The sequence below is a fragment of the Gobius niger genome (assembly GCF_951799975.1).
Source record: "Gobius niger genome assembly, chromosome: 1".
In the NCBI taxonomy this organism is placed as follows: Eukaryota; Metazoa; Chordata; class Actinopteri; order Gobiiformes; family Gobiidae; genus Gobius; species Gobius niger.
In genome coordinates this window covers 35,596,490-35,740,668 of record NC_136852.1, presented here as the reverse complement: position 1 = coordinate 35,740,668, position 144,179 = coordinate 35,596,490, and the positions used below count along the sequence as shown (strand labels likewise).

The 144,179-nt window shown below is 43.5% G+C and overlaps 5 protein-coding genes and 2 long non-coding RNA genes across 8 annotated transcripts; 6 read left to right on the top strand and 1 right to left on the bottom strand.

Annotated features, from left to right (window-relative positions):
* Positions 1–38,616: 38,616 nt before the first annotated feature.
* LOC306972986 (uncharacterized protein) lies at positions 38,617–50,170 on the top strand (the record flags this gene model as incomplete). Its single annotated transcript, XM_079569764.1, has 7 exons — positions 38,617–38,625; positions 47,293–47,439; positions 48,409–49,219; positions 49,301–49,363; positions 49,431–49,517; positions 49,606–49,685; positions 50,061–50,170. 6 exons carry the CDS (start codon positions 38,617–38,619, stop codon positions 49,647–49,649), a joined length of 1,161 nt encoding a protein of 386 aa, XP_079425890.1. The 3' UTR covers positions 49,650–49,685; positions 50,061–50,170.
* A 3,189-nt stretch (positions 50,171–53,359) lies between these two features.
* On the top strand, positions 53,360–54,661 carry LOC306972977 (uncharacterized protein; the record flags this gene model as incomplete). Its single annotated transcript, XM_079569751.1, has 2 exons — positions 53,360–53,916; positions 53,995–54,661. Exons 1-2 carry the CDS (start codon positions 53,732–53,734, stop codon positions 54,659–54,661), a joined length of 852 nt encoding a protein of 283 aa, XP_079425877.1. The 5' UTR covers positions 53,360–53,731.
* Positions 54,662–57,262: 2,601 nt separating this feature from the next.
* On the top strand, positions 57,263–84,632 carry LOC306968359 (uncharacterized protein). Of its 2 annotated transcripts, XM_079563702.1 has the most exons (12): positions 57,263–57,433; positions 65,750–65,855; positions 67,303–67,391; positions 68,004–68,126; positions 71,691–71,810; positions 74,516–74,668; positions 77,751–77,939; positions 80,035–80,194; positions 81,910–81,968; positions 82,042–82,097; positions 82,868–82,985; positions 84,448–84,632. In XM_079563702.1, the coding sequence occupies exons 2-12, from the start codon at positions 65,750–65,752 to the stop codon at positions 84,529–84,531; spliced, it is 1,257 nt and encodes a 418-aa protein (XP_079419828.1). In that variant the 5' UTR covers positions 57,263–57,433; the 3' UTR covers positions 84,532–84,632. The 2 variants fall into 2 exon arrangements, with proteins under 2 accessions (XP_079419828.1, XP_079419829.1); XM_079563703.1 differs by lacking the exon at positions 67,303–67,391.
* An 886-nt stretch (positions 84,633–85,518) lies between these two features.
* LOC306972970 (uncharacterized protein) lies at positions 85,519–93,742 on the top strand (the record flags this gene model as incomplete). The annotated part of the gene is made up of 10 exons (XM_079569738.1): positions 85,519–85,554; positions 86,074–86,142; positions 86,209–86,320; positions 86,570–86,997; positions 89,458–89,552; positions 91,395–91,510; positions 92,967–93,040; positions 93,113–93,263; positions 93,340–93,497; positions 93,707–93,742. 10 exons carry the CDS (start codon positions 85,519–85,521, stop codon positions 93,740–93,742), a joined length of 1,275 nt encoding a protein of 424 aa, XP_079425864.1.
* Positions 93,743–93,756: 14 nt separating this feature from the next.
* On the top strand, positions 93,757–96,313 carry LOC306968153. Its single transcript, XR_013793236.1, has 3 exons — positions 93,757–93,819; positions 93,917–93,979; positions 96,110–96,313. It is a non-coding gene; the product is annotated as an uncharacterized lncRNA (long non-coding RNA).
* A 6,023-nt stretch (positions 96,314–102,336) lies between these two features.
* Positions 102,337–117,121, bottom strand: LOC306980419 (ras-related protein Rab-14-like). Its single transcript, XM_079579785.1, has 8 exons — positions 116,987–117,121; positions 116,477–116,537; positions 115,654–115,707; positions 113,091–113,268; positions 109,240–109,306; positions 109,019–109,106; positions 105,969–105,999; positions 102,337–102,646 (listed from the first exon to the last, which is right to left on the bottom strand). The coding sequence occupies exons 2-8, from the start codon at positions 116,526–116,528 to the stop codon at positions 102,475–102,477; spliced, it is 642 nt and encodes a 213-aa protein (XP_079435911.1). The 5' UTR covers positions 116,529–116,537; positions 116,987–117,121; the 3' UTR covers positions 102,337–102,474.
* Positions 117,122–126,901: 9,780 nt separating this feature from the next.
* On the top strand, positions 126,902–141,248 carry LOC306969786. Its single transcript, XR_013793355.1, has 3 exons — positions 126,902–126,965; positions 140,213–140,265; positions 141,167–141,248. It is a non-coding gene; the product is annotated as an uncharacterized lncRNA (long non-coding RNA).
* The last annotated feature ends 2,931 nt before the right edge of the window (positions 141,249–144,179 follow it).

The window sequence follows — 144,179 nt, the reverse complement described above, 5'->3', positions numbered from 1 at the left end:
TTATTGTAATGTTTTCCTTTAATAATAAAAAAAGGCAAACCTTCTTGCTGGGGCTCGGAGGAGGGATGGCCAATTTGTGCTGCTTTCCCGTCAGCTTGGACATTGGCCATCGGCGGACTTTGTGACGGAATCCTGTTCCTTTCGCTAATAAGAAAAGAAAACAAATAATTCAATTATTAATCTTTATATTGTACATGTATTTATTTTATATGACTGCACAGTTTAAACTTAAGATAGTGACACAAATGAGTAACACTTACGGTAAAGTTCCGCATCATCAGCTGTGGGAGGCTGCACAGGAGCGGGGGGCCGCTCTGCCAACCTCTCCCGAGCTGCCTGGGAACGACGGAAAGACTTTCCACGAGGCATCTGAAATATGACAAAACATTTAACATGTTATAGAAAAATGTAAGCAAAGATATAATCTATGTAAATGACCAAATCAATGTTTTTGGGCTGATAAACTGTATAAATGAGTGTTTAATAGTACTGTATAAATGAGTGTTTAATAGTACTGTGTACAATGAGTGTTTAATAGTACTGTGTACAATGAGTGTTTAATAGTACTGTGTACAATGAGTGTTTAATAGTACTGTGTAAATGAGTGTTTAATAGTACTGTGTACAATGAGTGTTTAATAGTACTGTGTACAATGAGTGTTTAATAGTACTGTGTACAGTGAGTGTTTAATAGTACTGTGTACATGTGTCATTATTTTGGCACTTGAGTATTTGTCTTAACCTGAAACTCCCTCTTGGGGTTAAAAATATACCTTGAATTTTGAATCATTGGCTCTGCTGTGACATCAGCCTCATACACACATAAACCTCCCCCTCCCCCGCCTGTCCCAGCTCCTCTAGGAAACGCCTCCTCAGGTGCATTTTTCAAATATTTTTCCTGCTCCTACAGTCTATACTCGTCACCACGGCAACAGAACTTCAAATGTGGCTGCTGGACAGAGGAACAAGTTCATTGGCTGACTCCACCCTCAGCTCCTCTCTGATTGGCTCTAAGCTCTCACTCTACACGGACATGGCAACTGTGCTGCACATGCAATGGCCACTTCTACCAGAAACAAGTCATAATTAGCTTTAACAAGTTAGAACCAGAACCAAACCAGGACAACATGAGGTCTAACAGTGAAAGATTTGGTCTAACCCAGAACTCCAACAGAAAAGTCCTGCCTTACACAGTATACTGCTCCTCTGAGTCTCTCCCCCTGCTCTGAGCAACAGCATGGCAACGGCATAGCAACGGCATAGCAACGGCATAGCAACGGAGCCACTCATTGGCTGTCCCCCAAGCTTCCCGCGCACACACAGCCAATGAGCGCGCGGCACCATCTCCCGCACACACTCTCCGGGACTTTTCAGTATTTAGCTTTCTTTTTAACAATAAAAAACAATTCAAATGAAACGAATAATCACCTTATGTGACTAACACACCACAGGCACACACATCTAAACACATGCTCTCAAGCCACGGACTTAAATAACACGAGCAGCTCAAAGAAACCATTTAATTTCCACCATTTCAGACATTACATCAGCCTGGCTGTGGCAGCAGCGCACAAAACCAAGCTTTCCCCACAGTCACCACGATAGAGCTCAATATGTACGCTTAATAACGCTCGAATATACAGAAAATATACTTATTACAGCCCCGGGCAGAGCATACATGTGTGGCTACTGCTTTAATGCAGCGTTTAGCTTAAACCAGAGCTATCACAGAGAAGAAAAAACAGTTCTTACCTTAAGACGTTTTCAGAGATGAATCCAAAAAAAGAATCAACTCAGAATAGTCCAAATGATCCAAAGAGAAAAGGCTGAAAAAGGCTGAAAAGGGCTTCTCTTGCTTGGTCCAAAAAGGATTCGGCTCAGAGACGCAGAGGGAGAAAGTTATCGGCTCTTGAAGAACTGAAAACTTCCAAAGAGGGGCGGGTCCGCGGAGTTTATATACCGGTCCAACGCGTGACGTCACTCACGTTTCATAGTGCTGATAGGCTGAAAGGTCAAACCATATAAAAACATACGTAATCACGCTTGATTCTCTCTCTCTCTCTCTCTCTCTCTCTCCGCGTGCAGAGCTCTGTTCGTGACGCGTCTCCTCCTGGCCCGCTTGTTTACACCGCGGTGCCTTAAAGCCACAGTACCCAATATTTTTTACAATAATGGAAGAGGAGGCCACTATATGTGGTTCATATTTAATAACATATTAAACACATAACATATTTGTAGCATCCTGATTCTTCACAGGGGTGAGTTCACAGCTGCATTTCACTGCAGGGTCACTTATCAGAGTCACTTTCACAGAAATGGTGTAACTCAGCTGTGAGTCCAACAAACTGATACAAAGACTTAGTAATTAGTGTCAGTGGAGCAAATATCTGACTTTACACAAAAATAAATGGGTGTGGCCTCTGGCCCTGATGCATGTGCTCAGTTACTTTCTGTAACTATGGGTCTATGAGTGAATGGTTTGAAACGGAAATGCCATCAAGCTGGGAAAAAACAGTAGCATTAGGACTAAAAATAAAAAAGTGGCTTAAAACTCCAAGAAGGCGCGACATTTTATTAGCGACAAATTTACACAATATCTGTTTTGTACTTGCTTTGATCAGAAGTTCAGTGGGCAAAAAGCAAAAGCAAAAAGTTAACTTGAATTATTAGTTGCTACAGTCCCCGACCCCGGATGTTTTGATATAGGAATTTTGGAAAATGCGCCCCCTGCAGAGCACCGAATAAAAATGAAATGAGAAAAAAAGTAAACTTTGTCGTAGACCAAAAAAATTTGGCACAGACATCCGTCACGGGACCCCGATCAAAAAGTAAATTATGGCCACGCCCATTTTCCCACCGTGTTGCCATGGCAACGACCCGAAATAAAGTTTGGCGTAGCCAAGCCAAAATTGGTACACACCTTCGTCGTGACTGTTCGAACAAAAAAGTACATTACGTGGTTGCTAGGCAACCCACACAAAGTCGGCCATTTTGGGAAACATCGCGTGATCTGGCGCCAAAGGCGCATTTCTTACCTTTGCTCTTTTATAAACTCAACGGAGGGTGGTAGCGTCATTTTAACCACGTACGGCGCGGCAGCGCCCCCCGGTTATTGCGGTGGCGTGCGACGGCGTGCGCCAACCGGCCAACGCCGCTCGCGAGGGCCTCTAAATGCCGCTTGCGGCTTTAATTCTTATTATTTTTCCTCTCCCCCCCCGGAGGCCGTTTCGGCCACTTCCCACTGATGAAAAGTCCTGAATTTTTGCCCAAAATTCAATTAGGTGAAAAAAAAAACTTTCACATCTCCAAATTTCAAAAATTCAAAAAAATGGCGCGTCAGCGCCCCCTGGAAAAACGACGTTAACATTGCGGCCTATGGCCAGACCCCCCAAAATCCCGAAAACCCCGGAAATTTTAGTTCGTCGGAGACGAAAAAAATTCGGCACAGTGATTGGTCACGTGAAGCCAAACAAAAAAACATATTACGCGGTTGCTAGGCAACCATCTGTATGGCGGCCATATTGGCCAGAAGAGCGACCTGGCGCCGAAGGCGCCTTTTGGTGCCCTCGCATTTGAACGAACTCGTCCTAGGGCGTTGAACGCAGCGACTCCCCGGTCGCTCCAGATCATCTACACATGTGGGGCATTAAAAGTTATTAAAAACTTTCTAATAGGATTTCCGGTTTTGTCATGGCAACGCCATGAATTTGGCGTTCGTTTTTGGCGTTCGCCGTCGCCTTCGAAGAGTCATAACTCGCACAAACTTTGGCCGATTTTACTGTAACTTGAATCGTTGGTCGAGTCGTCGGCCCCGGATGTTTTGATATGGGAATTTTGAAAATGGCCGCAATAGCGCCCCCTGCAGAGCACCGAATAAAAATGAATGGGGAAAAAAAGTAAACTTTGTCTTAGACAAAAAAAATTTGGCACACACATCCGTCACGTGACCTCGATCAAAAAGTAAATTATGGCCACGCCCATTTTCCCACCGTGTTGCCATGGCAACGACCCGAAATAAAGTTTGGCGTAGCCAAACCAAAATTGGTACACACCTTTGTCGTGACGTTCCGAACGAAAAAGTACATTACGTGGTTGCTAGGCAACCCACACAAAGTCTGCCATTTTGGGAAATATCGCGTGATCTGGCGCCGAAGGCGCATTTCTTGCCTTTGCTCTTTTATAAACTCGACCAAGGGTGGCAGCGACAGCTGGATCATGTAGGGCGCGGCAGCGCCCCCCGGTTGTTGCGGTGGCGTGCGACGGCGTGCGCCAACCGGCCAACGCTGCTCGCGAGGGCCTCTAAATGCCGCTTGCGGCTTTAATTATTAGGCCCGAGCGGCCTGGCAGGGCTCGGGCCTATTGTAATTGTACGGCAGTGCGCGGAGCGCACTGATGAAAGACGTGCGCGTAGCGCACGTCCCGAAAAGAGCGCGCAGCGCTCAAGAAACAGAGCGCGGAGCGCTCCCCATGCATTAGACAGTAATAGGGGGACTCCCGGCACCACGCCCTGTCCGGTGAAATAGGCGTGTGCCGCGAAAGCGGCACATTTGTAACTGCTCGTGTGAAAAAAGGTGAAAAATCCAATGAAGGCGCAACATTGACAAGAAAGTAGTCGATGACGAGCGCAACGCGCTCGTCATCGACCATGGCCACTTCCCAATGCCCAAAACACTACTAGAGTGACTCAGGGCATTAAGGCCTATCTGGTAATATAGGTATTTGCCGCGAAAGCGGCATATTTGTTGTTGCTCGCACAAAAATCTGAAAAAAAAACGCATTAAGAAATATTGACAAAGAAGAGGTAAAATACGAGCGCAACGCGCTCGTATTTGACAATGAACCTCACGGGTGGGTTACTGGACGTGAGACCTTTCCGATGATATAAATATGGGCCGCCGCAGGCGGCGCTATATTGTTATTGTAAGGGTTTTTCTTATTCTTATTAGGCCCGAGCGGCCTGGCAGGGCTCGGGCCTATTGTAATTGTACGGCAGTGCGCGGAGCGCACTGAAGAAAGACGTGCGCGTAGCGCACGTCCCGAAAAGAGCGCGCAGCGCTCAAGAAACAGAGCGCGGAGCGCTCCCCATGCATGAGACAGTAATAGGGGGGACCCCGGCACCACGCCCTGTCCGGTGAAATAGGCGTGTGCCGCGAAAGCGGCACATTTGTAACTGCTCGTGTGAAAAAAGGTGAAAAATCCAGTGAAGGCGCACCATTGACAAGAAAGTAGTCGATGACGAGCGCAACGCGCTCGTCATCGACCATGGCCACTCCCCAGTGCCCAAAACACTACTTGAGTGACTCAGGGCATTAAGGCCTATCCAATGATATAGGTGTTTGCCGCGAAAGCGGCATATTTGTTGTTGCTCGCACAAAAATCTGAAAAAAAAACGCATTAAGAAATATTGACAAAGAAGTGGTAAAATACGAGCGCAACGCGCTCGTATTTGACAATGAACCTCACGGGTGGGTTACTGGACGTGAGACCTTTCCGACGATATAAATATGGGCCGCCGCAGGCGGCGCTATATTGTTATTGTAAGAGTTTTTCTTATTATTATTATTATTTTTCATCTATCCGTGTTTTTTTGGAATAACTCGACGAGTCGTCGACGAAAACTCACCATTTTTTGCCCAAAATTAAAAATCCCGGCGATACACAGTGTCAATAAATCCCATTAAAAAATAACGAAAAATGGCGCGTTAGCGCCCCCTGGAAAATCAGGATTACATTGCGCCTATGGAGAGACTCGAAAATTTAAGATCGGCGTTTTTGCCCAAAATTCAATTAGGTGAAAAAAAAAACTTTCACATCTCCAAATTTCAAAAATTCCCAAAAATGGCGCGTTAGCGCCCCCTGGAAAAACGACGTTAACATTGCGGCCTATGGCCAGACCCCCCAAAATCCCGAAAAACACGAAAATTTTAGTTCGTCGTAGACGAAAATAATTCGGCACAGTGATTGGTCACATTAAGCCAAAAAAAAAAAGATATTACGCGGTTGCTAGGCAACCATCTGTATGGCGGCCATATTGGCCAGAAGAGCGACCTGGCGCCAAAGGCGCCTTTTCGTGCCCTCGCATTTGAACGAACTCGTCCTAGGGCGTTGAACGCAGCGACTCCCCGGTCGCTCCAGATCATCTACACATGTGGGGCATTAAAAGTTATTAAAAACTTTCTAATAGGATTTCCGGTTTTGTCATGGCAACGCCATGAATTTGGCGTTCGTTTCGGCGTTCGCCGTCGCTTTCGAAGAGTCATAACTCGCACATGCTTTGGCCGATTTTACTGTAACTTGAATCGTTGGTCGAGTCCTCGGCCTCGGATGTTTTGATATGGGAATTTTGAAAATGGGCGCGATAGCGCCCCCTGCAGAGCACCGAATAAAAATGAATGGGCAAAAAAAGTAAACTTTGTCGTAGACAAACGAAATTTGGCACAGACATCCGTCACGTGACCTCGATCAAAAAGTAAATTATGGCCACGCCCATTTTCCCACCGTGTTGCCATGGCAACGACCCAAAATAAAGTTTGGCGTAGCCAAACCAAAATTGGTACACACCTTCGTCATGACTGTCCGAACAAAAAAGTACATTACGTGGTTGCTAGGCAACCCACACAAAGTCGACCATTTTGGGAAATATCGCGTAATCTGGCGCTGAAGGCGCATTTCTTGCCTTTGCTCCTTTATAAACTCAACCGAGGGTGGCAGGGACGGCAAAACAACGTACGGCGCGGCAGCGCCCCCCGGTTATTGCGGTGGCGTGCGACGGCGTGCGCCAACCGGCCAACGCTGCTCGCGAGGGCCTCTAAATGCCGCTTGCGGCTTTAATTATTATTATTATTTTTCCTCTCCCCCAGAAATCCACTTTCCCACCGACGAAAAGTCCTGAATTTTTGCCCAAAATTCAATTTGGTGAAAAGAAAAAACTTCACATCTCCAAATTTCAAAAATTCAAAAAAATGGCGCGTCAGCGCCCCCTGGAAAAACGGCGTTAACATTGCGGCCTATGGCCAGACCCCCCAAAATCCCGAAAACCCCGAAAATTTTTGTTCGTCGTAGACGAAAAAAATTCGGCACAGTGATTGGTCACATGGAACCAAAAAAAAAAAGATATTGCGCGGTTGCTAGGCAACCAACAGTATGGCGGCCATCTTGGCCAGAAGAGCGACCTGGCGCCGAAGGCGCCTTTTCGTGCCCTCGCATTTGAACGAACTCGTCCTAGGGCGTTGAACGCAGCGACTCCCCGGTCGCTCCAGATCATCTACACATGTGGGGCATTAAAAGTTATTAAAAACTTTCTAATAGGATTTCCGGTTTTGTCATGGCAACGCCATGAATTTGGCGTTCGTTTTCGGCGTTCGCCGTCGCCTTCGAAGAGTCATAACTCGCACATACTTTGGCCGATTTTGGCAAAACTTGAATCGTTGGTCGAGTCGTCGGCCCCGGATGTTTTGACATAGGAATTTTTAAAATGGGCGCGATAGCGCCCCCTGCAGAGCACCAAATAAAAATGAATAGAGAAAAAAAGTAAACTTTGTCGTAGACAAACAAAATTTGGCACACACATCCGTCACGTGACCCCGATCAAAAAGTAAATTATGGCCACGCCCATTTTCCCACCGTGTTGCCATGGCAACGACCCGAAATAAAGTTTGGCGTAACCAAACCAAAATTGGTACACACCTTCGTCATGACCGTCCGAACAAAAAAGTACATTACGCGGTTGCTAGGCAACCCACACAAAGTCGACCATTTTGGGAAATATCGCGTGATCTGGCGCCGAAGGCGCATTTCTTGCCTTTGCTCTTTTACAAACTCGACCAAGGGTGGCGGCGTCATTTTAACCACGTACGGCGCGGCAGCGCCCCCCGGTTGTTGCGGTGGCGTGCGACGGCGTGCGCCAACCGGCCAACGCTGCTCGCGAGGGCCTCTAAATGCCGCTTGCGGCTTTAATTATTATTATTATTATTATTTAACATTGTTTTGCTCTAATTTTGTCTTTTCAATCAATTCTTTGTTTGTCTTCATTGATAGTGGTTTGTCTCTTTTTTTTCAAAATCTGCAAAATCACTGTCACTTGGAGGTAGGGCTGGGCGATATGGCAAAAAAAAAAAAAATCACAATTATTTGTTTCTTATTGAGCAATCTTGATTTTAAATTTAATTTGTCATTGTAAAAACAAATACATTTTAGCTGATTCAAGAACATGACAAACCTTTTATATCTTCCATTGTTCTCATTCAAACTCCAAAACTATGTGCCACCTCCGGAAGAGCTTCACCCAGATTCCGAAGGTGGCTGTGGACATGGAGTCCGAGTGGACCATGTTCTCCTCCTCCATTGTCGATGCGGCGGCTCGTAGTTGTGGTGGTGGCGCTCAGCAGTAAGGGGTGCTGTCAAGCTGAAGAAGGAGTCCTACCTGGCCTTGTTGGCTTGTGGGACTCCGGAGGCAGCTGAGAGGTACCGGCAGGCCAAGCGTGCTGCAGCTCATGCGGTCACAGAGGCAAAAAGTGTCTGTCAGGAGTTTGGAGAAGCCATGGAGGAGGACTATCGGTCGGCCTCGAAGAGATTCTGGCAAACCATCCGGCGCCTCAGGAGAGGGAAGCAGTGCTTCACCAGCACTGTTTACAGTGCGGGTGGGGGGCTGCTGACCTCGACTTGGCGTGGCGGTCGGGGACAGTGCCCCTGGATTGGCAGACCGGGGTGGTGGTCCCTCTCTTTAAGAAGGGGGATCGGAGGGTGTGCTTCAATTACAGAGGAATCACCCTCCTTAGCCTCCCCGGTAAGGTCTACTCCAGGGTGCTGGAGAGGAGGATCCGGCTGATAGTCGATCCTTAGATCCAGGAGGAACAATGTGGTTTTCGTCCTGGTCGTGGCACACTGGACCAGCTCTATACCCTTCATCGGGTGCTCGAGGGTTCGTGGGAGTCCGCCCAACCAGTCCACAAGCGCGTCCCTCGTGGTGCCCTGTGGGGGGTGCTCCGGGAGTATGTGGTCCGGGGCCCTCGTGGTGCCCTGTAGGGGGTGCTCCGGGAGTATGGGGTCCGGGGCCCTCGTGGTGCCCTGTAGGGGGTGCTCCGGGAGTATGGGGTCCGGGGCCCTCGTGGTGCCTTGTGGGGGGTGCTCCGGGAGTATGGGGTCCGGGGCCCTCGTGGTGCCTTGTGGGGGGTGCTCCGGGAGTATGGGGTCCGGGGCCCTCGTGGTGCCCTGTAGGGGGTGCTCCGGGAGTATGGGGTCCGGGGCCCTCTGTTAAGGGCTGTCCGTTCCCTGTATGAGCAGCAGGAGCTTGGTTCGCATTGCCGGCAGTAAGTCAGACCTGTTCCCGGTGCGTGTTGGTCTCCGCCAGGGCTGCCCTTTGTCACCGGTTCTGTTCATTACCTTTATGGACTTAATTTCTAGCCGCAGCCAGGGGCCGGGATGAGGATCAGCACCTCCAAATCCGAGGCCATGGTTCTCCACCGGAAAAAGGTGGTTTCCCCTCTTCAGGTCGGTGGGGAGTCCTTGCCTCAAGTGGAGGAGTTCAAGTATCTCGGGGTCTTGTTCTCAGTGAGGGACGGATGGAGCGTGAGATGGACAGACGGATCGGTGCGGCATCAGCAGTGATGCGGTCACTGTATCGGTCTGTCGTGGTGAAGAGGGAGCTGAGTCGGGGCAAAGCTCTCGATTTACCGATCGATCTACGTTCCCACCCTCACCTATGGTCATGAGATTTGGGTCATGACCGAAAGGGCAAGATCGCGAATACAAGCGGCCGAAATGAGTTTCCTTCGCAGGGTGGCTGGGCGCAACCTTCGAGATCCGGTGAGGAGCTCAGTTACCCGGGAGGAGCTCGGAGTAGAGTCGCTGCTCCTTCACGTGGAAAGGAGCAGCTGAGGTGGCTCGGGCATCTGTTCCGGATGCCTCCTGGTCGCCTCCCGCGGGAGGTGTTCCAGGCATGTCCGAGTGGGACAAGGCCTCGTGGAAGACCCAGGACACGCTGGTGGGACTATGTCTCCGAGCTGGCCTGGTGTGGCCTCGGGGTCCCCCCAGAACAGCTGGAGGAGGTGTGTGTGGATCGGGAAGTCTGAGCATCTCTGCTGAGACTGCTGCCCCCGCGACCCGGCCCCGGATAAAGCGGAAGCAAATGGATGGATGGACAAACGTTGAGATTGCGATTTCGATTAATTGTCCAGCCCTACTTGTAGAATATTCTCTTGGAAAATTATATTTTACTGCCAAGTAATTTATTTATTTGTTAATTTGATTGGGACAGTACACGTTAGTGAACATACATGGGACTCGTGCATGTAATCATAATTTCAGTTGTCGTGGTGCATTATTATATTTTATTATAAGTAACTATAACATAGATATTGTTATATATCTGCTCATTGCCTAAAACAAACAAGCCTAAATAAAATACTGGAGCGGAATCTGCTGCTGTGGCTGAAAGGGAGAGCGGGTCATAACTCTGACAGCAGCTGCTGCTGTTAGCTCTTTGCTACAAGCCACTCTCTGACTGCAAGGAAATCAGAGCGAACTCAGGTAGGAACATACATCGCTAAACTCTTTTCAGCTCCTGCTCCTCCTCCTCCCGAGTCGCTCCACTGTGGCTCCTTTGGTGCGCGTGCCTCTCTCTGACCCGCACTCGTGAGCTCGCCGCCCAGGCTGCTGCGGTACTACTGCACAAAGCCAAAATAGATACTTCTGTGAGGGAATAATCTGTTGGACAGGGCGTATTGGTAGAAAATAATAGAAGATTAATTCATGTCGGGACATGTGGCTTCTGTTGCTGTCTGTATTTTTTACTTGTCCCTTGGACAAACAGGGAGATCAGGACACTTTCCCGGACAAAGCGTTTTGCCTATAATACCAGATTACTTCATCAATAATATTAGAAGCGCTCCTGTTTATAATGTTGTTTGTAGCAGTCCTAATATATATATAATATATATTTACTCATACATTCTCTAAAAATAGTCGCATATGAGACAAGGAGCCCTGTAATATATATGATATACTAATAAATATATCAGTAATAATAAATGATATCCCTTCTTATGACAGAAGTTACACCAACTTCGCAGTCTACTATAGGCCTTTTATATTAACAGTTAATGTTGGAAATATTAAAGGAATGGGCCACTGTTTTTAAAACTGATATGTTCTTACCTGAGCTTAGACGAGTTGATATGTAGCTGTCTGGTCTTTACGCGTGCCCTCAGTCATGTAAACACAGCACAGACGGCTTTAGCATATTCACCTTATTTCGCCCCGCCCACTTTTGCCACTTTTTGCTTTGTCTCGACACTTCCGTTGTCCTGACACTTCCGGTCGAGCGTGAAGCCCGTTCATTTAAAGGAATAGGCCACCGTTTACTGAGATATGTTCTTACCTGAGCTTTGAAGACTTCTTTAGGACCTGTCTGGTCTTCCCCCGTGCCTTCAGTCACGTAAACACAGCGCAGACGGTGTTAGCATTTAGCCTCTCCCTCTCTCCTCTATAGCTCCAAAACAGGTGAAGTTAGAAGCTACCAAGCTCTTCCACGTTTTTCCTATTTAAACATGGTTACATGAGCCTTTTTACACGATCCAAGTATAGTCACCCAAAACTAAACATGTCGATTTTCTACGTGCATAAAAAGGGGAACTATATTGCAAGGCCTTGCAATTCCATGACTGAGGGCACGCGTAAAGACCAGACAACTACATATCAACTCGTCTAAGCTAAGGTAAGAACATATCTCAGTATTTCAAGACGGCATTTTACATAAGAACAAAAAAGCTTATAAATGCAGCATTTTAAGCCCTTTCACAAAAACACAGCAAAGCAGCAGATATTATAGTTTCAGCTCATTTCATTGGATTACAGAGCTGACACTAAATAAAGGTGTGGGGCACAGCACACTGCTAAAGGCACCCAATTGAACTTCACTGTAAAGATCAATGGCCTCTACACTCTAACTCTTTAACTTGATGATACAAGTTTCACTTCACTGGTTTATATTGTCTGAAGCGTCTGTAAGGTTCTGCTGTCCAAAAGGAGCTGGAGGATGCGGGCATCGATCCCGCTACCTCTCGCATGCTAAGCGAGCGCTCTACCATTTGAGCTAATCCCCCTCCTTTTGTAGGAGCCTGTGCGTCTTAGCTCTGCTTCTCAGCAAGACTCAGAGACATGAGGTCTCCGTCAGTAGCACTTGAGCCCACATTCCTGTCCTCACGTATGTCCAGCCTGTCTTTACTCGGCTCCAGTGAGTCTCCACAAAAGGCGTCTTTCCACTGAACACGGCTCTACCGTGCACACCACGCTTTATGTACTCACCTTGTCATCGCGTGTTTCCACTACACGACACAACCGCAGTTGTTGTGGGTAGCGCCCCCACATATGTGCACGGGACGTTTTTGAAGGAGTTTCTGAAGTGAATTGGTTCCAAAACAAACATTTCCATAAACGGCCTAATAATGTTGTTGTATGCACACTGTGTCGAGCGGAAATGACCTATCACAGCTATGAACGAACATTTGAAACCAAAACACCCGACAGCGTTCTTGCCATCCCCGTCAACCAGTCAATCGGCCACGTGAGTACAAGTTTTGTTTTTCATTACACAAAAATATGTATCATATGTATCATATGTATCATATGTATCTGCATTGTAAATTCTTAAACTAAAGCATTGTTTTGCTCTGAGAGGCTCGTTTGGCGTGCCTGTTTAGTGTTTACAAAGACTATAACGTTAATTAGTTGTGGAACTACCTTGTACAACATTAACAGTTATATATATGTACAAATGAACAAATAACTTTAACTTTAATCATACAATAAATGACAATGACAATGTCATTAAATCAATTTAACACTATAATGTATGTAGTTTAATTCACCTTTTGTTATAAAGTAAGCTGTACTTAGGTATATTTCAAATGAAAATTAAATATGGTCTCTTATGTTGCAGCAAACAACAAAGCAGTGTCCAGAATTTTTTCCCCGAATAGGCATGGGACTGATGGGACTGAATGCACACCCTAAATGGCTGCTGACCTGATGGTGTCCTGGAGATGACTGTCATGGACATGAGGCCATTAAATATGGCGGAGCAAGCCACATCGACCCCTTCTGAGTGCCTATTTTCAGGTGCTGGGAATATTGTAAACAAAAAAAGAACCAGAGCATTTAGACATGCTAACCTTTCTTCATTACAACTGTTTGTCACTCACTGGCCTGAGTGGAATTGATTATTGTGTGTTGGATTGGATGTTTATTTTGCACATTATAAAAGCAATACTTTTACTTTGTTGACATGTTTGCAATGTTCCAGAATATTTTGATATAATGAATAACCGCACCCGCGGTGTCGGCACGGTGAGCCTCACCAGCCACTGTCTCATCTGCTGCAGTTTCCGCGCATGCGCACTTTGTTATTTGCAACCCCAACAAAACTTTCTTGAAGCTGGAATCATGTCCGACACGACAGCGCAGGATTTATCAGCCTCAGAATTCAGTTTGCGGAACGTGCAGGAAAAAGTGTCAGCAAATGCAGCAAGACTTCGAACCATTGACTCTCCTGCTTGACCGTCTCAGCTCTATAGCAGTAAGTTAACGTTAGCGCTTTAGCTGAAATGCTGATGTGGGACTTTGGGTTGAAGGAGAATGTAACGAGTCGCCTCATAGTGCGGCTGCAGCGCCACCGCCAGTACATAAGCCGTGTCCGGATACCTCCGCACGATGGCACAATGCGTTACGGGGCTCCCGGTGGCAGATTGCAATAGATTCACTCTCGCCGCAGTTTTATGAATTTGATAATGATGCTATTTTCCAAATCTGCAAAGCGAAAGCTCACTGGAAGGACAACAACAATGTTCCTGATACAGACGGTTTATCTTCGTTTCTGACGCTATAAATAGTTCATGTAAAACCCTCGAAACGATCAACAACACATCGTTATAGTTCCTTTACTTTGATGGGAAAAGGCTTTGTCTGTAGCCTATTCTTTTATGTAACACGCACTGTCAAACTTTTTTGAAACTATTTCAGTTTGTGTAGGACTATCAATGCTTTCTGAACATATTAACACACATTTAAAAAAATACCGCGATAAAACCGAAAACCGTGATAATTTTGGTCACAATAACCGTGAGGTAAAATTTTCATACTGTGATAGCCCTAGTACAGACCGGGGAACAATTGTCCGTGTAAGATGGGAAAGAGTTTCGGGGGAGGAGAGTAGAAAAACCACAGATTTCCGTGTTCGATCCCCACCAAGAACATGCGTTTTCTTGCTGGGTTTCAGGATTTATTTAGTGTAATATAAGCAATGCTGTTCATCTTGCAGGCAATTTAACATGTATTTAATTATCAACACTTTGCATCAAAGGTTTTATGACCTGCAATAAAAGGTTGCTGACCCCTAATCCACCTTGGTTCTGTTACAGTACAGAACTCAAAGAAGGTGGAATGGAAAAACATATAGTGTACTGAAATGTGACTTGATTTACAGTTTCTAATCATGATTAAACTACCTATTACTGTGATCTTGACTAAAATAAAGAAATAAATTAGCACTCTGCATGTATCTTTTCTTTTATGTAATTTGACTTTGAACACTCCACCTAAGCCTGCTATATCACATCACTGTCACTATTAGCCCTTAACAAAACAATAAACATATAACAGATCAGTTAAATCTCTACTCGGTGCAGTGGTCTGGGGTGGCGGCACAAGCAGAATTCTACCTGCTGTAGTGGTTGGTGGCATTAGGAGGGGCATGTGAAAAACTGCTGGCTGAGCTGTATGTTGTTTTGGCTGAATGGTTCTCAGCTCACCTCTATCTTTGACAGCTAGCTTGGTTTTCGCCTGCCCAGCTGTATCAGGTGTCAGGTTGTAAGTGTGTCCCTGCATGTGTGGTGTGACTTGAGTGGGCCTAGTGTTTACTGGGAGTTGCGGTTCACTGGACAGGGGGCGTTCAACAGGCAGTACCAACCCTTGCATCAGAATTGCAACTTCTTGTGCCTTGAATCTTTTGTTATGCCACTGTATCATTGTGGTCTGATTTACAGTAACAACAAGAGTTGTATCTTTCATAATAATGCCACTGGTCAAGATGAGCTGTCGAATCTTTTTTTTAAAATCATTTAGAATTAGTGACCATCTTGAATGATGATCTTTGGTGTCCTATTTTCTTAGGGCTATTATGAATGTTGCACAATATGATAAATATTGTTTCTACAAGATGGCAGCAGTTTGGCCACTGAGCAGCTGAACTAGTAGAACCAAGTACACACCTTTTTGTGCTTTCAACTCCGACAAATACAGCCTTCTTTTTCGGAGATTGAAACCTTTCCTGATGTTGAGCAGCATAACAAATCCGGGTCCTGATCGTGTTGCTTCAACAAGTTCTGCCAAAGACCCACAATGGCCTTTTTCATTTCTTAGCTCTACCAAGTATTCTATAAGCTCATCAACACTATCCATACCTGCCAAACTCTGTTCATCCAAGAATTTTTTGGATAGAAGGTCAAACATCAAATCAAAAGGTTTTTTTAAGTTTTTTTTAAAGGCAAATAATTGTTTGAATAATCTTGATTTCAACTATTACTAAAATAATCATTAATATTTTTTCTATTATCGACCAGCCCTAGCTGGGATTGTTGCCTTTTCCTTTTTATGTTCCTGTAGTAGTTTGCTGGATTTGTTGTTGTACTGGAATTGTTCATAATTAACTGTTGGATAATGAAGTCTGTCTTTATGCTTAGAATGCTTTTTATTTTAGTTTCAGCTTGTTTTAGTTCCTGTAGTGTCTGTTAAAACAGGAACTAATTGATTGGTAAATTGCTTAATTTTAAAGGGGGGGTATTATGCAAAATCGACTTTTTCAAGCTTTACATCATGTTATTAAGTCATTCCCTCATTAAAAACATGCCTGAATTGTTGCCTTGGCACATTCACGTATTTTCGAGTAATCTGTAGAAACTCTGATGGCGGCCATTTTAGGGATAAAACGCCTGATTCCTTCAGGAAACGCCGTCGACCTCCAGGATACGCCTCCGACCTTTCGTCACCAGCCGAGTAACCAACCACTGCTCCTCAGCAGAACCCCCTCCCCGCAGTGTCTAGCCCTAAGATGTAAACAGAGTCATCATGGAGGATTAGCTTCATGTGTTGTGAACCGGAGCCACAGCAGACTTTTACAAAAACACACATCAGTGTTTGTTACCTAAACACCCAGGATTAAAACCGGTGACAAGAACACTTATTTCAGTGTCTGGTTCTGCGCTGGGCCTTGATGATGCACAGAGCCTCCGGAGAAAGCTAATGCTAAGCTAAACCTCGAGTCATCACGTGGAAACGAGAAATATGCACAAATAAAGTCAATAAAACCACCACACACATAAAGAACCGTTTAACAATGATCACACACGGAGCCTGGCTTGTTGATTTGGAAGTTTATTGCTCACATTTCATCTACAATGGGTCATAGCCAAGTGGTTTTCTCCCGGAGCTAACAAGCTAGCCGCGATAAGCTAACGGGAAAATTCACTGAATACAAGCAGCATATTATGCATTGAAAACGTCACTAAAACAGGCAACTGCTTGAAGCAGCCTTTATGATGATCACACACGGAGCCGGGCTTGTTGATTGTGTAGTTTATTGCTCACATTTCATCTACAGTGAGTCGTAGCCGAGTGGTTTTCTCCCGGAGCTAAGGCACTATTAGCCGCGACAAGCTAACAACCTTCACCTTCACAACATTCATTGAAAACAGGCAGCATATTATGCACAAATAACGTCAATAAAGCAGGCAACTACTCGAAGCAGCCTTTACGATGATCACACAATGAGCCTGGCTTTACACATGTGTGGTTTATTACAGACTTTTCATGGCAGATGCAAAGAGATAGCCTCCAAACAGCAGTTATTTTTCAGGCAAGAGCCCCTTCCAAGCGTCCGGTGTGGAAGGTTCGTCTCCAAATAATATCCTGTGTGGCCATTTTTCACAAAGTGATAAACAGTAGCTCCTTTCCAACAATAAAAATTAAAATGCACCGATCGTAGTTTCAATACTGTTGAGACAACGAGCGCAGTGTTGTTGTGATGCCACAGACAGCGTGTGGAGGGGGCGTGTCGGAAAGGGTCAGAGGTTCTTAAAGAGACAGAGGCCTATTTCAAGTCATTTGCTACCACCATTTTGAAAGAGCAATTTTATACAAGGAAGTTATTCTAATTTACTGCATTGACAGACCAACAGAAGGTTTCGTCATCATTGTAGTGTGCTAGAGACTGGTGCTATGTGGCTGAAAAAAGCATAATACCCCCTCTTTAAGCTCCAGATTGTTTTCCAGTTCTTTCTGTTTTCTTTTCTTATGTGATGAGTAGGATTTGATTGTGCCTCTGATGACAGCTTTGCCTGTTTCCCTAAGAAGTGATGGGCATCCCATTCTCTCCATATAAGTGTTTGAAGTCTGTGTCCTCTAGAACATGGGTCCCCAAACTGTGGTACACGTACCCCCGGGGGTACGCAGGACGCTAGAGGTCTGCGCGGTACCGATTTTTCAGTCCCGCGCCCGCCCGCCCCTGCATGGTGCAGTACCGCTCCCGCCCGCATCCCGCAAAGGATTGTAATTTTTATTCCCGCTCCCGCCCGCAAAAATCCCGCAATATGCAATATGGGGACGTTTGCACTGCAGGAGTCATGACCAGTGCAGGAAGACGTGTGGACAGACCTCGGGCCGCGCACACGGGGCAGAGCAGAGACGTCTCGCTCCGCCCTGCTCTCCCCTGACTCATTGGGCTCTTGCCAAATCGGGTTACACAAAAAGCAACTAGACCAGCTCAGGCCTGTCCATATAGCCTTGTGTATAACATAGGTTTGTCACGGTGTATGGGACAGTCACACCAGTTCAACCCCAAACTAAGCTATGCTCCTGTCACTGTGTAGCATCAGACACAGACTGAATCTATCAAGACAAACACATCAACAAACGCACGCGCTTCATGTCAGATAAGTCCGTGTAACAGCCGCACATTAAGGGCTGACTTTACTCCACAGAATAAGCATAAAAACACTACACTCACTGTGCACTCGATCTTCTGGGTCAGTCCTCAGCTCCAGTTGGAAAAACTTTATAATCCACAAAACAGGCCTGTCTTCACCTGCCCCGCACCCATCGCCGCTTGTTTCACATGTAATAAGCCTTCACTTATCCATGGTGTAGCTACTGTAGCCACGCGCTGTTGTTTTGGTCAGTGGAGGCAGCGTGGAAGATGCATTCAGGGACCGTGAGAAGTGCGGGAAAGGCGCACTTCTTACTGTCCTTTTTATCCACAAACATGAGGAAAATGTGGACAAATATATAACAGTGGGGTTCTCCAGCGGGGGGGCAATAGGGGTGGCAGGGACTGGCTCCCAAACATCAGGAGGAACGACCGCAGGAGGAGGAAAAGCCGGCGGAACAACTTCAGCACCGGAGGAGCGGCGGCAGAAGTGCGCACTTCTTACGGTCCCTGAATGCATCTCTCACGCTGCCTCGCACAACAACAGTAGCCACACCATGGATAATAAGGCTTATTTACAACTTTTGACATGTAAAACAAGTGGCGATGGGCGCGGGGCAGGTGAAGACAGGCCTGTTGTTGTGGATTATGCGTAAGAAGTTTTTCCAAATGGCGCTAATGACGACACGACGAGAGAGAATCATTGGATAAAGAGGCAAAGAGCAGCAAGTTCTTCGACGGATCCCCAGAAGATTGAGTGCACAGTGAGTGTAGTGTTTTTTATGCTTACTGTGTGGAGTAAAGTCTGGCTGAATGCCATGTTGCACTAACTCATTGCGCGTGCGTTTGTTGTTATGTGTTTGACTTGATAGATCCAGTCTGCGTATGTCCGTGTTACGCAGTGACTGGAGCCAATAACTGTATCAATTTTGAGCATGAGCACAGTGATTCTGCGGTATTAATGCTCTCGTTATCAAAATAGAATGAACAAATGAAATGAAAATGAAAAATTATTTAGTTTGCGGGACAGCAGTTTATCGTCCCACCCGCCCGCTCCCACACTCCCACACAAAATGTGTCCCGCGCCGCACTGTTTTGCGTTGAGTCCCGCGAGTCCCGCGGGACTCCCGCGGGAGTGCAGGGCTCTACAGGACGCCTCCAGGGTTATGCAAAGACATTTTGGAGAAAAAAAAATGTTTATCACAATCTGATCTATATTGACTCGTGCGGGATCACGGCTGAGGCTGCGTCAGCCCTCGCTAGAACAGCAGCGCCTTTAACGTGAACAGCACCAAAGTTTGATCAAGTAGCAATTTCTGTAATATCTGTCATAAAGAGAGAGGAGCCTGATGGTGACTTCCATTTTCAACTGGAGTTTTCTTCTCCCTCTGATCCGAGGAGCGAGGGGAGCAGGAGAAGCATCTGTGGCTGTTCCCTCCTCTGCTAAACCCTTTGTATCTGATCATACATTTACATTTATGAGCTGATCTACGGTGGCACGTGCATAGATGGTTATGTCCTGCGTATATCTCCGCTTTAACAAAAGCTTAAACAAGCACATTTGAGTCTGTTCCGGTGGTTTGACTGTACGACTGAGAGGGCGGGGCCAGAGCGCAAATCAGAGTCTGATGCTCAGAATGAGTGACAAAAGTTGTAGAATCCTCGCAAAAAACTCAGCTTTATCCATTCACACCAACAGCCCTTTTTCCTAAATAATCAAACACTGGCATTTTCATTTTTATTTTATTTTTTTATTTACATTTTCTTAATAGCATGTGAATGTGGAATGCGGAAAAATTGCTTGAGTTCACTGTCGCGTCAAAGTTAAGGGGTACGCAACTCTTCACCCAAAGCTTCAGGGGGTACACGGCTCCAAAAAGTTTGGGAACCACTGCTCTCTAAGAGATGTGTTGAGTCGCAATCTTGAGTGGGGTGTGATTACACTGCATTCCAAATTGTTATGCAGATTGTATTTCAATGTCAAAAAGGTAAAAAAAAAAAAAAAAAAGTTTTTCAATGAAACACATGGATGGTATTGTGTCTCAGGGAGACTTTGAATAATTACATTAATAAAACAGCAGCAGGCAGTTATTTGAAGCTGCTGGTGCTTCTGGAGTCTCCCGAACATCAAGGTGTAGGACCCTCCAGAGGCTCTGTGCATAAACCTTCTATCCCGCCTCCCCTAAACTGTTTATTGAATGCTCATGAACAGAAATGGCTGCAGTGGCTCAGAAATACATGAAGACTCATTTTTAAACAAGTCTTGTTCACTGATGATGCCGTGTGACCCTGGATGGTCAGATGGATGGAGTAGTGGATGGTTGGTGAACGGTCACCATGTCCCAACAAGGCTGTGACGTCAGCAAAGAGTCTCCAATTTCAGCTCTTCCAATTTTGTCGTGCGTAACTGGCTATACGTTTACAAAATGCACATTGTAGTTTTTTTAGGGGATAATCCATTTCTTTTGTCTTCCTTCTTTACTCTTAGCTTGTAGTTACTGTTTGTGGGGCACCACCATGTTGTGTCACTCCACTAGTGCTCGGTTGCTGCAATTTCCAAGCTATCACAGCTGCTTTCGTCTCTCACCACCCTCCAAACTCCATCTTAAGCTGTTCCGAGAGTTTTTATAAGGAGGTCATGTTCATGTTCATAGATTGACTGCTCTGTGAAAGTTAAAAGGTATAATTGAAGAAAAAGGGGGCATCTGGATTTGAACCAGAGACCTCTTGATCTGCAGTCAAATGCTCTACCACTGAGCTATACCCCCACCACAAAGGACAGTCAATGTGAAACTGGCCCATCGGCTGTTAGAGTGTGCCTCAGGGGTTAAAAACATGTTTCCTCCCCGTCGGGGAATTGAACCCCGGTCTCCCGCGTGACAGGCGGGGATACTCACCACTATACTAACGAGGAAGGTGGCTGTAAATTAAAGGAACTGGGCTGTGAGTTCCAAACGTATATCTAATGACTAACTCCTTCAGACCTGGACTGATAACATAGTTCTCTCTGTTCATATGCAGGTGTTTGACAAGTCCTCATGTTGCATTACATTCTCTCTCTGAAAAACCCTCCTTTTCTCCCTCTCTCCCAACAGGGTGTTCAGCTGGAAAGAGGCTCCTCTGACACAGCAGTTTATACATGTGAACATATCGTCCTTTCAAACGCAAAAAGCTAAAATGCTCTTATCTTAAACCTCTGTTTCTATCAGAGCATGGACTGACTGAGGTCTGCCTGTCTAAACGGTCTGGAGGATGCGGCATCGATACTGCTACCATTTGAGCTAATCCCCTCCTCTCCCTCCACTCAGGAGGACTTTAGAATCCAGTCTAGTCGATGATTTAGCTTCACTACGAGAGCTTTAGAAGCTCTGAGGTCAAAACAGTTCTCACTTTTGCCGTCCTCCCAATATAGCCTTTCCATAGCACCTTGTGGCTGTCCTCACATCCGCAATTGTTTTGCTGGACACAGCTGAGTCTTAAAATGTCGGCCATTCAGAAGAATTATACACGCCATCAAAAATTTTAGGAATGTGTAATTTTATCAATAACAATGCACAAGGCGAGAAATTCAAGTTTGTGGGCTGTGTAGCAGCTCTCACTCTGAGAAAGTCCACGGCTGGCGTAGGCTATTACTCGGAGGTTGCCCTCTTGTTCCTGGTATAGTGCAGCTCCGAGTCCCGTCATGCTGGCATCAGTGTGGGGATGTACGGACAAGAGGGATCTGCCAACCCGAGCACTGGAGCAGTTGTTAGCTTCCCTTTCAGTGTCTCGAAGGCAAGCTGGCAGTTGGGACTCCATCTTTCTCCAAATAGTTGGTTTGGACTGTTAACTGGTGTTCTTTGACTTGCAGGCAAGCGCATATCCTCGAGTCAGGTCATTAAGTGGCTTGGCTATGAGTAGTCTTTGATGAATCGGCAGTAATATCACGCAAAGCCCAGGAAGGATTTCAGTTTCAAAGTTGCTGAAATCGGCCAGGTTTTTATTGTTTTGATCTAGGTCAGTTTGAACACCGCTATGTGTTCACTATGCTAACAAACAGATTTCCGGAAAAGTCAATTTTTCAGGTGACAACTGCAGCCTGTATTCCTTGGGTTGGTTCTGTACTTTCAGAAGCTGGGGCTCATGCTCCTCCAAGGTATCAGAAAATATGATCAAATCATCCAAGAATGCCAGTACTTCTCTAGCACTAAGATGAAGTTTGAATGCTTGCAGCATTAGTGACACCTTGAGGGATCCGGTTAAACTCCCAAAATCTGAGGGGAGTGACAAAGGCGGTTTTCGGCCTGAGATTACCCCCTTGATTCCTGAATTTATTTCCAATTATAAAAATTGTAGGTTTAGGTTTAGCTTTAGGTTCATCAAGCATTGACATAGCAGGAAAGAAAAACATTTTCAACCTGAAATGTGTCAATTATAATAGAATAAAAACAGCAATAGAATAAAAATAAAAAAATCAATAAAACAGATTTATAAAACAAAGAAAAGATATTTCATGTTTTTTTTTTGTGTTGCTCTTCTTGGCTGCATGGTCTTCGGTGCCTGAGCTGGTCTCCATTGGAGGGTTCTGAGTTATGAAGGTGTGCAGAGGAGAGGAACTGTCCTTCAGGATATTCTGGAAGGTCTGCAGTGTGGCCATGTCCCGCACATCACTGGTTGATGGCTGATGCTAAATTCTTGGGCGGCACAGTAGCGCAGCGGTTAGAGCCTCCGCTTCACAGCTAGACGGGGCCTTTCTGTGTGGAGTTTGCATGTGCTCCCCCTGTCTGCGTAGGTTTCCTCCGGGTACTCCGGTTTCCCCTACCACTAAAAACATGTGCAATAGGTGAATCCTCCAGCCAGGTGATTCTGACCATCAGCCTGGCTCATGGAGATGTGTCCCCGGGCGCGGCACTGCCGTCGACCACTGCTCCTTACGGGTTGCCCCAGCGGCATCAAAGGATGGGTTAAATGCAGAGGACGAATTTCCCTACGGGGACAAGAAAGTAAAACAAACAAACAAAATCTTGCAGAAAGAGGTATGTCGTAAAGTAGCGACACATGGTGTTAAGGGGTTAAGAATCTCTTTAGAGCGGAACCTATTGTACACGTTTTAGTGGTGGGGAAACCCGAGTACCCGGAGGAAACCTACACAGCCACAGGGAGAACATGCACACTCCACACAGAAAGGCCCCGTCCTGGTGGGATTTGAACCCGAGACCTTTGAGTAAAGCACAAGCACTAGCTGCAGTTAACACCACAGTTAGGCCTGTGTTACGCCAATTTTCCAGCGATTGAAATTGTCCAAATCATAGCTCTCCTTAATTCTTTTCGCTATGTGTGAGTAGCATTGTTTGGTAGCCAAACGTTTAAATTACCCAGAATTGCCCGAGGTGGGCACTTCCCTTTTTACTATATCGACTTATTGTTCTGTAAATGACAGATAAAACGTTTTTTTGCACTCAATATTCTTCGTCAGTTCTTTTATTAAAGTTTTTTTCTTTATTTCCATATCCTATTTTTGTATTATATTTGATCAGGTCTTTCTGAGGTCCTGTTCAAAAGGAACTGGAGGATGCGGGCATCGATCCCGCTACCTCTCGCATGCTAAGCGAGCGCTCTACCATTTGAGCTAATCCCCCTCTGTTTTTGCAAATTTGTGAGTCTGTTCGTTGCTCCTTATGCACAACTCAACTGAACTTGCAAACACCCTGCACGATTTTGCGATTGTAATTAAACATGATTGCGATATTGATGTAAATGTGATTCGTTTGCCACTCTCGTTTTTATATCAAAATAACTGTCTGGTTTGAGTGACTGGTTGGTGGTCGCTGGAGGGTCCTGTCAGTCTATCCCTTTGGGTGCTTTTCATTAATGTGTCTGTGACTGTGGTGTTTTATGGTGATAATGTAACTTTGAACGGAAAACAGACTCTTGGAAACCTAGTAATGAAACCAGCTGAACTGGGGATGCACGTGTTCTAGTATTTCTATAGTTGGGAGTCATTAGCGATCAGTAATAACTGTTATGGATGAAACCAGACGGGGTATTTAAAACCTGATCTACTCCATAACGGGTGTCACTCGTAGATCAGGGACACGGGCATCACTGTGATTATCACGCTCATCTCTTAGAAATCTTTTGTTAGCAATGCTACACAAACGAAGCCGAGGGGAAACTAAACACAGCAGCTCATGTTAAACTTGTGTCATAGTCGTGCAGTGGTGAGACACAAGTTTAACATGAGCTGCTGTGTTAAGTTTTCCCTCGGCTTCGTTTAATTCCATAATAAAATGCTATAAAGCTAAATCCATGCTACGAAGCTAAATCCTCTCCGAACGCAGAGGTGACACACTCCGCAACATCTGCACAAAGCTGGAGGCTCTCGTAATAATCCAGGTCTCTGTCTTTGCTGTAAAAGCCAAAGTGAGGCCAAATTTAAAGTTTTAAAAGAGCCCCAAAGCGTCTCAGACTCTTTCTTTTCCATGGTAGAACTCTTCCTGTGTTTCTCTAACTCTCACTAGATTCTAGTGTTACTCAAGCGGGACGCTGCCATCTAGCAGGCGGAAGTAAAAGTGCAGGACCAAAGCGAGACGCTGCAATCAATATTTCCCCCAAAAATAGATGTTTAAATATTGATACTTTTTGGAAAGATGCGATAATCGTGCGACGTAATATTGCGATGTATTGGCGGATCAATATTTTATTTCAACACCCCTAACATCGTTATATCGGGATATTTCAAATTGAGATAAGCTATTAAGTTAACATAAAGAAACAGGTAATTTAAAGCTGATTTAAAATAAAGTTTATCTTATTCTTAGGCAGCATTTATATATAAAGAGATAACAACATAAAGCTATTTTTATTTAAGATTTGGGGTAGAATGATTTTGTTGTAAAGTTGATAATGGAAACTAGCCTGGCTAACTCCAGACTAAAATCACAAGTGAAATTTAGTCTGGGGACCACCAATCATTTTCTCGTAGGAGAGGTGTGGTTTACGGGGCGCTACGAATGTGTATCATATCCGTCTGCACGTAGCCACAGCCCATCGTATCCGATGACGTATGACGTACCCGCTGCAAACCTTCGAGCTAAACTATTTAGAACACGGCCTAAAGCTTGATCGAAAAATAGCGTCGTGTCTGCTGCTGTCATGTTTGATCCGTAAATAAACTTTTTTTTTTTAATCCGTAGATAAACTACAAGCTTCCGTATATCGAATAGCGCGTCATCATCTTGCCGTCCCTTCTCGTTCTGTGATTGGTTCCCAAATCCATGCGAAAATTTCGGCCATGGTCCTCAGGCACACAACAGCATGGCGTTAGCCAGGTTAAATGGAAACCGATAATCAGAGCCACCTTAACCAATGGGCTAGCAGGGGCTGGAGCCCAGGGGCCTACCATAGTCAAGGGCCTATCAGAATTAAGGGATAAAAAAGAAAAGGTGATTTGTTGATTTTCATGTCAATCACTTCACTTTGCGGCATGACTGATGATTGTGCTAAGCTCCTATGTGTGTACCTGGAGTAGGCCCACCCTACACCCCCAGAGGGTTACATTTAGGAGCAGCAGGGTTAGGTTTTTTGTGAGATTTAGGGTTAGGGTTAAAGGTTAGCAATAGGGTGAGGGTTTGCGCTGAGGGGGGGTGGGGGCCTACAATTCTTTTTAAGCCCTGGGGCCTATGGGTCCATTAAGGTGGGCCTGCAGATAATATAAGATTAATCTTCCCTCTGTTCCTTTTTGTTAATGTATGGATGGAAAAAAATATTGTGTAGCAGCATAACATGACATGAACAAATAAATAATTAAAGAAAGAAATAAATAAATACAATTTTTAATTTTATTTAAATGTGCATCTTACGGAGTGTTGTTGAGTTTTCAATAAAACTACTCGTATTTGACTGACTTAGCATTTCATTTCACATCTCTCACGTTGCGGAAAAAATATTGGGATACATATATATCGATATTTAACCAAAATGATAGATATGACTTTTGGTCCATATCGCCCAGCCCTAGATGATACTATTTACTGCTAGTTTAATAATTCCACAATTAAATTCTCAAAAAATAACATTTGATTAAGTGACCAAGCTGAATTTATGGTTCCAAATATTTCAATGTTTCCTAAAAGCAGCAAAGCACCTTCAGTATGTCTGTACAAAGGTTTGGACTCCCCAAGTCTACCCTCATGGCAGTTGTGGTTAGTTACATAAGTAATTAACATCCATCAAGTATGAAAGAAAAAAATCTCTTTCCACCAAAGCACTTAAGATCAAAGTGTTAAGAGCTTTGGATGACTTGTCAAGGATGAAAAGGGCTTTACAAATAACACTCTCTTCCCTTCCTGTGATTTCTTTATTAAGAATATTCCAGTTTTGAAATCAAGAGGAGCTGGAGGCAGGCTTCGTGATAGTTAATGCCGGATTCACTCTAAAATGTACCCGACGAGGATGGGATTCGAACCCACGCGTGCAGAGCACAATGGATTAGCAGTCCATCGCCTTAACCACTCGGCCACCTCGTCCACTGCTGTCCACTGTTGTGTAAATGAGTCTCTCACTGACCTTTCCTTTGAAACGGCCACAAACTACTGAGCTCTGAATGATTCAAAGATCAACACGGCTTTGTTTCTGTACATCCAGTTTCAAGAGTCGCAACTAGGGCTTGGCATCTTCTCTGAAGGTTCTTTAGTAATCTTCTGTACTCTGTAGCTTAAGTGTCGAACGTTTCGCCTCTCATCCAAAAGGCTTCGTCAGTGTGCTCTGGTTCCAGTTCAGCCCGTAGCCCAAATAAACACCACAGGGAGGAGTTCAGCTTGGCGCAGTCCCTCCCCTCTGTTAACAGCTGCTCTCACCTGTAGGTAAACATATTTGTAACGACCAAACTCACACCTGAGTTTTACAGAATTGGACAGCCCGAATCTGATAATAAAAAATGATACATTTTATTTGTAATGCACTTTACATTTGACACTAAATCTCAAAGTGCTACATGTGGACAACAGAATAATAATAATAATAATAATAATAATAATAATAATAATAATAATAATAATAATATAAAGACAGGGCTAAAAAAACAGGCATTAGCTGTTTAAGTAAGCTTGCAAAAAGGTGGGTTTTAAGTCCTTTTTTAACTCTGTCCAGTTAAAAAAAAGTGGTCAGACAGACGGCTGCTGTAGCTGCTGGTGGGACAGAGTCGGCTGCTGTAGCTGCTGGTGGGACAGAGTCGGCTGTTGTAGCTGCTGGTGGGACAGAGTCGGCTGTTGTAGCTGCTGGTGGGACAGAGTCGGCTGTTGTAGCTGCTGGTGGGACAGAGTCGGCTGCTGTAGCTGCTGGTGGGACAGAGTAGCTGCTGGTGGGACAGAGTCGGCTGCTGTAGCTGCTGGTGGGACAGAGTCGGCTGCTGTAGCTGCTGGTGGGACAGAGTCGGCTGCTGTAGCTGCTGGTGGGACAGAGTCGGCTGTTGTAGCTGCTGGTGGGACAGAGTCGGCTGTTGTAGCTGCTGGTGGGACAGAGTGTTGTAGCTGCTGGTGGGACAGAGTCGGCTGTTGTAGCTGCTGGTGGGACAGAGTCGGCTGTTGTAGCTGCTGGTGGGACAGAGTCGGCTGCTGTAGCTGCTGGTGGGACAGAGTCGGCTGCTGTAGCTGCTGGTGGGACAGAGTCGGCTGTTGTAGCTGCTGGTGGGACAGAGTCGGCTGTTGTAGCTGCTGGTGGGACAGTGTCGGCTGCTGTAGCTGCTGGTGGGACAGTAGGCTGTTGGAGATGCGGCTGTTGAAGCTGTGGCACTTTTCTTTTCAGCTTTGCGTGGCCCACAGTTCTGTCTGGTAGATGATATTGATGAAGCTGGCCTGGTGGAGACGGCAAGGATGATGGTGTGACTTTTGCTGATGAAAGAGGATCAGGTGTTGCAGACAAGCGACTGGGCAAATCGACATCCTGAATCAGGACTGCAGTGTCCTGCCTCTTACCCCAGGCTCACATTAACTATGGTTTGGTCCTCACAGTGAGTCCGGCTGACACTGTGGCCAGCTCCGCTGGCTCCGGCGCCAGACACTGTGCCAAGCACAGAAACGGCACTCACGGGAACAGAGGTGCACGCGGGTTGCCCTCTTGGTGCGAGTTCATGTGATGATTAGCCCCGTATATAGGTAGTTTTTGTAAACAAAAGCCGTATTTGACAGTACAACGACTCTCCCCAGTGGATGCTTTGCAACACATTAGTGCCCCCATATCACTGCTAATGGAGAAATGTTAACATTTCTGATGTTACGCTCATGTACAGGTGGTAGAAGAGACCAGATAAGCAGTGAGCAGACAGATTTTATTTTGAAATACACCGGATCTTTTTTTCTCACGAGAACTGACTTCCTGCTTGGTTCGTGTTTTTCTGTCAGCTTGATCAAAAATAGACTTCTTGCGGATTCTTGAATAGCACAGAGCCTAATAAAGATGAATTCCATCAGGCGACAGCAATCTGGCCACTGAGCAAGTGGGGCAGTAGTGGTGAGAGCATGCCTCTTTAAACTGTCCACACGTGGAGTGAACTCTTGCCTCTTCTTAGAAGATTTAAACCATCCTGTTGTCTGTTCTGATGTCTGGTAGCAAACACAATCCTCTGTTTGCCATAGTCCATTAGGTGGTCCCTCCCTCAAAGCAAAATGTTGCTAACCTGAACAGAGATTATACTGCCATGCAAGTGAGCAAAAATGTTCCAGTTGAAATGTTATGGATTCATACATAATTTATTAATAATTATCTGATTTAAAGGGTCTAAAAGTATTGTCCCTCAAATACAACATTATAATATAATGATGGAGGTGTCTAAATATGACAATGATATAGCCCCCCCGATGGCTGAGTTTTTATTCTTTTGCCGTTTTGTTGGTTATGAGTTTTAATATTTTTTATATTGCGCTCAATAGTCATCGTCAGGATACAGAAATAAAGTAAAAGTGTAAATAAATGAAGTGTTTTTGTATTTGAACAATTTCAGATCTCTCTGTGAGGTCCTATTCAAAAGTAGTTGGAGGATGCGGGCATCGATCCCGCTACCTCTCGCATGCTAAGCGAGCGCTCTACCATTTGAGCTAATCCCCCTCCCTCTTTGTGAATCTGTGGGTCATTTCGCTGCTCCCTAGGCACATGTAGTTCTCAACCAACCTTACAAAAAAGAGCTCCTTGGCTCCATCCGAAACCTCAAATACATGGTTTCTATGTCCTGATCCTTCACTTTTCATGAGGTCAACTGTTAGATCTCTGTGCAGCTAGTAAACGAGAACCTCAAGCAGCACTTGCCCAATATGAGCGATCGCTGTTATTGTTTACTTCCGTATTTTCTGGCACATGCGCAGTATCCAGTAGGCAAGATCTGCTGGGCTGACATGTGGCGCACCATTTGTATTGCACAATTTGTGTTCGAGTAGATGCTGGTGTCAGTATAATGGCTGGTAAAACATACGGTTTTCAAGATTCAAGATTTTTTATATGTCAAACCATGTGAATGGTTAGAAATTATGTTTCTCTCATCCTTGATTGTGGAGCGAGGGGAGGGGGAGGGGAAGAGGGGTGGGATGGAGGTCAGAGAGTTCAGCTTCCTGATGGCCCTGTGTGTGAAACTGTTCCTCAGTCGACTGGAACTGACCCGTAGATTCCGCAGTCTCCTCCCTGACGGCATAACCTTGAAGGGACTGTGTGATGGGTGCGACTTCCACTCTAAAATGTTTCCGACGAGGATGGGATTCGAACCCACGCGTGCAGAGCACAATGGATTAGCAGTCCATCGCCTTAACCACTCGGCCACCTCGTCCACTGCTGTCCACTGTTGTGTAAATGAGTCTCTCACTGACCTTTCCTTTGAAACGGCCACAAACTACTGAGCTCTGAATGATTCAAAGATCAACACGGCTTTGTTTCTGTACATCCAGTTTCAAGAGTCGCAGCTAGGGCTTCTTCAATGAAGGTACTTTAGTCATCTTCTGTACTCTGAGCGTTTCGCCTCTCATCCAAAAGCCTTTCGTCAGTGCACCTCAGCCCATTTCCCAGATAAAGATCACAGTCCCTCCCCTCCATTAACTGCTACTCTCACCTGTAGGAAACATCTTTGTAGTTCTAAGTCCTGGTCCTGTCAGTCTTTGTAGTTCTAAGTCCTAACGACCTAACTAACGCCTGCGTTTCGGTCTGAACTAGGGGTGGGCGATATGACAAAATTAGAATCTCACAATTTTTGTTTTTTTAAATATATTTTATTCAAATTTTTAAAGTTAAAAACAAAACCACACACAAGAACTAAAAACAAAAAAACAAACAAAAAAAACAAAACAAAAACTATAAACAATGAGCAGTCTGAGTTACAGATACTTTAGGAAGTAAAATGTATATAAAATATTCACTTAAAAGAACCTGCTCCTCTCTGCAGAATATCCCTGAGATCAGAAGGTAAGTATTCCACTAGTGGGCGCCATAAATCCAAAAAGAGATCATCATTGCCTTTCAACTTTGCACTCAACCTTTCCATTGGTAATACTTTGAAAATTTCTTTATACCACTGAGTTACCGTTGGTGGCATATCTTTAATCCAATTAATTAATTAAAGGTCCTATATCATGCAAAATCGACTTTTTAGAGCTTTTAGCCATGTTGTTATGCTATTTCCTTATCAAAAACACCCCCAGAGTGGTTTGTGGCTTCATTCACGCAGCTCTCAGTAATCCTCCTGAATCCTACTCTCTGAGCAGCTGCTCCTCCCTCTCCTGGTGAACGACTGAAAGCAAGCCAAATAGAAAAGAAATGGCAGGCACCACAGGAAAAAAAGGGGAAAAAAGCAACGCAGTGCAGACCATATGCTCGTTAAGCGGTAGTTTCATTTTCGCTTTCCGCACACGGAGGCTAAAGCACTCGGAGCAGCGCGTTTCATTTGAAGCTTGGTTGGGCCTGTTGTTGGGCAACTTTCTTCGTGTACTTTTTCTCGGAGACAAAACTTTGGAGACGGAATACGGCCAGGATTGGATCTTACGCATTTGTCTGCACCTCTGACATTACGCAGGATCTATAATGAACCACAGCCTCGGTCCTGCAGGAGAGACTTAAACAAAGACACGCAGATGTGTTTTGGAGGATGTAACTGTACCGGTGCGGAGTGTCTACAGCTGCAGTTTAGCGGTGAGTGACGATGACACACATCGCCCTGTTTGGATACGCACACACGGCAGTCAGATCTCGTGCACGTTGTTGTGACGCCGCGTTGTCCTCGGACAGCAGCACTGCGGTCCATATGGATGATATGGACCCGTGGCCAATGCCCGCGGCCGGTGGGACGGTCACGTGGTGGCCCCTGGCCAATGCCCGTGAGGGGTGGGACCGTCACGTGGGGGCCTGGGAAATAAACATGGCGATTGCGTTTTATATTATAGATACTACCCTTCAATATAGCCCTGATTTCCTTGGTTATACATGACCAATATTTCAATATTTTTGGACAACTCCATAAACAATGTAAATATGTCCCATTTGCCACTTTACATTTAAGGCACAACAGTGATCTGCTTGGGTCTGTTTTATATTAAAAAAACGGTGTCCTGTGCTGTCTATGTAGTATTTTATGCTGAATTTCTTTATAATTGTTACTAAGGAATAATGAGTGTGTAGATTGAATACAGTCTTTCCAGTCTTGTTCACTGTAATGGCATTGAAGATCTTCCTCCCATCGTTCAATAGTCTTTTCAATATTATGTCCATTGTGGTCTTGCAAGCTGGCACAACACTGCTTAATCATAGATTTCTTAACATTAAGATCCAACACAAACTTCTCAATGGAACTTGGTAACATTAAATCTTGAGTGATCTTAAAATTTGCCTGAGCAAAGTGCCGAACTTGTAAATACGCAAAAAAAATCCTTCTGTGGAATACCAAATTTACCCTGAATTTGTGAAAATGACATAAGGACATTACCTTCAAAATAAATTACCAGTTACTCTTAATCCTGCATCGTGCCATGAAATATTGGACTTTTTAACCCAGGGGGGAAATCAGGATTGTTGATTAGAGGTTTCAAAAAATACAGACTAGTAACATGGGATGTGTATTTGTTCATATCACGCCAAGCTTTTATAGTGTTGCCAATCAGTAAATTGGTACAGTATGTTTTATTTTTTTCTTTCTTGTAAGTTCACTCATCAATGAATAAGGTGCGCACCCCCATGATTCAAGTGGTTTGTTTTGTCCTTTCATGTGTGAATGTATCCACTCATGAATGATTCTGCACTGACACGACCAGTTGTAAAATATAATATTGGGGAGAGCAAGTCCCCCTTCATCTTTGGGTAGTTGTAAAGTTTTAAAACTTAACCGGGGCTTCTCTCCTCTCCAAATAAATTTAGATAGATCTCTCTCAATATCTCTTGCCATTTTCTTAGTGAAACATATTGGAAGCATTTGTAAAGGATAAAGAAGGCGTGGTAATATATTCATTTTGATTAAGCTCACTCTTCCCATCCAGGACACCGGTAAATCCATCCATCTCGTGAGATCCCCTTTAACATTCTTATGGATCTTAAAAACGTTCCCAATATTTTGCGAGACATGAATACCTAAGTATGTGAATCCAGATTCAGACCAAGTAAATGGAAAATTATCCAACATGATACAATTTGCCAGTGGCATGGCCATTGTCTTATCAAAGTTAACCTTGTAACCTGATATAGAACCAAATGTTTTTATAACAGACATTACAGTCGGAATCGACATCTCAGGATTAGTAATAAACAGCAAAACATCATCTGCATATAGCACAATTTTGTATTCAGATCGTCCAATCTTATATCCGGAAATACAGTTGTTACTCCTAATAGCCTCAGCCAGTGGCTCAATTGCCAGTGCAAAAATTTGTGGAGAAATTGGATCGCCCTGGCGAGTTGGTCTTCCAAGTCTAAACTCTGCCGATCGGATGCCATTCACAATTACACTTGCTTTAGGCGAATTATATAATAATTTAATAAGGTCAATAAAGCCTCTGCCAAGACCAAACCTTTCCATGACTGCAAATAAGTATGCCCACTCCACACGGTCAAACGCTTTTTCAGCATCAAGCGAAATGACAAGACCCTGTGTTTTAGTGACATCAGAGTGTTTCGATGACATTCAATAGTTTTCACATATTACTAAAAGAGAGTCTATTTTTAATAAATCCTGTTTGATCTGGTATAATAAGAATTGGCAAATAGTTTTCTAATCTTCTTGATAGTATTTCTGAAAAGATCTTGCTATCTACATTTATCAAACTAATTGGGCGATAAGAGCTACACTGGTCTGCAGGTTTATCTTTCTTTAGTATCAGGGAGATATTTGCTGAATATAACGTAGAAGGGAGAGTGCCCGTTTCCGATGAGTGCCAGTACATATTTAATAACGGCCTAACTAATTGCTCTTGAAATATTTTATAAAACTCCGGCCCATAACCGTCAGGCCCACCCACTTTACCACTCTGGAGAGATTTAATTGCAAATAGCACCTCATCTTTTGTTTTTGGCCCTCCAAGGGCTGCTTGGTCATGCTCTGACAAAAATGGCAAATTAAGTTTTTCCAGGAAACTAGAAACAACATTTTGTGGTACTGAGGTCTCTGATGAATATATCTTTTGATAAAAGCTTTCCATTATTATTTACTAACTTTCTGTTTTCATAGTGGTTTTGGCCATTTTCATCTTTTAATGAAGGTATAGCTCGGGTATCTTGTTTACCAGCTACCAGCCTCGCTAATAATCTCCCTGGTTTATCTCCCATTTCGAAAAATCTATGTCCACCATAAAAAACACTAGCCTTGGCCTTCTGAGTTAACAGTTGGTTCAAAGCTGAACGGGTGGCTTCTGCCTTTTTGTGCAAATCTGGTGTAAAATTGGTTTTAAGTTGATTCTCAAAATGGACCAACTCATGCTCTAGTTCAATTTGTTGTTTAGTAGCCTCCTTTTTCCTAGCTGTACTATAAGAAATGATGGTCCCTCTTAAAAAGGCCTTCAGCGCCTCCCAAAGAATAGATGGGTTAGTATTTTCATTATCATTGGTTGACATTTGGTCAAAAATAAGGGGTTGTTTAAAAGTGAGTGATTAAATTGCCAATTACGTGACATTTGTTGTGGTTGAGGCGGCAACACAACCATGTGGACATCTGCATGGTCAGATAGTACCCGTGTGCCAATGCCACACGACTGAACTCTGTCCACCACTGATCTAGAGGCAAAAAAGTAGTCTATACGAGAAAAACTGTGGTGAGGATTTGAGTAAAACGTATAATCTTTTTCAAGAGGATGAATGGTTCTCCATATATCAAACACTTGTAAATCAGAACATGGTTCCTTTGTTGCCTCTCTCATTGATTGACTGCGGAATTCTTCCGCAGTCAATTATTGGTTTTCATGTTCTTTATTATTATTCCTCTTCCATCTTTTTCCCGATTTTCTAGAGCTTTCAGCACCTTCATGCTTTGTGCAATTTATGCAAGTTATGCATCAAAATGTTCCGCATGTTGAGGAGAAGGGTGCTATTACTTTTGGGACTTCTGCAATTTATGTTTTTTCCGCAATCGGCCAAAATGTCGGAGATTTTTCCCATTGACTTATAATGGGGCTGCCGCAAATCCATGCTTTTCTGCACTTTTTTCTGCATTTTATGCAATTTCTGCACTTTGTGCATGTTCAGCTTCTGCAACTTGTGGGTTTTGAGAAAAAAATGTCCTTCTGCAGTTTTCCAGTTTTTTTATACGAGAGTTTGAAATTTTTGCATTGGTGTGTATGGGGGAATCCAGCCAATGGGGAGACTCCTGGCCTTTCAGCCATTTGTGCAGCTTCTGCCAATCAAGCACTGAGGCCATTTCAACAGTTTGACCAGTTTATGGAATATAAAAGTTTATGCAATATTAACAATTTATGCAAATTAACCACTTTATGCATTTTAAACCGTTTATGCAACTTAAGAGTTTATGCCATTTAGGATTTATGAATTTTAAAGAGTTTATGCAATTTACATAATTTATGCAAATTAACCCATTCATGCATTTTACCACTTTATGCAGTTTATGCAACATGACATTTTATGCATTTTTACCAGTTTTATGCAAATTAGATTATGCAAATTAACCACTTTATGGAATTTGAACAGTTTATGCAATTTCTGCATTCGCTTCCCGCAATTCCGCAGTCAATCGCAATGGCGCAGCCATTGCATTTCTAGTTTAGAAGTTATATTTTTAGCTGGCAGGTTTTGGTCTAGCTCTGGATCCATGGTACAATTAAAATCACCGGCAAGCATAATAAATGTTACCTGGTTTGAAGAACTATCAGCAAGAAGTTTAGAGTAAAAATCTTTCAAAAATACATTTGGAGCATAGACACAACCCAGCAAGATAATTTCCCCATATAAATAGCCCTTGATGATAACATATCTGCCTTGATCGTCTTTAATACATTTTTATATGGTACATGGAGTATTTTTATTGACTAAAATTGCTACACCTCTTTTACTGGATGAAAAGGGTGAATAATACACTTGTCCCACCCATTCTCTTTTTAGTTTTTTGTGCTCTTCATCAGTTAAGTGGGTTTCCTGCAAAAAAGCTCTTACACTTCTCTTTCTTAAGCATAGTTAGGATTTTTTTACGCTTATCTGCATTATTTATTCCTTTAACATGAAATGAAATATACTTAGTTGCACTCATCACAGACCCAAAAATGTCTATATTGTGTTAGAGAAAAAAGGCACATACAAAACTGATAACATAAAAGATTATGAGGATGCTCAGACTTGCTCAAACAATACAATAAAAGAACAAAAATAACAATAACAAGGGCGATAAAAACATGTCAGTCCAGTTGAACATGTTAAAATGCCCAAAGAACAGAGGTAGAACAGTCCTCAAAAAAAATCAGTTCAGGCTTCTCAGTCCTGGGAGGAAAAAACACCTGTTGTGAGCCGACGTACAAGAGCGTGCTCCCATATACCGCCCTCATAACGGCACCCACACACTCCCGAAAAAACATTCAGTCCAACAAAAATAAAAATTACCGTACCTTTCAAATAAGAAATAAACATAACAAAACAAGAGTCGCTGATGCGTTGTATGTCTAGAAAAGTTGGTAAGAAGAAGAAAACCACGCCATGTGGACATCCCTTTTTAGCCACTGTTCAATTACTCGCATGGCTCATCCAGTGCCTCAACAAAACATGTTGCTTCTTCAGCAGAGTCAAAAGTGAAATTCTTGCCATTGTGGGAGAAGCGAAGGGTTGCTGGGTACTGCATTCTGAATCTGATGCCTTTGGTGATCAATTTTTGGCAAACAGGTTTATATTTTCTTCGCTGTTGAAGCACGGTCTGCGGAAGATGTTGGCGGATGGAAATCGCAGCTCCTTCAAACTGAGGTTTCAACTTCTTGCTAAGCGTCATCACCATCATAGCATCTGTCGAATAATGAGGCTTCATGATGATAGCCCTGGGTGCTCCTGAATTTGGCTTGCCACAAGCTTCGGTGGCAGCGGTCCAGCCGAATCCTGCCCTTCCTGGTCTCCATGTTGAGTAGTCTCGGCAGCATTCTTTCCTTCTTTCCTTCAACACCTTCTTTCACCCCAAAGATTCTAAGCTGGTCTCTGCGCATCCGTGATTCTTGTTCATCCAATCTTTTTGTGAGTTCTGCAAGCCTTGACTCCGCCTCCATCATTCTTGTATCCATATTAGCAATGATGTCCTCCGCATCAGAAATGCATCCTTCTGCCTCTCCCAGGCGTTTTGTATTGCCATCCAGAGTATTTTGAATTGTGTCCAGCTTGTCAGTGATAACCATCTTCTCTTCAACAACAGTGGCAACTGTGTCTCTAATATCCGCTGTTAAAGCCGAGAAGTCGAAGGGATAGCCCGAATTAGCTTGGCTAGTTTCAACTATGATGCGCTCTTCAATAGCTACATCATTAGCCTCGGTGCTAGCTTGATTTCGTGTGGTCATCCCGGGCCTCCTTTCAGCACTCTCAGCTCCTTTTCTGCCAGTGCCAGACCTGTCTAGTATCACCAGCATCTTCGTGACTATCAAATGGCAACCAAATAGGCTTAAATGTTCAAAGTTAGGAAAGTTTCATCGGGAGCTCTGCAGCGCTGATCCTCTCAGTGTGACGTCATACCGGAAGCTGAAATCTCACCATTTTTGAATTCTAAACTCCCGATTTCATCACGATTTAACAAAAATAACTTAAATTACACACTGAAGAAAAAAAGATTGAATGAATATACTCATTTATTCTACTTTGTGATAATAAGAACAGCAAAAAAAATGCTTAGAACTATCTCTATACATTAAAAAACACAAAAAAAATCTAGACAATTACAGTAAAATAGTAACACTAAGTTTAGTAAAGTTAATGTCTGTTGCTTTTCTGAGATGTCTCTCTTATGACGTCAAGCTGCTGTGATGTGACGCTCTGTCGCTGTCTGACCCTTTCACAATAAAGAGTCTTAGTAAAGCGCTCTCATGCAGTGACTTTTATTGTGTAGAAGGCAAGCAGTACGTTACCATAAGTTATTACTTGACCAAGTAATTCACCAAAGTTGGAAAAGTCTTATTTTCAAAGACATGGATAAACAGCGCATTTGTGAACCGGGTCCAGGATTTTAATTAAACAAATGGCACGGATGCAGCGCCTCACAGACTAAGGACACACTGGCTTCTTCGCACATGTGCCAGGTAAATAAAGAAACACACGCTGCGATCTATGCAGAGCAGCGACGTTAGGGGGGAAAGACACTGACATAAATACAACTGAAATAGAGACAGAACTCTCCAGATTGAGGAGCCTGGACGTGTATGTGATTGTAGAGGAGCAGCTCGCTGCTAAACGCTCGCATTAGCGTCCGTCATTGTGTAGCAGAAAGTTAGCAGCTTGGGTTTGCTTCACTGACCGTGAAAAGAGTCAACTGTGCTGAAGTCACACTCATTAAAACTCTCTGCTTTTCGTCTCTAGCTGAGAATCACGACCGTAGTTTGGCGATTAGACGAGAGTACAAAGCTGTTCTCCGTGGAGTTGAATCCACACGGTTCTCATGAGCACAGTAACTTACAGTAACTCTGGTTCTCTGAATGTGCACAGTCTATAATTGGGCCACTTACCAGCTATAAGACAGAAATAACCATCAAGTGCAGGTTTCAGTTAGTTTTAAATCAGCGATTCCCAAACTGTGGTTCAGGGACCAGAGGTGAGAGAAGGGGACCATTTGCCATTTACCATTTTAAAAAGTGGGGGATATAGACTATGGTAGTCCTAAATCCCAGTTTGACAGTGGCTTAGTGGTTCTCACACAGAGGGGCAGGGCCTGGATTGAGATCATTATGTTCCACTTTTGCCCTGCACTACTGTACTGGGTACAGTAGGGCCCCCGTCTGGCTTTTTGCTTAGGGCCCCAGAAGGGCCAGCGCTGGCTCTGCTTCTCCCCTTGCTGCAGGAAATGGCTGAACTACGGGACACTCCTCTATTTTCTAATAAGGATATAGCCCCCCAGCTGAATGAATCGCGTACAAGTGGATGTGTTCTTTCCGTTTATTCTTCCATGTTGCACATTACCACCGTAAAAGCTAAAAACATGTACAATGAATTAGTTATCAGTCACAATACAAAACCAAAACAACCGTCATGAGCACCGTAAGGCATACCTTTTTTCCCCATTTCAGCTACGTAGACACTAGACCATCTTTCACCCGCGCCATGACACATTTGAACATTTCCCCCTCACCAAAACAGGAAATGACGTCACATAACGGAAGTGCAATAATGAAATCAAAGCAGGTCTATCTGGCCCTTACAAAGGATAATCACATTTTGTATCCAGTACACTAAGCCTATAGCATATATTTTTATTACAAATGATAATAATTATATTATAAATAATAAGACACAAAAATCTTGAAGCCCGACCCAAACCCAACTGTCACGCGCGACATCTCTGTTAGACCTGGGCTCACTTGGTTGTTTCAGCTCAAATAAATTATACAAATGTAAAATAAATCGTCTTTTATGGAATAATTTAACATTATTGTTCTGTTTTATGGTTCTAGAAGAACAATATTGTAGTATAGGTATGGAAGAAAATATATTGCTCAGGTATCAGTATCGGAAGAAATTTAACGGTTCTCAGCCCACCTCAGCAGATCATTTTTCCAACTCAGACAAAAAGCCCTGGCTCTGTGTTCAGCAGGAGGTGCTAGTTTATGAAGCTGAAGTCATTCTCCGGCAGATGACGATGAGATCCATCCAGATCTATAAACTGTATGTCAGAGACTGCTGTTTCAGTTTTCATTCGACCCGTTCCTTAAGTTTGGAAATCAGGAGGAACTGAAAAGATACCACAGTCAGTCTGTATGTGAGCTGTAAACAAAGGTTGATCCCTCCACAACTCAAAAAATAATTTATTTAAACCTCCCACTGAGCTTTAAAGTTTTTGATTGCCAGAATCATTTATTTACTTATTTACCTGTAATGACTGATATGAGACTCCGTAGTGCTAAAAACACTCGATCACATGAAAATCAAGATCCAAGCTCAAACAGAAAGAATGTTTAAGGTATAAATTCTTTATCAAGTTTGAAAGAAATGTATTTATTTTATTTATAAAGAAGCATTGGGTAAGTACCATTTTACTACAGGTTTTGCACTTAGTTTTGCACCGTAGTTAGACATGTGGTTTTATTTATTCATTTATTTTTTTTTAAAAAGGAATGTGTATTAATAAACATTGACTGTTTTGCTAATGAGCACAATAATACAGTTAATTTTCATTGGCATTAATTTAGCTTGAAGTAGTAAAGGCAGACTAAACACATTCAGCTATGTATCCTGTTAGCTAGCAAATATCATTTGACCAATCCTGTTAGTTGTGATATTAAATAATAATAAAGGGATGTAGCTAGAACTGTATTAAACCAAACATTGTGTAGTGCTGCCACTTTGTGATATTGCGACCAGTCTCGCCTTTGCTAATTTACCCGAGAAACCTGTCATTGTCTGTGCCAAAGCATTTTGCTAAAAAATCCTGCTTTGATCGTCTTTTTCTTTTTTAGCAGTAAAAGCAGTCCTTCGGTCCTGGCCTTGAAAGTTCCTGATAAAAAGCCTAAGGTACAAATCAGATATAGGATGGAATTCGAACCCATGCGTGCAGATTGGCTTCCTGCTAAAACCAAATACTTTACTACCCTAACAGGTTCCACTTTATTTTACACTACCTTGATACATTGTACCAGACTAAATTTAGTATGATATAAACTGCTCCGTAACAATGTGTAATAATTTGTACCTATGTAGTCCATACACGATGGAATAATGTGTATTAGTACTTTGGAGGTATATAATGTAATAGGACACAGTGTTTCCCACAGAATTCAAGGAGACTGTAGTGGGCGAAGCGGGGAGTCCGGGGGCCCTCCCCCGGGAGATTTGTTTTTTATTTAGATGAGAAAGAAGAAAGAAAGAGACTATAATATGTTCCAGCTATGTCCTTATGTGTAGAATGAGCTCAGACCTTCTCACCACAACTGCCTCTAAAACCCTGCACTGTCCCTCAAAAAGTTGTTACTATGGGTCCGAATTGCAGTCATGCACGAGCTTAATATAGAAGGTGCAGTTATGCATATGACCAGAGGTGGCAGTAGTGAGTATAAAATGTATATAATGTAATGGATGAGTTTTCTTTCAGGGGGCGCAGGCCCTTGATTATTCTCTCAGCTCCGCCTCTGCAGCGCCCAGATACAGACTCTGAACCTCAGCCTGAGGCTGCAGAGAGAAAACACTGACCAACAGCTCTCACGTCTCTCTCGTGTAGGGAAAGAGTGAGAGAGAGAGGGAGGGGAGAGAACTAAAGTTTAGAACAGGGGTCCTGGATTTCATTTCACTGTGATCCAAAAAAATAAAAAAATATGATTATCATGCAAATGTCTGGAACATAATTTACAGTAATAATAATTTGTGTGCTTTGACAACAATCAAATTAAAAACAAAACAATTCATTTTAGTTTTGTTTTTACTCTAAAATTACATTTTGAGGTTCTAAATAACAGAATATGTAGATACACAATGTACCAATGTAGTGCTGTGTTTCTCCTCTTCGCTCAGCTCAGCAATGAGCCCTGTTTAGTCCAAGTTTAATCCTGGTTTTGTCCTGGTTTGGTCTTGGTTTAGTACAGGTTTGGTCCAAGTTTAATCCTGTTTTAGTCCTGGTATGGGCCAGGTTTGGCCCAAGTTTAATCCTGGTTTAGTCCTGGTTTTCATCCAGGTTTGGTCCAAATTTAATTCTGGTTTAGTCCTGGCTTAATCCAGGTTTGGTCCTAGTTTAGTCCTGGTTTCTTCCAGGTTTAGTCCAGGTTTAGTCCAGGTCCTGCTCGCTGCTCCTTTGTTTTAAACGATGAGAAAGAGCCGTGCTGTTTGTGCGTAATGATCGTGCATGCATATTTAATTAGATAATTAGCGTGTTCTCAGTTTTAAATCTTTAGCGAGCCGTACTAAAATATGTTAAGGAGCTCAGAGGCTGCAGTTTCTCTTTCTGTTTTGTTCTTTCTGTTCACCGGGCCGGGCGGCGCGTGGAGCGGCTTCAAAAACGTAAGCTACAACACAAACTTGTAAATATTGTCCCGTTCACCCACTGTTTCTTATTACGTTTCTTATAACATTACGTTAAAACTGAGCAAATGCAAATAAGAAGCTCCGATTTACATTTGTATTAGTGTGATACGACCACTGGCATTGAGGAGGAGTTGACTCTGAATAAGTCGTTCTCCTCTCAGACTTTATGCACGAGTTTTAACACATTTCTTTTGCAAAATTTGTGTTCTGTGACTCTGTTCAGATCATGTGGATCTGTTTAGATCCATTTATCCTGCAATCTCACATTTTCCTAACATAAATAACATGCAGCTTCTATATGGGCTATGTAAATGTCTTTAAAAATGCTTATATCATCGTTCATCACGATGGTTCACTGTAAACATTGTCAATGGCCAAATAAGGGAACATCGCCCAACCCTAATCCACACTCGTCTTCATGTTATTTAAAGTGTATTTTTATTTACCAAGAACCGAGTTGAAAGCGTTTTTTGTGTAGCATCTTAAAGTGTAAACAATGTAAATTTAGCCAATGAAGCATAATAAGGTTAGTTTCATTGTTTGTCCATTTGTCGATAATGTCAGCTTGATAAATTAGTCAGACCAATCCTGTTTGTTCTCAAACATTTAATGATAATGACCCTTTGCCATATATTCTGTACATGTTGTGTCATGGTCTAGTATTTTACTAATATCTGAATTAAGCTGTCTGCTCTCTGCTTTCACAGCCACTTACTTTTTCAGCAGAAACAAAAGAACTGTCCTTCGAGCCGGATTTGAACCAGCGACCTAAGGATTACAGGCATGACCTCTACAGTCCTCCGCTCTACCAACTGAGCTATCGAAGGTTATAGCTCTTAATCCAGTTGTAAAAATCCCCTGGACTCAGCACAGATTAGGTCTCACATGTTCTGATATGCATGTTGATATATTTCTGTGCAGAGCTCATCCTGTTTGAGACTCAAGTACCTTTGATACTAAAAGTTTACAATGAAAAACAAACAGGGAGCATTGAATTTGAGCATCTATAGAGAGAGAGAAAAAGCTCTAATTTTTGTTTTCTATCATAGCATGGACTGAGATGTCTCTGAGGTTCTGCTGTCCAAAAAGGAACTGGAGGATGCGGGCATCGATCCCGCTACCTCTCGCATGCTAAGCGAGCGCTCTACCATTTGAGCTAATCCCCCTCCAGCTCCAGGAGTCTGTGAGTCTAAGGGTGTATTCAGACCTGCACTGTTTGGTCCACTTTAAATGGACCAGGGTTCGTTTTGAACGCTGTTCCGTATTTTTTATTCAGGTGTGATCAAAGAACCAGACCGAGACCCACTTTTTCAGGTGGTCTCGGTCCGCTTCTAAACGGACTCTGGTCCAGTTCGCTCCAGGAGTGAATATAAACCACGGTTGATCCGAAATAACTGCGGGATACATGCGCCTTTTTGAGCTTAACAAGCTACTGGATGGATACTACAACCAATGAGCCGTGGACAGACCTGGGGCAACGAAGAGACACTGAGCTCCTGGATATTTAGGCAGATGCACTAACTCAACAGCTGGAAAAGACACACAAAAATGTGTTTAAGGAGAAAATGAAATGATAAATACTAGGGGTGTAACGGTTCACAGGGATGTATTGAACCGTTCGGTTCGGCCTGTTCGGTTCGGTCCACTTGCGTACCGTTTCGGTGTATTATTTTCATTAAATAATGTAAATTTATTATTAGCGTCATATTAAGTGCCGCGGAACAAAGTTCCTACGCGAGTTTCCGCACGGACGCTATTGAGTGACGTACATTGAAGCTGCATGAGTAGCCGAGAGAAACTACAGGCGCTGGCTTTAAGTATTTGATTAAAAGTCTTGAGCCTCGCTACAATATCCCGTCACGTCCGCACTTCAGCCAAAAAGTTACACCAGCGCTCAGAGCCGGTTCTTCCTATACGCAAACTACGCAAGGTGCGTAGTGTTGTTTCACTGATTAATCAACGCGTTGTTACGACACAGGCTCTTCCAGCGCGCACTCACTCTCCGCCTACTTCGCCACATATAACACCAAAACGGAGTAGTCTGGTGAAGTGAATGAGCAGGAGAGACCGACCGCCTTCCCCCTGTCTCTTCCAAAGCGCGAGTGCTTCTCCGCTCGTGTCCCCGCTCGGCCGTCTGTCTCCCGGTGCTCGCTTCGCCTCATGCGCGGCTCCTCCGCGGTTGCATCATGTCACCTGTGTCCCGGGCGCAGCTCTCATGTTTTCTCTGCGCAGACTCTGGGCCTCACTCACATTTAAACCCTCTTCTTACTGTGTCTGGTGAGTCTAGAGTATCAGGACAGTAGTTTGGCGAGTAGACGAGAGTAAAAAGCCGTTCACTGTGGCCTTTTTGTTGAGTTGAATCCACATGGTTCTCATGAGTTACAGTAACTCTCATTATAAGAGTGCAATTTATTTAAAATATCACCCAAATGGGTCACTTTTATTTATTTTATGCAAGAATTCTATTGTGTATTGGCAGCTTTTCAAAAGAAAAATTTTGTTGGTTCTTATTTATTTGTACCGAAAATTAACCGAACCGAGCCCTCCAAAACCGTGAACCGAACCGAATACAATTTTAGCGTACCGTTACACCCCTAATAAATACCAACAGTTTGTCCCGTGGACATAATAGAAACAAAATGCTCAGCAGACGACACTACGTCCGCACAAAACACCTCTTCCTCCAGCTGCTCCGGTGAAGCTGAGGTTAATGGTAAGTGGTTCAGCCTCTTACATTTCTTTTATTATAATGGTAAGCGTCATATTTTCATTTTTATTTTAGTTTGTTGTGGTCATTGCCGTCCAATGGGAGCCTCGATCATCACACACGCGTATGTGTTTACAAAATATAGTTCTCTTGCAAAAAGTACAGTCTGAGTACGAACAGCACCAAACGAAATAAAGTCCGCTTCTGATCCGGAACAAACAAGCAGAGCAAAGGATTTTTCTGGTCTGAATACACCGTAAGCTCTGCTTCTCAGCAGGGCTCAGAGGCATGAGGTCTCCGTCATTTGCACTTCTAAAGCCCACATCCCTGTATGTCCAGCCTGTCTTTACTCGGCTCCAGGGATTCTCTACTAAAGGTGTCCTTCCACGGCATATGGCTCTACCGTGCAGGCCACGATCTATGTACTCGCCTTGTCACGTACAATATTGTTGGTTTGAACATTCTCATTGGATGTAACATTATTTAAAAAATATAGCACCAGTCGGTTTCATTTGTGTCCTCACTTTAGAGCTCAAGTGTGCTGCTTTTCAGTGTCGTAGAACTGGTGACTTCGGTGAGGATCAGCAGAATAAGGGAAGGCTCGTAGACGGGGAGCACTGAGCATGTTTTTGCCTTTTTCATTGCCAAAGTAAAATCTAGTCGGGCGACTATAGGCATTTCATAATGGCAATAATTAATAGCGATTAATCGTGATTGTTTTAAATTTAGATTTGCAATTAATCACTTAATTTGTTTTTTATAAATTGGACCTAGAATTAACACATTACTACCAGATATGTAGTTAATTCTAGGTCAGGTAAGGTCATTAACTTAAACATATATTCTGTTTTGTTGTGGTCTTTTACACAGAATATATTTGAATTCAGCAGAATGAAAATAAAGCCAAAAAACTCCTTCGAGCCGGATTTGAACCAGCGACCTAAGGATTACAGTCCTGACATCTACAGTCCTCCGCTCTACCAACTGAGCTATCGAAGGTGATGGCCTAGAAAAATCTGCAAATTATAAAATTCTTCTCTGTGTTGTTTAAATGAGATCTGGTTGGTTGCCAAGTTTTTCAGAATCAGAATAGTATTCATTGCCATGGTTATGAACAGGTTCACAACCAGGATTTTTTTATTTTTCAGGCAATCGTGAAACATAAAACATGTAACACATAACTTAGAGATATAATAAGATATAAATAATGTTAAGACTGTAAGGGCATGCTTAAGACGATTAAACTATGGTCAAGACAACAAAAATTGCCATAGAACAACAGTGAGTGTATTTAGAGATGTTAAGTGATAGCAGATATGAGTGTGGACATACCACATAGTGCAATAGAGCAGTGCAAAACCCCCGGCGGGGGTTGTATGGATTCCCCACCTTGACTCAGTATTAGGCTTTATAGACGTTCTTTTTATTGAGGATTAACATTTCATGGCATTTCCAAATCGCAGAGGCACATGATTTTGGCCCCAGCTGAAGTGAATGTAGCGGCGAGAGACGGCGGCCCGCTTTTCTTTACTCAGCCTAGTTAAGGTTTGGGAATGTTTTGGATAAAGATAGAAACTTATCTCATAAGCACTGACTAAAACACAATTAAGATGCTAATTTAAGATGCTAATAGCAAGAAATTATTTAGGCTATTTACAAGAGAAATACAGTATTACAGTATGCAAATGTATAAATGTGGAATATTTTGAATTATATTTAAAATCAAACTCGCAATATTGATTTTTGGCTAAATCGTTCAGCCCTAACTTAAAGCAATTTCATAAGGAATTAAATACCGTTTTGGTATGAACACAGAAAGCATGATGATAAACGAATGTGCAGGCTGCGCTGTTGGAAAAGCCTTGTGTGATTTTCGCCATATGTTTTGGTGAATGTTCGGGAACAGCTGATGCATCCATGTCTTTAACGCTGTTTTATAAAATTATTATCTGTTACAGCGCAGTTTTTACAGGTCCTGAATTTGTTCATTCATCCATTTTATCCCCCTGCTTTTATGGTCCTCTTAAATCAGCACAAAAACACACTCCTTCGAGCCGGATTTGAACCAGCGACCTAAGGATTTCAATCATGAATTCTACAGTCCTCCGCTCTACCAACTGAGCTATCGAAGGTGACAGGAGAAACCGGTATGTTTACCAACAAAGGGGTGCTATATTTAGGAGGCACTTTGACATCCATAGTAAAGTCATGTAACTGCTCACGTAACCGAAATGTATTAGGGAAAACGTGGAAGAGCTTGGTCGCATCTATCTTCGTCCCCATTTGGGTCCATGAGGAGAGGAGAAGAGGCTAAATGCTAGCAACATGTTTGGTGTTTTTGCATGAGTGGCCCTTAATTTTGCGCCCTTTCAAGGACCTAATGTCAAAAAATGTACACTCCAAAAAAGAACCTTAAAATAACCATACATTCATATTTTTTTCTGCTTCTTTTTACACAAATCTTCAGGTCAAAATGACCAAAGGCCACACGAGGGTTTAAGACCAGACAGGTAAAGATCAACTCATTTAAGCTAAGGTAAGCTACGGTGGCCTATTTCTTTAAGTCACATGTTAAACCCCTTGCAGCTTGTCACTGTTGTGGATATAGCTGTAACATCTGTTGTCAAAAAGAAATATGTCCAGACTCTCGAGGTCAACTACATTTGGCTTTACTGTTCATTGTTCTATTAATATGTCCTAATATTGAATTAAAGTAATGAATCTGTATTATAAACACATAAACCATATCTATAAACCGTTTATATGACATTATTTAACAATCACTGAGGGGGGCCTCAGAGACATCTGAGCTGAGCAAAGAGACTTCATCACTGCAGGTGGTCGTCTCTTATACTGAAATAGACGAGGGAGTTTTGCGGAGTGGCAGGGGCTTAGTAGCCAACAACATGACTGGAAGAGGAAAAAGAATTGGAGGATGCGGGCATCGATCCCGCTACCTCTCGCTTGCGCCTGCTGCATTCTGATTTTAGAGCAAAGTAAGCCCAAGTAAGCCCACAGGCAACCAATCAGCGCACGGCCTCATGCTCCCCTCGGGCCAATCACGTCGCGAGCTGGTGGGCTTACTTTCGACCAATCACGCTGCACCTCCCGGCTCCTTCATAAAGTCACGGAGGAAAGTGCGGAGATGTCATTCATCTGTCTGGACACCTTTAGCGATCGGTAAGTTTAAACATATTTACTTTTTTAACAGCTAAGTGTGTTAGACACGAAGGGTATCTTGTTGTTAGCAGCACATTAATGGTTGTTAGCAGCATGACATAGTTTTTGCGGAGAAAAACATCTATATTAACGATGCGTGGCGTCACTTCAATGCTTCCTAACGAGCTTTTTTATTACAAATATTGTGTTCATCACAAAGACAGTACATAATACTGACATTATCTGAGGTGTACATCCATGTTTTACCTGTTGGATGTGTGTTTTTAGCGCGCCTGAAGCGCCTAACGTAGCTACATGTATGCTGTAGTAATAATATTAATATGCATTATTTTCGTAATGTAATCTAGCACATTTAGCCTTCACGTTATATTGTGTGCGTTCCTGTAATCTCTGCTACAATTGCTAGACACAACAAAACGATTCATGCATGGCATTTGTTTAATGATTGTTAATAGTGTCATTAAATGATGTTACAGAATAATACAGTTACATCCCGCCTAAAAAAATGCGGGTGTATTTTGGGCGGGCTGGATGCTGTCAAGATGCTGATGGTGGTACAACGTAGCTAAATATGATAAGTCTGTACGGTATTTTAATATGAATTAATACTACTACAATTACTTAGTGACTCCAGGGCAGCAGTGGGTGACATTTGTAAATGAATAAAACCCATTTGTAAGTTATTTCAATGATGACAGGTTTTATAAATCCAGTGTTTCAATTATTAAATGTTTTACAGTCATGTACAGGCAGGGCTAGTCAAGACAGGTTTATTTGTAGAGCACAATTTGTAAACAAGGCCATTAAAAGGGATTCACAGTGGTATAAAATAACAATAATGTAGTAGTGCAGTACAGTGTAGTAAAATGCTTTCAGCTCTAATATGACAGCTATGTAACGTTCTGTTTATGCCTGTGTCCTTTCAGATTATGCATGCATATCCAGTTTTCCGCAAAACCTCGGAAGGTCGACTCCTCATGGGGCCAACTGAGGAGGCCAATAGGAGTGAGATCGTGGTGGCAGGGAGAGCCAGGTGTAAGGAGGAGGTCCTGGCTGAGGCCACTGCCTTTGTGAGGCAGAATCGAGGGAATCCTGGAGACGAGTTCTTGGTTCTGGCTCATTGCAAGATCCAGTTTGGGAAACACCAGGGCCAGCGGTTCCTGTGGCTGCTGGAGAACTCACTGGGGTATGCAGTGTATCTGGTCAGCAGCATCATGGGGGAGGAGGAGAGGGACAACCCGCTGTCGGCCAATAAACACCTGTTCCTTAGATACACCTCACAGATCAGGGAGATAGGGGAGGCTGTGGAGGTGCACCAGAGAAAACAGGCCATGCTGCAGGAGGCCCAGAGGACGGGAGACTCTGGTTGTCTGATGGTGGAGTTTGGTGACTTCAAGGGTAGGTCAATGAAGGAGGTGTATGAGGACCCAAGCAAGGAAGCCCGGGCTCTCATCAACTACCTCAAGAAGGCAAAGGCCAGGCCTAACACCAACATGGCCCTCTTCAAAGCATACGTGCTGAAGAGGCAGGCTCCAGCCCACCTGCCCACCACTCCTGTGCCCGCTGCATCTGCCCCCTCTGCTGCTGTGCCCACTGCCACTGTGTCTGTTCCTCCTCCACCTGCTGCCACTCAGAGCAGGCCGCTGCTGGCTGCCAATGTGAAGGCCCTGTTGGCGCGGGGGAAGCATTTGTCTGCTTCACAGCTGGCACAAAAGCTTTTGTCGCCAGCCAAACCCTGTAAGTGATTTGTAAGCTTTAAAATTATTACAGTGTATATGCAGTATGTATGTCTCACAACAAGACGTGTTTTGTTAACAGCTGTAGGACCACGTTGCCCTCCTGTGTCTGAGTCCGCAGCCCGGAGACGGCTCTTTACATCTGGTGAGTATCAGTTGACGCATACAGGTGAGTTTGTGACATGTGCTCAGTGTTTTATGTTATTTTACAGACTCTCCTGCTGGGGATTTTTTTGAGGAGGAAGATGACGAGGAGATGGCAACTGTAGCCTCACAAGCTGAGGGGCAACTTGCTCAAGGTATGTAAATCTCAAACAATATTTTACAAACAATTCTGTGACAACAGTATTTTTTAAATGACATATGTTCTTTTATTTTGCAACACAGAGGAATGGCACTTCTCAGGTGTCAATCTACATTCACTCGTTTGAGTGAACATCTTCAAAGCAAAAAGAGAATTTAAAGGTGTATGTAAAAGGTTTTAACTTAATTTTTTGTCATAACCACTTACTAAAGCTCATTCTTGTCATCTCACACATTCCCCACTCCCCTTAGAATAGGTGGCTGTTGTAGTTAGCGGCGCTTACAGTGCTTGGGCTGCTTTGCTTCACCTTTGGCTGATCCCATCTCCTTTTTCTTCTTGTATTTGTCCTAATGGTGCTTGGGTGAAAAACTTTTCACTGCTTCCTCCCATCGTTTCATCATCATGTCGCCTGTCTACTAATCATACATGCTTTGTACGAAACCATGTAATCGCAGTAGCTGTCCAGCAGAGCTGAAAAAGTCATCTAATGAAAGTCTAATCCAATAAGATAATTATGTTGTGTCTTTTTACGCTCCAGTCACTGCGGCTTCGAGAGGCCCTGCCCTGGCCCCTGCTCCTGTCCCAGCTTGTGCTCCTGCCCTGGCCCCTGCCCCAGCCCCTCCTGCTGCTCCTGCCCCAGCCCCTGCTGCTGCTCCTGCTCCAGCCCCTGCTGCTGCTCCTGCTCCAGCATTGTGGACCCCTGGCCAGGTGTCCCATCCGCCCGCAGAGCTTCCAGTGCACTGGAACGAGCAGCTCCCATCTTTCCAGCAGGACTGGATCAGGAAGACTCTGTTCAGGGCCAACACCAGAACAGGGAAGCCAGAGCTGACGCCACACCCCAATTTCTGGTGGTACCCTCCCCAGCCCCCAACCGTCTTCACCCAGCCCCCTGCCTCTCCTGATGTCTTCTTCTGCCGCCCTTTGTTCCTCTGGATGCCGCTGAAGATGTGGTCCATTCCACTCGTCTGTGTCCAGCCAGCCTGCAATAGCCACAAGCTGACAGCTGCAGGTATTTACCGCACTGTGCGCAAGGTCCTGGACATAGACGGGTGGTATGACATGGCCACAGAGTATCTGGAGTGCAAATGGTGCAAGAAGAAGTATCCAGCCTGGTCTGAAGACATCCTGGGACAGCTGGACATGGGACACCGCAGGAAATTCCCCGCCATTCTGACCTACAGGTAGAACACATTCATAATTAGACCAATGAACTGTAATGTGTTGTACTGCATACAATTAAATACATTGTTTTACTGACAGTAACATTGAAATAACAAGATGTGGCATTGAACAGAATTATTTGACTGTCTGTAGGTACTCGTGTGACTACCGTGTGGTCATTATGATGCGGGAGAGGACCCAGGGCAACAGCGTCACACAGCTTCACAAGAAGCTACAGGAGCAGCACACAGCAGCGTGGTCACAGCGGACACTGGAGTACCTCACTGTCTGTGAGCCCTTCACAGACTCCTCCATCATTGAGCCTCCAGTGTTCTCTGCGCCCCCGCCCCTCCCACCCATCCCCAAACCCAAGTGGCTGCTGTCTGTGTACGCCAGGGACGTCCTCTCGCGGCTACCTGAGGTCAAGGCCAAAATTACATCGGCCTTTGGCTCTGTCCTCAAGATGGACTCCACTAAAAAGGTATAAAAAGTCAAGTTTGAATAATAATCATTTTTATTATCTTACATTATCTTACATTTGTTTTTCTACTGTTTTTTACATAGGTCACCAAAAAGCTGGCTGGCGCTGCTGCCAACACTGCTGGTTGGTGCACCAATGTGGGTAATGAGCACGGCCAGGTGTTGGTGTCAGTGCTCACAGCGGCAGAGGGACATGGATTGTGGCCCATGGCGGCGGGGCTCATGAAGAGGTACAGGGAGGCGGGAGTGGCACCGCCTGCCATCATGTATGTGGACAGAGACTGCTGCAGCCCACACGGACAGTCGCAGGTCAGAGCCATGTTCGCAGAGTGGGATGAGCTCCAAGTGCGCCTGGACATCTGGCACTTCATGCGGCGCTTTGCGGCAGGTGTCATCACGGAGGCTCATCCGCTCTACGGCGCCTACATGACTCGGCTCTCCAGGTGCATCTTTGAGCTGGATCCACATGACGTCGCTGCTCTTCGGCTGGCCAAGCAGGGGGAGCTACAGGCCAGAGGAGCTGGTCCAGTCTCAGAGAAGGCCCTGGACAAGCTGATCACCAGGAAGGAGTTGGCCCTGCACTGTCGTAAGCGGACCAGAGGAGTGGAGGAGACCACCAGGAGGATAAAGGCGCTCATTACGGAGATGGACAGTGAGAAGGGGAGGGACACTCTGGGCGTACCACTGCTGGACCACGAGCGCATCCAACAGGTCTGGATAGACCAGCAGAGGCACATCGCCTGTATTCAGGACCCAGAGGGCTTCCCTCTGTACCAGAAAACAGGCACCCTGAAGAAGGGTGGTGTGGAGCTCAGCTGCTACCGGTGCGCTCGTGGCTCCACCTCTTTGGAGTCTTTTCACCTCCATTTGAACCGCTTCATCCCAGGTAGGTTATAACTTAAAGGAAAATTTCAGTTTTAAATGATATTTGTTCTAAATACATCGCATGCATATATTTGACTTTATTTCACCTCTAGGGACCAGTGCCAGTGACGCGCATTTCCAGGCCTATCTCCTGGAAGGCCTGATGCGCTGGAACCAGGACCGTATGGATGAAGCGGTGGGGGGAAAGACTGACCTGAGGACCTACAGCAGTGCTGAGCGGGAGGCATTGGACCGGCTCAGCCGAAAAGTGCTGAAGGTGTCCCTGGATGAGCGCTATCAGCCTCCAGGGGCTTACACAGGTGAGAATTATTCATGTTAATTCAAACAAAAGATTATACGTTATACAGGTGTTTGAGTGTACATTTTTATACTTTATTTCAAATACTTCAACTATTGTTGGGAGTTATTTGTACTTTGTACAAGGCTTAATATTAGCCTTTATAGCCTAATTTCTTTCCTTTCTTTTACTAAAGTGAATTTGCTTTTTTTTGCATTTACACTTATTATTTTCTTCTTCAAATTTAGATGGTTATTTACGTTATTGTTTATTGGTCACTGGTAGGGGCTAATTGAAACATTAATGCCTTTTTGATCTGATAAACTGTAGCCTCAGTGGCCCTTTGAAAAGTTGGATTTTTTTTTTTTTTTTTCAGTTTGTTATGGACAAATAGCCACTACAGCTATTATAATGTGATTGTGCTTTGCATGTGTTCTTTCGCAGGGGAGCTGCTCGGTATGGAGTATCTATACAGTCAGTCTGGGAAATCCCTGACTGTTATGGATAACCCGGAGGAGGAGGATCGGCTGGTGGAGCAGATGGACGATGAGGTGGTTCAGGATGAAGGCTTCGTTGAGGAGGAACCAGAGGACCTCACAGTGCCTGTCCTCTTTGACCCCACTGAGACTGTCCCAGTCCACAGCAGAGGGCCGCAGGTCTTCAACCCCTGTCCCTCCGCACCAGGACCATCCTCACTGCAGCCACCCACATCCAGCCAAGGACTGCAGCGCCCTGCTCAGCCTCCTCAGCAGCGCCCTGCTCTGCCTCCTCTACACCCTCCTCCGCAGTCTCCTCAGCAGCGCCCTGCTCTGCCTCCTCTACATCCACCTCTGCAGCGCCCTGTTCACCTTCCTCAGCAGTCTCCGCAGCTGCGCCCAGCCCAGTCTCCTCTACAACCTCCTCTGCAGTCTCCGCCACAGCAGTCTTCTGTCCAGCCAAGTATTGCCTCTGGTCCTGCAACATCAACTGGGTCCAGTGTTGCAGACCAGGCTCCTGTAAGTAAGCTGCTCATTATTAGTTCATTTTTGCTTTTACACTCTGACATCTAACATGCTGTGCATTGTTATTGTAATACTTCCCTGCAGGCTCCTGTTCTTGGACCCGATGGCCTCGCGGGCTGGGATAAGGTGCAGGATCTGGCTGAGTACCTGGTGTCCCTCCGTCAGGCACTCTACCTGGACGAGCAGCAGGTCACAGAGGTCATCCGCCTGTGGACTGCTCTTCCTGATGGGGACAAGAAGAGGATCCACTATCAGCCCAGACACCAGCCCAAGCTGACCCATGGACGCTTCAAGCCGCCAAAAAACACAGGAGTGACACCGGGTGTGGAGAGTGTGAAGAGATGTCTGATCGGTCATCCTGGGGGGCCGGCTCAGTGGCCCAGCACCAGTCGCTTAGTTGAAGCCATGTGCATCAAACTTTGTGCACTGCACAAGTCCCCAACTAAAAAGGATGGAGTCCGTCTTCCTCGTTGGACCAAGGTGCTCAATGACTACCACCACATCCGAGACCTGGTGCTGAACTGCCACACTCTGATGGAGGCCACGTCACTTCAGCTGTTTGTGCTGAATCAAAGGACTCTCACTCAGTGGTAAGCACAATAGTTTTACATTGTCATTTGAAAGAAAGCTTGCAGTTATTTATAATAAATATTTTGTTTTTATTGCAGGTTTAATCGAAGGGAGAACACCCAGGAAGTGACTGTCCTCACCCAGGGTCTTGCTGCAGAAGACCGCTTCACTGTGGCCAGCTCACAGCTTCCTGCTCCACGGGAAAGGCTGGATGAGGCTCCGTCCACATCAGGGGCCCGGCACGAGTTTGTCCTTCCTCCAAACAGAGCGGGACAGGCTCCTAAGCTGCGGCCGGGCAGACGACCCGCCAGTGCTACAATTGTGCGGCCCATCACCCCAGCAGCCCCTTCTCTTCCATCAGTCCCTGCGCCAATGCCCCAGTTTGTTTTATTGAACCCTGTGCCCGCACTGGTAGCAGCAGCTGCAGGTGGCCCTTCAGCTGCTCCTCTCCTGGCTCCAACTCCAGTGTTTCCTGCCGCACCAGTTACTCCTGCTCCCACTGCCCCAGTGTCTGTGTCCCGCTTCACACAGAGAAACAGGCGACGCAGGGCAGAAGAGGAGGCCAGTGGAGCACACAAAAGAAAATATGTCCGTGAAGCGGCATATAACCAGTGCTCCAAGTGTGGCCAGCCCAAAACGAAGGAGTTTGGCCACAGCCGCTTTGGCAGTGCTACTTTTTGCCCCAGCGTCTCTGGTGGCAAATCTTTGGAGGAGTGGCTGGTTGAACAACGCCAGCAGAAACAACATGGACAGCCACCACCATAAAAATAATAATCTTGTAAATACTGTAAATATGTTAACATGTAAATATATCTTGATACTTACCTCAGCTGCAACTAATTAATGTCAAAATGTAAATACTCCTACTTGTTTAAAGATCGTTTGTAAATACTTGTAAATACATATCTATGTGTAAATACAGTTAATGTTTATTTTTTTTTACATCTTTGTGTTATGTCTTGTTTGTTACATTTATATTACAGAATGTTCTAGTGGTTTATTGTTGTTTATCAATGTCTTGTACTTAGTTTGAGTAAATAAATTTTTGTTCACCCTCCTATTCATTGTGCTGCTTAATTGCCTTGGGACAGGAATGTGCAATGTTTACTTAACTGAGGTCAGCTGCACTGTAATCACAGCAGCTTTTCTTTGAACACAAGTGTCACAGTGGGGGGTCAGTGCAGGTGCACATCACATGAACTTCAATGACCCCAGTACTTTTATGACTCCTGATTGCTATCAAGTTCAGTCTCAAATGCAGTTACACATTTGGTACATTAATAATAATAACAATAATAATAATAAACAGAAACAGCCTTAATAGTTTTGTTACAAAAATATATATTTATACTTTTATTTGACCAAACTGTACAAATAAATCATTTAAAATGAGCATTATACACAGTAAACAGTGTGTACAGTTACTTCACAATGCCTGTAACACATTATGCAGAATATGTATTTACATAAAAGCTATATTATTTATTTATAATATTAATATACAGTTATTAATTCCCAAATAAATAATAATACATGACATAAACAGTGTAATAGTATCCAAGAACTAAATATATTGAACGTAACAACGAATGGATGAAAGAATCTGCTCTCCTGCGGGACTATATAACAGGTAGGATGTGGCGGAAGGAAGACGCACGCGTCTGCTTTAACTCCAGGGTTGTGAGATCGCGGCAGCCCGGGTCTGCCATTGATATTTACAGAGTTTTTAATCTCAAAACCACGACATGCCAAAATGTTCTTCGAGGGTCCTCCTTTCATCACTCCGTGCAAACTCTCCTCCTTACGCGTCATTGGCACCGCCTTCGCGTGTGCGGGGGGGCGAGAAGATTGGGCCCCAGCTTATGCTAAGCGAGCGCTCTACCATTTGAGCTAATCCCCCAATGACTCACTGTAGGAGGAGTTTCCTGTCTCGTGTCTGCTGTTCGGAGAGGTGGGGGATGGGCGAACATGGAAAAGCTTGTGGCTACTTCCCCCGATTGTAAGGCTGAACTGAAAGCTCACGTCATAGATCTCACAATGGACAAATTCACATACAACTTCAGCCCTCTCAAACACTCAGACGCAAATAGTCAGACGATGTGCAAGTAATAGTAAATAGTATCTTATATACAATGAGTAACACAAATCATTAGAAAAGTAGGAGAAAGAATATAAATAGTAATGATAAATACTTTCATGTAGCAGCTACTGAAATGAGCTTTATGGAAGGACAGGATTAAGGGCTAGTGCATTACAAGCCTGAGAGCTAAGTATTCAGCCAATATTGACCACACAAATCCTTCTCTAGAGCATATCCCTCTCCTCTTGCAGTGGCTGTGTAGTTGACACACAGGTTTATGACAAGAAATGGTGTGAGTATATGAATGTCGTGCTTTATGACAGATGAAATGACACATGCCTCCGGCCATCTCTCAGAGGGGGATTAGCTCAAATGGTAGAGCGCTCGCTTAGCATGCGAGAGGTAGCGGGATCGATGCCCGCATCCTCCAGCTCCTTTTGACTCTCTTGTCTTTGCTCTCTCAACAGCTGCGGACTCATATTCCTTAACAACAAGCATTCTGCACAAAGTATACTTCATAACTGTAGATCAAGTGTTTATAATTTGTGTCACAAACCAGTGCCCTTTGGAAAGCTGATAAAAACAGAGGTTCAAAGGAAATACATAGATCCAAAAATACAAACTACAAATACATATTTTTCCATTGTGTATATAACCCATAGGTACAAGTTATTACACATTGTTACAGAGCTCATTACATTGTACTAAATTTAGTTAGGTACAATGTATCAAGGGTAGTGTAAATGTTACCAAATGTATTAATTTTTATTTTTGTATTTATTTTTAAATTTTTATTTCCCATAATATGTGCTTAAAAAAATGTTTATTAACACCTAACAGCGGTTTATTAAGGTTTGTTAAAGACTAACTCAGCATCAATTGTGTGTGTTACAAACTTTTATCTCAGGTTCAGGTTTCTAACGTCGGTTAAGATAAAACCTTAAGCCTTAATCAATAGCTATTTGCTGTTTAATAGTTTTGGTATGTCGCTGCTAATCAACTAATCTGGAACATGGAATTTATCTGCATTTCTGAGGTATGAAAATGTCTTGTATCAAGCTGTTTACTTCGCACCCAAAGTTAATTATTAGAATGAGGACAGTCTGAACAATGATTTTTACTAAACTAAAATATCTTCCACACAGGACCTCTTTGTAGAATCCGATAGGTCTGTCTCTTTAAGGACTTTTGACCTCCCCTCTGGGATATCTCTCAAAGCTCTGCAGGCCTCTCATTGGTTGAAGAATAAAATCAGGACATTATGATTGGTTGACGCAGAGATTTCCTTTGCTGTTCAAAGACAGACGGAGTATGGCAGGAGGAGAGCTCTAAATGGTCTGGAGATAAACATGAAGACAATGAAAACAAAATTCAAAGGAGAGGCTTTTGTTGTGGACTTACATGGTGCTACGGGGGAGGAGCGTTTCCTGTAACAAGCCCTTTGTGCGCCTGAAACTGTGAGTACAAAGCTTAAGTTTTGCTAAAACCACTGCAAACACGAAGCCAAACACACTAGAGTTGACTACAGAAACTTGTTCTCTTAGCAAACCCAACGTTCCTCTGCTTTCCGTGTCTCTAAAAGTCTAAAACTGAACTCCTCCCTTCAAAGCTTATTATCAGTTGAAGCCCTGCCCACATTACCCAGCATGCATCTGTCTCCTGCAGGCTGCACCGTGACTGAGGCAGCTCTGCTGCAGCAGCCCTTTATAAAGGAGACAGCAGCATGTTACCATTGTGTTAGTTCGCTAACACATATACTAAAATTGGAACGATACAGAGAAGATTAGCATGGCCCCTGCGCAAGGATGACACGCAAATTCGTGAAGCGTTCCTCATTTTAGGATTTGCTGTGACGTTTTCATATTTTACAGAAACATTGGCAGTTCGACACGATATAAAACCTCATGGGAATTTGTTGGGCTACTAAAATAATCATTTAAACTGTCTTACAAATCAAAGTAAATACTAATGGAATGGTAAAAATATGATTAAAATAATAAAGACAGATCATATTTTACCAGCAAGCTCCTTAACATGCAATCCCTAAAACACAAATAGATAAAAATATAAACAAGTATCAATGAAAAGATGAGCATAAGGACACATTTGTAAAAATAAATAAATAAAAACAATTCATAATAGCACTCTACATTTAGTGTTTTTCCAATAATAAATACATGATAATAATTAGGTTTAATTATGCTTAGTAATATTTTGTGTTGATTGAAATTTGTTATTAGACTTAAATTTTGACAAATTTCATTGATCCACAGCGAAATTTTGTTGTCAAGAGTAATTAGTAGAATAAAAACAGAGAAGGTACTTTGCATTTACAAAATATGAGAATACAGCTTTAAAAGTATGCATGTTATTATTAAATGGTAGTAATCTTATGATAAAAAATACATAAGCTGGATGCCCAGGAGGTTAAATATACATTCACCACCTTCTAAACTTCAAAACGGTGCATCCTTCAGGGAAAAAAATTTTTTTTCTTCGTATTACTGTAACTACTGTTAGCTACATGAAGCTAACAATAAGCTGAATTTTGGCCCAATCGTCAGTTTCTGCTTCTCAGTGAGAGAAGGTTCCACGGCTTCTGCTCCTCCTCCTCAAATGTCTGGGCTCCTCCCCTAGAGCTCATTATCATAAAGCCCTGCCCACATTACCCAGCATGCATCTGTCTCCTGCAGGCTGCACCGTGACTGAGGCAGCTCTGCTGCAGCAGCCCTTTATAAAGGAGACAGCAGCATGTTACCATCGTGTTAGTTCGCTAACACATATACTAAAATTGGAACGATACAGAGAAGATTAGCATGGCCCCTGCGCAAGGATGACACGCAAATTCGTGAAGCGTTCCTCATTTTGTTATTTATTGCTTAATTATTTTTAATAATAGTTCATCATTTTTTTGTCTGGTGAGAAAGTACAGGTTAGGTTTGTACTTTTCATCTCTTTTTTTGAAGGCCTGTAGTAAAAATACTTTCTGTGTTATGAGTAAAACGAGAAATCCGACATGTTTTTTCTTTTACATTAAATGATGGTCGCAATTATTACAATAATAAATCAATCCGATTGTTTCAGCCTTAGGTAAATTACTCATTATTTTGATAAAAACATAATACAGTACTGATATAGTAATATAGTACTGTACTTTCTGTAAAAAGTGAAATAATCAGTGACATGTTTGCTTGCATGTGCACAAAGCAGCCCTGCACCCTGAAACTTTCTTAAAGGAATAGGCCACCGTTTTTACATACTGAGATATGTTCTCACCTTAGCTTAGACAAGTTCATTTGTACCTGTCTGGTCTTCACGCGTGCCTTCAGTCTCTTCAGACTCTATAGCTCCAAACAAGTTCAAGATAGAAGCTACCAAGCTCTTCCACGTTTTCCCTATTTAAATATGGTTACGTGAAGTGTTACACTACAAAAGTATAACTACACAAAATTAAACAATGTGGATTTTCTAAGCGGATAAAAGGAGGAACTATATTATATTATACACTGCTCACAAAAACTTAGGGCACACTCAAAAAACACATCCTAGATGTCATTCAATTCGATTTTTCGGATGAAAATCTTTCTTCATAGTGTAGGGCAATGTGTTGAGAACAAAATAACATAAGAATGATAAATGGAAATCAAATTCTCAGCCCCTGGAGGTCTGTATCCAAAATTATAGTCAAAATCAAAGTGACAAATCAGGTCACTGGTTGATCCAAATTCTGTAGAAATTCCTCCAAACGAGTCTGTATCATCCTCAGTCGTGTGTGTGGCCTCCACGTGCCTGAATGCACTCCCTACAGCGCCTGGGCATGCTCCTGATGAGACCACAGATGTCCTCCTGAGGGATCTCCTCCCAGACCTGGATTAGAGCATCAGTCAGCTCCTGGACAGTCTGTGGTGCGACGTGGCGTTGATGGATGGACCGAGACATGATGTCCCAGATGTGCTCTATTGGATTGAAGTCTGGGGAACGGGCAGGCCAGTCCATAACATCAATACCTTCATCATGCAGGACCTGCTGACACACTCGTGCCACATGTGGCCTGGCATTATCAGGCATCAGAAGGAACCCAGGGCCCACAGCACCAGCATATGGTCTTACAATAGGTCTGAGGATCTCATCCCGGTGCCCAATGACAGTCAGGGAACCTCTGGCTCGCACATGGAGGGCTGTGCGGCCCTCCAATGAAATGCCTCCCCAGACCATCATTGACCCACCACCAAACCGGTCATGCTGGATGATGTTGCAGCAGCAGAACGTTCTCCAGGGCGTCTCCAGACTCTGTCACGTCTGTCACATGTGCTCAGGGTGAACCTGCTCTCATCCGTGAAGAGCACAGGGCACCATTGGCCAATCTGCCAATCGCTGTGTTCTCGGGCAAATGCCAATCGGGCTGCACGGTGTTGGGCAGTAAGCACCGGCCCAACTTGTGGACGTCGGGCCCTCATACCCCCCTCACACCCCCCTCACACCCCCCTCACACCCCCCTCATACCACCCTCATACCACCCTCATACCACCCTCATACCCCCCTCATACCCCCCTTGTGGAGTCGGTTTGTGACCGTTTGAGGACCAACATGCACATTTGTGGCCCTCTGGAGGTCATTTTGTAGGGCTCGGGCAGTGCTTCTCCTGTTTCTCCGTGCACAAATGAGCAGATAGCGGTCCTGCTGCTGGTGTACTGGCCTGTCTCCTGGTATCTCCTCCATGCTCTGGACACTGCGCTGGGAGACACAGCAAACCTTCTTGCCACAGCACGAATGGACGTGCCATTTTGGATGAGCATCACTCCCTGAGCAGCTTCTGTGGGTTGTAGATGCTCCTCATGATGCCTCTAGTGGTGAGAACACTGGACAAATGCAAAAGTGTTCCAAAAATACGGTACAAAGGATGAAGACAGGGAAATGGTCTGTGGTCACCACCTGCAAAACCATTCCTCTTTTGGAGTGATCTTGCTAATTGCCGCTCATTTCCACCTGTGTCTGTTTCATTTCCACAACACCAAGTGAAACTGATTCACAATAAGCGTGGCTTCCTAACTGGACAGTCTGATATCCCAGAAATTTGATTGCCTTGGAGTTACATTGTGTTTCTTGAGTGTGCCCTAAGTTTTTGTGAGCAGTGTATATATATATAGTTGTTTGAAATTTGCGCAGTATTATTTTCACTTTACAGTGCACTTTTATTCCATGTTCCGTCTAAGCTCAGGTAAGAACATATCTCAGTATGAACAAACGGTGACCTGTTCCTTTAAGACAAATGTGTCAAGGTCAAGGCCTTTTAATGTGATTTAAAGTCTCTAGCCCATTCCTGTGCGGAGTTCTGGTTTTTTAAAGAAATAACCAGCCATCACTGCAGCCACTAGGGGGCAGCTTAAATTTAAAATAAAGAAAGAATTCTACATGTGTCCAGCAGAGGACGCTGACATAATAAGAGATCAGGATATAAACAGCGTATTACAGCCACGTGATAAATGGTCAGTCTGCCCCGGGACGGCTGTGGCTGCAATAGTAACTTACTGCCATCAAATGTGGAGTGAATGAATAATGACTTCATGTAGCACTTTGAGAAACAAGTGACAATGGCTGATAAAGCGCATTAAGTGTTGGCTGTTTTTTATGAGGCCACAGTCATTTACAATATATGTGGCCTGCGGCCCACTGTGCTGGCTGAATTTCGGCCCTCGACTGAAACAACTTCGACACCCCTGCTTTAAGACTTTGGATAATGTATGAGACTTGGCCGAGAGATACCCTGAAGGCTGTTTCCACAACACTTTGGGGATTTCGACGGAGTCGTGAGTTTCCGACCAATGGTTGGTTGGTCTGATGCAACTGTCCTGGGTGAAACTGAGCGAACTTGAGTCAAAACTGAGCTGGAGGATGCGGGCATCGATCCCGCTACCTCTCGCATGCTAAGCGAGCGCTCTACCATTTGAGCTAATCCCCCTTGTGCTTCTGGAGGACCCCTGTCAGACTTCTCAGAGAGGTCTCCTCAGTGATGTATCAGTTTACAGGATACTTGAGTAGAACCTCTTTGACCTGCACTTTGAACATTCCCCAAGATATTTATAGAAAATATCCCTTCACGATTCCCATCCAAGACAACATGAGTGTATATACCATAGTCTACACTCCAGTAGAAAGTGTGCTGTGTGGGTCATTCGGAAGTTGCCTGCAGTATTTTAGATTTAATCTTGGGGCTTGCTCCGGTGTGTTTTATGGCGCACTCAGAGCCAAGCCAAAGGTTAGCTTGTCATATTATTATGTAATATGCAACATGGGCTTGTAGCTGATTTTGAAATACTTGAAATTTCTCAGGGGCTAATAATATAATGAAGATATGAATGTGCAAGTCAGTCAGCTGCATGGAGGTGCAAATAATCTCCTTAAGTGGCCAGTTTTAGTCCTGGCTCAGACCTGCTGTAGACCAGCCCTGCCATCTCGAATAATTACAACAGTTTTAGTAAGTTATATACTTGCTTTGCTTTAAGAAAACAGCCTCCATTTACGCTGAAGCGGCTAATTATCTGTGCATGCGTTCATGTTGCTTTTTTTATACCCTTTGCAGGTCATATAAACCCTTTTCCAAATTATTTTGCAAATTATATTTTTCTCAGATTTTCTAAATTGTCAACTCAAATTTTCATTATTCATTCATTTTTGTATTTATTTCATTCATTTAAAAATGCAACAGCAGCATTTAGCATGACAATGACAATGACAGTCAGCATAATTTTGAAGTCTTTAAGAGGATCATATGAATGTGATTGAAAAAACTTCGAAAAGGATTCAAATAAATACAATAAGCAACTTACACAGTAGGTTGTAAAGAACTGAAAATTGTCATTTGTTGAATTTGCAGCATTAGGAGGTAATATTTACTGAAATCAAAAGCTATTTCAATCAGAAACATCTCAACAGGTCAAGTTATATTTTAACATAGGACGCTTATTTGATAGCAGCTTCAAAATTCTTGCATCCATTAAACTTGTGAGTTTTTGGAGAGTTTCTGCTTGGATTTCTTTGCAGGATGTCAGAATAGCCTCCGAGAGCTGCTGTTTGGATGTGAACTTCTTCCCACCCTCGTATATCTTTTGGTTCTCAATAGGGTTGAGGTCAGGGGAGGATGGGGTCCACATCATGAGTTTCTCTTCTTTTATGCCAATAATGCAGAAGTATTCTTTACAGCAGGACATGGTACGTTGTCATGCATGAAGATGAATTTGTTGGGAAAGTGCGGCTCTTCTTTTTGGACCATGGAAGAAAGTGGTCGGTCAGAACCTTTTCAGAGGTCATTTTCACACCTTCGGGGAGTCTAACGGGGCCCACCAGCTCTCTCCCCATGATTCCAGGCCAAACCATGACTCTGCTACCCTCTTGCTGACGCCACAGCCTGTTGGGACATGGTGGCCATTCACCAACCATGAATGGCCACCATCCAGGGTTACACGGCACACACCAGTGAACAAGACTGTTGAAAAGTGTTCATGTATTTCTGAGCCACTTCAGCCATTTCTGTTCATGAGCTTCAATGAACAGTTTAGGGGAAGGCCAGATAGAAGCCTCTGGAGGGTCCTACACCTTGGTGTTTGCGAGTCTCCAGAGGCAGCTTCAAATACCTGTTTGCTGCTTTGTAGCAGCTGCGCTATTAATCTGATGTGTTTGTCTGGCAGAAACCGTCCTCCTTGTGCCTCTATCCGCAATCTCTGAACCAGCCACAAATCTCTTAACAGAACGATGATCGTTCGTGAAATATCGAAGGTTTTCATACCTAGTCCAAGGCACTCAACTATTTCACGCTTTTCATCAGCAGAGATGCTTTTTCTTTCCCATATTGCTTGAAAATGGTGGTCTGCTTAATAATGGTGAACCTAATTCTTCAGTAGTTTTTCCCTTAACTGGGACTGCGATCTGAAAAACTAATTATCACAGGTGTCTGAGATTGATGTCAGTGATTCAAAGAGCCCTGAGACACTCCATGAGTGATATAACTGGTTTAAACTAAACCGGTTATATCAAAAAACTAAAAATTTAACGTTTATGACCCTTAAATACAATTTGCATAATATTTTGGAACAGGGTTTATTCATGTCTGGAGATACGGACCCATACCAGAGCTTTTCAGTTGGTACCGTTTAACTGTACCCAGCCCTAGTCAAGTCAAGTCATTATTGCAAAACATTAGCAGACTACTGCTTGATCACATAACGGACAAAAAGGGCATTGAGCTGGAGGATGCGGGCATCGATCCCGCTACCTCTCGCATGCTAAGCGAGCTCTCTACCATTTGAGCTAATCCCCCTTGTCTTCTGATAGGACATGTCTCATCTCGTCTTGGCTCCTGGGGAAGGGGAGTAGCTGGGTTGTGCATGCAGGCAATGATCAACAGAGTTAAGGGGTACTTCAAGAGCATCCTGTGTACATTTTTTTGACACAACTGACATCTCTTCTTCAGCTCTAATTACTGATTGTGATTTCCCCACTGATCTTGATTCTTTAGTGAGTAAGATTTCTAAACTGTAAAAAATGTCACAGTAAACAGTTTTCTCTATAAATCACATGTTGATTTAAAAATATATATTTATTTCTCGTTTAAACACACTTACAAATGTTCTCCCTGTGGTCACCACTTCAAAATAAACTTACTGACAATTCATGCATCTGCCTACAATGTGCAAAAGGTGGAAAATTGTGAAACGCATTGAAAATGTAAAATTCATCTCTCTTCCTTCAAAATGAAATGCTGACATCTCAGATCTGTTTTTTTTTTTTTTCCTGTATTGCAATGAGATTTAAAAACTGTTTGCTGGAAGAAAGGTCCCCAGGATTTAGCCATGGCTCCATTATATTCTAATGGGTAAATACCTTCATTTTATTCATCTTCCTACAAAGGGAACAAGGTCCAGATTCAAAAAATATAGTAAAATGTCAAATTTGACTTTTGTTGTTCACATTGAAATGTAAGTGAAGAGCAATGAAATTCTGACATTTTAAAATACATCAATTTTCTGTACATTTTTGCACAGGGGGTTGCGAAGTGACAAAAAGGTGACGTAATATGGGGGTAAATGTGTCTCAATAACATTTTTTCAAGCAGAAAATAAGATTTACTAACACATTAATGATTTAAAGAACATTTTGTAAATATACAAAAAAAATACATCGTTATTATGTGAATTTTATTTTTATTTTTTTATTTACATTAATCTGTCATTTTGGCATTGGCATTTTGTTTTGTTTTTCAAAACTAAAAAATAATAAAACTTTTTTTCAAACTTTTACACATACAGTATACATGTATTTTATAGACCTAAATTTGTATTGGTCACATAAAATGCACTTTTGCTTTTGAATCCAAGATTTATTTAGAGACACTTTTTCTGCATTCTGAGACACAGACTAATGACACAAGAATGCAATAAGATATTTTTGAGACAAACTTAGCCCATTAAGGGTCCGCTATTTAAAGTGCAAGTCATAGAAAGTGAACTGTTATACATTTTAGTGTGTACACTGTGAACAGGAGAGGTGACAGTATACAGCCTTGTTGGACATTAATGAAACACTATATCCTTAATGTGAAAGAATAAAAACAAGAAAAATGCTGGTCATAAAGATAAAGATTAAGAAATTCAAATTAACTCATATTTTCTTAAGTTTATCATTACTGTTGTATTCTAGATAAATAAAAGCTGTTCCAGGAAATGCTGATCCCCCTGTGTCCCTTCACTCTTGAACTTGATATTCCCTTTTCTCTTCAGATGGACCAGGACCAGAGTGAGATGGAGAGTCGCCTCAATGACGTGTTGTCACGCATTGCTATGGAAACGCAGGAAATCAAAGAGCTGGAGCAGCAGCTGACCGATGGTGAGATCCACAGATACCGTCGGCATCTGAACTCTGACTAAAAACTGTGTCCAAAATGTAAGCATTCACCACAAGAGCTGCTGTCTACAAGTTAGTGAAAGCTACTTTATCAAATAGAGACAAAGCCGCTACTTTTGTCACACGCTTTGAACCATGCATACACCAAAGCATTTTATTCATAAAATCTTTTCTGGGGACGGCCTCTAGAGGCGATCTAGCAGGAAGTGCAGACAGGTGGAAAATATAAGCGCCGAGGAAGACACTGTTTCACGCACACGCTATGGAAAACACACGACGAAGTGCTTATGATGCGGCGTTTAAGCTAAAGGCGATAGCTCTCGCAAATAAAGAAGGAAGTAGAGCTGCCAGGATGGTGTTACGTGTGACGTTGGAGATGGCAAAGTGAAAAACTGACAAAATGCAAAAATACGCCAAAAGCTTTTAGAGGTTATAAAAGCAGACAACCTGAACTTGAAAACGTTTTTGAAGACTGGGTGCACATACCGAGAGCAGACGGCCGAGGTATTTCCACCGTGCAGATGAAAGCCAAGACATTGAAGATTTCAGAGGTGGACCATCATGGTGTCTCAGATTTATGAAGCGAAAAGGCCTGTCAATCAGGGCACGGACAACTCTGTGTCAGCTACGGCCCCCCAATTATGAGGAAAAGGTTTCAAACTTCCTCAAATTCACTCAAACAAAGGTAGCAGAGTATTTAATCAGACCTCAAGTCTGCCAGAGGATCCTGATGGCATGGTGCAAAACAATCCACGATCATCTATGGGTTTGGAAAGCTCTGGGCTGTTGGGTGATGAAGAGGACACGCTCTGGGGCGACTTTGCCTTGAGACAAAAGTGACATTGGGGACAATGAAAGACAGACTGAGAAAGTGTATAACAAAGTCGTTCTAAGGCTGTTCAATCCTGACGCTGAAGAAGAGGACTTCAATGGATTAGTACGCAGGAGGTAGATGAAGATGTTGATCAATGACTTTTCAGTACTTTTTGACTTCCTCGACCATGCGTGTTTGCTGCTGTGTTACAGGCACTGTTTGGATAAACGACATCTTTACGTGTCCTATATTTCTCTGTGTAATTTTTTTTATTTTAATTGTTTGTATGGCGTAATTTCAGGTGCACTGAATAGCCTGTAGTTTATGGTACTGTTTTCCTATGCGGACTATGCTCTCGTTACGACTTTATGACACGTTGAAGACGTTATGAGGCAAATTCACATCAGATGCATTTGGTAGGAAGTGCTGCATTTGCAGTAATTTTCTAATAAACCACAAGAAATATTCTTGGAATGTTGTAATTTCACAAATCCGAGATGTTCATTAACCATAAACCCACTCAGTCGTGTGCATTTGGATGGGCCTGTGTTAGTGTCCATAGAAGTGTGTAAATGTATATTTTTTTAAAAACTATTTTGTTGTTTGTGGACACAGGTCAGATTTTGGCCAATGAGGCTCTGAAGAGGGACTTAGAGGGAGTCATCTCTGGACTGCAGCAGTACCTGAAGTCCCTCAGAGCCCAGGTAATAGATGCATGTTTCTGTGTCCATATCAGAAGAGGCCACAACCAAGAAATTAAAACATCTCATTAGGTCACACTGAGGTCCTGTATTTGACAGATATTTACACAATCCTTTTAAAGGAGTACTAAGTAACTCTTGCCCCTAGAGGCCATAAGTGCAACTGCAGGTGTCGTAGCAAGTTGGGATTTTTTTAACTTATTAATTGTCTTGGAGATTAAATACTACGCTGACAGAAAAGGCAAAGGGAGAGATATTGTACATCCAATTTTACAATGGAAATATTTTTTCCAATCAGCCCATAAACACTTGTATTACCCCCACAGGGACTACGGAAAGGATTTATTAAGGTAAACACATTGCTTTAATTGTTTATGGAAATATTGTAACAGTTACGGCAGCACCCCAAGAAGTTATCACACTATTATCAAATAAGGCAATAATTACTATCTACCAATTTAGTGCTCTTAAATATATATATATTTATGTCCAAACCATGAGCGACTCTATTAAAAACATGAAATTATGGTCTGAAATCCACACGTTATATACTGTACGTTGGATAAATAATAAGTTGTGTGTACATTTTCAAACTTCAAACTGTTGCGTTTTCAGACCAATAAAGCTCAGGTGAACGTGCACAGTCTTCAGGCAGAGAACCAGAGTTTGCGGCACCACCTGGAGGACACTCAGAGACACTACAGGCGACTGGAGGAGCAGGCCACAGCTCACACACAGGTTTGTTTCTCAAACATCCTGGCCTATTGTACATGTTTTTAGTGGTGGGGGAAACCGGAGTACCAGACACGAGGAGAACATGCAAACTCCACAAAGAAAGGCCCCGTCCCTGGTGGGAATCGAACCCAGGACCTTCTAGCTGTGAAGCCCGAGCAAAACCACTGTGCTGCCGTGCCGGCAGATGCAGACACAGGGGTTAGACACAGCACACATGCAGACACGGGGGTTAGACACACAGCACACATGCAGACACAGGGGTTAGACACACAGCACACATGCAGACACAGGGGTTAGACAAAGCACACATGCAGACACGGGGGTTAGACACACAGCACACATGCAGACACAGGGGTTAGACACACAGCACCCATGCAGACACAGGGGTTAGACACAGCACACATGCAGACACAGGGGTTAGACACACAGCACACATGCAGACACAGGGGTTAGACACACAGCACACATGCAGACACAGGGGTTAGACAAAGCACACATGCAGACACGGGGGTTAGACACACAGCACACATGCAGACACAGGGGTTAGACACAGCACACATGCAGACACAGGGGTTAGACACACAGCACACATGCAGACACAGGGGTTAGACACAGCACACATGCAGACACAGGGGTTAGACAAAGCACACATGCAGACACGGGGGTTAGACACACAGCACACATGCAGACACAGGGGTTAGACACAGCACACATGCAGACACAGGGGTTAGACACAGCACACATGCAGACACAGGGGTTAGACACAGCACACATGCAGCACAGGGGTTAGACAAAGCACACATGCAGACACGGGGGTTAGACACACAGCACACATGCAGACACAGGGGTTAGACACACAGCACCCATGCAGACACAGGGGTTAGACACAGCACACATGCAGACACAGGGGTTAGACACAGCACACACGCAGACACAGGGGTTAGACACAGCACACATGCAGACACAGGGGTTAGACACACAGCACACATGCAGACACAGGGGTTAGACACAGCACACATGCAGACACAGGGGTTAGACAGACAGCACACACGCAGACACAGGGGTTAGACACAGCACACATGCAGACACAGGGGTTAGACACAGCACACATGCAGACACAGGGGTTAGACACAGCACACACGCAGACACAGGGGTTAGACACACAGCACACATGCAGACACAGGGGTTAGACAGACAGCACACACGCAGACACAGGGGTTAGACACACAGCACACATGCAGACACAGGGGTTAGACACACAGCACACATGCAGACACGGGGGTTAGACACACAGCACACATGCAGACACAGGGGTTAGACACACAGCACACACGCAGACACGGGGGTTAGACACAGCACACATGTAGACACAGGGGTTAGACACACAGCACACATGCAGACACAGGGGTTAGACACACAGCACACATGCAGACACAGGGGTTAGACACAGCACACATGCAGACACAGGGGTTAGACAGACAGCACACATGCAGACACAGGGGTTAGACACAGCACACATGCAGACACGGGGGTTAGACACACAGCACACATGCAGACACAGGGGTTAGACAAAGCACACATGCAGACACAGGGGTTAGACAGACAGCACACATGCAGACACAGGGGTTAGACACAGCACACATGCAGACACAGGGGTTAGACACAGCACACACGCAGACACAGGGGTTAGACAGACAGCACACATGCAGACACAGGGGTTAGACACAGCACACATGCAGACACAGGGGTTAGACACACAGCACACATGCAGACACGGGGGTTAGACACACAGCACACATGCAGACACGGGGGTTAGACACACAGCACACATGCAGACACAGGGGTTAGACACAGCACACATGCAGACACAGGGGTTAGACACACAGCACACATGCAGACACAGGGGTTAGACACACAGCACACATGCAGACACAGGGGTTAGACACAGCACACATGCAGACACGGGGGTTAGACACACAGCACACATGCAGACACAGGGGTTAGACACACAGCACCCATGCAGACACAGGGGTTAGACACACAGCACACATGCAGACACAGGGGTTAGACACACAGCACACATGCAGACACAGGGGTTAGACACACAGCACACATGCAGACACAGGGGTTAGACACACAGCACACATGCAGACACGGGGGTTAGACACACAGCACCCATGCAGACACAGGGGTTAGACACAGCACACATGCAGACACGGGGGTTAGACACACAGCACACATGCAGACACAGGGGTTAGACACACAGCACACATGCAGACACAGGGGTTAGACAGACAGCACACATGCAGACACAGGGGTTAGACACAGCACACATGCAGACACGGGGGTTAGACACACAGCACACATGCAGACACGGGGGTCTCCACATAAACGTGTGCTGTGTGTCTAACCCCTGTGTCTGCATGTGTGCTGTGTCTAACCCCTGTGTCTGCATGGGTGCTGTGTGTCTAACCCCTGTGTCTGCATCTGGCGGCACGGCAGCACAGTGGTTTTGCTCGTGCTTCACAGCTAGAAGGTCCTGGGTTCGATTCCCACCAGGGACGGGGCCTTTCTGTGTGGAGTTTGCATGTTCTCCCCGTGTCTGGTACTCCGGTTTCCCCTATCTGTTCTGTGTCTACTCTTTCCGTAAAAAAATTTGTAAATGTGTTTTCATTGTTTATAAATTGATTTCAAAACTTGTAAATGTGTTTTGCACTTCCAGGCCACAGTACAACAGTGCACAAAAGTCATGTATTTATAGAAGGCTAAAAATGTGCTGGATTTGTAATTAGCTTGGAGTGCACTCTGTTGGCTGCAGTAGAAATGAGAACCAGAAAACATGAAAAGCCATGCTCCATTGAAGTGTGAGATTCTCTCTGCACATGTAGAAACCTCTGCAGTGACCGTGTGGGCCCCCCTGCAGTCCCTCTGCAGTGACCGTGTGGGCCCCCCCTGCAGTCCCTCTGCAGTGACCGTGTGGGCCCCCCTGCAGTCCCTCTGCAGTGACCGTGTGGGCCCCCCCTGCAGTCCCTCTGCAGTGACCGTGTGGGCCCCCCTGCAGTCCCTCTGCAGTGACCGTGTGGGCCCCCCTGCAGTCCCTCTGCAGTGACCGTGTGGGCCCCCCTGCAGTCCCTCTGCAGTGACCGTGTGGGCCCCCCTGCAGTCCCTCTGCAGTGACCGTGTGGGCCCCCCTGCAGTCCCTCTGCAGTGACCGTGTGGGCCCCCCTGCAGTCCCTCTGCAGTGACCGTGTGGGCCCCCCCTGCAGTCCCTCTGCAGTGACCGTGTGGGCCCCCCTGCAGTCCCTCTGCAGTGACCGTGTGGGCCCCCCTGCAGTCCCTCTGCAGTGACCGTGTGGGCCCCCCTGCAGTCCCTCTGCAGTGACCGTGTGGGCCCCCCCTGCAGTCCCTCTGCAGTGACCGTGTGGGCCCCCCTGCAGTCCCTCTGCAGTGACCGTGTGGGCCCCCCTGCAGTCCCTCTGCAGTGACCGTGTGGGCCCCCCTGCAGTCCCTCTGCAGTGACCGTGTGGGCCCCCCTGCAGTCCCTGACACTAAATTGTTTGTGTGCAGCTGATGGCGGCGCAGCAGGATGACCTCTCCGTGCTGCACTCAGAGGCGGCTTCACTCAGAGATGCTCAGGTGCATATGGAGGCGGAGCTTCAACACCTGAGGGCGGAGCTAGACCGTCAGGTAGGATTTTAAAGTCAAGGCTGTTGCATAAACGGTAGAACAATGACTTTGTTTTTCCGTGGTTTGTAAAACTGAGAAAAGAATGTGAGATGTGTTGTGTAATAAACACGTTAGGAGAAGCTAATTTTGATCATATACAAAGTGTAGAAAAAGTTTAGAAGCAAGTAAGGTCTATAAACCTTACCAAATTAAATATTATATTTGCTTATTTAGCCTATTTCTATGTTTAAGAGAACATTTAGATCTTTAGTTTATTCATAACCAAAACAGAACTCCAAGATTAGTCTCTCTGAAGGTGTAAGTTCTTGTCGATTAGGGACTGAATGAGGTACGTTTAAATCACAATTTTAGGAACCCATCTTGTAACGTTTCATATATGGGGTTTATTCAGGTTTCAGTGATCGGGCCAGATTTTTTGCAAATTGTTAGGAATCTGCAAAAATCTTAAAAGAAAGAAAAAACGCACAGATGTGTGAGGAAAAGCACTATTATGGTTTTTTTTTTTTTTTTTAAGTGAATGTGTATCACTAACCTAAATCCACAAGTCCAAGGGCTAAGTGCAAACCCTATTTGCACTTAGCAAATTGAATCATCTTCATTTCATTTAGTTTATTGGCTCTTCACCAAATACAAACATAAATATGTCACACTGACAAAGTAATATAAAAAAAATATACTGATACATTGGGAGGACCCCCTGAGATGATTTTTTGCTTTTAGACTAAAAAAGAGCTCCGACTTATCACTTTCAGCTATTTATCTCTGAATACCATAATCTCTTTGTTTGCACACTCATGTAGTTACATGTAGTTCATCGGCACAGCTATTCTTGAAAAATAAATGACTTAACTTTCTTATTTCTCTCTAATCCTTTATTCCAGTGACCTTAGGGATCCTTGTGTTAATTGTTCTGAAATTGTAGACTGCACTCCAAAAAATGAATATCTAGATTCAAATGTCTCAAATTGCATAATTATTTAAATTCGAGTTGTTTTGATGAGTTAAGATTTAGTTGGGCATTTGACCTAGATTATTTCAAAATGATTTATCTGCCAATGGGGTAAGAAAATTCTCCTGACCCACAGGCAGTTTTAGTTTCTTATTTCAAGTAAGACCTCAGAACCAGTGAGAAATATCCACAAACTAGCATAGTATACCTGTTCCAATCAGGAAAAAAATATAATGAGTGAAAACTGTCCAGAAGCAAAAGCCAGGCCTTAGATCAGTAAATACATTTATATAATGTCAAAGTGAGAAATCGGTCAAACAATTGAACAAGGTACAAAATCTAGTGGCATTTAAAGTTATTAAATGTTTGGACATATTTGGTAATACTGTCTTACTATCAGCCACTCATCATATTACAGAAGAGAGCTTTAAAGGAATAGGCCACCGTTTTTATATACTAAGATATGTTCTTACCTCACTTTAGTCGAGTTAATATATCCCCGTCTGGTCATTGTCCGCGCGCTCTGTCACGCAAACGGAGCACATACGCAGCCTCTCCCATATGTGACATAGCTCCGAAAAAGCTCACGATAGAAGCTACCAAGCTCTTCCACGTGTTCCCTATTTAAATAAAGTTATGTGAAGTGTTTTCATGCGAAGTATATTTACACAGAAATGTAACGTGTCGATTTTATAAGCAAATAAAAAGGGGGACTATATTGTGAGGCGTAATGATACGAGGAGCACAGCGTCCGCGTAGTAACTCCTAAAGACTTCCCCCGCTCACTTCCGGCAATAACCTTTAGGAGTTACTGCGCGGACGTTTTACTCCTCGTATCATTACGCCTCACAATATAGTCCCCCTTTTTATTTGCTTATAAAATCGACACGTTACATTTCTGTGTAAATATACTTCGCATGAAAACACTTCACGTAACTTTATTTAAATAGGGAACACGTGGAAGAGCTTGGTAGCTTCTATCGTGAGCTTTTTCGGAGCTATGTCACTATGGGAGAGGCTGCGTATGTGCTCTGTTTGCGTGACAGAGCGCGCGGACAATGACCAGACGGGGATATATTAACTCGACTAAAGTGAGGTAAGAACATATCTTAGTATATAAAAACGGTGGCCTATTCCTTTAAGGATCATCCCGGGCGGGTACAGGGAACATGCAAATACGTTTTTTTGTAGAGTCCATAATACTAACATATAAAGATCTGGTGGATTTTACAGACTTTACAAATTTCATGTAAAGGACAAAAAGCAAAGAATTAGCTCAAAATGTACAAAAGTTATTTACTCAGAGGGAAGGAGGGTTTACGTCGAAAGGAAAACTACATTTCAAATTAACAAAGAGAAGTTGGATAAAACCAAGGGAAGTAGGAGAAGAAGAAAGAGGAGGTGGGAATTATTGTGTTAAACCTCATTCCATCAAGCAGCAGTGATTACTGTTCTTTGGATTATTGTTTTACGTTATACATCCTTTCACTGCTCAAAAAGAAAAGAAAAATGATTTTGGCACTCGGCAACATTTTGACGCTTGACAAGAAACAAACTGTAATGAAACAGTGAAAGCCTTTCTGTTCTGTACTGTGGCATGTGACATAAGCAACATAAGTAATGAATGAAACTGAATGAGACAATCATCAGTGGAGCTACAAAAAGGACAAACTCTTCAATACAGAAGGAAACATCTTTCTTTGATTCCCATCGTTGTTTTTGAGATGACATGGATTTGCTCATGTTTGTGTCCCAGAGTGAGGGTCGCCACAGAAACCTGCACCGTCTGAACAGGAAACTACAGGAGCTGAGGAGGGTCATGTGTGAGACTGAGTCACTCACAGGAGAACAGCTGCTGTGGGCTGTGGACCGAGTCAAAGAACTCAACCGCTGCGTGGACCGTCTAAAGGTAACACACATGCTGCTGCAAGTTCTGATAAGGAAGGACATATTTGAGATGTTCAACAGTAAATCTAGAGGAAGACAAATATGAAATGAAGAGGAGCAAGAGGAGGCGCAGGGAGCTGTGCAGGAGGAAGAGGAGGAACTGACCAGTGCAGGACACCACGCTCTGAAACACTGAAGACAGTACTCAGATTTCCTCCAAAAAACATGCTGGTCATGTGTTTGCTGGTCATATTACAGCTGCCAACATGCAGAACTCTTGTCACGTTCAATGCAACCATCATTATTCGAGTTTTAATATCAGCAGCATTATTTAATCATGCACGGCTGGCTTTGTATAAACAAAACATTTCTGATATTATGATGAATTGGGAGTTAAAATGAGAATGTGCTGTACAGTCTGTTCTGTATAATAACCTGCCCCTGGTTTAAATATCTATTCTAAAATGTTTTCTCTCCCCTTGGTCAAATAAACTGCAGTGGATTGAAGCCGTTTGCATAGGATAGACTCTGGCCCCATCTACTGGTCACTCACAGCACTCATATATAGGGATGCACGATTATATCGACCGCCGATAATTATCTGCATTTATCGGCATTTTGGCGCATCCCCCGATATTAGGCCCGATAATTCTAAGCTCAAATGACATTGAATCTGCGGCTCCAGCTCGCTGCCTTTCTCTCGCCGGCGCTGCCCCGCACGTCCTGCAGCCCGGAGCTGCTGCAGACTCAGGACAGCCGATATACGCTCTCCACAGCCGACTTTTGCATGGTTTTAGCTGAAAAATACGACGAGTGTTCTAGCGAAACAGCTGTGCAGGCGCTCTCCGTGAAGGAAGAGTTTTTTGACTTTTTGCATCGAAGTCACTTCAACATTAGCACCGCAACAAAATGAGAAAAAGACGAGGAAATGTTTGGCTGTAATGGCTGTTTGGTGTGGGGCTGTTTGGTGTGGGGCTGTTTCCTGTGGGGCTGTTTGGTGTGGGGCTGTTTCGTGTGGGGCTGTTTCGTGTGGGGCTGTTTCCTGTGGGGCTGTTTGGTGTGGGGCTGTTTGGTGTGGGGCTGTTTCGTGTGGGGCTGTTTCTTGTGGGGCTGTGGCCATGAAATGAGTTGTTTATGTCTGTTTTGAAAGAGGGAGGCGCTGCAGTGTTTTTCACTCTGTCATGGCCGCTGCTTCTGTGTGTCGCTTTGGAGACGTTATATTCACTCACGTTTCTCCTGTGCGTCCCACATTGGGCATAAAAGTCGTGTAATGTGTGCTGACCTTAAAATATCACGGTGAAAGTCGTCATAGCAGAGTATAGACCCAGCTCCCAACCCAGCTTTGAGAATAGATTAACGCCGATATTTTTTTTATCGCCGATAAGAGTCTCGCGTTAACGCAGCGCGTTAACGCCGATAACGGCCCACCTCTAATATATATATATATACTGTACTGTATATATATATATATATATATATATATAGTTTGTTGACATATTCCATTATCCATAGAGTTGTCGCCAACTCACAACTGGCCCATTCTACACTTTTTAACGCACTACACTATACAGGGGAAAAAGAAAAAAAAACTGTATTGGAGATGGGAATGACAATAGGGAAACAGCTGGACCTAAAGAGAATTACAATAGACTAAAGTATGCCTGCTCCTACGCAAGTCAAACGCGTGATAAAATTGTTAATAATTTTGAATTTAATAATTAGAAACAACATTAGATTGATATTGGAATCTCAGAAAGAACTACAGTGTATACCTGTGCTTAATCTCGAATTAAGTAAGATTAATGACGTAGTAATTCTTTTTAGACATACACTGCTCACAAAAACACATACTAGATGTCAATCAATTCGATTTTTCGGATGAAAATCTTTATTCATAGTGTAGGGCAATGTGTTGAGAACAAAATAACATAACAATGATAAATGGAAATCAAATTCTCAGCCCCTGGAGGTCTGGATCCAAAATTATAGTCAAAATCAAAGTGACAAATCAGGTCACTGGTTGATCCAAATTCTGTAGAAATTCCTCCAAACGAGTCTGTATCATCCTCAGTCGTGTGTGTGGCCTCCACGTGCCTGAATGCACTCCCTACAACGCCTGGGCATGCTCCTGATGAGACCACGGATGTCCTCCTGAGGGATCTCCTCCCAGACCTGGATTAGAGCATCAGTCAGCTCCTGGACAGTCTGTGGTGCGACGTGGCGTTGATGGATGGACCGAGACATGATGTCCCAGATGTGCTCTATTGGATTTAAGTCTCCTGTTTCTCCGTGCACACATGAGCAGATAGCGGTCCTGCTGCTGGGTTGTTGACCTCGGTCGCCCCCCCCCAGGTCTCCTGGTGTACTGGCCTCTCTCCTGGTATCTCCTCCATGCTCTGGACACTGCGCTGGGAGACACAGCAAACCTTCTTGCCACAGCATGAATGGACGTGCCATTTTGGATGAGCATCACTCCCTGAGCAGCTTCTGTGGGTTGTAGATGCTCCTCATGATGCCTCTAGTGGTGAGAACACTGGACAAATGCAAAAGTGTTCCAAAAATACGGTACAAAGGATGAAGACAGGGAAATGGTCTGTGGTCACCACCTGCAAAACCATTGCTCTTTTGGAGTGATCTTGCTAATTGCCTCTCATTTCCACCTGTGTCTGTTTAATTTCCACAACACCAAGTGAAACTGATTCTCAATAAGCGTAGCTTCCTAACTGGACAGTCTGATATCCCAGAAATGTGACTGACTTGGAGTTACATTGTGTTTTTTGAGTGTGCATTAAGTTTTTGTGAGCAGTGTACTTCGTCCTACCAAGTGTTCTGTTTATTTTGGTTCATTCAAACATCTGTAACAAATGTACAAAGCTGCTGTGTTATGTATTTAAATACTCTTCATGGCAAATGTTGTGTGAAGCTTAAAACGTCTATTGTTTAAAATCTGTATCTGTTTAGCTCAGGAGGGACTTGTATCAAAAGTCAATGTGATCTAGACCTAGTAATTGATGATGTTATGTAAATGTAATGTTATGTAATGTCTTAGTTATGCGAGTTTACATTGAAAAAAAATGTAATATCTCTTTTTTTTGTTTTTTCAGGGCAGACTTGAAGATAGTGAAGCACGGAGTCAACTCACAGAACTCCAAGCAGAAGTGAATCAGGCCAGGACTAAAACCAGCTTTAAAACCAGGACAGAATCCAGGTGTAAAGCAGGAGCAGAGACCGGACTGAGGACCAGACCTGACAGAGAGGAAGCACCTCGCTCCAGATCTCCTGTCAGACTCACTGTAAGACGCCACTTACTTGAACAGAATACATACCATAGCAGTGGCGGCTGGTCCATTATGGGCGGTGGGGCGCCGCCCCTCCTATCAATTATGCAAATAATATAAAAAGTTTTAAGTTTAGAAAAGTCATAACTTTCTTATGCACAGGTGTTTTTTACACTGAGGGAGGGAGAGCGGAGGTGAAGGAGGTGTCAGTTTGTCTGCCTGGTTCATCGTGTGCTGTAACCGCTGTAACACAGTCTCATAAATGTGTAGTTTTGTGCTCGGGGCGGTGAGGAACAGCGCCCCAAGCATCTAACCAATGGCGCTCTGATATGGTATAAAAACGTCACTGTATATCATTAATTCAACCAATCATAGACGCGCAATAATAAATCTCCGATGGGCGCTGAAGCCAAGCGCCCATCGGAGATTAACAGGTGAAAGACGAGGAAGCGTCTCCTGTAAACAAACACGAGTAGCTCGTTGTTGGAGCAGCTCTGAGCTCACGGACGATTGGAGGAAAAACTTCTCATTTGAGAGACGGAGAAGCTTCTGTTGTTTCCTGAGAGGAGGTGAAAGAATTTAGTCAAACTAATGGACTTGGGACAACTTTCTTCCATCAGAAGTCACGTCTGAACGGACTTTCCTGGAGGTAGCATGACGATGCTAACTAGCTCGTCTGCTTTAGCTGCTGCTTGTTTATTTCACACTTTGGGACAACACTCGCTGACTTGGACACTCATGTCCCAGGACGTGGACATTTGATGGAGAGAAGATTCAGGACCGTGAGGAGGAGCTACGACAGGAGAGGGGAACGTCATTCATTCACTGAGGGAAACAGAGGAGGAGCTCCAGGTGCTACAGGAGGAGCTCCAGGTGCTACAGGAGGAGGAGCTCCAGATGCTACAGGAGGAGCTCCAGGTGCTACAGGAGGAGCTCCAGGTGCTACAGGAGGAGCTCCAGGTGCTACAGGAGGAGGAGCTCCAGGTGCTACAGGAGGAGCTCCAGGTGCTACAGGAGGAGGAGCTCCAGGTGCTACAGGAGGAGCTCCAGGTGCTACAGGAGGAGCTCCAGGTGCTACAGGAGGAGCTCCAGGTGCTACAGGAGGAGCTCCAGGTGCTACAGGAGGAGGAGCTCCAGGTGCTACAGGAGGAGCTCCAGGTGCTACAGGAGGAGGAGCTCCAGGTGCTACAGGAGGAGCTCCAGGTGCAACAGGAGGAGCTCCAGGTGCTACAGGAGGAGCTCCAGGTGCTACAGGAGGAGGAGCTCCAGGTGCTACAGGAGGAGCTCCAGGTGCTACAGGAGGAGCTCCAGGTGCTACAGGAGGAGCTCCAGGTGCTACAGGAGGAGGAGCTCCAGGTGCTACAGGAGGAGCTCCAGGTGCTACAGGAGGAGCTCCAGGTGCTACAGGAGGAGCTCCAGGTGCTACAGGAGGAGCTCCAGGTGCTACAGGAGGAGGAGCTCCAGGTGCTACAGGAGGAGCTCCAGGTGCTACAGGAGGAGGAGCTCCAGGTGCTACAGGAGGAGCTCCAGGTGCAACAGGAGGAGCTCCAGGTGCTACAGGAGGAGGAGGACTCTCTTCTATACGTGAGCTGCACATTATTTCTGAGCGGATCATTTGTCTGACGGTTTATACGGGTTTAAACCTGTGGCTCTGAGGCTCATAATGAAACCACAGCAGGTCTGGGACTAAAACTGTACATGAAATCAAAGAGGAAACACCTCCTGCCTTTGTTCTGGTTCTGTTGGTACAAAACACATATCAGTGGTGCACAAAACAAATATGTATAGTGACTATCATTACGCTTTAGTCAGAAATGATTTATTTTTTAGTTGAATAAAACTAAACAATAAGTTTTGAATATATTCTACATAAAATAATAATATTAAATGCCCCAAAGATAACTTTCTTTTTTAAGTTAAAAACAATGTTTATAAGTATCTTCTAAAATATAATTGAAGTTAGGTCGAGGCAACAGCCCCCCCTGGTTTTCACAACACCAGCCGCCACTGTACCATAGGTACTCGTTATTAAGTTTGAATCATTGATTTGTATTGTGTGATGTATTTGTCATGTCCTGCTGTGAGCACATCCCTGCCTCGTGTCCCACAGACTGTTAGTGTGGGCTCTGGGGCAACGCTGGACTCTGGTCTGGACGTGCACCTGCTCAGTTCTCCAGAGAGAGCGCCAACAACAGTTGCAGCTGGGAACTGGTACTATCGTCCGAGAACGAAGGAGCAACATCACCATCATCATCATCTTTCAGAGACAGGTGAAGTACAACACGAAACCACAGCACAATTTATCCATTCATTTAATGAGAAAAGACTTAATTAAAGGCCCTATTATTATTATTTTTACAGTAGTTGAAGAAAATGAGTTTTGTCCTCCTTCAGTTTATTATGAACTTGTAAAAATAAATCATTCTTATCAATTTCATGAACTTGTAGAGGTTTGTCAGCCTTTCTGTGACAGTTAACCCTGCAAATAGTGGAAAAGTGCTTGTAATTTCATCCCTGTGAAGAATTTGGATGTTAAGAATGTGTTAAACCTTTAACTGACAATTAAACTTACAATAATGAGCTTAATCCTGAATGAAAAATGAATGACATCAGATGTGTTGACCAAACACAATCCTCAAGGAGGAGATTCTCGCTCAATAAACTCTGTAATATCGGATGTATGGTCAGATGAGCAGCATTTTTATTTCTCCAAACTGGAGCAGTGTGCCAGGTCACGTGACCCGACATCAACTGTGGCATGAACAGAGAGGGCCTACTGGCTAGGGTTTACTCTTCGAGTTCAGTCTGTTTGCGTGCCTTTGGTTTTATATGATTTTTATAGAAATCTCCTCCTTAAAGGGACTATACGGTGTTTAAAAAAAGTGAAAAGTTCATTTTCCAGCCATGTCCTAATGTGTAGAATGAGCTCAGACTTATTCACCACAACTGCCTCTAAAATCCTGCACTGTCACTCAGAAAGGTGATACTTCAGGTCCCAAGTGCCGTCATTAGTTAATATTAACATAGAGACTGAAGTTCCTCGTCAGACCTGAGGCGGTTTCAAGTGATTGTGTTTCATGATATAAAACGAAAAATGCTCATAGCAGACTTTTCTAGGTAATTTCAGTTTTTATTTCAATTTGAAAAATGATTGAACAAATGATTAAACTCACTCCTGTATCTGACAGGGCATTAAAAAGCATTTAAAGTCATACGATTAATTGTGCCAAAATTCAGGCCTTAAATGTTATTTAAAGAGTATTGAATTTTTTTTTTTTTCTTTTTTTTAAAGAGTATTCAATTGAATTGAAGCTGGCAATAAATCTAAACTTCTTGGAAAAGAATGACTTCAACTCTTTTCACTGCACAGGTTTATAAAAAATAATAATGATAATTTCCTTCAAAGTTTCCCATTGTGTCCAGTTTGCTACTGACATTGCTCTGTTTGATTGAATGTTTTCACATTTCGTAATGAAATATGCACCAATATGAATTGTTTGTGGCAATTAAAATATTGTAATTGGGCATTAAAAGGCATTAAATGTTACTTCCTGCCACCTGTGTGAACCCTGTCTGAACACACAGGACCCAAAAGACGTCGCACTTGTATTAACTCCATATTGTAAGCCAGGGGTCTCCAACCTTTTGACGGGATGCACTACTTTTATGTAACAAAAATGACAGAGCTCATTGAACTGTGAATTAATGAAATGTGAGCAAATGCTTTAAATCTAAGGGGGTCATTTATCAAGACAGATGCTAAATACAAGCTGAAAAATAAAATATGCCATTTTGTTGCCATGTTGCATGTTAATTTGCCATTTGATGTTGCCTGTATTACAGTATCAAGGCCCCAAATCTGATAGATAACTAATGAGTAAAAATATGCATAAATGACTCTGCTGCTGATCCACTGGTAAAAATCAACCGACAGCACTAGTTTGTCACCATAGAAAATACAAACATAACATGATGTTTTGTCCAGACCCCAGTGAGGAGGAAGGCTCCACTGAAGCTGAACCAGCAGGGGGCGCCAGCACACAGGTTTGTGCTCTCACCAAACATGGGTTACTCCACTCATTACACGCAGGAATAACGGGTTTATGTTCAGGACGAGAAGACCCGTCTGAGAGCGGAGACAGAGCGGCTGCAGAGGGCTCTGAGGAAACACAGGTTTGATTCTCTTTGGTTTCAGTCTTTGGATGGACTTTTTAGGCTCGTTTCTCTCCATTTCAAGTTCTTTGTGATTTCAGTTGTGTTTATGCCATTTCTTCCCCGTTGATTCTTGTGTTTTAGTCGTGTTCTCATCTTTTATTTAAGCATATTCTGAGAATTACAGGGTTACTTTGGAAAAACTGATTTGATTAATTTTATTGAAAAAATGTTTCTCTATTGTTCTCCACAAGTGACACCAGGAAAGCTAAAGTTGAGTAGATTTGATAAATAAAGAGCGGATTTATATTATGATTGCTTTAAAATAGAGGATGAAAACAATAGTCCTGAAAACACTGCTGCATAAACAAGCTCAGATTGTTCTTAGTTGCACTGCTGCTTTTTCGCTTTCATTTCTACTCCTGTTTTAGTCATGGCCTTTTTAACCCTTTTTAACTTTTTAACGCCGTGTGTCACTACTTTAAGACATACCTCGTCCTGTAAGAATTTAGCATCAGCTTTAAAGCAAAAACACATCCAATCTGTGAGTGATGTGCGGGACATGTCCACACTGCAGACCTTCCAGAACATCCTGAAGGACAGTTCCTCTGCTCTGCACACCTTCATCACTCAGACCCAGCTCAGGCAGAAGACCATGCAGCCAAGAAGAGCCACACAATAAAAACATGAAATATCTTTGATCCCACAAGCTTTAACGTTGTTTTATAAGTCTATTTTATAGATGTTCTTCTTCTATTGCTGTTTTTATTCTATTGACTTTGTGTCTTCAGGCGTGTTCTTGGCGTGTGTGAGGAGGTGTGGTGCGTGGAGCAGACTTTGATGAAGAGAAGAGCTGAACTTCGTGAGGCTCAGAGGCTGCTGCAGGAGGCGCACAGCTCCACCGCAAAGGTCAAACACTTAGCGCTTTTAATATGTGAAAAGTAAATGCATGTATGTCAATCTGTCCCATTCATTTCCCCCCCAAAAAACAAATATTAAGTCGAGACGATGCAGGTGAAAACATCAATGTGCAGTTTTGTGTCTAGTTTTCTCTTTAACATCTTAGTTTGAACACAGTAAAAAACAGAACAAACTCTCTCTTTACGTTGTTTTTTGTCACTCTCTGGTCTTTCCCACGCTTATTCATTCACAAATACTGACAAGTTTGGGGTCTATGTGTAGCACGAAAGGCTGTAATCCAAATATGGTCATTTCCTTTGTGGGAGACAGCAGCAGCTAAAGAAATATACACAGCTCACGCTCAACATCAGCACCAAAACCTAAAGGGAAGGAAAAGCTCCTTGATGCAGGGATAAGAGTCTGTAAATCAGGACTGCGTTGGAAATGGAGCCAAAAATACACTAATGAGTTGGACCAGCAGCGCGGGATGCTAACGCTAATGAGAGATGGGAGGAATGCAGCGCGAAGAACATGTCCTGGTAACCACGGCCCTTTGTCATGTGACTGACACGCCCCTCCAGAGTCCTGTATGCACACAGCTGCTCCTGGTGACTGAGCGCAGAACCATAATCGTTATAGCCCGTTTAGTCCTGGTTTAGTCCTGGCTTAGTCCTGGTTCTTTAGACCTGAAGTCCGAGCTCTAGTCTACAGGACTGAGGTTTAGTTCCAAGACAGACTGAAATACTGCCCACTCTTGATAAATTACTTCATCCAACCAACTTGGTCTAAAAATGCTGGAAATTAATTTGTCAAACTTATTATTTTGACAAGCAGCTAATTTCATCCCTATTTATTATCCTATCATTTACATATTTTTTATTTTACAGGTAATTTATTTAATACAATGAGAACAAATTGTATTTTTTTAAAGGTATTAAAAAAGTCTTACATTTCACTTGGCCAGAGCTGGAGCTGCCTGTGATTGGTGGTCCAAACTCATTCGTAACTTTCCTAATATATTTGTAGCACCCAACTTCTTCACAGGGACACGTTCATAGGCACATTTCATAACTTGCTGGGTCACTTTTCAGGGTCACTTTCACTAAAGTACTCGAAAAATAGTCTAAAAGTTCATAACATTGATACAAATGTTTTATAATTTGATGCATGCTATTTTCCCCACAAACCTTTGAGTTTGCAATATACGAAAGGGGGACAAAATAAATCAGGTATAGCTCCTTTAACAACATCTGCACTTTCGTGGCTCCAGAAGACTCCACACTTTACAGGCGAGCAGCGAGACTATATTTGAAAGGCTTTTCACAAGGATTTTTACTGATGTAATTCCCATTTTGTCGCGATATGAAAACATGTATAAACATTTATGTCAGTAATCTACAGCAAAGGTTTCATATTGATATCTCTACATTAAAATTTTCCCCCGTTCAACGTGAATGAAACTGGTCTTTAGGCCCGACATGAAGCTGAGGAGTGGGCGCACAGAGCCAAGGACAGCGCCACCTGTCTGCAGCGAACACAGCTCCAGCTCCGGTAACACTGCTTTGGTTTGATCTGACTTACAGTAAGTGTTCAGGTTTTTCTGTCTGTTACCTGCTGCTACTGCACTTGTCTCAGGGAGCTTCAGGAAGCTTGTGTTCAAATCCTGACCCGGAGAGACTCTGAAAAGCAACAGGACTCCCTGAGGATCCAGGTCAGTCTGCGTTAGAAATAAATGACAATCCTGCTCTAACTGGTGGAAGTTTGGCTTCTACAGGCAGCAGCAAATACAAACGTAAAAGAAAACATGTGCGTATTTAATTCCTTAAAGAGGGGGTGTTCTGCTTTTTTCAGCCCCATAGCACCAGTCTATATCACACTACAATGATGACAAACCTTCTGTTGGTCTGTGAATGCAGTAAATTAGAATAACTGCCTTGTATAAAATGTCTCTCTCAAAATGGCTGTAGTGAATGTCTTGAAATAGGCCTCTGTCTCTTTAAGAACCTCTGACCCTTTCGGACACGCCCCCTCCACACGCTGTCTGTGGCATCAGTGGGGAGGGGGTTCTGCTGAGGAGCAGTGGTTGGTTACTCGGCTGGTGACGAAATCTCGGAGGCGTCTCCAGGAGGTGGGGGCGTTCCTAGGAGGACTCCGGCAAACCTATCCCTAAAATGGCCGCCATCAGAGTTTTTACAGATTACTCAGAAATACGTGAATGTGCCAAGGCAACACTTCAGGCATGTTTTTAATGAGGGAGTGACAGAATAACATGATGGAAAGCTTGAAAAAGTCGATTTTGCAGACTACCCCCCCTTTAAGATTTGCAAACATACATTCCAAACAGAAGAATGACAATGTTTTCAATTAAAAAACAAATTGGTTTCATGAGGAAAGTTTGAGCACTAAATGAAAATACAATTTGCTTGTGTTCAATGCTGCGTTCATGTGGCCTGTGGAGCTCGTTTCCCTGAGATGTGACGTCATTGTCCCCAGTTGAGACAACGACAGATCACACTAAACTCAAGAAAGTAAAAAGCTACAAATGGACAAGAAAAGAACAAATAAGCTGATTTCCACAGTCAGGCGCAGAGGCTGGGAAGATCATTCTGTCGTTTTCTCCAGTTGAGAGAGCGTTCGTGTGCTCCTCTGCAGCTGGGGAGTACCAGAGCAGCACATGAACGCAGCAGTAGACTATTTTCTATTTTGACAAACTCATGACGTCAAAAGTCGCTGTTGCTATAATTGCTATAATGCTATAATTTCCCTTGAAATGTAATATTAATGTTCGAATTGAATTTAAAGTTTATTAATTGCTCAATTTAGTTGCTGTGTTTTTTAAAGGAATAAAGTACGTTTTTTGTCTGTAAGATTGCAAAATAAAGAAAGAGAGAGTGAAATTTGATTGGACCAGAAAGCTGCTCCTCAGTTTGGAAATGTAGTCCCGCTCTCCTCATTTTGCAAAGTAAACGATCCTGATATAAGTATTTAATATGACTATCATTACGTCAAATTGCAGGCCCAGGCAGTCAATTATACCACTGTCACTTCATATCGGCACATTTTATGCCGTTTAATATTTATCAATGATGTGGTTTAGGAGGAAAAGCTGCAGCAGAGAATCCAGGAGCTGAGGAACCAAGAGTCCAGAGTCAAGTCCACTCTTGAGGTGACTAACCCAGAACTAAACCAGGACAAACCCAGACCCAGGACTGAACGTGTTGTGTCTGTGTAGGCGCTGGAGCAGCAGCAGGAGGCGCTGTTGTCCCAGAAGACCTCAGTGGATCCAGCAGAAGAAGAACAGAGACTGGAGCGACTTCGGACTGAGCTGGACTCAGCCCGGACCGGTACTGGACCCTCTGCCCCACAAAGACCGGAGAGTTTATTATTTACATCAGGCCCATTGTTTTAAGTCCCACAAACACAGAAAAGCAATGCATTCAGACGAATGATCAACATATTTTAAAGCAAATTGGACACAACGGGCAAAACTGACAAATTTTACAGACATTTTCATTGACTCCTGCAGTCCTGACTCCAGTTGAATCCATTTTTGAGAAGTCGTACGTGAAGCTTTTTGACTTATTTGTTTTCAGAGCTGAAGCAGGTTCTTGAGGAGGTGCTTTCAGAACGTCAGGAACTTGTCCGTTTGAAATCACTACGATCCAAAGACTTCACCAAACTGCAGGAGACACAGAACCAGCTGGACCAGACCAGAGACCAGCTGGACCAGACCAGAGACCAGCTGAACCAGACCAGAGACCAGCTGAACCAGACCAGAGACCAGCTGGACCAGACCAGAGACCAGCTGGACCAGACCAGAGACCAGGCAGACCAGGCTCTGGACGAGGAGAGACGAAAGGAGGAGGAACAGAACGAGAAGCAGAAAGAGCTGGACCAATCACAGGCTGCAGCAGACAGGAAGCGGGCGGAGCTCACGGCGCTGGAGCAGGAAGTGGAGATGCTCAGGGAGGAGGCGGAGTCACGTTCTAAAGAGACAAAGCAACAGCGGAAAGAGCTGCAGGTGAGAGTCCAATTCCTCTGTAAATACTGTTCATTATATTATACACAGGGCACATGTGCAGACAAAGGGATTTCATTCCACTCTTGAACAACATCTGCACAAACTCCACACTTTACAGGCTTGAACCAACGACATTTGGAAGCTTTTTTCACACAATGAGTGAGCGGTGAGTCTTCCCAAGTCATGGCGAGCTGTTGCAAAGTGTCTGTGTCTCAGGAAAACACCGTAGCTCCTCCCTTTAGCCTACGTTGTTCTCCAGCATAACAGCGGCACCACGGCAAACACAACATTATATCACCAAAAGTTCACATGAACCACCTTTTCCACTACAAACCGAGCTTCGTCCCACTCCTTTGTGGCGCCGACTTTTAAAGTCCATAAGTTGAGGAAGACCCGACCGCTCACGGTGCACTGTAGCAGCTGCAGAGCCCGGTCTCTGTGCGCTCAGAGTGGCGACAGCGAGCAGCAGAGTTCCGCTCCTTCAGGCCACAGACGGCAGCAAAGTCTGCTCGGCCCCAGCCGGGCTTAGAGCGGGGGCAGACCGCGACAGACTCCACTCGGCCATGGGGCTCAAGGCGGCAACAGAAGGTGACAAACCCCAGTCAGACCCAGGGCTCAAAGCATGGCTGCTGGCAGGTCTACAGCGAGCACAGCAGCGAGGCCCTGGACCCCGCCACTCATGACAATAGCATCAAAATGTTGAAATCAAATGAAACTCTCGTCGCTCCATATCACAACGTCAATAACAAAGAGTCCTAAAGTTGCTAATGTCTGACTAACTGCAAAAGAACTAAGCCATGGCTATAAACTAGTATACATAAGAAAACAGGTTATATTTGGCATGTATTAGCAACAATGTAACCTTCCTATGACATCCCTCTGTTTTTTCCTCCGTTTTGGTCTTAAGTGGGATAAAATGCGTGTATGAAAAAACAAAAAACAAAAGCACGTTGTCTTTGGAACTATTATATCACAAAATGTAACCACACATTTAAACCTGGCTCTAAACATGATTTAGGACATATTTATTCATAAAATGTCTTTTTTTTATATATATGAAAAACTTTTTTCCCTCATATTTATACCATGTGGCGTGTAACGTGTAAATAAACTATGCACTGGCTGAGGTAAAATGTTCACTGGTGCTGTTACGCCAATTATGCCATTTCCCCGTGGCTTCAGCCAGAGGAGCCTCCAGCTTCAGGCCCCGCTGCCCCGCCCTCGCTCACTTCACCTGGGCAGCGCAACAGCCGCCCGTAACTGTAGGCTCGTCTACTCGCTAACCCCGCTCCAACAGACGCACCACTGAGGGCGATGAACCACATGAGGCATCGCACTGACGCTGAGGTGAAAGTTATACCGCTTTATATTACCACAAGTGAACTTTTACTGCTTTTACTTCGTAGCTCGCGGGAGCGGCTAATGCATCAGCCTGCACAACAAAGTTACACCGACACAGCGCACAACTGTGCACGAGACTGAGCACCAAACTACTGCAAGTTTTGTGATGCCTGTAGCTTTATATCTGAAAATAACCGCATGAAACGTGAGAGCTAACCTATAAAGCTAACGGATAGTTACATTTACTGTGAGGCTAAATTGACCGGGCAGGGCCCGTGGTTCTGTGCGCGCTCTGCGCTCGTTTGATGCACGGTTGCTGTCAGTGAGGAGAGGGCTGACCTCTCCAGGTGGACCGTGTGGTCAGTGAGGAGAGGGCTGACCTCTCCAGGTGGACCGTGTGGTCAGTGAGGAGAGGGCTGACCTCTCCAGGTGGACTGTGGTCATTGGGCGCTCACAGATATGAGCGGTTCTGACGTGGTTTCTGCTGATCAGAGACATTATGACAAGTTTACTAAAACTGAACGTGTCCAAAGAGACTATTCAATATATTTGTAAGCCTTTAGTCGCCCACGGAAGCCAGAAAAAAACAGATACCATTTTATTTAGTCTGGTTATAGGGTGGCATATTCTGCAGTGTATGCTATATTTCTATAAATAGTCAATAAAAGTTTAAAATCTATATTTAAAAATAAATGTAAAATGTAACAATATTTTGTCCTTTTTAAATATAATAAAAATAGAAGCCAGTATCTTCTGATGTACAGAACTTGATTTGGAATTCCACATTATGTACAAATCCTTTACCATTAGTGGAACTACAGTTCTAAAACAAAAAAGTGGATTGTTTAAGTTCATTAATCGTAGAATCTACGTGTTCTGTTAAAAAATGGCCGCAAACCGCGCGTTCCGCCATGGCCCCGTGAACTGTCACCTTTTTCACTCTCTATGTGTTTGCATGTCTGTGAAAATGCAGGACAAGGTGGTCAGTTTTGCACATTTTATAAAATGTGTCCATACTGTCATTTGAAGTACTTTATACTGCAAATACATCAGCACCTCCTCTTTTAACTGGGTGAGTTTTACTTGCGCTGGAGTCATTTTGGACTTGGCGTTTTCCAGGCGCTGAAGGAGGAGGTGGAGCGGATGACAGAGCAGAGCAGCAGTTTGCAGCAGCAGTGTCGCCACCTGGAGGACAGACGCAGACACGCGCACAGGTGACAGTGGAACTCCAATGAAAAACTCAGTGACGGTAATAACCGTACTCATGTGGTCAGGTCAATAACTCAGTGACGGTAATAACCGTACTCATGTGGTCAGGTCAATAACTCAGTGACGGTAATAACCGTAATCATGTGGTCAGGTCAATAACTCAGTGACGGTAATAATCATGTGGTCAGGTCAATAACTCAGTGACGGTAATAACCGTAATCATGTGGTCAGGTCAATAACTCAGTGACAGTAATAACCATAATCATGTGGTCAGGTCAATAACTCAGTGACAGTAATAACCGTAATCATGTGGTCAGGTCAATAACTCAGTGACAGTAATAACCGTAATCATGTGGTCAGGTCAATAACTCAGTGACGGTAATAACCGTAATCATGTGGTCAGGTCAATAACTCAGTGACAGTAATAACAGTAATCATGTGGTCAGGTCAATAACTTAGTGACAGTAATAACCGTAATCATGTGGTCAGGTCAATAACTCAGTGACAGTAATAACCGTAATCATGTGGTCAGGTCAATAACTCAGTGACAGTAATAACCGTAATCATGTGGTCAGGTCAATAACTCAGTGACGGTAATAACCGTAATCATGTGGTCAGGTCAATAACTCAGTGACAGTAATAACCATAATCATGTGGTCAGGTCAATAACTCAGTGACTGTAATAACCATAATCATGTGGTCAGGTCAATAACTCAGTGACGGTAATAACCGTAATCATGTGGTCAGGTCAATAACTTAGTGACAGTAATAACCATAATCATGTGGTCAGGTCAATAACTCAGTGACGGTAATAACCGTAATCATGTGGTCAGGTCAATAACTTAGTGACAGTAATAACCGTAATCATGTGGTCAGGTCAATAACTCAGTGACAGTAATAACCGTAATCATGTGGTCAGGTCAATAACTCAGTGACGGTAATAACAGTAATCCTGTGGTCAGGTCAATAACTCAGTGACGGTAATAACCATAATCATGTGGTCAGGTCAATAACTCAGTGACAGTAATAACCGTAATCATGTGGTCAGGTCAATAACTTAGTGACAGTAATAACCGTAATCATGTGGTCAGGTCAATAACTCAGTGACGGTAATAACCGTAATCATGTGGTCAGGTCAATAACTTAGTGACAGTAATAACCGTACTCATGTGGTCAGGTCAATAACTTAGTGACAGTAATAACCGTAATCATGTGGTCAGGTCAATAACTCAGTGACGGTAATAACCGTAATCATGTGGTCAGGTCAATAACTCAGTGACGGTAATAACCGTAATCATGTGGTCAGGTCAATAACTCAGTGACGGTAATAACCGTAATCATGTGGTCAGGTCAATAACTCAGTGACGGTAATAACCGTAATCATGTGGTCAGGTCAATAACTCAGTGACGGTAATAACCGTAATCATGTGGTCAGGTCAATAACTCAGTGACGGTAATAACCGTAATCATGTGGTCAGGTCAATAACTCAGTGACGGTAATAACCGTAATCATGTGGTCAGGTCAATAACTCAGTGACGGTAATAACCGTAATCCTGTGGTCAGGTCAATAACTTAGTGACAGTAATAACCGTAATCATGTGGTCAGGTCAATAACTCAGTGACGGTAATAACCGTAATCCTGTGGTCAGGTCAATAACTTAGTGACAGTAATAACCGTAATCATGTGGTCAGGTCAATAACTCAGTGACAGTAATAACCGTAATCATGTGGTGGAATGAATAGTGATGGTAATTAGTACACTCTTGAAAAAGAGATTTTTAAGGTTAACGGGTTTTATCCTGGATAAATAAAGGACAAATAAAAATAACTGTATTCATGTGGTCAGGTGTCTGTCCGCAGTGGAGGCGGAGCTCGAGAGGTTAAGACAGGAACAGAGCCAATCAATGCTCACGCAACAGGAAGTGAAGAAAGAGACAGCAGCCAATCAGGACAAGCTCAACGGTAAGAAGCACAGAATAGGCTCCTTTGGGACGAGCCCGTCGGTCACAGTGGAGACGGCCGTCTGCAGACGCACGGTGCTGGATCGATTTGTGTCCGACTTGCTACAGACTTGCTCTGATGTCATGGGCATGCAAAGATGGTGAGACTTCATCAGTCGAAGCATTTCCCCAAGAGCTATGGCCCAGTGCACAGTCAGCAGCCCATGCTGAGAAGGTGATTGACATGAGTCTGCTGTGATCTGAGGCCCCTCTCACAATCCTTTGGACAGTGGCGATTTTTGTGTCTCCTGCTCCTCTGAAATTAAGCATAAAATTATGTTGATCATTTTTGCAACAGCCTTTTAAAAAAACAAGCTTGGTAAGAATGCAAAAATATATATTTACAGTGAGAACCATACACATAAACTATTTGGAAAAGCCCAGATGGCGATGTCATGACCTTGGAAGCACAAGTCTGGTTCATCCTTGGGTGTATTTTAAAGACACATGAAGGTTCAGGTTCATTGGTTCAAACAATGATGTAAATGTCCAGTCATCACACAGATCAGAAAGAGTCCCAGAGATGAATGTGCTGTGTCTGAAATGTGAAGATCAAGCCAAGAACAAATGCAAAAGACTTGGTGAAGATGCTGAACCTGGTAAGAGTTTGTCTTTATTCAGAGTGAAACATGTCCTGTCCGACAGGGGCTGAGATGGAACTCTGACAGGAAGAAGCTCTTACTCTAAAAGAAGACAAAATGCACACAAGGATAAAGACTTTCATTTTTGTGGTTTGATGTTTGGCCATAATGACCATCATCGTGTTTGGAGGGAAAAGGGGGAAGCCTGCAGCCTGACAACACCATCCCAACTGTGAAATATATATATATATATATATCTTCTGGAATTTAGCAAATCAAATTGTATGTTTTAATTCTAATTGTTTTCTAAAAGTTAATTCTGGTTTCATGTCAGACAGTGAGAAAAAAATGCAAAGGTGTCTTTATAAAGCTTATGTAAACATATGGTTCTCAGTGTAAATGTAAAAGTACATATACTATGATGCCGGTGATAAAGTACATATAGTCATATACTATGATGCCGGTGATCAGAGGGATGTGACCTGTTAAGTCAGCTACGGGGAAAGGGAAGTAAATATGGGAATTCAAAAAAGACATGAAATGAACTTGTACTTTTGCATTTTGAGTGAGGGGTGTTCGCCCAGAGCGCCAAACAGGCCAGATCCGCCACTGCCTCTGGGCGTGGAGCGGTTGGCTGGACTTCAGACTGTTTTTTCCGCCCTCGGTGCACCCGTCTACTCTCGGTGATCATCCAGGCGAGGCACAGCCGCATCTCCATTATGTTTGAATTCAAGAATTTACAAGGAAAGTTGACTAAATTACTTTTAGACTTGGCCAAACTAAAAACACTTTCCTATGTGATTACTGATGATTTAAGAGTATTTTCTGTGGTTGCAGAGAGCTCTGAGCTGCTGTGTTTCCTTGGAGAGAAGCTGGAGGAGAGGAAGGTCCAGCTGCAAACTCTCCAACAAGTACTGACCACAGACTCACTACATGACTCCGTGTCAGCCATGTTTTAATGACGGTGTGTTTAATGTCTGCAGGAACTGTCGGCACTCAGTGAGAAGAAGCGACAGAAACAGACGGAGCTAGATAAGAACAGAGAGGTACAGGAGATAAACAGACTAACCCACAGAGAGATGTCAGCTGCAGGGACAGAGCACGAGGACAGGGGACGCTGTGTGACCAGAGAGAGTAAGAGGATCCTGTTCTGAGCGCCCATTGAAATAGATTGAAATAGATTAAAATATGAATAATGTTCTGCTTGAAGGGGAGGAGCGAGAGGAACGGCTGCTGCTGAGGGAGGCGGAGCTACGGCTGAAAGAGGAGGGGCTTAAACAAAAGGAGGAGTTACGACAAAGCAGGGCGGAGTTTAAAGAGGAAGAGGAGGAGCTGCTGCAGGAGGAGGAGCTGAAGAGTGACTTGGAGGTGAGTTACAAAATATTCTTTTGCACAAATAAAAACACCTGATTTTCTGAAAATAGCGTGAATCAATTTGACCGATTTGTACCAACTTGATTTTTTATTCAAAATGTACTTTTTGAAAAATCATTGTTATCAAGAAAGTCCCAAAAATCTATGGATTTTGTCACTGTTGTATTTGTTTGATTTGATTCCGGGTGTAATGTTCCGCACAGAGGCTTTACTCCTCCTTTACAAACGTCTCTGCTTGAAACAGGACTCTGACGGAGCATCCAGTGAAGACTTCTACTTGTCCACGGCTGGCCTGAGGTCAGCCTCCAGCCCCGAGGTACGGAGTCATTGAAGAGCAGCCACCCCTCGCTCAGTCGGCCCCCGGGCAGCTGTGGCACTGACTGTGACTGAATAACATCGTTCTCCTTTTTCAGGAGCAGATGTGGAGAGTGGAGCTGGAGACAGACAAACTCAAGTTTGAAGAAGATTCTCTGAAAGTGAGACTTGACTTCTTCTAGTGTTTCTATTTTATGAATCAAGTCAGATGAGTCTGAAGGTGACATCAACTGAGAACTGTCATACTGAATATTTTCAGCTTTGACAAAACATTTGGAGAGACTTGAGAAAATGATGCTGTAATGAAGTCCAAACACAGCTCTGTCTGTGGCCAAACTCTTCCCAAAGCTCAGAAACTAAACCGGCGCCATGACTCCCACACGACAGACATATACAATGTATATGTCTGTCGTGTATATTATACATGCAGTGTAAGGGGAGTGCACGTCTGGATTTTCTTACATTTCTGCCTAAATTGGTCATAAAATGTGCTCTGACCTTTATTCAAGAAAAAATTAAAGATCTGCTCAACTGTAGCTCCCAAGCTTCTTAATGCTCACCGAGTGATGTTTCAGGCACTTGAGCATTAAAAGAGCTTGTGAGCTGTAGTTATACAGATCTTTCATTTTTCTTTATTTTTCCTACATTTTTGATCCTGCACACTTGCTCAGTGCCTGTGGATTAGGGGTGGGCGATATGACAAAAATAGAATAGCACGATTTTTGAATTATAAACTCCCGATATCAATTTTAACACGTTTTTTTTTTTATAGTAACAAAAATAACTTAAATTACACACAGAAGAAAAAAAGATTGCTGTTCGTTTCCATAAGTAATTGCTTGACCAAGTAATTCACCAAAGTTGGACAAGACTTATATTTTCAAAGACACGGATAAACAAATGACGCGGATGCAGCGCCTGACAGAACTGAAAGGACCAAGGACACACTGGCTTCTTCGCACATGTGCAGGTAAAGAAACAAACACACTGTGATCTACGCAGAGCAGCGACGTTAGGGAAGGAGAGGCTCTCACATAAATACAGCAGAAACACAGACAGAAGGCTGGGTTTAAATGAGGAGCCTGGTCGTGTATTATCACAGTAGAGGAGCGGCTCGCTGCCAAACGCTCGCATTATCGTCCGTCATTGTGTAGCAGCGGCGGCTTGGGCTTCACTGACCGTGAAAAGACCGTCAGCTCTGGAGATGGTAAGATGGTCTAATATGGTCATATCGCCCAGCCCTACTGTGGATGTGCATGTTTTTACCTACAACTGATCTTCATTCAAATCACAAGAATGAGTAAACAGTGTCTGCTTGACCTAATACCACCCAAACATTTACATGTTATCATATTATTATTGGCCATAACATGTAAACATTCACAGGACAATATCCTCCAAGGGCAAATTAGACACATTTCGAGTCAGGTGTGAGCCAGCCTGAAGCCCAGTCCCTGAGGTGTGGCTTAAAGGGAAGAATTGTCCCTTGTTGAGATGCATTGTCTGATGTGCACCATGCCTCACTTCAAAGAGCTCTCTGAGGACCTACCATCAAGAAGGATTGATTCATATAAAGGTGGAAAGAGTAACAGAACCATCTCTATTTAATTACAAAACCTCATTATATGACATTCATTGTTGATATTAGAGTTTGTTTTGTTAAAAGGGAAGTGTAAAGGAAAGGGACCCACAGTTAAAATAAACATCAACATACAATATACAGCAATAGACAGACAGACAGCTTTTTAAGGCAAAGAAGTGGAATGTTATTCAATGGGAATAGTCAATCGAATGATATAAATCCAATTAATCAGCTTTTGACTTGCTGAAGACCAAAGTGAAGGGGAAATGTCCCCAGAACAAGCAGGAACTGAAGACATTAACAGTAGAGGCCTGCCAGAGAGTCACCAGGGATGAAACCCAGCGTCTGTGACGTTTATAACCCTAACCCTTCAACATTTCAGCCTGTGATTGACTGCAAAGGATTGGCAACCAAGTATTCAAAATAAAAAAGTCTAATTCATAATTGTTACTTTGTCCCATTACTTCTGGTCCCGTAAAAAGGCTCACAAACAAATGGTTGTAATTCCTACATGGCTCATGTGATTTGGATGGAAATACTCTCAAATGAAAGCTGAAAGTCTGCAGTTTAAGCACATCTTGGTTGTTTCATTTCAAATCGAAGCCAAAAAGATCAAAATGTCCCAATGTTCCTGGGGCTGACTGTGCAGGAGGAGGAGGGTCCTGGATGTGAGTGCATATGTGCCGTGTCTAACCCCTTGTCGCTGCAGGCTCGTCTGCGCTCCTCTCTGCAGACACAGTGCCACAGTTTCCAGGAGCGGGGGCTGGAGGCGGAGCAGAGCCTGAGGGGCCTGAGGAACCGCGTGGAGCGACTGGACTCTCTGCTGCTCAGAGCCAAAACACAGGAGTAACAGCCACAGGTCACAGGTTCCACTCCCAGTGCTGTGTGGAGTCTGATTAAAAAGTGATGAATAACACAAGTAATATTGAGATACTCACATTAAACGCAGAGGAGACACTGCAGGAGAAAAGGGAACAAAGTCATCCTTTAGAGATGTCAGTTTGAAACCTTTTGCTGTCAATTACTGTTGTTTTCATCTAAAAATATAACATTTTATAGAAATGGACGAAAGCTCAATAATGATTTAGTGATGGGTCAGATACGATGAGAACCGAGTCTCACCCGCCGTTCATGCCAAGAGAGAAAAAAGAGAATGAGTTTGGCCAGAAAGACAGGAGGTGGAAAAGCTGTTTAATCCAGATCTCCACAAACTTCAGCTAACCCGTGAATGTAGTCCGCCAAACTCCACTTTTCATGCCGGCCTCATATTTTCAGTTTTGAAGTAAACAATGTTAGCACTCGTGCTTCACAGTTAGAAGGTCCCGGGTTCGATTCCCACCTGGACGGGGCCTTTCTGAGGAGTTTGCATGTTCTCCCCGTGTCTGCGTAGGTTTCCTCTACCACTAAAAACATGTACAATGTGTTTGTGTTTACATGCATGTGTGTTGATGAGCATGCACTGTAACACACGTGTGTGTGAGCCCATTACAAAAGCAGTCGTAGAGGAGTCGGAGTCCATTCCTCTCAGTGGCCCTCAAGCATCAAACTTCAGAGCGTATGTGGGGAGTACCAAAAATGACATTTGTCAATCTGAGCCTGATACACCAACTTCAACCAAACACTAAACCGCCGACTTGCCACATCGCATAGAACATGAAACCAGGCACAGCGTTCATGTTTATGGACAGACTTGATTCAGTGTTGCGCTGCATCGACCTGCTCCTCCAGGCACGACCACAGACACTAGCACCTGGACTGTGGGCCATAGAGACACTCATGGTGTTTTTTAAAAATATATGTTCTTTTGTCACAAAACACTGCTGCTGAGCAAACTTTGTGTTTGGGCTGCCCCGCCTCACACCCGCGGCCGCTGCCGGGTACCGGGACACCGGGACTCACCTGGGTCTTCGCGAGGCCCTGCTCCGTGTTCTGGCTGCTTTGAGTGTCAAGTCTGTGAACGTCTGCACGTGTAGCCCGGGTGTCAGACAGATCTTTCAGCAGCTCCACAGCTTCTTCGGTCCGGACGGGTTCGTAAGGTCCGGCAGTGGAGCACAGGGTCAGCTGACCGCGCTCTCCTCAGGGGGAGGATCGAAGCTCGTCCCGTCGTAGTCTTCGGTCCGGACGGGTTGGTTAGGTTCTCTCCGTGCACCTGTTTCCTCCCGGAGGAAGGCTCTGAGAGACGGGTCGTCCTGCCCTCGGCTCCAGCGCTGAGTCCACGGAGCTGACCGCTGCTTTTAGTGGTTCAGATCATGGTCCAGAGTCTCTGCAGCGTTAGATCCACACTTTCTTCTTTTTACCACACACTATTTCTTTTCATGCGGTCTAATTGTATACCCTCCTTTATACAGACTATTTAGGCCTACAGTTTATTTAATCCCTCTTTTTTTATTTTATAAATCTTTTTGTGATCTTGGATTGGCTGTAAGGTTAATGTGGGTTACTGACAGATTCCTTAATTTTCCTCATGCCCAAAAATATCATATTTGTTGTGTTAAAAACCACTCTTTATTATTTCCTGGTTGGAGAAACATTAGGCGTGTTAAAATGAGCCCGGCGGCTCTCGCGGGAGCATCAGGCCGTGTGCGGCGCCCGGCTCATCTTAAACACGCCTATTCTTAGTTGCCGTGTTTGGTGCGTGCTGTGAAACCCGTGTGAGGCCTCCTGATTATGAATATTTTGGGGCGTTTCATTCAAATGACGCCTGGATTTCTCCGTGGCGTTTACCCTCAGCTGCTTCTGCGTTTCCTAAATACCACGCGCACTCTGGCGTGTATCGCAGACACACCTACACGTACACGGTTTCTGTACACAATGATGATACATGAGGGCCAGTGCAGCTCACAGACAGAGCAGGAACACAAGTACCTCTGCTTTAAATCAACATTTGCTCTTCCCACCTCTGCCTGTTACTATAACAAACCACGGCTCCACCACCTCCTAAAGGCACAGGGATTTTTCAATCTCATTCCAGCCGGATTTAGTGGGTTTTAAACCAAAAGAAAATCTAGGCAAAATCTAAAATGTTTTTTCACTAATTAATAAATCTTTTATTAATATTTATTACACATACATGATAAACTATGAATTAATTAACAACACATATTGTCCTCACATTCCTGTCAGAATCCCAGATCAAATTCTTCTCTCCAAACATATTTCCCTTTTCACCGACAGCGTCTCGTCTTCATAAGAAGAAGTCACAAAATAGAGGAAGATTGAGACCGATCGAGAATTTTATTGAAAGAATTGTGAATCCAGACAATCAGTGTTACTGTAAAACCTTTTGCACATTATTTTATGTTTTTATCACTTTAAATAAACTATGTTTTCTAACCTTTTCATACGTGGATTATCTTCTTTCTCACTGTTGCACAAAATGACCAACTGATATTTGACCAGTGATAATTCTGCACTTCGTTGATTGACCTGTTGAAGTATCTTGCATCAGACGCCACATATTTTTTTTAAACTTCAATGGATCGTTTTGTGCCTTGTCGAGTCTTTTTATATAAAAAAAGAAAATGTATGGCAAAGTTTGGTGAAGTTTGAAGTACATTTAGGTGCTTCAAATGAATGTTTTGTCAAAATATAGAAAATTTGCCATTTGCATATTTCCAGTTTTTTCAGTTAGTGTCTGGTCCGAGGAGGGGGGCTTAGGAGTGGGTCCCCGGGTCTGAGGGGTGCGCACGGTGTCCCTGGAGGTCCAGAGGAGCCAGGGGGCGGAGTGTGTGCAGGTAGGCGGGATTGGGGGTGCCCTGAGCAGGGTAGGGTTAGTGGATGAGAGGGGGGGATGGTTGTGGAGGGTGTTGGTCCAGGACTAGAGTTGTTGGGCCCAAGGTATCAGACCCGGCCTGGAGCTCATAGGACTGGGCTGGAGGTCTTAACTCAATACAAAATAAGATAAAATTAAAATATTTTGTAAAAATCCACGTCTCAAGATTGCAGACATCACATTGTAAAATATTAGACAAGTAAAGAAGTCAACAGTAAATAACATTCAGCTAAATGAATCTCTCAAATATAAAGCTTCATAATAAATTTATTATTGAGGTGGACGCCCTAAACAATGTTGGAATTAGACCAAAGTTGGTATAAATTCTCTTTATGACCAAATGTATGTTTTAAAACTGGGACATCATAATTGGTTGACATTGGGGCGTTTGGGATGTGCTGGAGGAGGCTTTGTGTGTCCTCCTGGTCCTCCACCACCTGGGGGGGGGGGCGCTGTGTAGCACTGCAGTGAAAATGTTTGTACATTTGCAGAATCTTCCAATAATGGTGCACTTGACTCATGAAAAAAGAAAACAAAAACAAACAGATAATAATGAACATTATAAAACAAAACTAGGCTCATCCAAAGTGTGTCTAACAGGACAGCTAAAAATAAAAGATGAATTGTATGATCAATAACCATTTGGGGTTAGACATTTCAGAAAAGGCCTGGGCCACGTGTCTGCCAGTACTACAGGATAAAGGCCATTCAAACGAGCTTCACGCAGGTTTTCCGCTGGGCATTAAAAGTCATTAAACAAAATTATGCCAAAATGAAAAATTCAAACTGGCACTAAATCTGAACTTCTCATGAAATGGATTTCCCCCTTAGCGACACATTTGTCAAAAACAGAAAAAACTATTGACTAAATCAAATTCCGCTGCAGCTCTGACACAGTCTTTTTCTCAATAGTTCCTCGTTTTGTCCAGTTTAGTTTTGAATATCAATATTTCCCATCATTCAGATTAATTTCACTTAAACACTTAAAATAAGACAAAAACACTTGAAATGAGGCAAAAAGTCAAAAGTAAGAAAAAACATTCTTGTTCCATTAGCAATAGAATAGTCCAGACTCACAATGAGCAATTTAATTCCAATTATTCAAACACTCATTATTTTCCAGTCAGACCATCAGTTCAGTATTTTTTTTTACTTCTATGGTAAAAATTGTTGAGCAAAGTCAGAATTTTCCAAGACCTTTAGATCTAATGTCAAGGACAAAAATCATCAGAATGAGTGAAGCACAACAGGAGAATCAGGATGTTAAACTTGATCTTCAATAGCAATATCCAGGCACAGCGCCCCCTGCTGTGGATACAAACAACACTGAACCAAGAAGCCACGGATAGTTTCCAGTTGTACTTTATTTACAGTTCTGTGCGTCTCACACAAAGGTTAAAATCATATAAATAGCACGGATCAGAAAAAGCAGTGAGTACATGAACAAACAGCCGGAGTTTCATTATTCCACAACATCAACATCGGTTTGGGAGAAATCGATAGTGTCATTTTCCACACGCTTCTAAAAACAAGTCATAAAACAAACATACTGCAAGAAAAACAAGATACACTTCCAGAAATCAGGAGCCGATTTGACGATTTTAAATAACGTCGTTCACTTCGGAGGGATCGTAAAATCAGCTCCGAATTCCACAAACAAAGTTTAAGGCAATGGTCGGAAGAAAAGCTACGTTTGAATCACTTTGGTCCCGTTTGGAAACGACAGAGACGAGCGGAAACAGAAATGTGAGCAAGCGTTTCGAAAAACTCTCCGTTGTTTGGTCACGTTTAATTCATTTTGCGACACATTTCTGAGTGTGAGCGATAAATGAGTCGTGTGGTGGTTGAAAGTTGCATCTTCCCTCCTCTGATTGGTTGCGTTCACGGCGTTTTAGAATTTAAGGTCATCATTTGAGACGTTAGATGGGTGGAGTTAAAGCGGCGGTGGACTTCTCTTTAATGACGTTTGGATTACGGCTCGGCCCAGGACCCTGCTCGGTGTCGCTCACTCGTGATCGGACACCCCCACACTTCGGAACAGGACTGACACAAACATGGAGGCACCGGAGCGGAAACGCCATCCGACCCAAAAGCCACACATTTCACTGCAAAGTCATCTTCAAATAAGTCCATTCTTCTTTGATCTGAGTGGAATTTCAGGAAACTTGTCCCTGGGGGAGACATTTACACTTACTGGAAGTACATTCACATTCTTCCTCTAGTTGAGTGCGGCGATATCTTTTATCTTAATTTAAGTGTAAATATCTGGCCCCATGGACAGATTTCTTGAAATTAAACTCTCAAACCAAGAAAAACAGGATTTATTTAATGAAAACTGAACTTATTTCAATATGACTTTTTGAAACACCCGAGGAGTCAAATGTTGCGACGGGGAACTGGTAACTGCTCTGGTGTTCCCAAAGAGGCCGTCTGTTACCACGGTGACCACGGTGACCACGGTTACCTGTTCACTTGGGTCACAGAGGAGACGTTTTTGTTTGGCGGTCGATTGTAGCGACGCGTTCACACAAAGTTAACCCTGATGCACTTCCAGAGAAAACGTGCTGGTTCTGCGCGGCTCGTCGGACTCTGGTTCGTAACCACGGATACAACAAATCAAACAATGGTGCCAAAACTAAGGCCTTAAGCGTCATTAACTGGTGTAAAGGTTTTAGACAATCCCAGAGTCTTACAGCAGCACTAAAGAGGCACATCGTCCCTGGAAGTTTCCGGAACTTACGGATCTCAAAGGGAGCAAAAGTCCATGTAGTGAACTTTGATATTGGACCTTTGTGAAGGAACACAAGCCGTCCCCAAATGACAGAAACAAACATGGCGTTAAAGTGCGTACGACAGGTTTACTGCGCTTTGGTTTAGACATAAGGACTGAATACTCCACAGCAAATACTTTCATTTGATTCAAACTTTGACTTGTATTGGAGTAATATTAAACCAGTAGTACTTTTAATGAACAACCTCAGCTTACAGATGTGCAAAAGTCCCTCGTTTCTGAAGCAGTTTCAGTGTTTTTGCAATTTTTTTCTTTTATTTCTTTTTTTCCACCCTACTTTCCACCTTTTTTGGCCATCTTCTCCTCCATCTGCCCCACATTCCTGCCATTGCAGATGAAGTGATAGAAGTATCTTAAAGTCACTGGGATACGCTGCAGCTGCAGTGGTGACAGTATTTGCCCCGTTCTCATGATAAGTGAGTGAAACCTGTCATATGCACTTTAATGTGACCCCTCCCCCCCCCCCCGGTGAATCCCATGGAGGCGCCGTGCTCTGTCGCCTGATTGGTCGTTAGCAGGAGCAGTTCTCTTTGGGGGGCGTGGCGTCGCCGTTGAGCCGCGTCTGATTGGCCGGTTTGTGCTGGACCCCGGACTCGGCCGCGTTTAGGTCCAGGCTGCCGTCCTGAATGTTCTGGTAGATCCTCTTGGCCGCCTCCAGGAACGCCTCCTCCACGTTCTCGCCCCTGAGACACAGAGGCAAATACCCATGAGCCACTGGGGCCCCATGACAACAACACTTTGTTTTGTGACAAACATTTGAACGCTTTTTAACAGCCACAGTCTTCCACATGTGAGGCCGGAAGCAGACCAGGAAGCAGACCAGGAAGCAGACCAGGAAGCAGACCTTACGCTCAGGTTTCAGCCTGAACCAGAGACCAACCAAGGAAGTGGAAACATGAGGAGAGTAAAGTGATCAAGGAAGTGGAATCATGAGGAGAGTAAAGTGATCAGGGAAGTGGAAACATGAGGAGAGTAAAGTGATCAAGGAAGTGGAAACATGAGGAGAGTAAAGTGATCAGGGAAGTGGAAACATGAGGAGAGTAAAGTGATCAAGGAAGTGGAAACATGAGGAGAGTAAAGTGATCAAGGAAGTGGAATCATGAGAGTAAAGTGATCAGGGAAGTGGAAACATGAGGAGAGTAAAGTGATCAGGGAAGTGGAAACATGAGGAGAGTAAAGTGATCAAGGAAGTGGAAACATGAGAGTAAAGTGATCAAGGAAGTGGAAACATGAGGAGAGTAAAGTGATCAAGGAAGTGGAAACATGAGGAGAGTAAAGTGATCAAGGAAGTGGAAACATGAGGAGAGTAAAGTGATCAGGGAAGTGGAAACATGAGGAGAGTAAAGTGATCAAGGAAGTGGAAACATGAGAGTAAAGTGATCAAGGAAGTGGAAACATGAGGAGAGTAAAGTGATCAAGGAAGTGGAAACATGAGAGTAAAGTGATCAAGGAAGTGGAAACATGAGGAGAGTAAAGTGATCAAGGAAGTGGAAACATGAGGAGAGTAAAGTGATCAAGGAAGTGGAAACATGAGGAGAGTAAAGTGATCAGGGAAGTGGAAACATGAGGAGAGTAAAGTGATCAAGGAAGTGGAAACATGAGGAGAGTAAAGTGATCAGGGAAGTGGAAACATGAGAGTAAAGTGATCAAGGAAGTGGAAACATGAGAGTAAAGTGATCAAGGAAGTGGAAACATGAGAGTAAAGTGATCAAGGAAGTGGAAACATCAGAGTAAAGTGATCAAGGAAGTGGAAACATGAGAGTAAAGTGATCAAGGAAGTGGAAACATTAGAGTAAAGTGATCAGGGAAGTGGAAACATGAGAGTAAAGTGATCAAGGAAGTGGAAACATGAGAGTAAAGTGATCAAGGAAGTGGAAACATGAGAGTAAAGTGATCAAGGAAGTGGAAACATGAGGAGAGTAAAGTGATCAAGGAAGTGGAAACATCAGAGTAAAGTGATCAGGGAAGTGGAAACATGAGAGTAAAGTGATCAAGGAAGTGGAAACATGAGAGTAAAGTGATCAAGGAAGTGGAAACATGAGAGTAAAGTGATCAAGGAAGTGGAAACATGAGAGTAAAGTGATCAAGGAAGTGGAAACATGAGAGTAAAGTGATCAAGGAAGTGGAAACATGAGGAGAGTAAAGTGATCAAGGAAGTGGAAACATGAGGAGAGTAAAGTGATCAAGGAAGTGGAAACATGAGGAGAGTAAAGTGATCAAGGAAGTGGAAACATGAGAGTAAAGTGATCAAGGAAGTGGAAACATGAGGAGAGTAAAGTGATCAAGGAAGTGGAAACATGAGAGTAAAGTGATCAAGGAAGCGGAAACATGAGGAGAGTAAAGTGATCAGGGAAGTGGAAACATGAGAGTAAAGTGATCAAGGAAGTGGAAACATGAGGAGAGTAAAGTGATCAAGGAAGTGGAAACATGACAGTAAAGTGATCAAGGAAGTGGAAACATGAGGAGAGTAAAGTGATCAAGGAAGTGGAAACATGAGAGTAAAGTGATCAAGGAAGTGGAATCATGAGAGTAAAGTGATCAAGGAAGTGGAAACATGAGGAGAGTAAAGTGATCAAGGAAGTGGAAACATGAGGAGAGTAAAGTGATCAAGGAAGTGGAAACATGAGGAGAGTAAAGTGATCAAGGAAGTGGAAACATGAGGAGAGTAAAGTGATCAAGGAAGTGGAAACATGAGGAGAGTAAAGTGATCAAGGAAGTGGAATCATGAGAGTAAAGTGATCAAGGAAGTGGAAACATGAGGAGAGTAAAGTGATCAAGGAAGTGGAATCATGAGGAGAGTAAAGTGATCAAGGAAGTGGAAACATGAGAGTAAAGTGATCAAGGAAGTGGAAACATGAGAGTAAAGTGATCAAGGAAGTGGAAACATGAGAGTAAAGTGATCAAGGAAGTGGAAACATGAGAGTAAAGTGATCAAGGAAGTGGAAACATGAGGAGAGTAAAGTGATCAAGGAAGCGGAAACATGAGGAGAGTAAAGTGATCAGGGAAGTGGAAACATGAGAGTAAAGTGATCAAGGAAGTGGAAACATGAGGAGAGTAAAGTGATCAAGGAAGTGGAAACATGAGGAGAGTAAAGTGATCAAGGAAGTGGAAACATGAGAGTAAAGTGATCAAGGAAGCGGAAACATGAGGAGAGTAAAGTGATCAGGGAAGTGGAAACATGAGAGTAAAGTGATCAAGGAAGTGGAAACATGAGGAGAGTAAAGTGATCAAGGAAGTGGAAACATGAGAGTAAAGTGATCAAGGAAGTGGAAACATGAGAGTAAAGTGATCAAGGAAGTGGAAACATGAGGAGAGTAAAGTGATCAAGGAAGTGGAAACATGAGAGTAAAGTGATCAAGGAAGTGGAAACATGAGGAGAGTAAAGTGATCAAGGAAGTGGAAACATGAGGAGAGTAAAGTGATCAAGGAAGTGGAAACATGAGGAGAGTAAAGTGATCAGGGAAGTGGAAACATGAGAGTAAAGTGATCAAGGAAGTGGAAACATGAGGAGAGTAAAGTGATCAAGGAAGTGGAAACATGAGAGTAAAGTGATCAAGGAAGTGGAAACATGAGAGTAAAGTGATCAAGGAAGTGGAAACATGAGGAGAGTAAAGTGATCAAGGAAGTGGAAACATGAGAGTAAAGTGATCAAGGAAGTGGAAACATGAGGAGAGTAAAGTGATCAAGGAAGTGGAAACATGAGGAGAGTAAAGTGATCAAGGAAGTGGAAACATGAGGAGAGTAAAGTGATCAGGGAAGTGGAAACATGAGAGTAAAGTGATCAAGGAAGTGGAAACATGAGGAGAGTAAAGTGATCAAGGAAGTGGAAACATGAGGAGAGTAAAGTGATCAGGGAAGTGGAAACATGAGGAGAGTAAAGTGATCAAGGAAGTGGAAACATGAGAGTAAAGTGATCAAGGAAGTGGAAACATGAGGAGAGTAAAGTGATCAAGGAAGTGGAAACATGAGGAGAGTAAAGTGATCAGGGACAGAGGATTTCTTACGTTTTGGCGCTAGCCTCGAGGAACAGCAGACCTGAAACACAAACATGTTCAACTTCTTCATCAATAAAGAAAGAAAATGGCGGCATATTTTAGGTCCAGCGGCGAGTCATTCGCCCTGCGATGAGCTGCACATGTTCTTTGTCTATTCTGTTCTTGTACTTTCTTTCTACAGGAGCGGCTCCACTGAGGAGAGAAAATATCAACACACTGTAGAACAGTTTAGTGTAAATCCAAAATTCCACATAGAGCTGACTTTATTACAGACGACACTCCCTAAGTCAGAGTCTGAGCTGCAGCGTGGAGTCTGCAGTGTTTACAACACACAGGCTAATGCCGCTAATGTCGCTAATGCCGCTAAGGCCGCTAAGGTTGCTAATGCCGCTAAGGTCGCTAATGCCGCTAATGTCGCTAATGCCGCTAATCTCGCTAATGTCGCTAAGGTCGCTAATGTCGCTAAGGTCGCTAATGTCGCTAAGGTCGCTAATGTCGCTAATCTCGCTAATGCCGCTAAGGTTGCTAATGCCGCTATGGTTGCTAATGTCGCTAAGGTCGCTAAGGTTGCTAATGCCGCTAAGGTTGCTAATGTCGCTAATGCCGCTAAGGTCGCCAATGTCGCCAATGTCGCTAATGTCGCTAAGGTCGCCAATCTCGCTAATGCCGCTAAGGTTGCTAATGTCGCTAAGGCCGCTAATGTCGCTAATCTCGCTAATGCCGCTAAGGTTGCTAATGTCGCTATTGCCGCTAAGGTCGCTAATGCCGCTAAGGTCGCTAATGCCGCTAAGGTTGCTAATGCCGCTAAGGTCGCTAATGCCGCTAAGGTTGCTAATGTCGCTAAGGCCGCTAATGTCGCTAAGGTCGCTAATGTCACTAATCTCGCTAATGCCGCTAAGGTTGCTAATGTCGCTAAGGTCGCTAATGCCGCTAAGGTTGCTAATGCCGCTAAGGTTGCTAATGTCGCTAAGGTTGCTAATGCCGCTAAGGTTGCTAATGTCGCTAATGCCGCTAATGTCGCCAATGTCGCTAAGGTCGCTAATCTCGCTAATGCCGCTAAGGTTGCTAATGTCGCTAAGGCCGCTAATGTCGCTAATCTCGCTAATGCCGCTAAGGTTGCTAATGTCGCTAAGGCCGCTAAGGTCGCTAATGCCGCTAAGGTTACTAATGCCGCTAAGGTTGCTAATGTCGCTAAGGCCGCTAATGCCGCTAAGGTTGCTAATGTCGCTAAGGCCGCTAAGGTCGCTAATGTCACTAATCTCGCTAATGCCGCTAAGGTTGCTAATGTCGCTAAGGCCGCTAATGCCGCTAAGGTCGCTAATGCCGCTAAGGTTGCTAATGTCGCTAAGGCCGCTAAGGTCGCTAATGTCGCTAAGGTCGCTAATGTCACTAATCTTGCTAATGCCGCTAAGGTTGCTAATGTCGCTAATGCCGCTAAGGTCGCTAATGCCGCTAAGGTTGCTAATGTCGCTAAGGTCGCTAATGCCGCTAAGGTTGCTAATGCCGCTAAGGTTGCTAAGGTCGCTAAGGTTGCTAATGCCGCTAAGGTTGCTAATGCCGCTAAGGTTGCTAATGCCGCTAAGGTCGCCAATGTCGCTAAGGTCGCTAATCTCGCTAATGCCGCTAAGGTTGCTAATGTCGCTAATGCCGCTAAGGTTGCTAATGTCGCTAATGCCGCTAAGGTTGCTAATGCCGCTAAGGTTGCTAATGTCGCTAATGCCGCTAAGGTCGCCAATGTCGCTAATCTCGCTAATGCCGCTAAGGTTGCTAATGTCGCTAAGGCCGCTAATGTCGCTAATCTCGCTAATGCCGCTAAGGTTGCTAATGTCGCTAATGCCGCCAAGGTTGCTAATGTCGCTAAGGCCGCTAAGGTCGCTAATGCCACTAATCTTGCTAATGCCGCTAAGGTTGCTAATGTCGCTAATGCCGCTAAGGTCGCTAATGCCGCTAAGGTTGCTAATGTCGCTAAGGTCGCTAATGTCACTAATCTTGCTAATGCCGCTAAGGTTGCTAATGTCGCTAATGCCGCTAATGCCGCTAAGGTCGCTAATGCCGCTAAGGTTGCTAATGTCGCTAAGGTCGCTAATGCCGCTAAGGTTGCTAATGCCGCTAAGGTTGCTAATGTCGCTAAGGTCGCTAAGGTTGCTAATGCCGCTAAGGTTGCTAATGTCGCTAATGCCGCTAAGGTCGCCAATGTCGCTAAGGTCGCTAATCTCGCTAATGCCGCTAAGGTTGCTAATGTCGCTAAGGCCGCTAATGTCGCTAATCTCGCTAATGCCGCTAAGGTTGCTAATGTCGCTAATGCCGCTAAGGTTGCTAATGTCGCTAAGGCCGCTAAGGTCGCTAATGTCGCTAAGGTCGCTAATGTCACTAATCTTGCTAATGCCGCTAAGGTTGCTAATGTCGCTAATGCCGCTAATGCCGCTAAGGTCGCTAATGCCGCTAAGGTTGCTAATGTCGCTAAGGTCGCTAATGCCGCTAAGGTTGCTAATGCCGCTAAGGTTGCTAATGTCGCTAAGGTCGCTAAGGTTGCTAATGCCGCTAAGGTTGCTAATGTCGCTAATGCCGCTAAGGTCGCCAATGTCGCTAAGGTCGCTAATCTCGCTAATGCCGCTAAGGTTGCTAATGTCGCTAAGGCCGCTAATGTCGCTAATCTTGCTAATGCCGCTAAGGTTGCTAATGTCGCTAATGCCGCAAAGGTCGCTAATGCCGCTAAGGTCGCTAATGCCGCTAAGGTTGCTAATGCCGCTAAGGTTGCTAATGTCGCTAAGGTTGCTAATGTCGCTAAGGTTGCTACGGTCACTCACGGCCTGCAGTTACTACAGAATTCTAACTTTGGCCTGTGACCTTCATGAATATGTTTTGGTTCTAATGATCCTCATTACTATGAGCACTGGGGGTACTGTAGTTAAGGTGACCGAAATGGCCCGAGAGCGGCACTTTAGGGTCAGTGTGAACTTCATGATGGTCTAAACAGGTGGCCTCGGAGCAGGTGTGGATTCAGTGGTACAGTGGTTTTCTGAGATGATCCCTAACGTTTCCTTTGTGGAAGTCTGTACCATTCTCATCAGCGAACTGTTTGGCCTCTTCATACGTCACGTCTCTCTGCGCCTCCAGGTCGGCTTTGTTCCCGATCAGGATGATCACCTGGACACAAGTGGACAGACATGATTCTCCCAACTCTAACCCAGAAATAAAGTGATCAAACAGGAGGAAACAGGAAGAAACAAGAGGAAACAGGAGGAAACAGGGGCTGAAGCTGGGAGAGTGTTGGACTCACGGTGTTGGGGTTGGTGAGGTTGCGGGCGTCTGTTAACCAGCTGCTCAGGTGGTTATATGTACTTCTCCTGTGGAACACAAGGGGGCAGTGAGGGATGAGGCATTAAAACAGTAAAGAGACCAGTGGTTCTCCACTGATATCAAGAAGAGACATGGCAGGTCAAAGTATTGATTTTTCACACACAGGTCCAAGTGGACATTTTTAATTTTTAACATCTTAGTTTTCACGTCAGAGTATAAAACTGACAAAACTAACCCTGTATGTTTATTTTATGACTTTTTGTGAGCAAGGCAGACATATCCCTCTGGAGTAGCTGCTACGTTGCTTCACAAAGCCGTCTTTCCCTCACCCAGTCATCCACAAATATGCTCATATTCTACATCCACGTGTCCTGAAGGGGGACCGTGATGGAGCTATAACCCAAATATGGGATCTGTCCTTCTGCGAGACACTCGGGACAGGAGAGCAGAGAACTGTGTTTAGAGCTGCTTTTCTCAAAATGAGGTTTTTGTTCCACTCATGCAACAAATGATCCAGTCGCTCCTACAGACTCCAGACTTTACAGTCTTGGGCTTAACAATATTTTGAAGAGAGATCTTTTTATACCCAAGTAACCCAAAAAGCAAGGCAATATTTGACTTTTTCCTTTTTAAGAACTCAAGTTTCTTTGCTTGAAAAACAAAATAAAAAGTAAGCTACATTAAAATTAAGTCATTTTTTACTACAAAATGGAACAAACACCAAAAAACAAAATAGCAAGTATTTAAAAGTACTGTATTAGCATTAGGGGTGGCCGATATTTGTCCCTTTTTCACATATCGGTATTGGTCCGATATGGGAAAATATCGGCGGATATTTTTTTTCTTTTTTGAATTATTTACTGCATCGTAATGTCGTAGCGCACCTGAATGCAGCAGCGGTGTAGACGGGCTGCACTGACTGGGGGCAACAGTTTATTCAAATGATCTCAAATAAACAGTGGCTCCTAAAAATAAAGAACCTCCAGCATAAATTCACACGTCTCCAAATGAAAGTATGTTTTTACTGAGTTTAAACAAAGTGGAGCGGACACTTGGACACCACAGAGATACTGAGACACAACTTACTGCTGGAACAAACTGGACTAAAACTGCTCCATGGACGTTATTCTGAGTCAGGATTAACAGGAATCATTTTCTGATGGATTATTTGTCGCTACATCTGAGGTGAGTGTTGCAAAAGTTTCTCCGTCCTGACGCCAGATTTATAACTTTGTTTGGTAGCGCTAGCATAGCTGCTAACGGGCTAAAGGCTACGACACGTAAACATGACCTTTCTGTCATCATGTAGGTCTCACTACAGTGACGATAATGGCCGTATTATAGTAGTATTATTACTCTGCCCACTTTTGTCATGTTAATGATTTTAGCGATCGTTAGCACATTTATCATTGAAAACAAAGCAGTTCAAAGCTCATGCTAATCTTGTAAATCTACTGTTTGCTTTTGCCTGCTCTAAATCTTCAGTCTGGCCTCATAAGTTCATATAAGGTGCTGTTAAAGTGACATTATGATATTTTTTGCAATTCCAAAGCTTCATACAGAGCAGTGTGTCCTTTATCAGATTTGTTTAAAGTTAAAACATGTAGCTTAAACAACATGGTAGGCTACATGTTTAAGTAAAAAATACAATCAATAGTAGCCTAGCATTTCCCAGTGTCACTTTCCCATTAATAGAGGACATGGGTGAAAGTATAATAATAAGTAGGTCTGAGTAAATTTTTAGCCAAAAACAAAATGACATTTCACTCCAACATTGCATTTGGTCTTTTTAATATTTTTCTAATCAAAAGGATTGTTTGTTTCATCCTGGTGTGTGAGACGTGTCCCAAGCAGAAGCAGAAGACATTCCAATAATGGAACAATTTGCAAACTTTACCACATTTGAGCCTTTCTAATGATTTTTAACGTCAAAATAAATATCGGCAAATATCGGATATCGGCCACACCAGCGAGGCAAATATCGGTAGAAAATTTTCATATCGGACCATCCGTAATTAGCATACAAGAAAAATACTCAATGTCCACGTGAGGTAAAGTAAGTTGTATAAGAATCGTATTAAAAAAAAATAAAGCAAAAAATTAAATAAAGCAAAAAATTAAATAAAGCAAAACAGAACCCAAATCACTTCGAGGCAAAAATGGATTTCCAGAGTTTAACAATGATAGGCTTTTGTAACCTCAATGAATGTGTTATTTGTTTCATTTGATATATACTGCATACTTTCTGAATCCATATATTGTGGGTCTGGTTTAAGCCATCTAATAGCGATACATTTAAATGCAGCTGTAAGTAGTATATTTAAAAGGTACTTATAGTCCCTGCTGACTTAGTATTGCTCCTAACAGTGCTACTATGGGACTTAGTGGGATGTCATGTTTGAATAGAACCTTAAGAGCGTCAAAAACTTATTTCCAGAATAATCTTAATGTAGGACATCGCCAAAATATGTGACTGTGATTAGCATTAATTGTCCCACAGTTTCTCCAACATGAGCCAAAGTCGGTCAAACCATCTGAGCCGTTATTTCTGGTGTCACTTTCCAAATGTTCGACTTTCTGGTTAGACGTGTCCCAGTGCATATCTCCTCCTCTAATCTATTGCCATCTCCGCTTCCCATCTCGTTCTTATGTACCGAGAGTCATTTATGCACAAATATATATATATGTATGTTGAAAAAATTGGGAGGCTGGAGTGCTACTCGGATGTAAAAAGTTGTATAAGTTTAGTCTTTTGGGTGCTCTTCAGTGCAGGGATCCGTTTCAGCAAAAAATCAAACAAACTGAGGCACTCCAAAGGTAGAAATATTAAAAAGCCTTTATTTAAACATGGCTAGATAAGGTAAAATTGCCAACGCGTTTCAGCTCTAGGCCTTCCTCCATATATATATGTATAACTTGCATCTAATTTTCTTATCAGTATTAACTAATTGTCTCACAAGAAACTGTCCTATAGGAGTAGGGTTTATACACCGTTTCCAGTCTTTATGGTCTGTCAAAAATGATCGTAATTGCAAATACCTGAAGAAATCAGTATTGGAAAAAACTAATTTGTAGCTCAAATGTTTGGATATTCCCATCTTGAACTAACTGATATATCCAAGTTCATCCATAACTGGACCATTTCTTGAATGTATTATGTAGCTTGTTTGGTGCAAAAGTTTTCATTATTCCAATATTTGTCAATAATGAATCTTGTTCCAAACCTTTAGTGTATTTTTTGTTCAGATTGACATTTCTCTTGTAGGAGAATCAGAATGTTTTGTAAGAAATGTTTAGTTTTTACAGATTTTTTTCACTTCTGATTAGCTCATTCAAAAACTAAACAAAAATACTTACATCTGGGCTTATCCGTAATTTACATTTCATCGCTGAAAACATAGGCAATTTTGACCATTTTTATGCACAAATGCCTTTTCCTTAGAATTTTGCAACCATGAGAGATAAATTAGCTGTTTTTTTGTTTTGGATTTGCTAAACTGTAACTTTCATGTATGCCTCTCTTTTGGGTGCATTTAGAACATAGTACACATTTAGAACCAAGTTTACAGTGCAGAGCTGCAACCCTTGAACGCCTCACTCACAGCCCCCCAGGAAGAAGATGTAGATATTAGATTATGAGCTGCATCAGAGCAGGTCGGTCACATGTTTCTTTTGTAAACTTCTGTCAAGGCTAAACACTGACTGTGTTGTATCGGCGGCTTCAAACATTTGTGATCCCTGCCCTTGTTTGTGTTCACATGGTGCGGGGGCAGGTGAGGGGTACATGTGTCATTATATTTGGTTCCCATATTGTTGTGTTTTGGTGATTACCTGGTGATGTCGTAGACCATGAGCGCCCCCGCGGCTCCTCTGTAGTACGACCGAGTGACGGCTCTGAAGCGCTCCTGTCCTGCAGTGTCCCAGATCTGCAGCTTCACCTTCTGCCCGTTCACCTCCATGATCCGGGTCCCAAACTCCACCCCGATGGTGTGAGGGCAGTCGGCCATGACTGCAACACAAAGACAACACTCACATTTTTGATCACATACTCACACAAAAAGCAGACCATACATTTCCCCAAGAAAAAATATACCATTGTTTCCAAACTGAGGATGGAGAACTTTTAAAACAAAACATATATAGCAATATTCAATAATTATCTTGAATATTGTGATAATGTTTCAACGCAGACAGAATCCAGAATCCATTCCATATAAATAGAAAATGCAATCAATTTGTTTTCTCATAAAAATGGGTCAAAACAAAACTTCAAAGTAGTAAATCAGGACCAAAACATGACTAAACTTTAACTAAATGTGGAAAAATACGACTAAAACCATTCTTTTTTTTTAGGTCGCGTTAGTGTGTGTTAATCTCAGTCAATCATTTGGATGTACAGGCGCTCGTCATATAATTAGAATATCATGAAAAGTGATTTATTTCAGTAGTTCAATTCAAAAAGGGAAACTTTTGTATGCATTCATTACACACAGACTGATATATTTGAAGTGTTTGTTTTTAATTTTGATGTGTATAACTGAAAACCCCAAATCAGGATCTCAGAAAATCTGAATATAGTGAAAAGGTTGAATATTGAAGACACCTGGTGCCACACTCTCATCAGATCATTGACTCAAAACACCTGCAAAGGCCTCTAAAGGCTCTCTCAGTAGTTCTGTAGGCAACACAATCATAGGGAAGACTGCTGACTTCACAGTAGGGCTGGCCGATATGGCCAAAAAACAAAATGTAGATTTTTTTTTTTACTCAGTTTGGACGATTACGATTTTAAATCGATTTTATTGGAGATAAACTTAAAAAGTTCTCCTGATCTTTCATACAAAGAAAACGGCTCAGATTCAGAATCTAGCCAACAATAAGGCCCATTAAAAACTCCATCGTGCACAACGGAAACACAATGCGCGGTAAAGACTGCTAGAAAGTCGCTGGCTGGGCTCCACTGGTGTCATTTTCAAATGGTCCTTACGGAGCGTCGGAAACGCTACTAAATTGGCAACACGGCGCACATCAGGGGGACATGGAGCGGTGGACACTAGCCATTTTCCACATCGTCTGTTTTTAAAAGGATGAATTAATTGAATTAATTGGATTAATCGCCCAGCCCTACTTGACAGTTGTCCAAAACACGACCATTGCCCTCTTGCACAAGGAGGGCATCACACAAAAGGTCATTGCTAAAGAGGCTGTTCAAAGAGCTCTGTGTCCAAGCACATTAATAGAGAGGCGACGGGAAGGAAAAGATGTGGTAGAAAAAAGTGTACAAGCAAAAGAGATAACCGCGCCCTGGAGAGGACTGTGAAACAAAACCCATTCAAAAATGTGGCAGAGATTCCCAAAGAGTGGACTGGAGTCAGTGCTTCAATAACCACCACGCACAGACATATGCAAGACATGGGTTTCAGCTGTCACATTCCTTGTGTCGAGCCACTATCGAGACAGCTTCAGAAGCGTCTGGCCTGGGCTAAAGACAAAAAGGACTGGACTGCTCCTGAGGGGTCCAAAGTTCTGTTCTCTGATGAAAGTAAATGTTGCATTTCCTTTGGAAATCAAGGTCCCATCACAGTCAGTGATGGTTTAGGGGGCCATGTCATCTACTGGTGTTGGTCCACTGTGTTTTCTGAGGTCCAGGGTCAATGCAGCCATCTACCAGGACATTTTAGAGCACTTCATGCTTCTTGCTGCTGACCAACTTTATGGAGATGCAGATTTCATTTTCCAACAGGACTTGGCACCTGCACACAGGTCCAAAGCTGCCTGTACCTGGTTTAAGGACCATGTTATCCCTGTTCTTGATTGGCCAGCAAACTCGCCTGACCATAATCCCATAGTAAATCTATGGGGTATTGTGAAGAGGAAGATGCGATAAGCCAGACCCAAGAATGCAAAAGAGCTGAAGGCCACTATCAGAGCAACCTGGGCTCTCGTAACACCTGAGCAGTGCCACAGACTGATCCACTCCATGCCACGCCGCATTGCAGCAGGAATTCAGGCAAAAGGAGCCCCAACTAAGTACTGAGTGCTCATACATACTTCAATGTTCATACTTTTCAGTTGGCCAAACATTTCTAAAAAAAACTTTGTTTGTATTGGTCTCAAGTAATATTAGTAGTTGGTAGTAAGCTACTATTGTAGCCACAGCTGCCCTGGGATAGACTGACGGAAGCGAGGCAACCAGTCTGCGCCGTCGGCCCCTCCGACCACCACCACTCTCTCACCCACGCACTACATTCGTTAGGCTAGGTGTTCCCAAACGGTCTCCAATCCAAGTCCTGCCAGGCCCTTCCTGCTGAGCTTCCCAGGTCTGACGGGATTGGGCAGAGTAAAGGCGATGTGGCCACATATATATTGTAAAAAGTGTTAAAGTGGAACGTACATTTTTTCTCTGTGAACTGATGCAGGAGGCAGGACTTGCCGACTCCCATGTCACCTGCAAAACAACAGGGAGACAGTCAACAACCGCTGTATCTAATGCTGCCTTCATGTGCTCTCATGTTAAAGACAGAACCACAACAAGACCGCTTCGCCCTGTCGGTACTTACTTTCCTGATGATGACCAGCGTTCTATACATCATCCCTTACTCATTTCACAGCTTCCACGGGGATATAGTTTTGATAACCGAGTAGAGGTGGGCAATATATTGTCTGTAAGAACATCCAAATTGCTGTTCAGAAGATCAGCAAATGTATAATATCGAGAGTATCTCCAATGTCAAGAGATGTGGGAACGGGTGAATAAAACATATGGAAAGAAATAGCAAAAAAACATATAGGGGGAACAAACAGGAAGAAAAGAATACCTGTTCACAAAATGGGGGTAAATTGAGGAAGAATTTGGGGGGAAATCAGGAAGAAATGGGGAATTAATTTGGCACAAAAAAAATTGGGGGGGAAATTGAGGAAGGTGTTTCTTCATTCAATAGTACACTATGTATTTAGCTACACGACTTTAATGTTATGTTCCCCACTTAGCATCATGTAATATAACATTGCATAGGTTTTGCAGACGCTGTAGCAGTGGGTCAGCACTTTGTCATGTTTCACTTTTAATTTGCTTTTGGCATCAACATTTTCTCCCAGTGGAAAATAGAGGTGAGGTGGTCCATGTGCAACATACCCCCCTGACAAGTGGTTTAGACCATAAACACGAGACCACATGAAGGCAGCAGTATCCCTACATTTCCCCTCCGTTTACTCACCGATGATGATGTATTTGAAAATGTAGGAGTAGTTATAGGGAGCGGCTGTCATCTTGAACAACTGCAAAAGACACAATTTAAAGCATATTACCAACCAATAAAGATGCTATTACAGTTTAAAACGAGTGTGTCTTCACTGGGTCAAAGCCAGAGCCGCTGCTGACATCCGGGGGTAAAAGAATCTGTTGTAAACATGAGTAACAAAGGATCGCCTCGGTCAGGCTTCATGTTACTCAACGGACAAAACTGGTCTTAAATCTAAGTGACAACGGTTTACAATCAAGTATAACCGCTGTGTGATCGCTAAACCACGGGATACCATGGTTTCATGTGCAAGAAAATCGTTTATTTTTAATATTTCGACATTAGCTCAAGCGCTAATTCCTGCGGTCTGTCAACGCCTTTCACGGAGAGGCAAATGATAGGAGTCAAGTTTCGCTACTTTTGAACCAAAACAAGTGAAAATAACAAGCAAACAGTGATTTGGGTGTGGTCTGTGTGTCGTCTTACCTCGTGTCTGCGCGTGTCCGCCTGGGGAAATGGTTGAAAATGTGTTGAAAAAGAGCAAAAGTGCCGCGTTAGCCGTTAGCTGTTAGCCTGGTCATCAGACAGGAAGCCGCTTCCTCACCGGCACCGAAGCATGGCGAGACTTCCGCCCAAGATCACACTTCGGGGCGAGAAAGATTTTCGCAAATGTCAGAAAAATAAGCGATAACATTTGTTTAAAGGGACATTTTACATGACACTCTATATGAATTGATGTTTTTCGTCAATGTGTGTCAAGCAACTGTTAAAACAGTGAAACAAGGGTAAAGTGGACTGAAAAACATAATTAAAAACAACCCTAAAATGGAACTTTTCAACATTTGTTTCCATGTGTTTTTGCTTTAGGCTGTGTTTGCAACAAATGTGTAATCTAATGTGTAAATATGGCGATACATTGTGCGACCAAGTTGTCAATAAAAAAGCTATTTGTGTACAGATCCTCAAATACTTCAGACCTTTTCTACCACTATTACTATTACTACATGTTTTGGTGCTTTACGGCTGTCATTTTCTGTTTTCACGTTCCTCCCTCTTTCTCCCTCTCTCTCCTCCTCCTCCCGCTCCTCTTCTCGCCTTTCTCTCTCCTCCCTCTCTCCCTCTCTCTCCCCCCTCTCTCTCCCCTCCCTCTCCCTCTCTCTCCCCCCCTCTCTCTCCTCCCCCTCTCCCTCTCCTCAGTTTAGAGTCCAGTCTGACCCAGGACTCCAGAACACAAGCTCCTCCTGATCTGAGAATGTGCTTTATCTTTTCTCTGTGATGAAAAGAGAAAACATGGACAAACAGAAAGGTAAGAACTTTAAACACAAGAACCCATTACAACACTTGGAGCCGGATTGTTTTTGAAAGTGATTATCATAGAGAAAAGTTTGGCTTTACCCAAATCTAAAAGCTTCTCGACTGGAGAGCAACAGTGTAATACCTCATTTGAAAGCTAAGACCTACAAAAGTGATATTTTTGTCATTGCGTTTTTGTCGCATTTTTGAAGCGTTTTTTGCAATACTTTTAATTTTTAATCATTATTATAATTTTTTGTGATATTTTCCTGCCTCAATATATTGAACTTCAAACGTGATCGTGCCAGGCCAATTCAACGTGGAGAACAAACATGACGTGTTTGAGTAAATATGTTTAAATTTAATATTATAAATGTAAAGTCAGCAACACAAACTGTAGACTGAAACTGAAGAGAATGATTTGACAAGGTAGTGACTAAAACTAAATGAAAATATGTTGTGAAAAGGAAGGACCATTAGTGGATGTTTAGTCCATAAACAGCGGGCCCTGAGGGAGGAGCACCAGCGGAAGATGAGTTTCCGACTGTTAACATTCTTCAGATAAACTGTCGCCGTCGGTTACACTCCAGTGCAGCGACACGCCCCGGGGCAGACTCACCGAGGTGTGGCTGTGACTCTGCGCCCTCAGCCTCTGACCAGTACCATCTCACAGGAGGAGGGTCCCGGGTTCGACTCCCTAATACAGTGGTTCCCAAAGCCGGGTACTATGCCCCCAAAGCTCATCTGCAAAACAAGTACATCAAAAAACAAACAAAACAAAAAAACACAAAAAAAAAAATATATATATATAATAATTAATTTTTAAAAAAACTCTTCCTCACCCTCCGCGGGCGGTCTCTTTCTCCTCCTGCTCGGGTCCTCTCCCGTCGGCCTGGTACCTGAGGGTTCAGTATCTTTGCTGTTCCTAGAACTGCACTTTTCTGGACCGATATGTCTGATGTGTTTCCTGGGATCTGCTGGAGCCACTCCTCCAGTTTGGGGGTCACTGCCCCGAGTGCCCCAACGACCACGGGCACCACTGATGCTTCACCCTCCAGGTTTTCTCCAGCTCTTCTCCCTGGTGTTTCTGGTGTTTTCAGCCATGATGAGCCTCTGTGCTGTCCTTTAGTCCGGCTCTGTCTAGCCATTGGTAGGATTTCTGTATATCCGCCACTTCAGTTATGTTTGGGTGGTACATGCCGTGTAGGGGCCACTTCAGTTATGTTTCGGTGGTACATGCCGTGTAGGGGCCACTTCCGTTATGTTTGGGTGGTACCTGCCGTGTAGGGGCTTGTCCTCCCATGACGGGACCTCCAGCACCTCATCTTCTGTTCTCCATTGTCTGAGACATTCACTGAGCACGTCATCTGTCGGAGCCTTGTCCTTGATGTACTTATGGATCTTGGATGTTTCATCCTGGACAGTGGTTCTCACACTCACTAGTCCTCGGCCTCCTTCCTTACGGCTAGCGTACAGTCTCAGAGTGCTGGATTTGGGGTGGAACCCTCCGTGCATGGTTAGGAGCTTTCGCGTCTTAACATCTGTGGTCTGTATCTCATCCTTTGGCCAGCTTATTATTCCTGCAGGGTATCTGATTACTGGCAGGGCGTAGCTGTTTATTGCCCGGGACTTGTTCTTGCCATTGAGCTGCTTCTTAGGACCTGCCTTACTCGTTGGAGGTATTTGGCCGTAGCCGCTTTCCTTGTCACCTCTTCGAGGTTGCCATTTGCTTGTGGGATTCCGAGGTACTTGTAACTGTCCTCAATGTCTGCTATTGTTCCTTCTGGGAGTGAGACCTTCTGTGTGGACTATACCTTCCCTCTCTGAGTCACCATCCGACCACACTTCTCTCGTCCGAATGACATCCCAGTGTCTGCACTGTATATCCGGGTGGTCTGGATCAGTGAGTCGATGTCTCGCTCATTCTTAGCATACAGCTTGATGTCATCCATGTAGAGGAGGTGACTGATGGTGGCCCCGTTCCTGAGTCGGTATATATATATATATATATATATATATATATATATATATATATATATATATATATATATATATATATATATATATATATATATTCTGCAGTCGGTTCTGCAGTCGCTCGAGACTGCAGAACCCGACACACTAACCTGAGCACTGCCTGGATTGATTACAAGAAAGCCTACGACTCAATGCCACATACTTGGATCATTGAATGCCTGGAGCTATACAACATCAACAGGACTCTAAGAGCCTTCATTGCAAACTCGATGAGGTTGTGGAAAACCACCCTTGAAGCCAATGGCAAGCCACTTGCACAAGTCTCCATCAAATGTGGCATATTCCAAGGAGAAGCCCTGTCCCCACTGCTGTTCTGCATAGGTCTGAACCCCCTCAGCCAAATAATCAACAAGACTGGCTATGGATACCGACTCAGGAACGGGGCCACCATCAGTCACCTCCTCTACATGGATGACATCAAGCTGTATGCTAAGAATGAGCGAGACATCGACTCACTGATCCATACCACCCGGATATACAGTGCAGACATTGGGATGTCATTCGGACTAGAGAAGTGTGGTCGGATGGTGACTAAGAGAGGGAAGGTAGTCCACACAGAAGGGGTCTCACTCCCAGAAGGAACAATAGCAGACATTGAGGACAGTTACAAGTACCTCGGAATCCCACAAGCAAATGGCAACCTCGAAGAGGTGACAAGGAAAGCGGCTACGGCCAAATACCTCCAACGAGTAAGGCAGGTCCTAAGAAGCCAGCTCAATGGCAAGAACAAGTCCCGGGCAATAAACAGCTACGCCCTACCAGTAATCAGATACCCTGCAGGAATAATAAGCTGGCCAAAGGATGAGATACAGACCACAGATGTTAAGACGCGAAAGCTCCTAACCATGCACGGAGGGTTCCACCCCAAATCCAGCACTCTGAGACTGTACGCTAGCCGTAAGGAAGGAGGCCGAGGACTAGTGAGTGTGAGAGCCACTATCCAGGATGAAACATCCAAGATCCATAAGTACATCAAGGACAAGGCTCCGACAGATGACGTGCTCAGTGAATGTCTCAGACAATGGGGAACAGAAGATGAGGTGCTGGAGGTCCCGTCATGGGAGGACAAGCCCCTACACGGCATGTACCACCGAAACATAACTGAAGTGGCGGATATACAGAAATCCTACCAATGGCTAGACAGAGCCGGACTAAAGGACAGCACAGAGGCTCATCATGGCTGCACAGGAGCCTTGAGCACCAGAGCAATAGAGGCCCAGATCTACCACACCAGACAAGACCCCAGGTGTAGACTGTGCAAAGAGGCCAATGAGACAATCCAGCACATAACTGCAGGGTGTAAGATGCTGCAGGGAAAGCTTACATGGAGCGCCATAACCAAGTGGCTGGTATAGTGTACAGGAACATCTGTGCAGAGTATGGGCTGGAAACCCCAAGGTCAAAGTGGGAAACACCTCCAAAGGTGGTCGAGAATGACCGAGCCAAGATCCTGTGGGACTTCCAGATACAGACGGACAAAATGGTAATGGCGAACCAACCGGACATTGTGGTGGTGGACAAAGAGCAGAGGAAAGCCATTGTGGTCGACATAGCAATACCAAGCGACTTCAACATCAGGAAAAAGGAACACGAGAAACTAGAGAAATACCAGGGGCTCAGAGAAGAGCTGGAGAAAACCTGGAGGGTGAAGGCATCAGTGGTGCCCGTGGTCGTTGGGGCACTCGGGGCAGTGACCCCCAAACTGGAGGAGTGGCTCCAGCAGATCCCAGGAAATACATCAGACATCTCGGTCCAGAAAAGTGCAGTTCTAGGAACAGCAAAGATACTGCGCAGAACCCTCAAGCTCCCAGGCCTCTGGTAGAGGACCCGAGCAGGAGGAAAAAGAGACCGCCCGCGGAGGGTGAGGAAGAGTTTTTTTTTTTATATATATATATATATATATATATATATATGTATATGTATATATATATATATATATATATATATATTTTTTTTTTTTTAATATATATATATATACATGCTCAAGTGGGTCCTTAGGCAAGACCCTTCACGCTACTGCCGACCTCATACAATGATGAGAGACAATGAAATGAATGACATGCGGCTCAGACGTCGCCCGGCCAAACAAGGTCTGCGTCAGGTGCTGGGGAACCAGAGCACCTCGATGTAAAATGGGCTACTGGAACAAGGCGGAAATGGGTGAGATATATATATATATATATATGCCTGCAATGACGGATGGAAAGTAGCTTAAGGCTACAATCCAGCATGGTGCGTTTACTTGCATGAGTCTCATGTATGTCCATTAACATGCCCTGTCCTGATAAAGGAAGGAGAGATCCACTCCCATGGACGGACAGGCTATAGACCCAGGGCTGATGGGAGTCCCGCTGCAGACGGGCCAAGACTGTGGAAGAACGTCCAGTCCTTGTTGGAGCTTCAGTCTGTGTTGAACAGGCACTGGAGACTACGATACTAAAGTCCGGTCGGCCAGTTATCACTGGAGCGATGCTAAAATTAGCTTCATGCTACATGCTAATGGGAGCTACAGTGCCGTTTTTTTCATCCACATGGACCCCATTTTGATTTGACTTTATTTGTGTGACATAAATATGTTGATAAAATGTACTTCCTCCCCCTTCGGCCAGGCCACAGCCCCCGGTCTGACGTGTTGCCGCCTGTACTTATGTAAAAGACCGTTTCACTTATGCTTCAGTGATGTTTTTAATCTGGGGGGTTTTCTGGTTTTGACAAAGTTCAGTGTAATATTTATGCTAAATCCGTTCATGTGGATGTGTCTGATACAAAGCTCCTCTTGAGTGTCTTCAGTGCGATGCATTTCTGTAACAAAAGTCCGAATGTCCCCGAGACGTGAGCGCCCGGGGGCCGTCAGAGTCAAACCGGAGCCTGGAGAATGTTCATGTCCCAATAATGGAGCCTGTGTCTGAGCCAATGTACATGTTAGTCATGAAGCCTCCATAATCTCACAGTCAAAGGGATGTTTTCATCGTCTGGACACAGGTCTGTAACGCCGAGCACAAGGAAACTACAACGATAGTGACCCTTAGCATAAGCCCCACCCCCTGACTGTACCGGGCCAGTTCTTCTGTTAGCCTGGGGCTGATCAAGTCAAGGAGCAGAGCTGCTACAGACTGCAGTGGCTCTATCCCCCCCGCGGCTCATGGTTCTTGTTCAGCGAGGTAACACATTAGTCAAAAAAACACACAGGTACAGAAAGTGTGTGTAAACGGGTTATTCCAAATGGTTCAAAACACGGAATCTTGACCTGACCCGGATATTGGTGACATGTAAACGTAGTCAGTGATGGACTTTACTTCAGTCCTGCACGACATGTTTTATGAAGCTTTCAAAAGAGTGTACTGTGTGGAGCAAACTAAAACGTGCACGTTCGGGACTCGAACCCGAGACCTCTCAGCTGCCTCACTGCAGTCTCCTGTGTTTACAGTAAAGGTGCTGTGTACAGACGGTTAATGAGTGAGCGGCTCGTCCTTCACTGATGAACAAACCTAATGTTTAACGCCAGGGTCAGATACTGTACCGCACTGTCCACTCCCCCTTCCTCCCCTTCCTCCCCTTCCTCCCACAAAGAGAATATGCTGCTCATTTATACTTTTTACTTTGGTGTTTTTTTTTTAAAGAAATGTAGTGTAGAAAGTTTTATACAGTATTTATCTTTCTAATGTAGTGCAGTAATAAAAAAGTCATACATTTTCAACAAAAACATGTTTCAAGGAAAGTACAAATCCTCTGCTTAAGTTCAGTACTTCAGTAAATTTACATTTGTGACTAAAGACTGTGACCACCCCCTATCACCTCCTTTTTCTCCTTCTCTCTTCACCTCCTCTCTCCTCCTCTCTCTTCTCTCCACCTTCTATCTTCCTTTTCTCACCTCTCTTCTCCTTTCTCCTCTCTTCTTCTCCTCTCCTCCACATATCTCCTACTCTCCTCCTTCTCCCTGCTATCCTCCTCTCTCCTCCTCCCCTCTCTTCTTCTCTCTTCCTTTTCTCTCTTTCTCCCCTCTCGTCCACCTCTCTCCTCTCTTCCTCCTTCTCTCTGTCCTCCTTCTCTCTCTCTCCTCCTCCTCTCTTCCTCATCCTCTCTCGTCCTCCTCTCTCCTTCTCTCCTCCTTCTTCTCTCTCTCCTCCTCCTCCTCTCTCTCTCCTCCTCCTTCTCTCTCTCCTCCTCCACTCTCCTTTTCTCTCCTCCTCCTCCTCCTCCTCCTCCTCCTCTCTTCCTCATCCTCTCTCCTCCCCTCCTTCTCTCTCTCTCCTCCTCCTCTCTCTCTCCTCCTCCTTCTCTCTCTCTCCTCCTCCTCCTCCTTCTGTCTCTCTCCTCCTCCTTCTCTCTCTCCTCCTCCTCCTTCTCTCTCTCCTCCTCCTCTCTCTCCTCCTCCTCCTCCTTTTCTCTCCTCCTCCTCCTCCTCTCTTCCTCATCCTCTCTCCTCCCCTCCTTCTCTCTCTCTCCTCCTCCTCTCTCTCTCCTCCTCCTTCTCTCTCTCTCCTCCTCCTCCTCCTTCTGTCTCTCTCCTCCTCCTTCTCTCTCTCTCCTCCTCCTCCTTCTCTCTCTCCTCCTCCTTCTCTCTCTCTCCTCCTCCTCCTTCTCTCTCTCCTCCTCCTCTCTTCCTCATCCTCTCTCCTCCTCCTCCTTCTCTCTCTCCTCCTCCTCCTTCTCTCTTTCTCTCCTCCGTCTCTCTCTCCTCCTCCTTCTCTCTCTCTCCTCCTCCTCCTTCTCTCTCTCCTCCTCCTCCTCTCTTCCTCATCCTCTCTCCTCCTCCTCCTTCTCTCTCTCCTCCTCCTTCTCGCTTTCTCTCCTCCTCTCTCTCTCCTCCTTCTCTCTCTCCTCCTCCTCCTCCTTCTGTCTCTCTCCTCCTCCTTCTCTCTCTCTCCTCCTCCTCCTTCTCTCTCTCCTCCTCCTCCTCTCTTCCTCATCCTCTCTCCTCCTCCTTCTCTCTCTCTCCTCCCTCCTTCTCTCTCTCCTCCTCCTCCTCTCTTCCTCATCCTCTCTCCTCCTCCTCCTTCTCTCTCTCCTCCTCCTTCACTCTCTCTCCCCCTTCTCTCTCTCCTCCTCCTCCCTCTATCTCTCCTCTCTCTCCTCCTCCTCCTCTCTTCCTCCTCCTCTCTCCTCCTCCTCCTTCTCTCTCCTCCTCCTCCTTCTCTCTTTCTCTCCTCCGTCTCTCTCTCCTCCTCCTTCACTCTCTCTCCTCCTCCTTCTCTCTCCCCCTTCTCTCTCTCCTCCTCCTCCCTCTATCTCTCCTCTCTCTCCTCCTCCTCCTCCTCTCTTCCTCCTCTCTCCTCCCCTCCTTCTCTCTCTCCTCCTCCTTCTCTCTTTCTCTCCTCCGTCTCTCTCTTCTCCTCCTTCACTCTCTCTCCCCCTTCTCTCTCTCCTCCTCCTCCTCCTCTCTTCCTTCTCCTCTCTCCTCCTCCTCCTTCTCTCTCTCTCCTCCTCCTCCTCTCTTCCTTCTCTCTCTCTCCTCCTCCTCCTTCTCTCTCTCTCCTCCTCCTCCTTCTCTCTCTCCTCCTCCTCCTTCTCTCTTTCTCTCCTCCGTCTCTCTCTCCTCCTCCTTCACTCTCTCTCCTCCTCCTTCTCTCTCCCCCTTCTCTCTCTCCTCCTCCTCCCTCTATCTCTCCTCTCTTTCCTCCTCCTCTCTTCCTCATCCTCTATCTCTCCTCTCTCTCTTCTCCTCCCCTCCTTCTCTCTCTCTTCCTGCTCTCTCTCTCCTCTCCTCCTTCTCTCTCTCTCCTCCTCCTCCTCTCTCTCCTCCCCTCCTTCTCTCTCTCCTCCTCCTCTCTCTCTCCTCCTCCTCCTTCTCTCTCTCCTCATCCTCCTTCTCTCTCTCCTCATCCTCCTTCTCTCTCTCCTCATCCTCCTTCTCTCTCTCCTCCTGCTCTCTCTCTCCTCTCCTCCTTCTCTCTCTCTCCTCTTCCTCCTCTCTCTCCTCCCCTCCTTCTCTCTCTCCTCCTCTCTCTCTCCTCCTCCTCCTTCTCTCTCTCCTCATCCTCCTTCTCTCTCTCCTCCTCCTCCTTCTCTCTCTCCTCCTCCTCCTCTCTTCCTCATCCTCTCTCCTCCTCCTCCTTCTCTCTTTCTCCTCCTCCTCCTTCTCTCTCTCTCCTCCTCCTTCTCTCTCCTCTCTTCCTCCACCTCTCTCCTCCTCCTCCTCCTCTCTCTCCTCCCCTCCTTCTCTCTCTCCTCCTCCTCTCTCTCTCCTCCTCCTCCTTCTCTCTCTCCTCCTCCTCCTTCTCTCTCTCCTCATCCTCCTTCTCTCTCTCCTCATCCTCCTTCTCTCTCTCCTCCTCCTTCTCTCTCTCCTCCTCCTCCTTCTCTCTCTCCTCCTCCTCCTCTCTTCCTCATCCTCTCTCCTCCTCCTCCTTCTCTCTTTCTCCTCCTCCTCCTTCTCTCTCTCTCCTCCTCCTTCTCTCTCCTCTCTTCCTCCACCTCTCTCCTCCTCCACTCTCCTTCTCTCTCCTCATCCTCCTTCTACCTCTCTCCTCCTTCTCCTCCTCTCTTCCTCATCCTCTCTCCTCCTCCTCCTTCTCTCGCTCTCCTCCTTCTCTCTTTCCTCCTCCTCCCTCTCTCTCTCCTCCTCCACTCTCCTTCTCTCTCCTCATCCTCCTTCTCTCTCTCTCTCTCTCTCCTCCTCCTTCTCTCTCCTCTCTTCCTCCTCCTCTCTTCCTCATCCTCTCTCCTCCTCTCCTTCTCTCCCCTCCTTCTCTCTTCTCTCCTCCCCTCTCCCCCTTCAGTCCTGACACGGTTGGTCTGGGATCTCGACTCCTTCCTGTCGCTGTTGGATTCTGAAAACCTGAGCTACATCGCACAGGCCCAGAAGAAATCTCTATCAGAGCTGCTCACCGCACTCCACAGCACTGCTACTACTACTACTGCTTCTACTACTACAGGTGAGTACTAACTACCACAACTACAGGTGAGTACTACTGCAACGAGTGCCACAAAACATGAGTACCTTCAAAGAACCGGTCCCGCCCGGGACAAAGGAAAGAATTCCACATTTTTTTAGTTTGTCCCAGGTTTGAACCAAACCCAGCAGCGCTCACACACACACGTCCTGTTTCAGTGGAGGACGCGGAGTACATGGTGATGAGCTGCCCCTCGACGTCTCCCACGGAACCCACTGATGCTCCTCCCCATCCTCCCCCAGGTATGACTCCTCCACACTTACACTTGTGTCAAAACACTACAAAAACGTCAGACTTTTATTCAGTGTGATCACGTGTGCATCCACATGTGGTTAATATGGAAAAGCTTCATGAGGAATGTTATTGAGTGTAATGCTATGATGACATGACACTACGGTATCTTTGAAATCATGTTTTAATTATATCTGACATCTAACGGCATTTCTCTGGTTCCTAACAGGGCCTCTGTGGTTCTTAATGACGTTCTCTGATTCCTAATAATGTTTCTCTGGTTGCTAACAATGTTTCTCTGGTTCCTAACAATGTTTCTCTGGTTCCTAACAATGTTTCTCTGGTTCCTAACAAGCTTTCTCTGGTTCCTAACAGTGTTTCTCTGGTTCTTAACAGTGTTTCTCTGGTTCCTAACAATCTTTCTCTGCTTCCTAACAATCTTTCTCTGGTTCCTAACAATGTTTCTCTGGTTCTTAACAATGTTTCTCAGGTTCCTAACAATGTTTCTCTGGTTCCTAACAATGTTTCTCTGGTTCTTAACAATGTTTCTCAGGTTCCTAACAATGTTTATCTGGTTCCTAACAATGTTTCTCTGGTTCCTAACAGTGTTTCTCTGGTTCCTAACAATGTTTCTCTGGTCCCTAACAATGTTTCTCTGGTTCCTAACAATGTTTCTCTGGTTCCTAACAATGTTTCTCTGGTTCCTAGCTTTCTCTGGTTCCTAACAGTGTTTCTCTGGTTCTTAACAGTGTTTCTCTGGTTCCTAACAATCTTTCTCTGCTTCCTAACAATCTTTCTCTGGTTCCTAACAATGTTTCTCTGGTTCTTAACAATGTTTCTCAGGTTCCTAACAATGTTTCTCTGGTTCCTAACAATGTTTCTCTGGTTCTTAACAATGTTTCTCAGGTTCCTAACAATGTTTCTCTGGTTCCTAACAATGTTTCTCTGGTTCCTAACAGTGTTTCTCTGGTTCCTAACAATGTTTCTCTGGTCCCTAACAATGTTTCTCTGGTTCCTAACAATGTTTCTCTGGTTCCTAACAATGTTTCTCTGGTTCCTAACAGTGTTTCTCTGGTTCTTAACAATGTTTCTCTGGTTCCTAACAATGTTTCTCTGGTTCCTAACAATGTTTCTCTGGTTCCTAACAATGTTTCTCTGGTTCCTAACAATGTTTCTCTGGTTCCTAACAATCTTTCTCTGGTTCCTAACAATCTTTCTCTGGTTCCTAACAATGTTTATCTGGTTCCTAACAATGTTTCTCTGGTTCCTAACAATGTTTCTCTGGTTCCTAACAATGTTTCTCTGGTTCCTAACAATGTTTATCTGGTTCCTAACAATGTTTCTCTGGTTCCTAACAATCTTTCTCTGGTTCCTAACAGTGTTTCTCTGGTTCCTAACAATGTTTCTCTGGTTCCTAACAATCTTTCTCTGGTTCCTAACAATCTTTCTCTGGTTCCTAACAATCTTTCACCGGTTCCTAACAATGTTTCTCTGGTTCCTAACAATGTTTCTCTGGTTCCTAACAATGTTTCTCTGGTTCCTAACAGTGTTTCTCTGGTTCCTAACAATGTTTCTCTGGTTCCTAACAATGTTTCTCTGGTTCTTAACAATCTTTCTCTGGTTCCTAACAATCTTTCTCTGGTTCCTAACAATGTTTATCTGGTTCCTAACAATGTTTCTCTGGTTCCTAACAATGTTTCTCTGGTTCCTAACAATGTTTCTCTGGTTCCTAACAATGTTTCTCTGGTCCCTAACAGTGTTTCTCTGGTTCCTAACAATCTTTCTCTGGTTCCTAACAATGTTTATCTGGTTCCTAACAATGTTTCTCTGGTTCCTAACAATGTTTCTCTGGTCCCTAACAATGTTTCTCTGGTTCCTAACAATGTTTCTCTGGTTCCTAACAATGTTTCTCTGGTTCCTAACAATGTTTATCTGGTTCCTAACAATGTTTCTCTGGTTCCTAACAATGTTTCTCTGGTTCCTAACAGTGTTTCTCTGGTTCCTAACAATGTTTCTCTGGTTCCTAACAATGTTTCTCTGGTCCCTAACAATGTTTCTCTGGTTCCTAACAATGTTTCTCTGGTTCCTAACAATCTTTCTCTGGTTCCTAACAATCTTTCTCTGGTTCCTAACAATCTTTCACCGGTTCCTAACCATGTTTCTCTGGTTCCTAACAATGTTTCTCTGGTTCCTAACAATGTTTCTCTGGTTCCCAACAATCTTTCACTGGTTCCTAACAATGTTTCTCTGGTTCCTAATAATGTTTCTCTGGTTCCTAACAATGTTTCTCTGGTTCCTAACAATGTTTCTCTGGTTCTTAACAGTGTTTCTCTGGTTCCTAACAATCTTTCTCTGGTTCCTAACAGTGTTTCTCTGGTTCCTAACAATGTTTCTCTGGTTCCTAACAATGTTTCTCTGGTTCCTAACAGTGTTTCTCTGGTTCCTAACAATGTTTCTCTGGTTCCTAACAATGTTTCTCTGGTTCTTAACAATCTTTCTCTGGTTCCTAACAATCTTTCTCTGGTTCCTAACAATGTTTATCTGGTTCCTAACAATGTTTCTCTGGTTCCTAACAATGTTTCTCTGGTTCCTAACAATGTTTCTCTGGTTCCTAACAATGTTTCTCTGGTCCCTAACAGTGTTTCTCTGGTTCCTAACAATCTTTCTCTGGTTCCTAACAATGTTTATCTGGTTCCTAACAATGTTTCTCTGGTTCCTAACAATGTTTCTCTGGTCCCTAACAATGTTTCTCTGGTTCCTAACAATGTTTCTCTGGTTCCTAACAATGTTTCTCTGGTTCCTAACAATGTTTATCTGGTTCCTAACAATGTTTCTCTGGTTCCTAACAATGTTTCTCTGGTTCCTAACAGTGTTTCTCTGGTTCCTAACAATGTTTCTCTGGTTCCTAACAATGTTTCTCTGGTCCCTAACAATGTTTCTCTGGTTCCTAACAATGTTTCTCTGGTTCCTAACAATCTTTCTCTGGTTCCTAACAATCTTTCTCTGGTTCCTAACAATCTTTCACCGGTTCCTAACAATGTTTCTCTGGTTCCTAACAATGTTTCTCTGGTTCCTAACAATGTTTCTCTGGTTCCTAACAATCTTTCACTGGTTCCTAACAATGTTTCTCTGGTTCCTAACAATGTTTCTCTGGTTCCTAACAATGTTTCTCTGGTTCCTAACAATGTTTCTCTGGTTCTTAACAGTGTTTCTCTGGTTCCTAACAATCTTTCTCTGGTTCCTAACAGTGTTTCTCTGGTTCCTAACAATGTTTCTCTGGTTCCTAACAATGTTTCTCTGGTTCCTAACAATGTTTCTCTGGTTCCTAACAGTGTTTCTCTGGTTCCTAACAATGTTTCTCTGGTTCCTAACAATGTTTCTCTGGTCCCTAACAATGTTTCTCTGGTTCCTAACAATGTTTCTCTGGTTCCTAACAATCTTTCTCTGGTTCCTAACAATCTTTCTCTGGTTCCTAACAATCTTTCACCGGTTCCTAACCATGTTTCTCTGGTTCCTAACAATGTTTCTCTGGTTCCTAACAATGTTTCTCTGGTTCCCAACAATCTTTCACTGGTTCCTAACAATGTTTCTCTGGTTCCTAATAATGTTTCTCTGGTTCCTAACAATGTTTCTCTGGTTCCTAACAATGTTTCTCTGGTTCTTAACAGTGTTTCTCTGGTTCCTAACAATCTTTCTCTGGTTCCTAACAGTGTTTCTCTGGTTCCTAACAATGTTTCTCTGGTTCCTAACAATGTTTCTCTGGTTCCTAACAGTGTTTCTCTGGTTCCTAACAATGTTTCTCTGGTTCCTAACAATGTTTCTCTGGTTCTTAACAATCTTTCTCTGGTTCCTAACAATCTTTCTCTGGTTCCTAACAATGTTTATCTGGTTCCTAACAATGTTTCTCTGGTTCCTAACAATGTTTCTCTGGTTCCTAACAATGTTTCTCTGGTTCCTAACAATGTTTCTCTGGTCCCTAACAGTGTTTCTCTGGTTCCTAACAATCTTTCTCTGGTTCCTAACAATGTTTATCTGGTTCCTAACAATGTTTCTCTGGTTCCTAACAATGTTTCTCTGGTCCCTAACAATGTTTCTCTGGTTCCTAACAATGTTTCTCTGGTTCCTAACAATGTTTCTCTGGTTCCTAACAATGTTTATCTGGTTCCTAACAATGTTTCTCTGGTTCCTAACAATGTTTCTCTGGTTCCTAACAGTGTTTCTCTGGTTCCTAACAATGTTTCTCTGGTTCCTAACAATGTTTCTCTGGTCCCTAACAATGTTTCTCTGGTTCCTAACAATGTTTCTCTGGTTCCTAACAATCTTTCTCTGGTTCCTAACAATCTTTCTCTGGTTCCTAACAATCTTTCACCGGTTCCTAACAATGTTTCTCTGGTTCCTAACAATGTTTCTCTGGTTCCTAACAATGTTTCTCTGGTTCCTAACAATCTTTCACTGGTTCCTAACAATGTTTCTCTGGTTCCTAACAATGTTTCTCTGGTTCCTAACAATGTTTCTCTGGTTCCTAACAATGTTTCTCTGGTTCTTAACAGTGTTTCTCTGGTTCCTAACAATCTTTCTCTGGTTCCTAACAGTGTTTCTCTGGTTCCTAACAATGTTTCTCTGGTTCCTAACAATGTTTCTCTGGTTCCTAACAGTGTTTCTCTGGTTCCTAACAATGTTTCTCTGGTTCCTAACAATGTTTCTCTGGTCCCTAACAATGTTTCTCTGGTTCCTAACAATGTTTCTCTGGTTCCTAACAATGTTTCTCTGGTTCCTAACAATGTTTCTCTGGTTACTAACAATGTTTCTCTGGTCCCTAACAGTGTTTCTCTGGTTCCTAACAATCTTTCTCTGGTTCCTAACAATGTTTCTCTGGTCCCTAACAATGTTTCTCTGGTTCCTAACAATGTTTCTCTGGTCCCTAACAATGTTTATCTGGTTCCTAACTGTGTTTCGCTGGTTCCTAACAATGTTTCTCTGGTTCCTAACAATGTTTCTCTGGTTCCTAACAATGTTTCTCTGGTTCCTAACAATCTTTCACCGGTTCCTAACAATGTTTCTCTGGTTCCTAACAATCTTTCTCTGGTTCCTAACAATCTTTCTCTGGTTCCTAACAATCTTTCACCGGTTCCTAACAATGTTTCTCTGGTTCCTAACAATGTTTCTCTGGTTCCTAACAATGTTTCTCTGGTTCCTAACAATCTTTCACTGGTTCCTAACAATGTTTCTCTGGTTCCTAACAATGTTTCTCTGGTTCCTAACAATGTTTCTCTGGTTCTTAACAGTGTTTCTCTGGTTCCTAACAATCTTTCTCTGGTTCCTAACAGTGTTTCTCTGGTTCCTAACAATGTTTCTCTGGTTCCTAACAATGTTTCTCTGGTTCCTAACAGTGTTTCTCTGGTTCCTAACAATGTTTCTCTGGTTCCTAACAATGTTTCTCTGGTTCTTAACAATCTTTCTCTGGTTCCTAACAATCTTTCTCTGGTTCCTAACAATGTTTATCTGGTTCCTAACAATGTTTCTCTGGTTCCTAACAATGTTTCTCTGGTTCCTAACAATGTTTCTCTGGTTCCTAACAATGTTTCTCTGGTCCCTAACAGTGTTTCTCTGGTTCCTAACAATCTTTCTCTGGTTCCTAACAATGTTTATCTGGTTCCTAACAATGTTTCTCTGGTTCCTAACAATGTTTCTCTGGTCCCTAACAATGTTTCTCTGGTTCCTAACAATGTTTCTCTGGTTCCTAACAATGTTTCTCTGGTTCCTAACAATGTTTATCTGGTTCCTAACAATGTTTCTCTGGTTCCTAACAATGTTTCTCTGGTTCCTAACAGTGTTTCTCTGGTTCCTAACAATGTTTCTCTGGTTCCTAACAATGTTTCTCTGGTCCCTAACAATGTTTCTCTGGTTCCTAACAATGTTTCTCTGGTTCCTAACAATCTTTCTCTGGTTCCTAACAATCTTTCTCTGGTTCCTAACAATCTTTCACCGGTTCCTAACAATGTTTCTCTGGTTCCTAACAATGTTTCTCTGGTTCCTAACAATGTTTCTCTGGTTCCTAACAATCTTTCACTGGTTCCTAACAATGTTTCTCTGGTTCCTAACAATGTTTCTCTGGTTCCTAACAATGTTTCTCTGGTTCCTAACAATGTTTCTCTGGTTCTTAACAGTGTTTCTCTGGTTCCTAACAATCTTTCTCTGGTTCCTAACAGTGTTTCTCTGGTTCCTAACAATGTTTCTCTGGTTCCTAACAATGTTTCTCTGGTTCCTAACAGTGTTTCTCTGGTTCCTAACAATGTTTCTCTGGTTCCTAACAATGTTTCTCTGGTCCCTAACAATGTTTCTCTGGTTCCTAACAATGTTTCTCTGGTTCCTAACAATGTTTCTCTGGTTCCTAACAATGTTTCTCTGGTTACTAACAATGTTTCTCTGGTCCCTAACAGTGTTTCTCTGGTTCCTAACAATCTTTCTCTGGTTCCTAACAATGTTTCTCTGGTCCCTAACAATGTTTCTCTGGTTCCTAACAATGTTTCTCTGGTCCCTAACAATGTTTCTCTGGTTCCTAACAGTGTTTCGCTGGTTCCTAACAATGTTTCTCTGGTTCCTAACAATGTTTCTCTGGTTCCTAACAATGTTTCTCTGGTTCCTAACAATCTTTCACCGGTTCCTAACAATGTTTCTCTGGTTCCTAACAATCTTTCTCTGGTTCCTAACAATCTTTCTCTGGTTCCTAACAATGTTTCTCTGGTTCCTAACAATGTTTCTCTGGTTCCTAACAATGTTTCTCTGGTTCCTAACAATGTTTCTCTGGTTCCTAACAATCTTTCACTGGTTCCTAACAATGTTTCTCTGGTTCCTAACAATGTTTCTCTGGTTCCTAACAATGTTTCTCTGGTTCCTAACAATCTTTCTCTGGTTCCTAACAATCTTTCTCTGGTTCCTAACAATCTTTCACCGGTTCCTAACAATGTTTCTCTGGTTCCTAACAATGTTTCTCTGGTTCCTAACAATGTTTCTCTGGTTCCTAACAGTGTTTCTCTGGTTCCTAACAATCTTTCTCTGGTTCCTAACAATGTTTCTCTGGTCCCTAACAGTGTTTCTCTGGTTCCTAACAATCTTTCTCTGGTTCCTAACAATGTTTATCTGGTTCCTAACAATGTTTCTCTGGTTCCTAACAATGTTTCTCTGGTCCCTAACAATGTTTCTCTGGTTCCTAACAATGTTTCTCTGGTTCCTAACAATGTTTCTCTGGTTCCTAACAATGTTTATCTGGTTCCTAACAATGTTTCTCTGGTTCCTAACAATGTTTCTCTGGTTCCTAACAGTGTTTCTCTGGTTCCTAACAATGTTTCTCTGGTTCCTAACAGTGTTTCTCTGGTTCCTAACAATGTTTCTCTGGTTCCTAACAATGTTTCTCTGGTTCCTAACAATGTTTCTCTGGTTCCTAACAATGTTTCTCTCGTTCTTAACAGTGTTTCTCTGGTTCCTAACAATCTTTCTCTGGTTCCTAACAGTGTTTCTCTGGTTCCTAACAATGTTTCTCTGGTTCCTAACAATGTTTCTCTGGTTCCTAACAGTGTTTCTCTGGTTCCTAACAATGTTTCTCTGGTTCCTAACAATGTTTCTATGGTTCTTAACAATCTTTCTCTGGTTCCTAACAATCTTTCTCTGGTTCCTAACAATGTTTATCTGGTTCCTAACAATGTTTCTCTGGTTCCTAACAATGTTTCTCTGGTTCCTAACAATGTTTCTCTGGTTCCTAACAATGTTTCTCTGGTCCCTAACAGTGTTTCTCTGGTTCCTAACAATCTTTCTCTGGTTCCTAACAATGTTTATCTGGTTCCTAACAATGTTTCTCTGGTTCCTAACAATGTTTCTCTGGTCCCTAACAATGTTTCTCTGGTTCCTAACAATGTTTCTCTGGTTCCTAACAATGTTTCTCTGGTTCCTAACAATGTTTATCTGGTTCCTAACAATGTTTCTCTGGTTCCTAACAATGTTTCTCTGGTTCCTAACAGTGTTTCTCTGGTTCCTAACAATGTTTCTCTGGTTCCTAACAATGTTTCTCTGGTCCCTAACAATGTTTCTCTGGTTCCTAACAATGTTTCTCTGGTTCCTAACAATCTTTCTCTGGTTCCTAACAATCTTTCTCTGGTTCCTAACAATCTTTCACCGGTTCCTAACAATGTTTCTCTGGTTCCTAACAATGTTTCTCTGGTTCCTAACAATGTTTCTCTGGTTCCTAACAATCTTTCACTGGTTCCTAACAATGTTTCTCTGGTTCCTAACAATGTTTCTCTGGTTCCTAACAATGTTTCTCTGGTTCCTAACAATGTTTCTCTGGTTCTTAACAGTGTTTCTCTGGTTCCTAACAATCTTTCTCTGGTTCCTAACAGTGTTTCTCTGGTTCCTAACAATGTTTCTCTGGTTCCTAACAATGTTTCTCTGGTTCCTAACAGTGTTTCTCTGGTTCCTAACAATGTTTCTCTGGTTCCTAACAATGTTTCTCTGGTCCCTAACAATGTTTCTCTGGTTCCTAACAATGTTTCTCTGGTTCCTAACAATGTTTCTCTGGTTCCTAACAATGTTTCTCTGGTTACTAACAATGTTTCTCTGGTCCCTAACAGTGTTTCTCTGGTTCCTAACAATCTTTCTCTGGTTCCTAACAATGTTTCTCTGGTCCCTAACAATGTTTCTCTGGTTCCTAACAATGTTTCTCTGGTCCCTAACAATGTTTATCTGGTTCCTAACTGTGTTTCGCTGGTTCCTAACAATGTTTCTCTGGTTCCTAACAATGTTTCTCTGGTTCCTAACAATGTTTCTCTGGTTCCTAACAATCTTTCACCGGTTCCTAACAATGTTTCTCTGGTTCCTAACAATCTTTCTCTGGTTCCTAACAATCTTTCTCTGGTTCCTAACAATCTTTCACCGGTTCCTAACAATGTTTCTCTGGTTCCTAACAATGTTTCTCTGGTTCCTAACAATGTTTCTCTGGTTCCTAACAATCTTTCACTGGTTCCTAACAATGTTTCTCTGGTTCCTAACAATGTTTCTCTGGTTCCTAACAATGTTTCTCTGGTTCCTAACAATCTTTCTCTGGTTCCTAACAATCTTTCTCTGGTTCCTAACAATCTTTCACCGGTTCCTAACAATGTTTCTCTGGTTCCTAACAATGTTTCTCTGGTTCCTAACAATGTTTCTCTGGTTCCTAACAGTGTTTCTCTGGTTCCTAACAATGTTTCTCTGGTTCCTAACAATGTTTCTCTGGTTCTTAACAATCTTTCTCTGGTTCCTAACAATCTTTCTCTGGTTCCTAACAATGTTTATCTGGTTCCTAACAATGTTTCTCTGGTTCCTAACAATGTTTCTCTGGTTCCTAACAATGTTTCTCTGGTTCCTAACAATGTTTCTCTGGTCCCTAACAGTGTTTCTCTGGTTCCTAACAATCTTTCTCTGGTTCCTAACAATGTTTCTCTGGTTCCTAACAATGTTTCTCTGGTTCCTAACAATGTTTCTCTGGTCCCTAACAATGTTTCTCTGGTTCCTAACAATGTTTCTCTGGTTCCTAACAATGTTTCTCTGGTTCCTAACAATGTTTATCTGGTTCCTAACAATGTTTCTCTGGTTCCTAACCATGTTTCTCTGGTTCCTAACAGTGTTTCTCTGGTTCCTAACAATGTTTCTCTGGTTCCTAACAGTGTTTCTCTGGTTCCTAACAATGTTTCTCTGGTTCCTAACAATGTTTCTCTGGTCCCTAACAATGTTTCTCTGGTTCCTAACAATGTTTCTCTGGTTCCTAACAATCTTTCTCTGGTTCCTAACAATCTTTCTCTGGTCCCTAACAATCTTTCACCGGTTCCTAACAATGTTTCTCTGGTTCCTAACAATGTTTCTCTGGTTCCTAACAATGTTTCTCTGGTTCCTAACAATCTTTCACTGGTTCCTAACAATGTTTCTCTGGTTCCTAACAATGTTTTTCTGGTTCCTAACAATGTTTCTCTGGTTCCTAACAGTGTTTCTCTGGTTCCTAACAATCTTTCTCTGGTTCCTAACAGTGTTTCTCTGGTTCCTAACAATGTTTCTCTGGTTCCTAACAATGTTTCTCTGGTTCCTAACAGTGTTTCTCTGGTTCCTAACAATGTTTCTCTGGTTCCTAACAATGTTTCTCTGGTTCCTAACAATGTTTCTCTGGTCCCTAACAATGTTTCTCTGGTTCCTAACAATGTTTCTCTGGTTCCTAACAATGTTTCTCTGGTTCCTAACAATGTTTCTCTGGTTACTAACAATGTTTCTCTGGTCCCTAACAGTGTTTCTCTGGTTCCTAACAATCTTTCTCTGGTTCCTAACAATGTTTCTCTGGTCCCTAACAATGTTTCTCTGGTTCCTAACAATGTTTCTCTGGTCCCTAACAATGTTTCTCTGGTTCCTAACAGTGTTTCGCTGGTTCCTAACAATGTTTCTCTGGTTCCTAACAATGTTTCTCTGGTTCCTAACAATGTTTCTCTGGTTCCTAACAATCTTTCACCGGTTCCTAACAATGTTTCTCTGGTTCCTAACAATCTTTCACTGGTTCCTAACAATGTTTCTCTGGTTCCAAACAATGTTTCTCTGGTTCCTAACAATGTTTCTCTGGTTCCTAACAATGTTTCTCTGGTTCCTAACAATCTTTCACTGGTTCCTAACAATGTTTCTCTGGTTCCTAACAATGTTTCTCTGGTTCCTAACAATCTTTCACTGGTTCCTAACAATGTTTCTCTGGTCCCTAACAATGTTTCTCTGGTTCCTAACAATGTTTCTCTGGTTCCTAACAATCTTTCACTGGTTCCTAACAATGTTTCTCTGGTTCCTAACAATGTTTCTCTGGTTCCTAACAATGTTTCTCTGGTTCCTAACAATGTTTCTCTGGTCCCTAACAATGTTTCTCTGGTTCCTAACAGTGTTTCGCTGGTTCCTAACAGTGTTTCTCTGGTTCCTAACAATGTTTTTCTGGTTCCTAACAATGTTTCTCTGGTTCCTAACAATGTTTCTCTGGTTCCTAACAATGTTTCTCTGGTTCCTAACAGTGTTTCTCTGGTTCCTAACAATGTTTCTCTGGTTCCTAACAATGTTTCTCTGGTTCCTAGCAATGTTTCTCTGGTCCCTAACAATGTTTCTCTGGTTCCTAACAATGTTTCTCTGGTTCCTAACAGTGTTTCTCTGGTTCCTAACAGTGTTTCTCTGGTTCCTAACAGTGTTTCTCTGGTTCCTAACAATGTTTCTCTGGTTCCTAACAATGTTTCTCTGGTTCCTAACAATGTTTCTCTGGTTCCTAACAGTGTTTCTCTGGTTCCTAACAATGTTTCTCTGGTTCTTAATGACGTTCTCTGGTTCCTAACAGTGTTTTTCTGGTTCCTAACAATGTTTCTCTGGTTCTTAATGACGTTCTCTGGTTCCTAACAGTGTTTTTCTGGTTCCTAACAATGTTTCTCTGGTTCTTAATGGTGTTTCTCTGGTTCTTTATGACGTTCGCTGGTTCCTAACAATGTTCCTCTGGTTCTTAATGGTGTTTCTCTGGTTCTTAATGACGTTCTCTGGTTCCTAACAATGTTCCTCTGGTTCCTAACAATCTTTCACTGGTTCCTAACAATGTTTCTCTGGTCCCTAACAATGTTTCTCTGGTTCCTAACAGTGTTTCGCTGGTTCCTAACAATGTTTCTCTGGTTCCTAACAATGTTTCTCTGGTTCCTAACAATGTTTCTCTGGTTCCTAACAATCTTTCACCGGTTCCTAACAATGTTTCTCTGGTTCCAAACAATGTTTCTCTGGTTCCTAACAATGTTTCTCTGGTTCCTAACAATGTTTCTCTGGTTCCTAACAATGTTTCTCTGGTTCCTAACAATGTTTCTCTGGTTCCTAACAATGTTTTTCTGGTTCCTAACAATCTTTCACCGGTTCCTAACAATGTTTCTCTGGTTCCTAACAATGTTTCTCTGGTTCCTAACAATGTTTCTCTGTTTCCTAACAGTGTTTCTCTGGTTCCTAACAGTGTTTCTCTGGTTCCTAACAATGTTTTTCTGGTTCCTAACAATGTTTCTCTGGTTCCTAACAGTGTTTCTCTGGTTCCTAACAATGTTTCTCTGGTTCTTAATGACGTTCTCTGGTTCCTAACAGTGTTTTTCTGGTTCCTAACAATGTTTCTCTGGTTCTTAATGACGTTCTCTGGTTCCTAACAGTGTTTTTCTGGTTCCTAACAATGTTTCTCTGGTTCTTAATGGTGTTTCTCTGGTTCTTTATGACGTTCGCTGGTTCCTAACAATGTTCCTCTGGTTCTTAATGGTGTTTCTCTGGTTCTTAATGACGTTCTCTGGTTCCTAACAATGTTCCTCTGGTTCCTAACAATCTTTCACTGGTTCCTAACAATGTTTCTCTGGTCCCTAACAATGTTTCTCTGGTTCCTAACAATGTTTCTCTGGTTCCTAACAATCTTTCACTGGTTCCTAGCAATGTTTCTCTGGTTCCTAACAATGTTTCTCTGGTTCCTAACAATGTTTCTCTGGTCCCTAACAATGTTTCTCTGGTTCCTAACAGTGTTTCGCTGGTTCCTAACAGTGTTTCTCTGGTTCCTAACAATGTTTCTCTAGTTCCTAACAATGTTTCTCTGGTTCCTAACAATGTTTCTCTGGTTCCTAACAATGTTTCTCTGGTTCCTAACAGTGTTTCTCTGGTTCCTAACAATGTTTCTCTGGTTCCTAACAATGTTTCTCTGGTTCCTAACAATGTTTCTCTGGTCCCTAACAATGTTTCTCTGGTTCCTAACAATGTTTCTCTGGTTCCTAACAGTGTTTCTCTGGTTCCTAACAGTGTTTCTCTGGTTCCTAACAGTGTTTCTCTGGTTCCTAACAATGTTTTTCTGGTTCCTAACAATGTTTCTCTGGTTCCTAACAGTGTTTCTCTGGTTCCTAACAATGTTTCTCTGGTTCTTAATGACGTTCTCTGGTTCCTAACAGTGTTTTTCTGGTTCCTAACAATGTTTCTCTGGTTCTTAATGACGTTCTCTGGTTCCTAACAGTGTTTTTCTGGTTCCTAACAATGTTTCTCTGGTTCTTAATGGTGTTTCTCTGGTTCTTTATGACGTTCGCTGGTTCCTAACAATGTTCCTCTGGTTCTTAATGGTGTTTCTCTGGTTCTTAATGACGTTCTCTGGTTCCTAACAATGTTCCTCTGGTTACTAACAGCGTTTCACTGGTTTCTAATGGTGTTTCTCTGGTCCCTGTGTTTTCAGACGTGACGTGGAGTGTCTCCAAACCAGACCCTCCTCAGCCACAGATCTCCGCGGTAAGACTCGCTTATCTCCACCTCTGGGAGCAGCTTCGGTCTGGGCCCGTCCCCCGGGAGGTGGCTCGGGATAGGAAGTGAGTGTTTAGTGGCGCAGGGCTCTGATTGGCTGTGGCTGGGAGGAGACCGGAAGTGGTCAGAGATGAAGGAGATTAGCTCTCAGTGCTACGTGATCCGCATCCAACCACTGTGCCTTCAAGCCCAAGACTGTTCTCTCGGGACTGCCATTGGTCCTTGGGAAATGCTTGAAATACCAGTAAAATGTTATTATTTTCATTCATCTTCACTTCTCATCCTGTTACAGTTTCCAATAATGACTGAAACAACTCGGGATGAGCCTGTTTTATAGAAACAAACTTCAGTTCAGTTTGTATTTGTTACTTATACCAGTAGAAGGTCACAAGCATCTGAAATGGCTCCTGCTGAAACTGTTTGTGAAGATGACGCCACTTTAGAAGAGCAGCTGTTGCTATTTGACTAAAATTAAAATGATCCAATCTAAAGGTGTTTATTATGATGTTTATTAAACAAACAGTAACCACTTTGATTATAGAATTATATGAACTAGTTAAAGCCTAAGTAATTATACTTGATGTCCATGTCTTAAATCTGTATTATTAAATAAGAATATTTTATCTAAAGTCTGTCCCTTTGCTGATCACAGACACTGATCAGAATCACCGGTGCTGTCACTTTGACCAATGAGACTTTCCTGTGAAGCGACCTGTCAGGTCCAATCAGGAGAGAGGAACTTGATTGTTGGCTTTAAAATTTCACTCTCATCTGTCCTCACTAAAGAGGAGTATTATCCGAATTTGTTTGCTCCTTTTCTGGAACATGATTGTGGTTCAAAGCGTCACTGAGTAGAAAGCCCAATATTAAAGCCTCTGTCCTGTGTCAGAGTACGGCTCGTCCTGAAGAAGGAGAAGACACCTACGAAGAGGCTGCTCCATATGTTGATCAACCCACCGGCAACACCACAGGTACCACTACTGCCAATACTACTACTACTACACACATGTACTTGCTTCACACATGTACTTACTACTACATACATGTAGTAGTAGTAAGTACAAGGTGAGACGCTGCAGGGAAAAAAAGTGTCTTGTTTCCTTCTTAAAGGAGCTATATCTGATTGTACAACTCATCTCAAACTTTACTAATGCGTTTAAAAACATCAAAATTCGTCACAGGGACTGAGTTTCACAACTTTCAGGAGGAAAAATGTCACTTCACTGTAAAAAATGCCTCCTAGCCTGACATTTTATGACTGTTTAAAAGGCTTTAAAACCAGTGTTTTTTGGATAAATGTCTGCTTTTACCATATACTAAAGGACAAAACTTATTTTATTCCAATAACAGAAAATTAAAAAAATCAAGGATAGCTCCTTTAAAGTCTTAGTTTGAACTGAGTAAAAAACAGACCAATCTCTCTCTTTACAATGTTTATTCTCTGAAGTTTTGGAGCTTTGAGCCGGAGATTTCCAGTAAGTGACTCCAACATGGCGGTGCTCCCTGGTCTTTCCCACACTTATTCATTCACAAATACTGACAAGTTTGGCATCCATGTGGTCACTTCCTTTGTAGGAGACAGCAGCAGCTGAAGATGGTAGAAATATACTCTGTAACAAATTAACTGTAAAACTGACAACAAGTAAACAGTATTTTTTTTGCCAGCAATGCATTGTAGAATTTAAAGTCTGTTACTGCAAAATCATTTACAGTGTTTTGCCGGATCTGATTTACAGGTTTTGGGTGTATTTTATTTTACAGTTATCAATAGCTTTAACTGTTAAAACATTTCCAATACACGGCTGTATTCCTAAATTACAAGGTTTAAACTGTATTTTTGTAACTAGTAACTAACCGTGATTTGACATTACAATTTCTTAGTGTAAACAAACAGGAAGAGGAAGAGCCCGACGTCTGTGTGCTTTACAGCCTGATTTTAATTTATGAAACTTTTTTTTTTTCATTATTTCTGTTGAAAAAAATGAAAAGAGAAAAAAAAATGACAAAAAAATAAGGAAGTGCCCGACGCATCCGCGCTGCCCCTGCGGAGAAAACAAACACACCCCTGAATGTCTGAACAGAAGTCATGCTTGCACTGGAAGCTGTGAAGAAGGAGCTCTTTCTAACCTACTCTGGACACGCCTGTTCTTTTTTTCTTACCTAACGATAATGTCGCGGAGAAAAGCGGTGCAGAGGTGCAGGACTTTATTCAACCGTCCTAAAGAAGAGGACACTCGCCAGAAGTAGTTTATTCTCTCCGAGATTCAGCGATTATCAGCCAAAATAGTGTTTTTCTGTGACTGTCTCTGATGGATGTTTGGTGAATTCACCAGAATCAAAGTGGATTCACTTTTATAACCAACGCCCGTCCCATAATGTAAACACCTGATGGAGCGGCCAGGACAGAGCGGTGAGTCAATCAAGACTCGTGTTAGCGTGTGTGTTAGCTTGTACGTTAGCGTGTGTGTTAGTGTGTGTGTTAGCGTATGTGTTAGCACATGTGTTAGCTTGTGTGTTATGCTGGGTAAACACACAACGACGACAAGTCACGAATGCCACAAATCCACATTCGTGGCCGAGGATCACGTGAGTGATTCGGGGCAGAGGTTTCACGCGCCGCCGCGAACTGTTGCGACCTGTTACTGCGTGTTACGATTAATGGCACGAATTATTACGCACGGTCACGAATATGCGTCCCGCACAGCTGCGCGCTGCTGCGAGTTATTGGGAATTGTCGCGTTCTGTCAAAAATCTGTCAAGAATTGGGCGAATGTGGACAAGATCGCTGTCGCGCACACCGGGGTGGAGGCGGAGCAGGGACGTCTCGCTCCGCCGTGCTCTCCCTGACTCGTTGGGCTCTTGCCAAACAAAAAGCAAATAGACCAGCTCAGCGTCGGGCCTGTCCATATACTGAAGAATAGCAATAGTTTTTCAGTCTATGGGACAGTGACACCAGTTCAACCCCACTCATGTCAACGTGTAACACGGGCAAACGCAGACTGAATCTATCAAGACACATCAACAAACGCACGCGCTTCATGTCAGATAAGTCAGTGCAATAGTCGCACAATTTGGGCTGACTTTACTCCACAGAATAAGCACAACATGTTGGAGGGGGCGTGTCAGAAAGAGTCGGGGCGTCTTAAAAAGACAGAGGGTTTCAAGATGTTCAGTACAGCCATTTTGAGAGAGCAATTTATTTATGGTAGATACTTTAATTTACTGCATTTACAGACCAATTTAAGGTTGCATCATCATTGTAGTGTAGTGTGCTATAGACTGGTGCTATGTGATTGAAAAAAGCTAGGCTATGGATTAGCAGGCATTATTACTTCAGGAAAAGAGTAAGATCAAAATGTATAGTACTACAACTAGTACCTTGTAGTGAAAATAAATGCATAAATAAATAATAGCTTATTAGCCTGAGCTGTATTATGACAACAGCTCTCTTCACCTTATTCCGCCCCGCTAACTTTTGCCTCTTTTTGACACTTTTTGTCACTGGTCGGCAGTTCCTTTTGTATTGACTCTTCCGGTAGAGAGAGCAAAGTCCGTTCACTAAGTGGAGAACGAGGGAAAATGTTTGCTGCTAAAATATTTTGGACTTTTTACACAGATCAGTCCACTGTTCAATGTTGATTTGCACCAACAGGGCAGTAAGATTATGTTTTGAGTTTGGAGATGTAACACAAATACAATGCACAAATGACTGACACTGATGTGGGCTACTTAGCATGCATTGTCCCCAACAAAAGGAGTGAAAGCACCAGGAAAAAAGAAAATAGGTAAGAATGAATTAATAGTGAACAGGTCTGAACCACAGCTCTGAGGAGGTTGTGTTGAACAATCTTTTGACCTTTATTTATCCAGGAAAGTCCCACTGAGATTAAGAATCTCTTTCT

Excerpts from the sequence above, each read along its gene's own strand:
- LOC306968359 (XM_079563702.1), top strand. The coding sequence starts at position 65,750 with ATGGACCAGGACCAGAGTGAGATGGAGAGTCGCCTCAATGACGTGTTG. Across the intron at positions 67,392-68,003 it reads TGAAGTCCCTCAGAGCCCAG|ACCAATAAAGCTCAGGTGAA; the intron begins GTAATAGATGCA and ends TTGCGTTTTCAG. Across the intron at positions 68,127-71,690 it reads AGGCCACAGCTCACACACAG|CTGATGGCGGCGCAGCAGGA; the intron begins GTTTGTTTCTCA and ends GTTTGTGTGCAG.
- LOC306980419 (XM_079579785.1), bottom strand. The coding sequence starts at position 116,528 with ATGACAGCCGCTCCCTATAACTACTCCTACATTTTCAAATACATCATC. Across the intron at positions 115,708-116,476 it reads TTTCAAATACATCATCATCG|GTGACATGGGAGTCGGCAAG; the intron begins GTGAGTAAACGG and ends GTTGTTTTGCAG. Across the intron at positions 106,000-109,018 it reads ACAGTTCGCTGATGAGAATG|GTCTGCTGTTCCTCGAGGCT; the intron begins GTACAGACTTCC and ends TTTGTGTTTCAG.